At 42.8% G+C, this 135,184-nt stretch overlaps 4 protein-coding genes and 2 long non-coding RNA genes across 7 annotated transcripts in view; 2 read left to right on the top strand and 4 right to left on the bottom strand.

Moving 5' to 3' along the window:
• The first annotated feature begins 17,633 nt into the window (after window positions 1–17,633).
• On the top strand, window positions 17,634–22,004 carry LOC122541586 (uncharacterized). The gene has a single exon (XM_043678433.2). The coding sequence runs from the start codon at window positions 18,156–18,158 to the stop codon at window positions 19,671–19,673; it is 1,518 nt and encodes a 505-aa protein (XP_043534368.2). The 5' UTR covers window positions 17,634–18,155; the 3' UTR covers window positions 19,674–22,004.
• Window positions 22,005–44,106: 22,102 nt separating this feature from the next.
• Window positions 44,107–50,425, bottom strand: LOC148140969 (uncharacterized). The gene is made up of 3 exons (XR_015752936.1): window positions 49,993–50,425; window positions 47,416–47,569; window positions 44,107–46,218 (listed from the first exon to the last, which is right to left on the bottom strand). It is a non-coding gene; the product is annotated as an uncharacterized LOC148140969 (long non-coding RNA).
• Window positions 50,426–58,644: 8,219 nt separating this feature from the next.
• LOC122541598 (uncharacterized) lies at window positions 58,645–65,022 on the bottom strand. The gene has a single exon (XM_043678460.2). The coding sequence runs from the start codon at window positions 64,018–64,020 to the stop codon at window positions 62,797–62,799; it is 1,224 nt and encodes a 407-aa protein (XP_043534395.2). The 5' UTR covers window positions 64,021–65,022; the 3' UTR covers window positions 58,645–62,796.
• Window positions 65,023–72,286: 7,264 nt separating this feature from the next.
• Window positions 72,287–105,983, bottom strand: LOC122541623 (uncharacterized). The gene is made up of 2 exons (XM_087978800.1): window positions 104,576–105,983; window positions 72,287–76,969 (listed from the first exon to the last, which is right to left on the bottom strand). Exons 1-2 carry the CDS (start codon window positions 105,519–105,521, stop codon window positions 76,098–76,100), a joined length of 1,818 nt encoding a protein of 605 aa, XP_087834926.1. The 5' UTR covers window positions 105,522–105,983; the 3' UTR covers window positions 72,287–76,097.
• A 3,512-nt stretch (window positions 105,984–109,495) lies between these two features.
• LOC148140968 (uncharacterized) lies at window positions 109,496–117,979 on the bottom strand. The gene is made up of 3 exons (XR_015752937.1): window positions 117,639–117,979; window positions 114,685–114,954; window positions 109,496–110,483 (listed from the first exon to the last, which is right to left on the bottom strand). It is a non-coding gene; the product is annotated as an uncharacterized LOC148140968 (long non-coding RNA).
• A 12,668-nt stretch (window positions 117,980–130,647) lies between these two features.
• LOC122541625 (uncharacterized) overlaps window positions 130,648–135,184 on the top strand; it is a 12,695-nt gene continuing 8,158 nt past the window's right edge. Inside the window, exons 1-2 of one of the 2 annotated variants that reach the window (XR_006309629.2) lie at window positions 130,648–130,839; window positions 132,641–134,680. Coding sequence is in view for 1 of the 2 variants with exons in the window: in XM_087978771.1 (XP_087834897.1) it covers window positions 133,154–134,005 (852 nt within the window). In the remaining variant the exon portion in view is untranslated. Of the gene's footprint in view, window positions 130,840–132,640 lie in introns of both variants that reach the window. The other variant, XM_087978771.1, reaches the window with a different exon arrangement.

Here is a 135,184-nt window from a genome sequence, read left to right as displayed (position 1 = left end):
CCTGCCAAATATTCTATTGTGACTTTGGAGAAACAAACTGTTAGTGAAAGATAACATTTCCCTATCTTCTCTTTTGCGGAGTTACCAATTTGGATGGGGGCAAAGCTTACCAGGGTCATCCATAGCACAACTGAAATCAAACTGGCACACAACACCTTTACAGGGTAAAGACCATTTAGACTTGTTCTATAATTGAACTGTTCAATCTTTTTGATGCAGTTGACCACTACAACAGTCATTCTTGATAACGTTCAATTTCTCAGCAGGCAAGGATTTTTTTTCGGCGTGGTTGGTACACAGTCTCTGGCTGCTCAGGATCGCACAGGTAAACTGTCCCTCCTTTTGCACCAATGCTGATAATGGCAAGTCCACACAGCAGGGCAAGTTCGATCTTCATCATCTCCCCCCTTGCAAGGGGCTCATCTGATGAGCCTGCAATGATGAAGGTGAACCCAGGCGGAACGCTTGGTGATCTTAGCAGCAGTAGAGGTGGTGGGGAGAACCTGGAAGGGTCCTTCCCAACAAGATTGGAGATCGCGGAGTGTCCATTGTAATAAAGTATAAACCATTTCCTCCCTGCCCAAGTGTATACAAAATACACATAATCAATTAAAATAGGCAGCAGCAAAGAAGGAGCACAAACTTGTCCAGTAGGGGTCGCCCACATTTTGATTTGAGTGTCAAGGGAGTACCCTATTTGAGGCCATAGCTTGTGCTCTTCAGCAGGGGCTTCCCCTGTGAATTCTGTACCTTACCCAGGTCTGGCATACCCATCCTTATACTGTGTCTAACCGGGTTTTGCCGGGGATCCAATAGGACCAGAGGTTTAGGGTGTAAGGCTGCCTGCTTGGCAGCTGCATCTACCTCCCCACTACTTTGGAAACAGTATCAGTTTCCTCAGCATGAGCCGAACATCTTGATAATTGCCAGATTGATTGGACAAAACAGCATTACTATAACGCTGCCCCTTGGGGGTTAAGAATCTTCAATGTTCCCACAAGACTCCAAAATCATGCACCATACTAAAAGCACAATCAAGAGTCTGTGTATATTAGTAGATTTTCCTTTTGCTAGGACAAAAGCATGTTGATTCCCCACATCAGTTCCAAGATAACATTAAAGACACATCACTCCCCAGTGGCCACATTTCAAAAGTTAAAGCAAGGGTCAGCTATTTGTCTCTGGGGGATTTTGCTGTTTTGTTCCCAGTCTCAAAGGTCTGCCTGTCCCCATTTTCAGGATCCCCTCGGGAAAAGGTTGCTCAGCAGTGGTCGTCAGGTGGGCACCTGAGGTAGGTTCCACCCCCAGTGGGTATCCTGGTTCCAATCAACCCTATCAGGGCTGAAGTATGGTATTTGGGGTCACGAAGGTGCTGGATATAATCAGTTTTACCTATAACTTGCATCATGGTTCAGTCTGGTTCTGGCCATCCCAATAGAAAAACAGTGCTTACCTCTTTTGCGACTGGAAATTCCTGGATTGGTTTGTATTGTTGGTCTGGATGAAGTCAGTGACTCCAGGCAGTAAATATTGCAGAAGTATAGGGTTAAACAAAGGTAATTGAGCTTCATTAATTATTGTTCAATTGTATATAACTTCCGTCAGACAGATAGCCACATCTTTCAGTATTTTAACACAAGCCGTTCGTATTCAGGCTACTCCCAGAATTTCACTGCATTTTACATTTGTATCATCCTTGGACATATTGAGCAAATTGGGCCAGTTTGGGCTTGCGGTCAGGGGTATGCTTCATTAACATTACTCCAATTTCCAGGATGGGACACGATTTAGGATGGCACAGGCCATTCATCCCCATGATATTGGCTATAAAGGCTAGATGCTTCATTTTCAAAAGAAGGAAAGGTTTGTAATAAATGGGTGGCATGCTGGGGACAATCAGGAGATGTTAGGGACTCAGCAGGTATTCAGGAACAAAATCCTCATCCTCAAAAAAAGGGTCAGTATGCCAGATATAGGCTCGGGATTCTGAATAGAATCTAAGTTCTTTATTTTACAGCATTGTTGCTTTAATCCTGTTTCTATATTCCTCAAACTTAGTGGCCTTTCACTGTTTCTCATGTCCCTTTTATTATTTTTTTATCTCATGTCCCTTTTATTTTTCATATACCCATTCACAGTCATCTCCCATCTTTTGGGAGTTCCATCTACAATAGCTACCTCTATCCCCATTAACATGCAGAATTCCTTCTACTGGCCAATAAGGTATCTTCTCATTCCCATAACGAATTAATTCGCCATGCTTCAAATTAACCATGAGGCAATGAGACAGGTCACCGACAATGTGTAAAGGAATAAAACCAAACAATTCTGCCAATTAATTTTGATTTTATGATTCGGGCTAATACAGTTGATTATTAAAAATAATAAATAAAATAATCATTATCTGTAATTCAGAGGTGGAAACTGAACAAGTGACTAAAAATTTTAAAAGTCATCAATATAAATTGGAAATTCATTTATTCAGTATTCAATATTTAAAATGTATACAGTTTCCAACTTTGAAATCCACAATAATTACCTGGTTCTAGTTCCTTAATGTAAATCCCAGATTAGGTTCTTTAAGTGGTCCTGACCAGTCATTGCTCATTTACAATGCTATAGGCCGTGAAATGACTGTAGCTGCCCTAAAAGATCTTGTCTACTCAGATGATAACAAAAAAAGTCTAATGCACGAATAATGGCCGAATCCAAATACACATGTATTAATAATAGGATGTTAGTTTTGTGACATGATTTCTCACAACATAATGTTGAACTGAAACTTCAATTGTCATTGAGGGAGGGGAATTGATATAAAATAAAGCTACAACTGGCACATCATAATTACCAGTGAAACACAGCAGCCTCAAAATTATGTGGAAACAAACGAGGCTGAAACAAAAAATAATTTAGAATATTGTCTTCCTCCGTATTAACCTGATTTGAAATCGAATAATGTTGGCTTTTATGTAAGGATAAAACAGATTAGTTAGAAACTGACAGTAGGGTAGTTATGTGTTACTGGAAAAGCGCAGCAGGTCAGGCAGCATCCAAGGAGCAGGAGAATCGACGTTTCGGGCTCAGGCCCGACAGACAGGAGGGTTCCTCCCAGTTGGGGAACACTTCAGTAGTCCAGGACATTCAGCCTCGGACCTTCGGATGACCATCCTCCAAGGTGGACTTTCGGGACAAGCAGCAGAGGAAAGTGGCTGAGCAGAGGCTGATAGCTAAGTTCGGCACCCATAGGGAGGGCCTCAACCGGGACTTTGGGTTCATGTCACATTCCAGGTGATCACCATTGCACTACACACACACACACACAGATATTCCTACACACACACTCTCTCACATATACACGGACACAGGTACACACAGACGTGCACACAGACACCCACACACACCCTTATAGACACACACATTCCCACACATGCACCCCCTCACAGACTTAAGACACTCTGCACTCACTACACACACACACTTTCTCACACTCACAACCCCCACCCCAGACAACACACACACAGACAGACAAAGACCCACATGCACACATATATTTTGTGTGGTGAATTTTTTGTACTTGCAGAGTTACATTGCACTTTGCTCAAAAACTGCATACATTCATGTAGAACTCTGAGCTCAAAAACTGCATGAATTTATGTAAAACTCTGTTATCTCACTTTTTAGATTGGAATCAATCTAAACATCAGGTCATAGACAGAGAACACAGGGGGCTAACACCTTCAACATATTGTCTAGCTATCATCATTGTTAACAGCTAACCCGAGAATGCAACTTTAAAAAAAGGTTTTGTGATTTACACATGAAAGAAGTGAAACTATCACTGTATTCTAACAGATGAAAGGCTTAACAGACAATCAATTCTTCAGTGTATAATTTCAGTTACATCACACTGTAAATTTTTGCTATAAATTCTGTGTTACGATCGAGCCCTCCACAATCACCCGATGAAGGAGTGTCGCTCCGAAAGCTAGTGCTTCCAATTAAACCTGTTGGACTATAACCTGGTGTTGTGTGATTTTCAATTTGGTCCAGTATCCTGCTGTCAGATTTCTCCGGAAATTTCTCACACATATAGTATTACCCATCTTAGACAACCTTCCTTTTATAGTAGCGACTCAAAACCTTTACTATTTAACAGCCCGTCAACACACACTGCCGACTTCCACAGACCCTTCTCAACTTTCTTATCCTCAATAATCTTGTTATAATGTATCGCGATACCTCCTTATCTCACAGGGCAATTTAAGTACCAATTTAAACAATGCTAATTCGACCAAATCTTATTGCTCTCTTTTCTCTTATAGGATCCCACCCAATCCTATATATCTTTTTCTCATAGGACCCCGGCAGATCCTGCTTATCTCTTTTTCTTATAGATCCCAGCCAGATCCTAACTATCCCTGTATCTCGGCTTCTCTTAACTTACCGAGACCGATCCTTTAGGGTCTGGACTGAGATGATAGACAGCGAGGGGTCAGGTCAACCACTACTTGAATGAGACGAAAATCAGACGGATATGAAAAACTCACGTCTGGGTGGCAGATTCCTCAACACTCAATATTAGAGGACTCAAGGCTCTTACACCGCTGTCCACAATCTGTCCGCACCGTATCCGAGTCAAGGCACCATATGAAGAGTTGGACCCCAGCAGGGGCCTCTCAATTTTGCGATTGGTCAAATAAGCATTAGCAGCTCGGTCTGGTTCAGCAAGGTTTCACAATTTATTACGATGCCGGGCATCGGTTATCCAGGAATACAGAGGTTAAGCACCTCTGTGAATTCTGGAAAAGCTGCTGCGCTTTAGCTTACACAGACAACTTTTATAGGTCTCTTAACAAATAGTACAGTCTTAATTGCAAAATTAATCCAATAAACTGTAATAAAATGACAAATAGACATAAAATTAAGCCAATGATATTTCCCGTGAACTGACTTGTTTTGCGCGTCTTGAAAGAGTCATAGAGATGTACAGCACGGAAACAGACCCTTTGGTCCAACTCATCCATGCTGACCAGATATTCCAACCCAAACTAGTCCCACCTGCCAGCACCTGGCCCATATTCCTCCAAATTTCTCCTATTCATATACCCATCCAGATGCCTTTTAAATGTTGCAATTGGCAACTCATTCCATAGACATACCACCCTCTGTATGAAAAAGTTGCCCCTTAGGTCTCTTACATATCTTTCCCTTCTCACCCTAAACCTATGCCCTCTAGTTCTGGATTTCCTGACCCCAGGGAAAAGACTTTGTCTATTTATCCTATCCATGCCCCTCATAATTTTGTTAATCTCTATAAAGTCACCTCTCAGCCTCCAATGCTCCAGGGAAAACAGCCCCAGCCTATTCGGCCTCTCCCTATAGCTCAAATCCTCCAACCCTGGCAACATCCTTGTAAATCTTTTCTGAACCCTTTCAAGTTTCACAACATCTTTCCGTTCGGAAGGAGACCAGAACTGTATGCAATGTTCCAACAGTGGCCTAACCAATGACCTGTACGGCCGTATCCTGTACTCAATACTCTGACCAACAAAGGAAACCATACCAAATGCCTTCTTCACTACCCTGCGACTCCACTTTCAAGGAGCTATGAACCTGCACACCAAGGTCTCTTTGTTCAGCAACACTCCATTACAACACTCCTTACCATTAAGTGTATAAGTCCTGCTCAGATTTGCTTTCCCAAAATGCAGCACCTCTCATTTATCTGAATTAAACTCTATCTGCCACTTCTCAGCCCGTTGACCCACCTGATCACGATCCTGTTGTAATCTGAGGTAACCTTCTTTGCTGTCCACCACACTTCCAATTTTGCTGTCATCTGCAAACTTACTAACCATACCTCTTATGCTCGCATCCAAATCATTTATGTAAATGACAAAAAGTAGAGGATCCAGCACCGATCCTTGTGGCACTCCACTGGTCACAGGCCTCCAGTCTGAAAAACAACCCTCCACCACCACCCTCTGTCTTCTACCTGAGCCAGTTCTGTATCCAAATGGCTAGCTCTCCCTGTATTCCGTGAGATCTAACCTTGCTAAGCAGTCTCTCATGGGGAACCTTGTCGAACGCCTTACTGAAGTCCATATAGATCACATCTACCGCTCTGCCCTCATCAATCCTCTTTGTTACTTAGAGTCATAGAGATGTACAGCATGGAAACAGACCCTTCAGTCCAACCCGTCCATGCCGACCAGATATTCCAACCCAATCTAGTACCACCTGCCAGCACCCGGCCCGTTTCCCTCCAAACCCTTCCTATTCATATACCCATCCAAATGCCTCTCAAATGTTGCAATTGTACCAGCCTCCACCACATCATCTGGCAGCTACTTCCATACATGTACCACCCTCTGCGTGAAAATGTTGCCCCTTAAGTCTCTTTTATATCTTTCCTCTCTCACCCTAAACCTATGCCCTCTGTTCTGGACTCACTGACCCCAGGGAAAAGACTTTGTCTATTTATCCTATCCATGCCCCCCATAATTTTGTAAACCTCTGTAAGGTCACCCCTCAGCCTCCAACGTTCCAGGGAAAACAGTCCCAGCCTGTTCAGCCTCTCCCTGTAGCTCAAATCCTCCAACCCTGGCAACATCCTTGTAAATCTTTTCTGAACCCTTTCAAGTTTCACATCTTTCCAATAGGAAGGATACCAGAATTGCACTCAATGTTCCAACAGTGGCCTAACCAATGACCTATACAGCCGCAACACGACCTCCCAACTCCTGTACTCAATACTCTGACCAATAAAGGAAACATACCAAATTCCTTCTTCACTATCCTATCTACCTGCGACTCCACTTTCAAGGCGCTATGAACCTGCACACCAAGGTCTCTTTGTTCAGCAACACTCCCTAGGACCTTACCATTAAGTGTATAATTCCTGCTAAGATTTGCTTTCCCAAAATGCAGCACCTCGCATTTATCTGAATTAAACTCCATCTGCCACTTCTCAGCCCATTGGTCCATCTGGTCCAGATCCTGTTGTAATCTGAGATAACCCTTTTCGTTGTCCACTACACCTCCAATTTTGATGTCATCTGCAAACTTACTAACTGTACCTCTTATGCTCGCATCCAAATCATTTATGTAAATGACAAAAATTAGAGGGCCCAGCACCGATCCTTGTGGCACTCCACTGGTCACAGGCCTCCAGTCTGAAAAACAACCCTCCACCACCACTCTCTGTCTTTTACCTTTGAGCCAGTTCTGTATCCAAATGACTAGTTCTCCCTGTATTCCATGAGATCTAACCTTGCTAATCAGTCTCCCATGGGGAATCTTGTCGAGCGCCTTACTGAAGTCCATATAGATCACATCTACTGCTCTGCCCTCATCAATCTTCTTTGCTACTTCTTCAAAAAACTCAATCAAGTTTCTGAGACATGTTTTCACATGCACAAAGCCATGTTGACTATCCCAAATCAGTCCTTGCCTTTCCAAATACATGTATATCCTGTCCCTCAGGATTCCCTCCAACAACTTGCCCACCACCGAGGTCAGGCTCACTGGTCTATAGTTCTCTGGCTTGTCTTTACCGCCCTCCTTAAACTATGGCACCACGTTTGCCAACCTCCAGTCTTCTGGCACCTCACCTGTGACTATCGATGATACAAATATCTCAGCAAGAGGCCCAGCAATCACTTCTCTAGCTTCCCACAGAGTACTCGGGTACACCTGATCAGGTCCTGGGGATTTATCCACCTTTACCCGTTTCAAGACATCCAGCACTTCCTCCTGTGTAATCTGGACATTTTGCAAGATGTCACCATCTATTTCCCTACAGTCTATATCTTCCATATCCTTTTCCACAGTAAATACTGATGCAAAATATTCATTTAGTATCTCCCCCATTTTCTGTGGCTCCACACAAAGGCCGCCTATTCTCTCCCTAGTTACCCTTTTGTCCTTAATGTATTTGTAAAAACCCTTTAGATTCTCCTTAATTCTATTTGCCAAAGCTATCTCATGTCCCCATTTTGCCCTCCTGATTTTCCTCCTAAGTATACTCCTACTTTCTTTATACTCTTCTAAGGATTCACTCGATCTATCCGTCTATACCTGACATATGCTTCCTTCTTTTTCTTAACCAAACCCTCATTCTTCAAAAAACTCAATCAAGTTTGTGAGACATGATTTCCCACGCACAAAGCCATGTTGACTATCCCTAATCAGTCCTTGCCTTTCCAAATACATATACATCTTGTCCCTCAGGATTCCCTCCAACAACTTGCCCACCACTGACGTCAGGCTCACTGGTCTATAGTTCCCTGGCTTGTCCTTACCACCCTTCTTAAACAGTGTCACCATGTTTGCCAATCTCCAGTCTTCCGGCACCTCACCTGTGTCTATCTCAGTAAGAGGCCCAGCAATCACTTCCCTAGCTTCCCACAGCTTTTAGGGTACACCTGATCAGGTCCTGGGGATTTATCCACTTTTATGTGTTTTTCATTTTTCAAGATGTCACCATCTATTCCCCTACATTCTATATCTTCCATGTCCTTTTCCACAGTGAATACTGATGCAAAATACTCATTTAGTATCTCCCTGTGAGAAACAAAAGCTCACTCACTTCAATAATTTCAGTCCGAGACCAAAAATGTGAAACAGTGTCGTTTATTTGTACACTTGCAAGTGGGTGTGATGTCACAAGGCAGGGACAAAACACACACCGAATTCGACAAATGCTCGAAATTTATATAATTTGGCTTCTTTTGTTTTACATTGCTCTTCCCCTATCTACATCCTCCAGTTCCCTAAGACTGGCCCCATTATTCCTGTTTATCCGGTCTTGTCTGTGACAAAATGCTTACTCTGACCTCACAAGGCCGTTTGACCTCATCCCATCCTTTGCTTACCATTATCTACTCCCTCCATCTGCGCTGCCCCTCACAGCATCTTATCACTAAGCCCTTTTAATTGGGGTTTGTTGCTGTGTCTCTGTACAAGTGGGAAACAGATGTTTATAAAGGCCTCTTTTCACAGCATTTTATCTAGTGCCTGTATTTCTACCATTGTTTTGCAATCACGTCTCATGCTGACATATCATTTTTAACGGATTATATATTTCCTCCACATAGTTTCCATTCTTGTTGACTCAGCTCTTAGCTGAAACAATTACACACTGATGTGAGTTCATTTACTCTGTATCAAAACTTATAATTGCAGAAATAACATTAATTTATCTATATCCCACAATTTCCCCTTTTTCTTTTTAATTACCATTTGTTATCTTCTGCATTTTTGTTTACATCGTTCCCGAAATTCGCAAGCATCATTCCAGAGATTTCATCCATCTTGGTTACACTCATCTCCTCATTATTTAGTCGATAAAGTTCCCCTGTGTGATTCCCTTTTAGGGGCATCTGTTTCGTCAAGGCTGTTTCAATCAGTTTTTGGGTGAGCCCTCGTATACAGGCTATGATACAACAGCCAAAGGCCACCAATACCCTGACTACTACTATCAGGGAAGTAAGGATGGAAAGCACCACCCCCTTCCATTTTCCAAACCAGGATTCAAGCCATCCCGTGAGAGATGTGTCTACTCCTGAATTCTCAGCCAGTTCCTCTGCTAAAGTAGTCAATCCCCGTAAGGCCCGAGTAATTGAACCATCAGGCGCAGTATTATTACGAATAAAGGTACAACAGCTTCCTGCTAACATCACACACACACACCCTTTTCTGCTAAAATCATGTCAAGGGCTATTCTATTCTCCCATGCCATCCTACTTGTCACATCAAGCTGTTCTGATATTCCTTTAACCGCATTTCTTGTATAATTGATAAATCACTGTTGATTATAGAAAATGTAATTTATCCAATCTACATTTTTATTAATTGTTACTCACCAAAAGAGAGCTGACTCAAAGCCTGCTGCAATCTGGTTACGAGCCTTGAATTCATCAGGTACTCCCCTAGGGACTCCTACCGAGTCGAGATAAATCCTGTCATCAAAGGAAGTATCTAACAGTAATCTCTTACCCCTTCCCTTTTTCCCTATGATCTTTTCCTTCTCAAATGCCAAGGTAAATGGAATTGCCAATTGTACAATTGCGCATATCCCTCTCCAATCCGGAGGTAGGGTGGGTCTCAATATTTTGCCTCCACAGTATCACCACGGGTCCGCTCGGGGAACCTTTCGTGCTGAGTAGTTCCCTCCCTTCTCCGTTTCGGTAACATTCTTAATCTCTGTACATAATTCCAGCTCCCCCAAATCTCTCGATCGACTCGTACCTCGCCTGCGCACACACGACGTGTGATTTCCAACTGCTGCGGAAAATGTGGGGGGAACTTTTGCATCTTTCTCCTCCAAGGGAGGGAACATTAGAGATAGGGAGGTACAATTCCTATCATTCCATGCAGTCTCATCCTGGTACAGGGCTATCATACATTTTATGCCCTTCCTGTCTCGCTTCCACCCGAGCGGAAAGGGAACCACCTGGGCCACTGGCCTACCGGAGGCACATGCATAGCAATTGCTTTAGTTCAGACTTTTTACAGTATACTTTACCCATTCAACCCAGGCATTTGCATCCCCGTACCCAGTTTCTATTTCGATGGTCTGTTTCAAATCCTTTACCTCTATAATTTTTACTACTTTAGGATCATCGGGAGGGGTGAAGGGTTGTATCTTATTACCCAGTAATTCTATCCGTTTTCCCTGTCCTATGCTAATTCGAAAACAACAGCCCACGAACTCCTTCCCATTTGTTTTCATTTCAATCCCAAATGTTTCATTTAATTGTATCTCATAAGTGCCCCCCCCCCAGAATTGCTTCGTGCCATGTGGTTTTCCTTATCGTTAAGTATATTGGGTTACACTTCTTATCGAGACAATCGTGAGCTGGTCGGAAGGGGGCCCGGTGTACTGTGACGAGACCATTATACCAAGTACCATCCCTGAGGCCATCCCCATAGGACTTAAGATGTATCTCTGAGCTGCGGTATTGTCTCTGATTAGCTACATTCCCACAATTTACTAAGCTACATACATCAGTGTCTATTATCAGACTCAGGAACCATTAATAATACATATGAAAATGATATTTGACAAAATCCCAATACCAAGAGGGCTAGCATCATAACTCTAAGCATTCCCAGTATTCTAATCATCATGCTGAAGCACAAAATGACTTAATATACAATCTTACAGAAATAATCCCGCGCTCGCGCCGCCACTGTATAGTCAGTTACTCAAAGTCTCTTTAGTCTGAGTTTTAGCGGGTCTTGCGTTGATTCGGCTGCCCAGACTTCTTCCTCAACTGGAGGGTCCACAAGCCCTTTGATCCGAGTGTAATGAGTCCAGCCTTTTTCCGCCGTCCTTATTGCCGTTTCGGTAGTCAAAAAAGCCTGGTACGGCCCTTCCCAGTCCGGCTGCAATTTAGTCTCTGTCCATGATTTTTCTAAGACCCAATCTCCTGGCCAGATGGGGTGAACAGCGAATTCAAGGGGCGGAGTCTGTGCCAATAGACCCTGTTTTCTGAGGAAAGATAAAGAGGAGGACAAGCCCAGTATATACTTCTTTAAAAACAAATCTTTAGTTTCGGGAATTGGCAATTCTCCATTCGTTCCCAGATAAGGTAATCCAAATAAGATTTCATAGGGGGATAGTCCCAAATCTTTCCTCCGCCAAGGGACAAGCCCAAAAGGCATCCTTTAAATCTATCACACTAAACCATCTGTAATCATGAGGGATCTTACTTGACAACATATAGGGGTTTGGTACCACTGGATGCCTGATCTGTACTATTCGATTTAATGTTCTCAAATCCTGCACCAATCGATAAGTTCCATCAGATTTCCGCACTGGTAGAATTGGGGTATGATAAGGAGACATACATGACTCCAACAGTCCATCTCTAATCAGTCCCTCAATTACTGGCTGCAGTCCTCGTTTACCTTCTATGGAAATAGGGTATTGTCATTCACAGACAATGTCCCCTTTCAGTTTTAAATTTATTAAAAGGGCAGGGATCTGTAGTTTTCCACGATTCCCTTCTCTAGCCCATACAATAGGATCTATCTCTCTCTCTCCACCTCCTCTGTCAACATTGCCAGTTGTACAACTAATTCTTTTTCCTGAATTCAAATCTCCAGTCCTAAGAGGATAATTAAGTCTCTCCCCAGTAAGTTACTTCCTATATCAGGGATATACAGCAGTTCCCCTGTGACCCTATCCTTAGGACCTTCTATCATCATAGGTTCAAATACTGGAACAGTAAATCCTTCCCCTTTTACCCACGAAACAGTAATTAACCGTGTCGACATTTCTACCTTCTTTGTTTTAAAATTCAGCGATGACCGTGCTGCCCCCGTATCTACTAGGAAGACCTCTTCCCTATAGGGTCCCACCTTCAAGTTTATCAAGGGTTCCTGGTGGGCCCCCGAGGGCAGGAACCCCTGACACCCCTATTCTTCATCAAAATTCATAAGCGGAATTGCCCTTTCTTCCCTTTGTAGATCAGGACACTCCCACTTAAAATGCCCTATCTTTCCACAATAATAGCATCCTGCCTTGGAGACTTCCATCTCTGCCCCTGTCGCTCAAACCCTCTATCAAATGCTCCCCCTTGTCCTCTCCCTCTCTGCCCTACATGCTACCACCCGCTGCTCTGGTTGCTCACTATCAGTTCCATTCTCCCCTTAATTACCTCATCAACCGTAGCTACCATCAATTTCGCCTTCTGTTTTTGTCTCTCATCCTCCCTCTTTACAAACACTTTCTGTGCCTCTCTCAACAATTCATCTAATGGTTTTTCACTCCACCCTTCTATCTTCTGTATCTTTCTCTGTATGTCTGGCCATGCTTTTGTCACAAAATGTACTTTCAACAGACCCTGTGCCACTGGGTCCTCAGGGTTCATTCCAGAATATTTCCGCACTGAGTCCCTTAATCTTTGCAAGCAAGCTGAGGGAGTCTCATCTTTCTCCTGTCTAACTTCAAAGGCTTTAGTCAAATTCTGTGACTTCAGAACTGCCTCTCTTATTCCTTTTAGAATCAGGTCTTTCAATTCCCTCATTTCTTCTCTATGCTCCGGGTTTTGGTTTTCCCACTGGGGGTCTTTGAGGGGAAACTTCACCTCTCCCTGTCCAGCATCCCCATCTCCAATCGGGTGTTCCCTGTCCCATATTTTAATGGCTGCTCCTCGTATAAGTCCCCTTTTTTTCCCCTGTAAATAGTATATTCAAAATAGACATTAACTCAGCCCAGGTATACAGACTGGGCCCCAGAAATTGATCAATTTGTTCAGACAACCCCACCGGATCCTCAACCAGGACCTTCATTTCCCTTTTAAATGTTATGACCTCCCCACTGGTGAAGAGGGGACACTCACAAACCCAATCTCTTTGTCCGCTATGGGTACCTCCCGAAGGGGATAAGTCGTTACGTTCTTCCCCTTTTTCTTTTTTTAAAGAAATATTGCAATATTTCTAGCTCCCCATAAGTTCAAACACCAATTCATCAATTCATGCTTGACTAACTTTAAAGCCTGTTCCTAACTTGTAAATATATTTATATATTTACGTTCATTTCTTCAGTATTTAATATTTAAAATGTAAAATGCATACAGTTCCCAATTTTGAAATTCACTGTAATTACCCAGTTTTAGTCCTTTAATTTAAATCCAAAATTAGTTTTCTTAAGTAGTCCTGACCAATCATTCATCAAATACAATACTATAGATCATGAAATAATCTGAGCTGCCTTAAAAGAATTAGTCTATTCAAGTTTTTTTTTTAAAAAAACTTCTAATGCATGAACAATGGCCGAATCCAAGATCACAGATTTTAACCATAGAATTTTGTTTTTACTACAATCTAATGTTGAACTGAAACTTCAACTGTCCTCCATAAATCGCTTTTATGTAAAGATAAAAGAGATTAGTTAGAAACTGATAGTAAGGCAGTCATGACCTGTAAAAAGAACAGGAGTTATCATTCTTTTTTTCTTCATAATCTCGATAGAATCCCTAACCTTAAAAGAAATCATGTTAAGTTTCCATAATAAAAATCAGATTCAAAACAGTCCTGGAACTCAAGCTCCAGGGAATAAAACACAAACATTCAATCACCAACAAACAAATGTTCACTCAAACCAAATCACAAAGGGTTAAACTTTCTACCAGCTGTACAGCTCTTTTCATTCTCTCTCCCTCACACATTGACATATAAATTCAGATATTTACAAACCCAGTCTTCGTCCGTCCTGTACTTTGGCCAGAAGACACCGGGACGAAGAATGGATTCCTTAGTCCATACAAAGCAACAATATTTAATCATCTTTCTCCCTTGTACAAGTATTATTTCTCTGATTCCACAACATCCTGCCCAAAGGACTTTCTGGAGGAATGTTGTAAGGGACCCCGCCTCCATTTCCAATGCCTTTTCCTTACTTTGTTTTCCCGGAGGCTTTTTCCTCACCCACAGCACAATCCATATTGAGTTCCTTCGTTAGTCCCTTATTAACTACTAAAACTCAATCCCGGCCACCTAGGCAATACTTAAAAATCAATTTTCTTACCCTGGTCTGTGCACAGAGTTGCCTGGCTCCTTTTTTCCGTTTTGTCTATCAACCTCCTATCACTGTCTGATTCAGATGTCTCTCGTGTAGGATTCACACCAGTCACCCAAGGGAGCAGACCAAACCGGGACACGAGACCGTTCCTCAATGGGGAACGGGACGCGTCTTCCCAGTGTCCAAGGCCAGCCACTCCCCCCTGCGATGGAAGAAAATCCCGGACGAGCCCCCAATTGTGAGAAACAAAAGCTCACTCACTTCAATAATTTCAGTCCGCAACCAAAAATCTGAAATAGTGTCATTTATTTGTACACTTGCAAGTGGGTGTGATGTCACAAGGCAGGGACAAAACACACACCGAATTCGACAAACGCTCGATATTTATATAATTTGGCTTCTTTTGTTTTATATTGCTCTTCCCCTATCTACATCCTCCAGTTCCCTAAGACTGGCCCCATTATTCCTGTTTATCCGGTCTTGTCTGTGACAAAATGCTTACTCTGACCTCACAAGGCTGTTTGACCTCATCCCATCCTTTGCTTACCATTATCTACTCCCTCCATCTGCGCTGCCCCTCACAGCATCTTATCACTAAGCCCTTTTAATTGGGGTTTGTTCCTGTGTCTCTGTACAAGTGGGAAACAGATGTTTATAAAGGCCTCTTTTCACAGCATTTTATCTAGTGCCTGTATTTCTACCATTGTTTTGCAATCACGTCTCATGCTGACATATCATTTTTAACGGATTATATATTTCCTCCACATAGTTTTCATTCTTGTTGACTCACCTCTTAGCTGAAACAATTACACACTGATGTGAGTTCATTTACTCTGTATCAAAACTTATAATTGCAGAAATAACATTAATTTATCTATATCCCACATCCCTCATTTTCTGCGACTCCACAAAACGGCCACCTATAGGGATAGGATTGGAGAATTAGACTAGCTTGTTAGCTCTTTCAGGAGCCAGTACAAATATGGTGGGTCAAATGGACACCTTCTGTACTTTAAAATTCTATGAAACAAACAATAGAAATATACTAGGATTCTAAATATCATTTACTATTGGAACTGAGACAGCAGCTGCAATGAGTAAGGTTTTATTCAGATGGAAGTCGAAGAGTGTGGTGTTGGAAAAGCACAGTCGGTCAGGCAGCATCCGAGGAGTAGGGGAGTCGACTATTCGGGCACGAGCCCTTCATCCTGACTTTCCTGCTCCTCGAATGCTGCCTGACCGACTGTGCTTTTCCACACTCTCGACTGTGATCTCCAGCAACTAGAATCTTCACTTTCTCCTCCTTTATTCAGATGGGACAATGACAAGTTTAAATCCCCACCTGATCTGCTCCTCAGAGTCACCTCCATTTCCCCGGTCAGTTTCCCAAGTTTCTGGAAACTCATGTTGCTCCAGAAATATTTGGATTGACTGTGAGAAACGTCAATCAGAGAGCCCACCCACTCTGCCCATTGTCTCCTCTTCCTCTTCCAGAGCTGGTTCACTTCCTATAGGGACTGAAAACCAAGTGAGGAGATGGTGAGTGAAGGAGTAGCTTTTATACAAATTGTATCCCATAATATCCACACCAATCTTCAGGCAGTCTGACTATCCTGTGGGCAGTCAGGGGTGGAAATGTCCCTTATGCTGTGTGAGAAGATCCAGCTGAGAGAGCTGTTAACTCGGTGCTTTGTGCTGAACTGTGTGACTGGAGCTGTGTGTTGGATATTGAGTGTGTTTATTGGACGCATTTCCCTCTGATTTCCAAGCTGAGTTTTGTTGATGGTTCATTCCTGAATTAGGTAAGGTGTAATTATCTGGGAGGTGCAGAGTGTCTGAGGATTCTTACTGATTTTCTGTCGTTGAGTTTTGTCTGTGTGTGTGTGTTGGGACCTGGTTCTTATGCTGTGAACTAATTTTTTTTCAATTTCTCTGATCTGTCTCATTGACTCTGTGTGGTGGGAGATGGTGTGGTGGAAAGGAGTAGTAATGTGGAATAGAAATTGGCAGTTTAGTGCCTTAAGTGGATTCCAACATAGAGTGAGATTATGATGCATCTGTGATCGAACTCCCATGTTCCTCCCCTTTTTTCATATCTGTCGAAACATTTCAGTAAAAACCTAACAATCTCAAATTTAACATTTACACAGTTTCAAATAATTTATTGTTTGTCAAAGCAAGGCACATTTATTGAAATGTCTTTTAATGCCTTCTTTAAAGATTTTACCTGAAGACTTCAGCCTTTCTCAAAAGCTTGAGCATGGATTTTATCGCTTTGTCCAGTGCTGCAGCCGATAGGTGAATTGAGAATGTGCAGTGAATATAATTATTGAACCATACAGTACAGAAGAGGCCCTTTGGCCCATCAAGTCAAAAATATATGACTACCTTTACTGGTCCCACTTTTCTGCACTAGTCTCATAGTATTGAATGTTGTGACAGTTCAAGTGTTCATCCAAGTACCTCAACTATCCTTCCAGGTTGTGCATTCCAGATCCCCACTAATGTTTACTGAAAGAAGTTTTTCCTAAAATTGTCTCAAACCTCCTGCCTTTAACTTTAAAATTATACCCCTTGTTCTGTGTGTGTTGAGAGCTGGCTGTTTTCCTGTGGACAGTAACTTTCACCCTTCGATTAATGGGATCAGCTGCTTTCTATTCACCCTGTCCATGCCCTTCATAATCTTATACAGTATATCTCTATCAGGTCCCCTTCAAATTCTCTACTCTGAAGAAAGCAACCCAAGCTTAACCAGCCTCTTTTTGTAGTTGAAATGTACCATCCAAGAGCACATCCTGGTGAATCAAAAACTGAAATTGTTGGATAAACTCAACAAGCCTGGCACCATATCTGGAGAGAAAGCAGAGTTAACATTTTGGTCAAGTGACTCTTCTTCAGAACTGATCATAGCTCAGATAAGGTGGTATTTATGCTGATGTCGATGGATAGATGAATTGTGTGGATAGGTGGAGTCAGAGATCAGACAGCGAGAAAGACAGGCAAATGAGGAAAAAGAAAGGACTTTCAACTGATGACCCAACACAGAGGAATAACAAACTGGCAGTCATTGTCGAACAATCTCTGAGGAGTCAGCCCCTTCAGCAAATCAGGTGAGTGAGTTGGAAGAAATCATGTTTCTTCTTCCTGTTTTGCAGAAGGATTGCACCATACTACACCAGAGAATACGCAGGAGATAGACACCACAGATATATCCTGACCATCACCCAAGGAACAACTGCAAACTGTGAGAACATATCCAGTCCCTTCACAGCATTGCTCAACCCAGAGAAGGTTGGGCAGTGAAACCATCCGGATATGGGGTCGGGTCAAGAGAGCTTTGACAAACCATCAGATCTGAAACTGGTCAGTGGAATGGAGCCTTTGATCAGAACCAACCTTTCTGAAGTTTGGCTGTGGGCGATCAGTCAGAGTGAAGCTGGAAAGAAGTGTGAGTGGCTCTAAGTGTGGTGAGAACTTCAATCATTCATTGAGCCTCATGAACCACTAACTCATTCCTACAAGGGACAGGAGACTCAAGTGTGAGGAGGGTTCCACAGGCTCAACAGATTCTCTGAAACACTAAGTTCCTCTGTTGTAACTCCTGTAACTCTGAGGTGGTGTCATGGAAGATGCACCCTTCAAATGTGAAATATGTGACCTAGCCTTTACACAGTCATCAGTACTCATGCAACACAATTGCATTCACACAGGAGAGAAGTCATTCACATGCAAGGTGTGTGAGAAATCATTCTCAAAATTAACGTATCTCCGCATACACCAACGCATTCACACAGGGGAGAAGCCATTTACTTGTGAGGTGTGTGACAAATCATTCTCATACTCATCAAACCTCAGTGAACACAAACGCATTCACACAGGGAAGAAGCCATTCATCTGCAAAGTGTGCAACAAATCATTCTGTAAGTTAACAAGCCTCCATGTACATCAACGTGTTCACACAGGGGAGAAACCATTCACTTGCAAGGTATGTGACAAATCATTCTCCTACTCATCAACCCTCAGTGCACACCAACGCATTCACACAGGGGAGAAGCTGTACACCTGTGAGGTCTGTGACAAAGCCTTCACACAGTTATCTAGCCTCCTGGTCCATCAAAGAATCCACTTAGGGGAGAAACCCTTCAAATGTGAGGTTTGTGGTAAAGCTTTCACAACATCTACAAAGCTTCTGACACACCAAAGCGTTCACACAGGAGAGAAACCTTTCAGTTGTGAGGTCTGTAAGAAAGCTTTCACCCAATCCTGCGATCTCCTGACACACCAGAGGATTCACACAGGGGAGAAGCCATTTATATGCAACGTGTGCAACAAATCATTCTCGCGATCATCCAACCTCAGCGCACATCAAAGGATTCACACAGGGGCAAAACCATTCACGTGCAATTTGTGCGACAAATCATTCTCACAGTTAACAAACCTCCGTGTACACCAACGCATTCACACAGGGGAGAAACCATTTAAATGCGAGGTGTGTGATAAGTCATTCTCCTACATAACAATCTTCCGTGCACACCAACGCATTCACACAGGGGAGAAGCTATACATGTGTGAGGTGTGTGACAAAGCCTTCACACAGTTATCGAGCCTCCTTGTCCATCAGACAATCCACACAGGTGAAAAACCCTTCAAATGTGAGATGTGTGATAAAGCTTTTCCAACATCTACGAAGTTCCTGAGACACCAGAGTGTTCACACTGGGGAGAAACCTTTTAGGTGTGATGTATGTGAGGCAGCTTTCAGCCACTCCTGTGATCTTGTCATGCACCAAAGGATTCACACAGGTGAGAAACCCTTCAAATGTGAGGTGTGTGACAGAGCCTTCACACAGTCATCAGCTCTTATGCAGCATCAACGTATTCACACTGGGGAAAAGCCATTCAAGTGTAAAGTATGCAACAAATCATTCTCACGATCGTCAACTCTCCGTGTGCACCAACGCACTCACACAGGGGAGAAACCATATGTGTGTGATGTATGTGACCAATCATTCTCGCAGTCATCAAACCTTCGGGTACACCAACGCATTCACACAGGGGAGAGACTGTTCAATTGTGTGTTGTGTAAGAAATCATTTTCACGGTCATCGACCCTCCGTGAACACCAGCGTGTTCACAGATGATACCTGTGACAAAGCCTACAGGCACTTGTTTGACGCTGCTGGTCCATCAAAGGATCCATACTGAGGAGAAACCATTCACCTGTGGGAGGAGTTTAGTATAGTTATTGGGCTTGTTATATCATTGCCGTATTCACACAGGAGAGGAGCCATTCAAACATGAGTGAGCCTTCACACAGTCAGCAATGCTGATGAAACAGTGATGCATCCAAACTGAGGAGAATCTGTTTAAGTCATAGGCTCTGACAAATATTTCACAAGCTCAACATGTGTTTTAATACATAAGATGATTCAGACAAGGGTGTAAGTGTTCAAATGTGAAGTATGTGACTGAGACTTTCGACTCTGAGTGAACATGTTCATACATGTAAACCAGACACATCCATGTTTAGGAAAAAGTATTTTCAGTGTGAGACATGTAATAAGGGTTTTTCACAATCATCGTGCTGGTGAAACCACTGTACTTTCATATAGGTGAGAAACCATTCAGGTGTGAGGTTTATGACAAGATTTTCAGCGAGTCTCCAACTCCATCAGAGCACTTTCAAATGGAAACTCCTATCTGTGTGAGTTTTGTAATAAAGCATTCGCTCAGTTGTCAGACCTCCTGGAACATCAGGGAATCAACAGAGAGCAAATTCTTTCTTTCTGGCACGTGCCAAGGTTGTTTCACCTCTGCCTCCCCTTAACATTTAAAGCTGGGTCATCTGTTTCTGTTGCACTGAGTGTTGTCTGTGTCATTTACCCTCCAGTGGTCACACAGGTAACCCGTCTGTCTCAGCAGGGTCTGTATCAAACCTCTCCCACTATCAGGCCAATCATTTCAAGAAGGTCAATTTAACCTTTGATTACCAAACATTCTTAAAAGAAGACATAAATATGTATAGAAGCTCCTGTATAAACTGTGCATCCTTTCAGTGTCACATCAGGTGCAAGTTACTCCTTACAAATGTCCAAAATATAATAAATCTGGAAATAACTACCATGGCCCCAAGTGTAAATCCCTCACCTCTCTTTCAGTAAAATAATCTGAATCTTCTTCTGATCTTTAATGATGAAATTATCAAACTTATTGTCAGCCAGACTCCAGCTCAGTCACATGACCCTTCATTTATCTCAATTTACAGATATTGTTCCAAAGTATAACTCCTATAAACCAAAAGATTTAATCATTCTTAAAACTTCATAAATTTCACACCATAAAAATATTGAATTATGGTGTTTTGATAGGAAAAGCCTGGGAGGTTATTCAGCACTTTCTGGTGGAATTTTCTGGGAAAAAAATTACCTATGATTGATGGTAAAGGTCAATGATGTTTAATCAGGATTTTGAAAACCCAGCAGAGATCTCATTAATGGAGGAATTTTGGAATATTATTTGTTTCGGAATCAAGTTCCCTATGGGGTACTATAAAGTTTCTAAAATAGAGAAAGCAGCTGTTTTAGCTGATAGTTACAACTTAACCCACAAAACCCCTTGGTTAATAGATAAAAAAAATCACACATGACTTTGATGACCAGTTGTGTGTACACTTCTGGATATAAAAAGAAAAGAAAAAAAAATCCATAAGCCTCTCAATGTCAGTAAAAGTTTGAACTCACCATGGGAGCTGGATAAAGACATGATAATAAACAAAACGCTAATACAATGCAGGGAGATAAGAGTGATTCAAAGATACCATATGCTCTTATTGTCATACAGCAGAACACTAGAAATTAAAATCAAATTTGAAATTGTTGGTGAAATTTTCTGTTGTTTTCAAGAAAATGCTGTGTCAGTAGGAGGAGCTGATGACCTATAAAATGTCAATCAATTTCAGTGGGTATAAATCAAAGCTTAAAATACTCTGAAGGTTTCATATTTTAGGGTGAAGGAACTCTAGTTTTGTCTGATAGATGACCCAAAAGTTTGATATTAGCAAAGGCTGTGAATCTTCCTCCAAAAAATTCACTTAACGAATACAGTATGGGTACCGGGCATTGATGGAAACTGTTTACCTGTTTTATTGTATCGAGTGAATTTAAGTGGTGCTTTACTCAGTAGGTCTGTTATTATTGGAGTAGTCTCCGCATTTCTTTAATCATGATGTCAATTTTATTGTCGTAAATGATCTTGTGAGGAATAAAGTATTGTCATCTCCTGAGAAGGGAGACAACTTATTTGAAATTGCCAATGTACTCAAAGAATCTGGGACTAATTGTAATTCTGCTGTGGAAAGAACTGCTCCTGCTAAAGATATGTCCAAAGAGGTATATTGGAAACAAAAAGACTTGTTTGTGGTGAATACTGTTATTTTGAAACAACAATGGCACATTAAAGTTCAGAAAAGCAAACTGAGACTTTAGAAGGAGAATCATTAAATCCCGTGTTTTAGCATAAATGTTTGTTTTCTAAAACTGTCTTCTGTGATCTGAACCTTAAATATTCTACAGCCTGAAAGAAACGTCTCAGTGTTATATTTTCTGAGCAAGCTATGTCCGCCAAAATTTAACAGACAAATGCACAATTAGTGACCTGTCAGTGAGTTTCACAGCTGGATTGCAGATGGTGTGAACATTCCACACCTGGTCTTTTTCCTCTTCAAGAATTAAAATCCAGAGGCCACAATATTTTTATACAGAAAATAAATTTCTACAGATAAGCTTGTTTTATCTTTTACCTGGTATATAAGCATCTATATTTCCGAGCTGTTTAGAGGGATAAACATTTATACTTCCATTTTTATGACTATGGTAACTAGTTTTGCATCCTCATTGAATACTTTTTTTATAATAAACTATTAATTTTGTATTTATTAAAGAAACATGAGGCTCAATTTGTTTTCAGAGTGCCTCAATGAGGGGCTTCTGGGTGAGTTCAAGGGAGGATCAGGGTTTTGGTTCATCCTAAATTTCCACCGGATTGGCCTGACATTTTCTGGGAATAGAGAATTGGCGATGGGAAGGGAGGAAGGAGACCTGCATTTTTCAGCACCATGGATGAGTTGACCCAAAAAGCCTGTTTTCGTGCTGCATGTCTCGCTATATATTTAATTGATCAATTCAGTAACGCAGAATGTCTTTTTCATGCTATGACCTGTGGAGGTGTGGCATGAGAGCAAAGGTGCACTCCTTCCACTTGTGTTGTCACAGGAGAAAAGTAAGGAAATTATGGTCCATTTGCATAAAACAAAATGGTTTGGCCTCACCTGGAATATTGCTTCCATTTCTGGACACCATACTCTAGGGAGGATGTGGAGGCATATGAGATGGTGCAGAAAAAAAATCACAAGGAAGCTTCCAGGGATGAGAAATCCCAGTTGCAGAGATAGATTTGAGAAGTTGGGACAGTAAAAGTTGTGGGGCGATTTGATAGAGGTGTTTAAAATTGTGAGGACCTTGGACAGAGTAGAAGGGAGAAACTGTTATCTTGTGTCACCATTCCTTCTTTGTCAATTACCTTAAAAGTCTATCCTGTGCTTGTCAATCCACTCCTTGAAAGTGATCAGGACAACCAGATTTTTTTAATCTTGGAAATTATGTCGGAAGAATTGTACCACATTGCTGAATTTGATATCCAGATTAAGATGTATTATAATCGCTTGTGATGTTTTTTGAAAGTTTTCCTCTTACACTATTTATAATCCAATGTTCCATCTGTTAAAAAAGATTTTTCATTGTCCTTTACAGGTGAATTTTTAAGCTCAGTCTTTAAAATAATCTATATTCATTTCAGTTTTCCATGCTTATTGGCCTCCATGTCTATAGTTTTTTTTCATTTCTAAACTCTACAAAATATGTCTCTGTTAAATCCAGAGATAAACTGTCTTCTTCTTTATCTGTTGCTACATCCTCATTTCTAAATTCAATGTCCAAACTCAAACTCTTAAATTCTGTTTGAGACAATAAACTTCGACCTCAAAATATTAACTCTGTTTCACTCTCCACAAATGTGAGACCTTGAGTTTCACTATCTGTTTCCATTTAAATTAAATATGGCTTCCTTTCATGCCAACAAACTATTCCTTCTCAAATCAAGATTTGGAGATGCCGGTGTTGGACTGGGGTGGACAAAGTTCAAAATCACACAACAGCAGGTTCTAGTCCAATGGTTTATTTGGAAGCACTAGCTTTCGGAGCACTGCTCCAACCACCTAGTGCTTCCAAATAAATATGTTGGACGCTAACCTGGTGTTGTGTGATTTTTAACTTCCTAAAATCAAAATCCTTTTCAGCTGTTCGAAGAGTATCATTTACATTTTTCTTTGGTCTGATGAAGTAAGTGAGCTTTACAGTTCTTTACGGTTTATTGAGTATTTTAAAAACTAACTTTGCTGTAACTTCCAAAACAAAACATATCTCTTTACTTCATTACTGCAAGGAATGCAGTTACCACATCTCTGCTATCCAGCTAAGAATGTCAACCTATTATTTTAAAGCTCTTGTAGTCAGATGGTTATTATACATATCACGGGCGCACAACAGCTCTGTGATTAGCACTGCTGCCTCACAGAGCCAGGGACCTGGGTTTGATTCCAGCCTCGAGCAACTGTCTGTGTGGAGTTTGCACATTCTTCCTGTGCCTGTGTGGGTTTTCTCCAAGTGCTTCGGTTTCCTCCCACAATCCAAAAGATGTGCAGATTAGGTGAATTGGCCATGCTAAATTGCTCATAGTGTTCAGGGATGTGTGAGTTAGGTGCATTAGTCAGGGGTAAATTTAAATAATAGGTTAGGGGGATGGGTCTGGGTGGGTTAATCTTCGGACGGTTGGTGTGGACTTGTTGGGCCTGATGGCCTGTTTCCACACTGTAGGGATTATATGATTCTCTCTGTCTCTATATATATATAAACATTTAACTAGCAAGATTAGGCCACAATGCCTCTCAAGCCCTCCACCATTCAACAAGGTCATGACTGATTTGATTCCGGTTTCACGTCCACCTTCCTGCCTCACATTTGTCTCCCTTTTCATTAAGAATCTATCTGCCTCTGTCTAAAAACATATTTACTGACCATGCCTCCACTGTTCTCTGGGGAGGAATTCCACAGATTCATAACCTTCTGAGAGAACAAATTTCTCCTGATCTGAATCTTAAATGGGAGACTACTTGTTTTTAAGCTGTGTTCCCTCATTCTAGTCTTCCCTCAAGGGAAGGCATCCTTTCAGCATCTATCTTGTCAATTCCCCTTAGGATCTTATTAATTTCAGTACAATCATCTCATTTTTATTAACTCTAGTAAATACTGTAACCCAATCTATCCAATCTTTGCTCACTTGATAACCCACTATCCAAAGAATCAGTGCAGTGAACCTTGTCTGAACTGCTTATAATGCATTTTTTCCTTTCTTAATTAAGGCAATCAAAATTGCATACACTATTTGAGATGTGGTCTCACCAGTGCTGTACGCCTTGCAATAATATTCTGAATCTATTAAAGGTTATACTCATTTAATTGAATATTATTTCATGAAGTATATGAGCTGTGAACGTATTCATAACAGCAACAAAACACCCACATACAAAATCCACAAGTCACCTTCAGCTTTTATCGCAAAATCGATACAAGAATAAAAATAAAACTGAAGAATCAGTGAGGGTTTCACACTGGGGAGAAATAATTCATATGCACAGTGTACATGAAATCATTCTTGTGATCATCAACCTCTACGCACACCAATGGGGAGATGCTTTTCATGTGTGAGGTGAGAGGTAAAGACTTTGCAGAATCATCCATTCTGCTTAAACATAGGCATATTCACGCAGACAAGAAGCCATCCTTGTGTGCAGTGTGTAGCAAAACATTCCCATTATTATCATACCTCTGCATACGCAAATAAATTTGCAAAGATAAAAAGCTATTCACGTACAAAGTGTGGGACAAATAATTCAAAAAGTTTGGACTTTTTGAAACAGCTTGTGGTAAAAGGAAATGGACAGACTAAACTTGTTTGTGAGGCCAGGCCTAGAGATTAATTACAGGCTTAGTCCTGATGAAAAGGGTTCCTGCAGACATAGCACCCTGAGAAGAGCATTATGTTTACACAAATTGCAGAAGTTGGCTATTAATGAGGTGAGTACCTGACAATTGGTTATAGCAAGTATGGAAGAGACCTAATGTTCAGATGTTGAATGGTAATTGTGACCTTGGGAAAGTCTCAGGGTGAAAAACAGGGTTGGGGTATATTTGAACTGTGTTTTCTGGAGGAAATGAGCTTGGTTGCTGACAACACTGCATGAAGATTTCAAATATTACTCATATTTGTGAGAATCAGGAGGGTCAAAGATGAAACAAAAGATTTATTGCAAGCTTCATATTGGATGTGCTTCTCCCCTGGGTCATCTGATGTGGTAGGAGACTCTATAATTGTATGAAAACTTTGTTGCACACCTCAAATTAGACTGCTTCCTCCCCTATGTGACTGTGCTTGTGTGCACAGAGTTTTATTAACTATGAGATTTTTAATTGCACATTCCACACGTGACTGGTTTGTTTTCAGTGTCAACATGTGTTTAAGGATGGTCTGAATGATTTCTCTCACATACCAAGCATGACTGGTTTCTTCCCTGTGGAAATGTAGTCATGGTTGCAGTTGGTCAATGGCTGTGGGAATTTTGTACAAGTCACAATTAGCTGTTTATTTCCCTGTGTGAATGTGCTGATGAACACAGAGAGTCCATGGCTGCAAGAATATAGCATACAGTGCATATGAATAGACTCACATCTTTGTGAATGCATTTTTGTACACAAAAGTTCAATGACTATGAGAACTGAGTTGTCACAGACCTCACACTTAAGTAATTTCACGGCACATGTAGCTGCCCTTGAACAGAAGCTGCATGTAAGAAATTTAATAAACCTGTGGAGCCTTCCTCATACAACTCACTCTTGATCAGCCTCTCACGTTTAGGAATAAATCAGTTTCCACTTCTCTACTCCCATCCTCTCCTCCTCCACACCCACCCTACTACCATCCTAAACATTACTGTGGATATTTTGGAATACATTCTGAAGAAACTCTGCTCCACCACTCATTGGATATTCACTGGACAGTCTGCCCACAAACCACTTTAAGGTAGACAAGCAGGAGGCGGGAAGAACATTCCTGAAGGGCCTATGCCCGAAACATCGACTCTCCTGCTCCTCGAATGCTGCCTGACCTGTGCTTTTTGACTCTGACCTCCAGCATCTGCAGTCCTCACTTTCTCCTGGAAGAACACAGCAAACCAGGCTTTCGGGTGTTGACTTCTCCACCTCCTGATGCTGCCTGGCTTGCTGTATTCTTCCAGCATACTGCTTATCTACCTTGGATTCCAGCATCTGCAGTCTTTTTGCCTCTAACACAAGCCCCTTTAAAGCATCTTGTTCAAAACATTTCCATCTGCTCCTTATATAGGATGTTACTTTGCAAGTGACTGTACTAAATCACAGATTGAGAGTGGAAATGCTCCAAATAATATTAATTCAGACAACAGAGTGTGGAGAGACTCCACACCTACAGTGCAGAAAGAAGCCATTCAGCTCATTGAATCTGGACAGACCTTCCAAACTTTTGTAACCCTCCATTTTCCATGACCAATTTACCAAACCTGCACATCTTTGCCCCATCAGAAGAAACCAGAGTACTTAGAGGAAACAAGGTAACACAAATGTGAGGAGAATGTGCGCATTCCACACTGACATTCACTCAAGGCTGGAATCAAACCCAGGACCCTGGCACTGTGAGGCACCAATGCTAACCGCTGCATCACCCATACTGGAGAACAGACAGAGATAGAGTCCATGCTATATTAAACCAGAGGACAAAAGTTGATTATCTCCAAACTGCACCAAACCAAAGAAGAGAGAGTAGAGAGTCTCCACACTACTACAGCTGAGAACAGATGGGTTGCATACTGTTTTAAAACACAGTAAAGAAAATTAATAGTCCACAGAATTAAGAGTCACAGTCTCCACTCTATTTTAAATAAGAGAGTCTGCACCTTGCCTTAAATCAGAGAATAATGAGTTGACAGTAGTTTAGTAATAAAAAAAAATCTGGAATTAAGAATCTCCTGATAACCATGATATCACAATTGAATTTTAAAAAAGTGTGGGTGGCACAGTGGTTAGCACTGCTGCCTCACAGCGCCAGAAGACCTGGGTTCAATTCCCGCCTCAGGCGACTGACTGTGTGGAGTTTGCACGTTCTCCCCGTGTCTGCGTGGGCTTACTCCGGGTGCTCCGGTTTCCTCCCACAGTCCAAAGATGTGCAGGTCAGGTGAATTGGCCATGCTAAATTACCCGTAGAGTTAGGTAAGGGGTAAATGTAGGGGTATGGGGGTTGCGCTTCGGCGGGGTGGTGTGGACTTGTTGGGCCGAAGGGCCTGTTTCCACACTGTAAGTAATCTAATCTAACCCATCTGGTTCACCAATGTCCTTTAAGAATAGAATAAAGTAGAGAATGGAGATTCTTAATACTTAAAACAGAGACGAGAGCTTGGATAGATTCCACACTTTATTAAACCACGGAATAACAAGTGAAGAGTCTCCATTCTGTGTTAAACCAGAAAATAAAGAGTTGATAGGGACTCAATTAAAAACAAAAGCACCTGGAAGTAAGAGACTCACAATGACCCTGGAATCACTATCGAATGTTGAAAGTCGAAAAAAATCCATCTGGTTCACCAATGTCATTTAGCGAAGGAGAGCTGACTTTCATAGCAGTCTTGCCTACTTGTGAATCCAGACTATAGCGATACGGTTGACTGTAAGCTGCCCTCTGACATGGCTGAGAAAGCCGCTTAGTTGAAACAATCACCCTGAAGTCTCACAAGAAATGAAACCAGGTGAACCACCTGACATCAACGTGTGAACCCATTACGACAACAGCAACAGCAGTCCTGTCAATCTTGCAAAGTTCCTCCTTATTAACATCTGTGGTCTAGTACCAAAGAGGGGAGAGCTGTTCCATGGTGTTAAGGGATATGGGCCAAAGCAAATATGAGGAATTGAGTGCCTAATTCTATTCCTGTATTATCATTAAAACCAGAGGATCAAGCCTAGTTTAATGAAGGGTGCTGGAGGACACCAGGAGCAGCACCAGCCATGCCTATAAATAAGGTGTCAATCCGGTGAAACTACAGAACAGGATGACTTGTGTGCCAAACAGGATAAACAGCAAGTAATAGAGCTAAGCAATCCCACAGCCAACGATCATATCTAAGCCCCGCAGTCCTGCCACATTGTGTCATGAATAATGATGAACAATTAAATAACTCACTGGAGGAGGACACTCCACAAATTCCAACAACCTCAATGATGAGACAGTGTAGCAGATCAGTGGAGAAGCCATGGGTGAAGCATTTGCAACTATCTTAAGCCAGAAGTGCTGAATAGAAGATCCATCTTGGCTTCTTCCAGAGGTTCAGCCAACTCAATTCATTCTACTTCATATCAAGAAACAGTTGGATGCACCGGATACTGCAAAGGCTATGGGTACAGTCAATATTCTAGCAATTGTACCTAAGAGACTCTATGACTGTGCTTTAGAACTTTCCACGCCCCTTGCCAAGCTGTTCCAGTACAGCTATAATACTGGCATATATCTGACAATGTGGAAAATTGCCCAGATATGACCTGTACACAAAAAGCAGGACAAATTCAACCCAGCTAATTAACGCCCATCACTTAAGTCTCAATCATCAGTAAAGCGATGGAAGGGTGTCATGAACAGTACCATCAGGCAGCACATACTCAGCAATAACCTGCTCAGTACGCCAGTTTGGATTCTACCAGGACCACTCGACTCCTGATCTCATTACAGCCTCGGTTCAAACATGGAGAAAAGAGCTGAATTCCAGGGGTGAGAGTGACAGCCCTTGACATCAAAGCCACATTTGACCCAGTGCGGCATCAGTGAGTCCTAGCAAAACTGGAATCGGGGGAAACCTCTCCACTGGTTGCAGTCATACTGGTACATAGGAAAATGGTTATGGTTGTTGAAGGTCAGTTATCTCAACACCAGGACATCTCTACAGGGGTTCCTCAGGGCAGTGTCGTAGGCCCAACTATCTTCAGCTGCTTCATCAATGATCTTCGCACTATCATAAGGTCAGAAGTAGGATGTTCGCCAATGATTACGCAAGAGTATAACAGCAAGGAGGTGATGTTGAACTTGTACAAAAAAAAAACTGTGGGGCTACATTATAGGAAAGATGCAAATTCATTGGAGATACTGCAGAAGCAATTTACAAGAATGATTAGATATGAGAAATTTCAGCTGTGAGGTTAAATTGAAGAAGTTCCTCTAGAGAGAACTAAGAAGAGCTGGGAGGGAACATGAGAAGTCCTTGGCAGATAGGATCAAGGAAAACCCTAAAGCTTTCTATAGGTATATCAGGAATAAAAGAATGATGAGAGAAAGATTAGGGCCAATCAAGGATAGTAGTGGGTAGTTGTACGTGGAGTCTGAGGAGATGGAAAGCGCTAAATGAACATTTTTCCTCAGTATTCACACTGGAAAAAGACAATGTTGTCAAGGAGAATACTGAGATACAGGCTACTGGACTAGACGGGATTGAGGTTCACAAGGAGGAGGTGTTAGCAATTCTGGAGAGTGTGAAAATAGATAAGTCCCCTGGGCCGGATGGGATTTATCCTAGGGTTCTCTGGGAAGCCAGGGTGGAGATTGCAGAGTCTTTGGCTTTGATCTTTATGTTGTCATTGTTTATAGGAATAGTGCCAGAAGACTGGAGGATAGCAAATGTTGCCCCCTTGTTCAAGAAGGGGAGTAGAGTCAACCCTGGTAATTATAGACCATTGAGCCTCACATTGGTTGTGGGTAAAGTGTTGAGAAAGGTGACAAGAGATAGGATTTATAATCATCTAGAGAGGAATAAGTTGATTAGGGATAGTCAACAGTTTTGTGAATGGTAGGTCGTGCCTCACAAACCTTATTGAATTCTTTGCGATGGTGACTAAACAAGTGGATGAGGGTAAAGCAGTTGATGTGGTCTGTATGGATTTCAGTAAGGCGTTTGATAAGGTCCCCCATGGTAGGCTATTGCATAATACGGAGGCATGCGATTGACGGTGATTTAGCGGTTTGGCTAGCTGAAAGAAGACAGAGGGTGGTGGTTGATGGGAAATGTTCATCCTGGAGTTCAGTTACTAGTGGTGTACCTCAAGGATCTGTTTTGGGGCCACTGCTGTTTGTCATTTTATAAATGAACTCGGTGAGGGCATAGAAGAATGGGTTCGTACATTTGCGGATGACACTAGGGTCAGTGGAGTTGTGGATAGTGTTGAAGGATGTTGCATGTTACAGAGGGTCATAGATAAGCTGCGACGTGGCAAATGGAGTTTACTGTGGAAAAGTGTGAAGTAATTCACTTGGAAGGAGCAAGAAGAAAAGAGAGTACTGGGCTAATGGTAGGATTCATGGTAGTGTAGAAGAGCAGAGAGATCTTGGTGTCCATGTACATAGATCACTAAAAGTTGTCACCCAGGTTGATAGGGTTGTTAAGAAGGCATACGATGTGTTAGCTTTTATTGGTAGAGGGATTGAGTTTCAGAGTCACGAAGTCATATTGCAGCTGTACAAAACTCTGGTGTGATCGCACTTGGAGTATTGTGTACAGTTCTGGTCACTGCATCATAGGAAGGATGTGGAAGGTTTGGAAAAGGTTCAGAGGAGATTTACTAGGATGTTGCATGGTATGGAGGGAAGGCTTATGAGAAAAGGCTGAGGGACTTGAGGCTGTTTTCATTAGAGAGAAGATGGTTGAGAGGTGACTTAGAGTCATAGAGATGTACAGCATGGAAACAGACCCTTCGGTCCACCCCGTCCATGCCAACCAGATATCCCAACCCAATCTAGTCCCACCTGCCAGCACCTGGCCCATATCCTCCAAACTCTTCCTATTCATATACCCATCCAAATGCCTCTTAAATGTTGCAATTGTACCAGCCTCCACCACATCCTCTGGCAGCTCATTCCATACATGTACCACCCTCTGCGTGAAAAAGTTGCCCCTTAGGTCTCTTTATATAAGATAATCAGAATGTTAGATTGGGTGGACAATGAGAGCCCTTTTCCACGGATGGTGATGGATAGCATGAGGGACATAAACATAAATTGAGGGGTGATAGATATAGGACAGATGTCAGAGATAGTTTCTTTACTCAGAGAGTAGTAGGGGCGTGGAACGCACTGCCTGCAGAAGATTCACCAAGGGTGAGGGCATTTAAATGGTCATTGGATAAACATATGGATGAGAATGGAATAGTGTAGGATAGATAGGCTTCAGATTTGTTCCACAGGTTGGCGCAACATCGAGGACTGAAGGGCCTGTACTGCACTGTAATGTTCTTTGTTCTAAGTTGAGTCCCTCTAGAAAGAAGAAGGCTGAAAGGAGATCTGATTGAGGTTTACAAAATCGTGAGCAGCTGGACAGAGTAGAGAGAGAGGTGTTTCTGCTTCTAAAATGAACAAGAATGAGAGGGCATAGATGTAAAGTGGTGTGCAAACAAAGCACTGAATGTGTGACGAAAAACTTGTTAGATAATGAAATGTACTGCCTGGAAATGTGATGGAGGCAGGTTCAGATGAGGCATTCAAGACATCATTGGATTTTTTTGGATCGTAATGGTGTGTAGAGAGCTGGAGCAGGTAGGATTAGCCGAATAGTCTCTTTCTGCTCCACAATAATTCTGTGATTCTGTGAAGCAAGTACAGAAATAAGCAGATCAGGGAGATGAATACATGGCTGAAAAGATAGTGCAGATGGAGGTGGAACACTGGGACTGGCTCTGGAGAAAATAGCATCGGTACTAGCCGGATAAGTTACATCTGAACAGAGCTGGAGCTGGGATCCTTGTGGGACGATTTGCTCATGCTTTTGGGGAGGCTTTAAGTTAACTCAGCAGGAGTATAGGATCCAGGGGAGAGAATAATTCCAGGGTTCAACTGGCACTAGCAGAGAGAATAGCAAGTTAATAGGTGACATCAGAGTAAGGAATGAAGAAATTGAATCTAAATAAGGTTACTGTGCATGCATAGTGTCGGGCCTTTCCAATGACATGCAATCACGCAAACTGATACAAGACAAAGTTGTTGTTTATTTAAGCAAATGGATACTACAAGCACTTACAACTGGTACGGAATACTACTCATTAAGACATAAGGTAATCAATCTCAGTTTCAGAGTCCTTGTTCTATCGCTGGATTCCTGACCCAGAACTCCTTCCATGAGTGTTGGTCCTAGTTCTCACTATCAAGTGACTTTTTGGCTGCCGAGTTAAATTTTATTTCCAAGATCTACTCTCAATATTCACTCATCTTCAATGGACATGTTCCTACTCGCTTTTGTTGCCATCACTCCCAAATGTTTCCAAGACCAGTTCCTGCGTTCATCATTCTGCAGTTTCCTTACGCTGTAGGTTCAATACATTCCATTCTTAAAGCTCAGTTCCTGCTTCTTACAGACTCAGCACAGTTTGACCATTTTACCCAGGGTTCTTACATTTGGTTGAATTATTGAAGTCAATGAATCTACAGATTGTAGTAAGAAAGATCAGGGAGCTATATGCACTGATTGCTATGTGTAAATATGACCTGGCTCAAACAAGAACAAGTCTGGATGCTAAATATTTTTGAGTACATGATACAAAGATAGAAAAGGATGGAAAGGAGGAGGGGTGACTGTATTGGTTAGGAATACATTGCAGTGTTGGAGAAAGACGATGTTTCAGACAATTCAAGGACAGAATAGATTTAATGAGAGCTAAGGAACAACATGGATGTAATTGCATTGCTAGGTACAGCCTACACACCACCAAATTAGTGGCAACAATCCAAAGATGTGCAGATTAGGTGAATTGGCCATGCTAAGTTGCCCATAGTGTTCAGGGATGTGTAGGTTAGATACATTAGTCAGGGGAAATGTAGAGTCATAGGGTCTGGATGGGTTACTCTTCGGAGGGTCAATGTGGACTTGTTGGGCCAAATAGCCTGTTTCCACACGAGTGATTCTATGATTCCATAATTCTATAATATAAAGGAACAAATCTGCAGGCAAATTACAAGGAGATATTAAATTATGGAGTAATTACCTAAATAATAGACTGGTTTACTTGTAGTGTAGAGAACAGCGAGGCAAGTGTTTCTAGATTATGTTCAAGAGAGCTTCCTCCAGCAGTATGTATGAACAACAAGAAATGATGCATTATTGGACCTGGTCCTGAGAAATAAGGTGGGCCAAGTGGATCAAGTATCAGCAGGGTAACATCTAGGAAAAAGTGATCATTGTATCATGACACATAAAAGACAACTACATAAAATTAAAGTGCAAGGGATTGGGATAATGTATTGGGATGGATGGAAAATTGGTTAACAGACGTGAAACAAAGAGTAGGAATAAATGGATGTTTCTCTGACTGGCAGTGACTGGTGAGGTACCAGAAAGATATGCATGAGGGCCCCAGCTTCACAATATATGTTAACGATTTAGATGAGGGAACTAATTGTAATATCTCAAAATTTGCAAATGACACAGCTGGGTGGAAGGGTGAGATGTGGAGAGGATGCAGAGATGTTGCAGTGTGCTTTGGATAGGCTGAGTGAGTGGTAAAATGCACGGCAGATGCAGTATAATTTAGATAAATGTGAGGTTATCTACATTGGTAGCAAAGACAGGAAAGCAGATTATTACTTGAATGACTGTAAATTGAGAGAAGGTAATGGTCAATGAGACCTGGGTGACCAGTTGCTGAAAGTAAGCATGCAAGTGCAGTAGACAGTAAAGAAGGCATACTAGATCTTGGCCATCACAGCAAGAAGCTTTGAGTATAGGAATGAGGATGCTACACTGCACTTAAATAGGACATTTAGAGGCTAAAGCTGGAATTGTTTGTGCAGCTTTGATCTCCTTACCTGAGGAAGGATGATCTTGCAATAGCAGGAGTTCAGCAAAGCTTTATCAAATTGATTCTTGAGATGGCAGGATGTATGTAGAAATATTGAGTCAGTTAGGATTGTATTCACTCGAGTTTAGAAGAATGAGAGATGATCACATAGAAACCTATAAAATTCTAACAGGATTAGACAGGTTAGATGCAGGAAGGATGTTCCTGATTGTAAGGGAGCCCAGAACCAGGGGTCATAGTTTAAGAATAAGGGGTTTATCTTTTAGGACACCAGAGGGTGGTGAATCTTTGGAATTTGCTGCATAGTAGGTGGTTGAGACCAAAGCATTATATGATTTTTAAGACGGAGGTAGACCTAACTCTTGTGGCTAAAGGGATACAGGATGGGGTCGGGGGTGGACTTAGGGTATTGAGCTGGATGATCAGCCATGGTAATATTAAATGACACAGCAGGCTTGAGGGATCGAATGGCTTCCTCCTGCTCCAATCTTCGATTTTTCTATGTTTAAGGTTCAGGATGATGGTGGAGAATGACATACAACAAACCAGAGTGAGATAAAAAGCCAATAGGCAGAGAGCTGACTTCAATGAGGCAAGAGTAGAGCTTTTCAGGATACACTGAAATGAGAGATTGCTGGAAAAAAACAGAGCTGAGCAATGGGCTACACGCGCAAAAAAAGATGATTTGGGACCAGTCAAGGGAAAAGATGGACAAACAAATCCAGAGTTTTGGACAATGAAGGAGATAGAAATAAGATAAAGAAGAAAATGTTTATTTATAACAGGTGTCAGATAGAAAATACATAAAATATAATAAAGTTAAAGATTTTAAAAGTATACCAAGTTTCCCAACTTACTTGACTATAAGACCTGATTGATAGAATGTATGCACACGTTTCTGTACTGATCAAGAATTACTACTGATTACAAGTATCTTGACTCAAGCTAAAGATAACAGTTATAAACCGTCAGCATATAAGACTATGAATTGAAAACCTAATTCCTTTATAAATTCACTCTTACACAGACCCAGACAGGGTAAAATAGGATATGGACAGAGGGGGAAAACTAGAAGGATATTTCAGTAGTTTTTGTTTCCCGATTCTGGTGTTAAGATAATCATCTGCTGGCCAGCCCAATTCTTCATTCAACTTTCTCTGGTTTCTTCCACTAGTTGATAAGAAACACAATGTGGCTGTTTACTTTTGTCTGTGATTTATCAGTTCAAAGTCACAGCTTGCAGGGAAGATAAACTGATTTTCTTCAGGTTTATAGAATGTTTTTACTGCAGAAAACAGAGGGAGACTGCTGGAGAAAGTGAGGTCTGCAGATGCTGGAGATCCGAGCTGGAAATGTGTTGCTGGAAAAGCGCAGTAGGTCAGGCAGCATCTAGGGAACAGGAGAATCGACGTTTCGGGCATTAGCTTTTAGGACACCAGAGGGTGGTGAATCCTGAAGAAGGGCTAATGCCCGAAACGTCGATTCTCCTGTTCCCTAGATGCTGCCTGACCTGCTGCGCTTTTCCAGCAACACATTTCCAGAGAGGGAGACTGCTCCCAAGCTGGCAAGAACTGAACACTTTTTTTTTCCTTTCTCTGTTTATAACCTGTTCCCAACTTCAAGATGCAGTTACCTGAGGAGCAATCATTGTTGTTTTGCAGGCAAAAAGAGCTCTTATTTATAATTAATCACAAGTCCACAAACCAATATCTTGTCAGCAGAAGCTGCATCTATATACCTGCCTTGGCATGAAATCATCTGCAATTCAAACTGTAATTAGTACTTGTTTACACAATGGGTGTCAGGGTATTGATTTTTCAAGACTGCAGCCACTCTTTCAAACACTGGTTTTCAAACAGCCTTTTCTCAGTTCAGTCCAGAATTTAAAAAAAACACTTAATGTAAAGATGCATTCCTTACAAATGCACTGTCTGGAAATGTGGTGGAGACAGATTCAATTGAAGCATTTAATAGGAACATATGAGCAGGAGAAGGCTGCTCTGCCAGTCAATAAGATCACGGCTGATCTGTGGCCTAACTCCATCTGCCTACTTTGGGCCTATATCCTTTGTTAACCTTGCTTAATAAAAATTTGTCTCTCAGATTTAAAGTTGACAATTAAATTAGCATTGATTACCATTAAGGAGGAGAGCTCCAGACCTCCACTGCTCTTTGCATGTAGAAGTGTTTTCTAACATATCCCCTGAATGGCATGGCCCTAATTCTTAGAATATACCGCCTAGTTCTGGAATCCCCAACCAGTGGATATTATTTATCGACCCTGTCTTTCCCCATTAATATCCTGAAGACTTCCCGAACAATTACATGGAAGTCACTTCCATGGGAGTTTATCAAAAACTTCTGGAAGTCCATGTAAACAACATCCATCAGCTTACTCTGTCCACACCTTTATCACCTCTTCAAAAAACTATGAGATTTGTCAGGTATGATCTACTCTTCATGAATCCATGTTGACTCTTCCTGATTCACTGAAAAGTTTTGAGGTGATCTTGAGTATAAATTCTGATAATTTTCCCACCACAGATGTCAGGCTAATTGGTAGAAGTGTTTTCTAACATATCCCCTGAATGGCATGGCCCTAATTCTTAGAATATGCTGCCTAGTTCTAGAATCCCCAACCCTGTCTTTCCCCATTAATATCCTGACGACTTCCTGAAGACACCTCTCAACCTTCTAAATCTACAGAATAATTTGCGTAATCTTTCCTCATAACTTAAACCCTGAAATCCAAGTATCATTCTTGTACACCAGCATTGAACTCCGTCCAGAGCCAAAATATCCTTTTAAAGGTGTGGTGTCCAGATCTGCTTGGAGTACTCTAAGAGGGGTCAAACTGGGGTTTTGTATAACTGCAGCATAATGTCTGTATCCCTGCCTGTTTTAGATACAAAGGCCAGCAGTCCATTAATCTTGATTATTTTCTGTACCTGGTCATTTTAAAGAGCTATGCACCCGAATCCCCAAATCTCGTTGGACTTCTACTTTTAACTTTTGAATTTAACTTTGCGCCTTCTACAAATACTCTGATTTACCCTTTGTCAGTCCAAAATGAATAACCTCACACTAGCAAACATTAAAATCCATCTGCCAGAGCTTTGCCCATTCACTTAATCTATCAATATCTTGTTACAATTTTATGCTGTCGTCTACACTGTTTACAATGCTGCCCAATTTTGTGTCTTCAGCAAATCTTTTATATTAGTCTTTTTATGCTATTATCCAAATCATTAGTAAATATTATGATTAATTGAGGTGAACACAGGTCCCTGCAGGACACCACTAGTCGTGTCCTGCCAATCTGAGTACTTACCTATTATTCCAACTGTTTCCTGCCCATCAACCAATTTCCTATCCACATCAGTAATTTGCCCTCAATTCCATCAGCTTCCACCTTAACTAAAAGTTACTTACATGGGAGTTTATTAAAAGCCTCTGGAGGTCCATGTAAACAACATCCATCAACCTACTCTGTCCACCACTTTTATTAACTCTTCAAAAAAACTATGAGATTTGTCAGGCATGATCTATTCTTCATGAATCCATATTGACTCTCCCTGATTAACTCAAATTTTTTGATGTGATCTTGAGTATAAAATCTATTAATTTTCTCACCACAGATGTCAGGCTAATTGGTCTGTAATTCCCTCAAAGAGCATTGCGACATGAGAAAATTTCAAATCCAGAGGTACCACTCCTGAATCCAGGGAACTCTGAAAGATTATGGTTAGAGCATTGGCAATGTGCTCTTCTACCTCATTTAATGCCTGTGGATGGAAACATCAGGTCCTGGGGACCGTTTAGAAGATGCAGTGCAGAAAGGCATTGGATGATTATTCAGATAAAAATAATGTGCAAGGGTATAAGAAAAAAATCAGGAGATTAGCATGAGATAATGATGCTCATTTGATGAGCCAATGCAGGCACATGGACTGAATGGTTGTAACATAAGTGTGATTCTGTGATTTGATGCAGTTAAGACCCACAATGCTGTTAGAGAGGGAGTTCCAAGGTTTTGAATCAGCAATACTTGAGGAACAATTGATATATTTCCAAGTCAGGATGGTGAGTGGATTGAGTTTGGGGAACTTGGAGGTGGAGGTGCTCCCAATTATCTGCAGCACTTGCCCTTCTAGATGGTTGTAGCCGTTTGTTTGGAAGGTGCTACCTACGGAGACTTAGTGAATTTCTGTAGTAAACAGTACTTATATTGCTTACACTACTACTGAGTATTGATGATGAAGGGAATTAATGTTTGTTGATATGGTGCCATTCAAGTGACCTGCTTTAGGGTGATTAGTGTCAAGCTTCTTGAGTGTTGTTGGAGGTGCGCTCATCCAGGCAAGTGGGGCATGTTTCATTATGCTCCTGAATTGTGCCTTGCAGATGGTGGACAGGCTTAGGGGAGTCATTTGCTGTATGATTCTTAGTTTCTGACCTGCTTTTGTAGCCACAGTACTGATAGTGAATCCAGTTCAGTTTCTGGTCAATGTAACCACTAGAATGTTGATAATGGGGAATTCAGTGATTGTAATGTCATTGAATGTCAAGGGGTGCTACTTCGATTGTTTCTTGTTGAAGATGGACATTGTCTAGAGCCTGAGTGGCATGAATGTTATGTGCCACTTGTCACTGTTTCACCAGGCTTGATCACTGTGTAAAGCCCCTGTTACACACCTCACATACATTAAGTTTCTTCACAGTATGAATATGCGGGTGGCTCACGAGTGTCAATTATTTTTGCAAAACCTCCCTTGCAAAGTCACACTTGAAATATTTCACTTGCATGGAAATGCCTTTACTATAAGAGTTATACAACTATTTCACTGTGTATGGAAGGAGATTTTTGAAGCCTGAGGAGCCCTCCTCAGACTTGAACAGCCTCTCCCCTGTAGGTGTGACTTCAGTGGTTCATGAGGCTTGATGAATGAATGAAGCTCTCACCACATTTGCAGCCACTCACACTTCTTCCCAGCCTCACCCTGACTGATCAGCCACAGCCGAACCTTCAGAAAGGTTGGCTCTGATAGAAGGCTCCACACCACTGATGGCTTATCACCATTCATGGCTGATAAGTTTTTTCAACCCTATTGGGTGGCACGGTAGCTCAGTGATTAGCACTGCCGCCTCACAGCGTCAGGGACCCAGGTTCGATTCCAGCCTCGGGTGACTGTGTGGAGTTTGCACGTTCTCCCTGGATGTCCTCCCACAATCCAAAGATGTGCAGGTCAGGTGGATTGGCCATGCTAAATTGCCTGTAGTGCTAGGTGCATTAGTCAGAGGGAAATGGGTCTGGGTCGATTATCCTTCGGAGGGTTGGTGCGGACTTGTTGGGTCGAAGGGCCTGTCTCCACACTGTAGGGAATCTAATCTCTCGCTTTCTCCCTATAATCTTTGATCCCTTTGACAGCCAAGAACCTATCTATCTCTGTTTTAAATATACTCAATGACCTGGCCTCTATAGCCTTCTGTGGCAATGAGTTCCACAGATTCACTACTCTCTGGCTGAAGAGTTTCTCCTCATCTCCGTTCTAAAGGGTCTTCCTTTTACTCTATGCCCTTTGATCCGAAACCCTCCTGCCAATGGAAATATCTTCCCAATGTCCATTCTGTCCAGGCTGTTCAGTATTCTGTAGGTTTCAATCAGATCCTCCCCATATCCTTCTAAACTCCAATGCGTATAGACGCAGAGTCGTCAAACATTCCTCACATGTTAAGCCTTTCACTCCTGGGATCACTCTCGTGAACCTCCTCTGATCCCACTGCAGGTCAGTACATCCTTCCTGAGGTATGGGGCCCAAAATTGCTCACAATTCTCTAAATGTGGAGTGACCAGACCTTTATAAAGCCTCAGAAGTACATTCCTGCTTTTATATTCTAGCACTCTCGAGATGAATTATAACATTCTATTTGCCTTCCTTACTACCAACTCAACGCGCAAGTTTACCTTAAGAGAAACCTGGACTAGGACTTCCAATTCCCTTTGCACTCAGATTTCTGAACTTTCTCCCCATTTAGAAAATAGTCTATGCCTCCATTCTTCCTACCAAAGTGTTTGACATCCCCTTTATTGGGAGTTACGAATCTATATCGAAGATTGCCAACAGACAAACAACACAATACTCAGCTTATACCAGACTTTGAACCAATCAAAATGACATATCACATCATTATTAAAGCAAGGTATCAGGGGCTGAGGAAACTTAAGTTTCCCCAACAAATAACCTGATCTCAGTGTGCCCTACAGGAATACGATGGGAGTTGCTTCACAGTGGTCCTGAATCTGATTTCAAACAATTCTGTATTCATTCAGCCAGACTCAATAAGGGCTTGAAATGCTGTCCAACAGAAATTATCAGGATTTCAATACAATCCCATCCAACAGCAGATTCTTACATAGACATAAAGAACAATATAGCACAAGAATAGGCCCTTCGGCCCTCCAATCTTCCACCGACACATTTTGCCCTTTCCTACTAAAACTGTCTTCTCTTACAGGATCCATATTCCTGCATTCCCTTCCTATTCATGTATTCATCCAGGCATTTTTTGAATGCTAATGCTAATGTGTCTCCTTCCACCACCTCCTCCTGCAGCACCTTCCAGGCACTCGCCACCCTTTGTGTGAAAAACCTGCTTCGTTCATCTCTTAAACTCACCACCTCCACCCCCCAACCTGAACCTGTGTCCCCAATAATTGACCCTTCCACCCTGGGAAAAAGACTCATACTCACAATCTTATAAACTTCTATCAGGTTGTCCCTCAACCCCTTGCATTCCAGTGAAAACAAACCCAGTCTATCCAACCTATCTTCATAGCTAAGAACCTCCATACCCCAGGCAACTTCCTGGTAAACATATATCAACACTGAAATGAAAACGCAGTCTTTCTCATGCAATTTTTGATCACAGCAATTGTTAATCATAATTCAGTCAAGGTTCATTCATTACATTTACAGACATCTGTGTTATTGATGTTAAAATGGCTTTCTTGAGGTAATTAGTAAATGAGATGACTACAGGATGGTACTGGTTGTTGTATTAAAATTAATACTTCCAGGCGTACAGGTCACACTGGAAAGGTTTGTCTCCCATGTTGATTCGCTGGTGTTCCAGGAGGTATGACAACTGTGTGAAAGCTTTTCTCCTGAATTTAAACTGATATGGTTACTCCCTGTGTGAGTGTGTTGATGGACCAGGAGATATACAGTGACTGTGTGAAAGCCTTGTCACACACCCCACATCTGAATGGTTTCTTATTGTGGATGCACTGGTATTTCAGGGGATCAGGAGAGTGGGTGAAAGTCTTGCCATACTATCGAATTCTGTTGTGTGGATTCTCTTGTGTCGCAGGAGGCCTGATGATGTCACACACCTCACACTGGAATAGTTTCTCCCTTGTGTGAACACGTTCATGTTGGTGGAGATTTGATGAATGTGAGAATGATTTCCCATATTCCTCGCACGTAAATGGTCTCTCCCCCATGTGAATCCTCTGATGGACCGATAGCTGTGTTTACTGTGTAAATGATTTGTTGCATATCTTACACGTGAATGGTTTCTCCTCTGTGTGAATGCATTGGTGTACATGGAGATTTGACAATATTGAGAATGAATTCTTACACGTCAAGCACCTGAATGGTTTCTCCGCTGTGTGAATTTGTTCATGTCTGCGGAGGTCAGACACTGAAGAGACTGACTTTTCACATGCCTCACATGTGAATGGTTTCTCCCCAGTGTGAATACATTAGTGCTTACGGAGATCTGATGGTCATAAGAACGATTTGTTGCACTGCTGACACCTGAATGCGTTGGTGTTTGCGAAGATCTGAAGACGCTGAGAATGATTTGTTGCACACTTTGCAAGTGAATGGTTTTTCCCCTGTGTGAACATGTTGGTGTGCGCGGAGGTGTGATAATGTATAGAATGATTTGTCACATCCATCACATGTGAATTGTTTCTCTGCTGTATGAATGCATTGGTGTGCACGGAGGTATGGTAATGTGAAGAATGATTTGTCACACAACCCACATGTAAATGGTTTATCTCCTACATGAACACATTGGTGCATATGAAGAGTGATTTGTTGCACACCTCACGTAAATGGTTTCTTTACTATGTGAATAGACCTGTGTTTTACAAGGCCTGATAACTGTGCAAAGACCTTTTTGCACAACTCACACTCAAATGGCCTCTCTCCTGTGTGGACACGTTGGTGAGTTTCAAATTTGGATGGATGTGTGAAGGCTTGGTCACACACCTCACACTTAATTGGCTTATCTCCCATATAGCTGCCCTTGTGTTAACAGATGCATCTTAAGAGAGGGGATATCTTAAAAAGCTCTGCTCACATGCTTCACATGCCTCACACTTGAACGGTCTCTTTTCTGTAGGGATGAGTCAGTGATTCATGACGCTCAATAAATGATTGAAGCTCTCACCACACTTGGAGCCACTCACCCTGACCGATCACCCACAGCCAACTCTTCAGAAAAGTTGGTTCTGATGGAACACTCCACACCACTGACCAGTTTCAGATCTGACGATATGTCAAAATTCCCTTTACACAATCAATTTCCAGAGGATGGTTTCACTGCCTCACCTTCTCTGTGTTGAGCAATGCTGTGAAGAGACTGGGTGTCTTCCTATAGCTGTGCAGTTATTCCTTTGGTGATAGTCAGAATCTTTCTGTGGTGGCTATCCTCTCTGTATTCTCTAGTGTTGTAAGGTTCAATCCTTCTGTAAAACAGGGAAAGGAAACTTTGCTGCTTGTAATTCTTATTTTCTCAATTGGTTATGTGAACTCTTCAATTTGTTTTCTTTTGTTTATAAGTGCACAGCATCGAGGCTTCACTGACGAGGTCAACCTTTACTGCTCATTTCTAAATGCACTGAGCAGGTTGTGCCTTCTTGAAGTGCTGAAGTCAAATGTGGATTATGTCCACTTATAGTACTGTGGAGGAGTTGGGGTAGAAAGTGGATTAGGGCTGTTCAAGGATATTGACCCAGTGACAGTGAACCAAAGTTGATATAGTCCCAAGTCAACATGGCGAATGGGTTAAGGGGAACCTCCAGGTGGTAGTCTCCCATATATCTGCTGCCCTTGACCTTCTAGGATTGGAGGCTGTGGATTTATAAGTTGCTTTTTCAAAGCAGTCATGGTGGTGGATGGATCACATTGCCACGTTTGATGTTGAGGTCGGAGAAAGTTGATGTTCAAGGTTTTGGGAAGGGGTGTCAAACGTTTTCTTCAGTTAAAGACTGTTCCATAATCTGGTATTCTCCTGTCTGGGTGTATCAGATGCAATTTCTTTATTTTTCCTCATTTGACTGTCCCTATTTTCCACAGGGATGCTGGATAGTGACCAAGAGCAGACAATATGGGAACTTTCTTGCCTCCACTGAGACCCCCATCTTCCCAGGCATCTTGAGGACAATGGAAAAGACAGTTGGGTGGAGCTTAAATCAGGCAGTCAAATCACTATGAGATCGTGGCAAGTTGATGAAAAACCAGTTTTATCCTTAGAGTATGGGTTCAACATTTGAAAAAAATCAAGAGAAATGTTTATTCAATGAAGACTTTTAAAATTTCTCTACTTCTTTTCCAAAGTTATTTGAAGAAAGCATACTGATTAAAAGGAAGTCCTAGAAGCTGAGGAAAATACTGCTTTTGTGTAGCTGTTTAAGGGTTCTGCTTTATCCTGGGAAATTAGATACAGTGCACTCATGCAGACTGCATATCCAAAATTCAGCTATCAGCCACAGTGACTAGGCAAAACTATCAAAAACCGTTTGGAAAGGCTGAGGCTTTCAGGTAAAATCTTTTAAACAGGCATGTGGCATACTGTGCTATTTAGAGAGAATTGTTCTGCGCTGCTTCTCTTGCAGAGGGAATTACCACAGTGGTACCAAAATGTCTTCTTTACACAGGCAGTTGGTAAACAGCTTTTGTGTACTCCCTGAGTGTTTTTTTGTAAAAATGAGACAAAAAAATCATGAATGATTTGGATCAGGATTAATGTCGACCCAGGAAGACTTTTAGTTTTGTCTATGATTGAAAATTTTCTAATGACAGCTGAACTAAAAGCTTGAGTTCTCTGCTTCTAGAGTCTTGGACAGTGAGGCTTCCTCTTAAAAATGAAAAGGGGCAGATTGTATATGATATGAGTTATATCTATAGAATTACAGTGAGAAACAGGCCATTTGATCCAATTGATCCATTTGGTGTTTATGCTTCATATGAGTCTCCTCTTACCTCATTTCCTCTCATTCTATCAGCATATCCTTCTGTTTCTTTCTCACTCATCTGTTTCTTTAATTTTCCCTTCAAGACATCTCTGCTCTCCACCTCAACCACTCTACGTTGTGAAGGTGAAATTAATTAATTTTGTGAATTTGTGAAATAGAATCAAAATAAAAATACGAATTCCTTCAGCTTGTCATAAAAATCTGAGTATTATCCTTCAGGGAAGAGAACCTGTTACAAATGTCTGGTCTGTTTTATATGTGACTCCAGTCTCACACAACATCATTGACACCAAACTGCCATCTGAAGTGGCAAACAAATAATAGTAAACAATCACATCAAAGTCCATTAATAAGAGAAATTTTGGAGAGATCTGGACAATCCTGACTTTGTAAGATGAAGGTAATCTTAGGTCAGTGAAATCTGTAAAGTCTTGTCTTACCAAGGTTTGAGGACAAGTCCCCAAGTGAGGAGAACTGCCCCACAGATTGCTCAACTAGCAATGAAACTCACTGAATTATATAAACCTGGGAACATCCCAAACTCCTCCATCACCAACCCTGGTAATGTCCCATCCCACTGGCAGGTGGGGATGTCCTCAATATTGACTCCATGGAGTCTCACAGTTTCAGGTCAAACATGTTCAAGGAAAACTACCACTCCCTTCTCAACTGATCAGTGAGTAATTTACCATGTTCATTATCACGAGGAAACAGACATCAAGGGAATGGGAAGGTCAGATCCCAAAAATGGGTGCCCATGAGGTGCAATGTGCCATCAGCAGCAGCAGAATTGTATTCCACAATCTCACAGCCCTCATTCTTTGATCATCATCAAACCAATGGATCAACATGTCTGGAGCAACACATGTCTGGGATTCTTAAGATTGCAGGTTTAAATCTAATGAATGTACTATAGAAGAATACACGCAAGCTAAACGCCAAGAGTAGCAGGTAATAAACAGAGCAAAACAACCTGACAGGAACAGAACTGAGCAAATTCCATGAGCAATTCCAGTCACATCCATGTTGGAGCTCAACAAATGAAAGGAGACACAATACTAAAGTCTCTTCCAGTAAAATATCAAATGAACAATCAAACTCCAGTCTCCTCGTGAGATACTAGGAGAACCTCCCACTCAGTGCACACCAATTTCTTCCCAATTCTTGGGCAGAACCATGTCAGAAATGTCCAGTAAAAGTGAAGTTAGCAAAATTGTTTTAAACCATCTTTCTGACTGAACAGCAACCAGAATATCCTTGTACTAAGAGATGTTGGAGGGTTATAGAAATCTGCTTGCCATCAGGTCAGGTGGCTTGGTTATCATGGGATCACCTGGGACTTGCTGAGCAAGATGAAAAGCTGTCATAAAACAAAGAGTTGTGGATGCTGGAGATCTGAAATAAACAAAAACAGAAATCACTGAAGAAACTCAGAGGAATGGCAGTATCTGTGAAGGGAAACAGTTTTAACATTTTGCGTTCAGAGACCCTTCTATAATTTCAGGGTTACATTGTACTTTGTTCAAAAACTGCATGAATTCATGTAGAACTCTGAGCTCAAAAACTGCATAAATTTATGTAAAACTCCGTTATCTCACTTTTTAGATTAGAGTCACTCTAAACATCATGGCATAGACAGAGAACACAGGGGGCTAACACCTTCAACATATTGTCTAGCTATCACCATTGTTAACAGCTAACCCGAGAATGCAACTTTTTAAAAAAACGTTTTGTGATTTACACATGAAAGAAGTATTCTAACAGATGAAAGGCTTAACAGACAATCAATTTTTCAATGTATAATTTCAGCTACATCACACTGTAAATTTTTGCTATAAATTCTCTGTGTTAGGATTGGCGGAAATGACGGCGGATGATGCCACCTCCAAACGGACCCCACCCACCAAGGATATATTCCCCTATCAGCATTCCGTAAAGACCACTCCCTCCGTGACTCCTTCGTCAGATCCACACCCCCCACCAACCCAACCTCCACTCCCGGCACCTTCCCCTGCAACCGCAGGAGGTGCAAGACTTGCGCCCACACCTCCCCCCTCACCTCCCTCCAAGGCCCCAAAGGAAACTTCCATATCCGCCACAGATTCACCTGCACCTCCACACACATCATCTATTGCATCCTCTGCACCCGATGTGGCCTCCTCTATATTGGGGAGACAGGCCGGCTACTTGCGGAGCGTTTCAGAGAACACCTCTGGGACACCCGGACCAACCAACCCAACCACCCTGTGGCTCAACACTTCAACTCCCCCTCCCACTCCACCAAGGATATGCAGGTCTTTGGACTCCTCCATCGCCAGACCACAACTACACGACGGTTGGAGGAAGAGCGCCTCATCTTCCGCCTATGAACCCTCCAACCACAAGGGATGAACTCGGATTTCACCAGTTTCCTCATTTCCCCTCCCCCCACCTTGTCTCAGTCAAATCCATCGAATTCAGCACCGCCTTCCTAACCTGCAATCTTCTTCCTGACCTCTCCGCCCCCACCCCAGTCTGACCTATCACCCTCACCTTGACCTCTTTCCACCTATCATATTTCCGACGCCCCTCCCCCAAGTCCCTCCTCCCTACCTTTTATCTTAGCCTGCTGGATACACTTTCCTCATTCCTGAAGAAGGGCTTATGCCCGAAACGTCGATTCTCCTGTTCCTTGGATGCTGCCTGACCTGCTGCGCTGTTCCATCAACACATTTTCAGCTCTGATCTCCAGCATCCGCAGTCCTCACTTTCTCCACAAGAGGGGGAAGAACAAACATAAAAATAGTTAGAAAGACAGGTTGCGATAGAATTACATTTTATAGAGAGTTAAAAATCGCACAACGCTCCTTCATTAGGTGATTGTGGAGGGCTCGATCGTAACACACGCTCGATCGAGCCCTCCACAATCACGTGATGAAGGAGCGTCGCTCCAAAAGCTAGTGCTTCCAGTTAAACCTGTTGGACTATAACCTGGTGTTGTGTGATTTTTAACTTTGTACACCCCAGTCCAACACCGGCATCTCCGAATCATTCTATAGAGAGATTTCGATAGGTTCAGTAAGTGGGCAAAGGCTGGTAATTGAAACATACTGTGAGAAAATGTGATGTTCATTTTGGAAGGGAGAATAAAAGAATAGAATATTATTTAAATAGCGGGAAACTGCAACACAAAAAGAGCTGGTGTACTTGAATATTGAACACAGAGAGCTAGAAAAGCAGGTAATCAGGAAGGCTAATGGAATGTTAGTCCTTATTCCAAGAGAGTTAGAGTATAAGGATTAGAAAATCTTCCTGCAACTATATAAGGCACTGGTGAGACCACAGCTGGAGTACTGTGAGCAGTTTGGAGTCAGAGAGTCATAGAGATGTACAGTACGGAAACAGACCGTTCGGTCCAACTCGTCCATGCCGACCAGATATCCCTTGTTCCCCTTAAGAAAATTTATCTCAGTGTCGGCAGTTCAGAGAAGATTCACCACGATGATCCGTGGTATGGAGGGATTATTTTATGGAAAAAATTGAACAGGTTGAAACTTATTGTAATTTGGAAGAATGAGAGGTATTGAAACATATAGGAATCTTAAAGGGCTTGACAAGGTAAATACATGTTTCCCCTTATGGAAGAGTCTAGGATCAGAGTGCACCATCTTACAATAGAGACATCAATTTAAGATTGAGACGGGGGAGGATTTCTTCTCTAAGTGGGTTATAAAACTCCTTGCTATAGAGAGCTGTGGAGGCAGAGTCCTTGTGTATATTTAAGGCAGCGATAGATTCTTGATCAGTTGGGGAATCAAGGGTTACAGTGAGGTCAGCCACCATCCTATTGAATGGTGGAGCAGGCTCAAGGGGCCAAGTGGCCTACTCCTGTTCTGATTTCTTATGGTTTTATAGAAGCGTCTGAGGCAGGCTATAGACCTAATACTCAGGAGAGCTTTCCTGTCAATTCTAATGGGGTGTTTCCAGTCAAAGGTGCCTTCATGGTGTAATAATGATGTTGGAGATCCAAAGTTGTTGATGTTAAATAAAATGCGATATAGATAGTGGAGGGACAGTAACACAACTCCGGTTAGATGTGCCGGTCAAAACACCATTCATGATATCCAGTATATCTGCAATGCAACAGCTTCTTCCACTGGGGCTAGAAGGTGCCTCCTCCACACCAAGTTCCCATTCAGTTCATGTCCATAGTCTTTGTTGCAGTGCAGTACAGAGAGAGATTGCATTGCTTTGGATAGTGAGAGGACACAATAAGGCTATGTGATAGACAATGACGGCCGTAACATTTTATCGAGTAGTAAGCTGAGGATGTTCTTTCGCGCTTTTCAGCAGCCGACAAGGCATCAGTGTCAGTGATACAAAGCAGTGCTGGCGGAACCTCTCCGTCAACCTTGTTCAACAGAACTGAGTTGTGTGAAGTCACTTTTCTGTAAATCTTCGGATGGTGCAGAGGACAGTATCCCCCGAGTAATCTGTATGTCGTAACCCGAAATTTGCTGTGTCTGCTAAAATAAGAAAAAAAAATCTGAACATGCCCTTATGAGAGGTCAATCTGTCGGAAGGGCACATAATCATTAGAAAGTCACTGGACTGTCGACCTAGTGTTTTCTAAAGGGATTAAGCATTGCAAGTGAGCAGGTGGTGAACCCAACTAGTAACCCAGTATGTCTGGGACCAGTCCTGTTAAAATCAAACACAGTGCAGTAGATGTGTGTTGACTATTTCTCAGAAGAACAAAGTTAACGGAAATATGAGTTAGAAAGGGAGAAATGGTGTAGCGGCCTGGTTGACAGTGTTGTCAATTACCAGTGGCAGTGACATTCTTAGAGGAATGGGATGTACACAGCACTGCAGAGCTGAGGTAGCACAAAAACTCCTGAAAATAGCTAATCGATGACTTTGTAATTTTATTTCCGCTGCGCAGGCCTCCGCAGCCCGTGTGTGGCAGTGACTTCTGGAAGTGGGTGTCAGTGCGGCGGCTGACGTGCTGACACCTCACCACAGCTTGGAGAGAACCGCGGAGGACAAGCTGCAGGAGGCTCCGGGATAAACAAGAGGGACAGTGTATGTAATGGGAGGACAAGACCGACGTTGGTGCAGAGCCCTATGATACAGAGCCGAATAAATCGGCTGCGAATGGTCAGAAATAGAACATGAATACCGTGATACCTGATCAATTCCGGAGACTGGCTGAAAATCTTCTAAATTACTCATTGGAAAGGACACGCCTGGGCATTTCCCGGAGTTGGCTGTCATCCATAAATTTGCATGGTTTGAGGGGTGGATTGGAAACCGGCAAATGCTGTTCTTTACCATATCTACAGCAGCCTGTTTACTGGCCTCCCCCATTGCTTCCGAATAGGGAACAGCAGGATATGCCGCACTCCAAAATGATATGCTAGTTGATATGGGTAGCACTTAAGGGAATACCGACCAAGCTCTGAGGTAATCTCCAACAATGGCCTAATGAGTCCAATCCCTCTGCTCTAATCCCAACCTCACCGTTAAACCAGCGGATAAAGGGGGCGCAGTGGTAGTCTGGCGCACTGACCTCTACACCGCTGAAGCCAAACGCCAACTCGAGGACAACTCTTCCTACTGACCCCTCGACCATGACCCCACCCCCCCCCCATCACCAAACCATCATCTCCCAGACCATACAGAACCTCATCACCTCAGGAGATCTCCCACCCACAGCTTCCAACCTCATAGTCTGGGAACCCCGCACTGCCCAGTTCTACCTCCTTCCCAAGATCCACAAGCCTGACCACCCTGGCCGGCCCATTATCTCAGCATGCTCCTGCCTCACTGAACTCATCTCTACCTACCTTGACACTGTTCTATCCTCCCTAGTCCAGGAACTCCCCACATACGTTCGAGACACCACCCACGCCCTCCACCTCCTCCAAGACTTCCATTTCCCCGGCCACCAACGCCTCATCTTCACCATGGATATCCAATCCCTCTACACCTCCATCCGCCATGACCAGGGCCTCCAAGCCCTCGTTTTTCCCTCTCCGGACGTCCCCAATAGTACCCTTCCACCGACACTCTCATTCGTTTGGCCGAACTGGTCCTCACCCTTAACAAGTTCTCCTTTGAATCCTCCCACTTCCTCCAGACCAAAGGGGTAGCCATGGGCACACGTATGGGCCCCAGCTATGCCTGTCTCTTTGTTGGCTACGTAGAACAGTTGATCTTCCGTAATTACACCGGCACCACTCCCCACCTCTTCCTCCGCTACATTGATGACTGCATTGGCGCCACCTCGTGCTCCCGCGAGGAGGTTGAGCAATTCATCAACTTCACCAACACATTCCACCCTGACCTTAAATTTACCTGGACCATCTCTGACACCTCCCTCCCCTTCCTGGACCTCTCCATCTCCATTAGTGACGACCGACTTGACACTGACATTTTTTACAAACCCACCGACTCCCACAGCTACCTGGATTACACCTCTTCCCACCCTATCTCTTGCAAAAATGCCATCCCGTATTCCCAATTCCTCCGCCTCCGCCGTATCTGCTCCCAGGAGGACCAGTTCCACCATAGAACACACCAGATGGCCTCCTTCTTTAGAGATCGCAATTTCCCTTCCCACTTGGTTAAAGATGCCCTCTAACGCATCTCGTCCACATCCCGCACCTCCGTCCTCAGACCTCACTCCTCCAACCGTAACAAGGACAGAACGTCCCTGGTGCGCACCTTCCACCCTACAAACCTCCGCATAAACCAAATCATTCGCCGACATTTCCGCCACCTCCAAAAAGACCCCACCACCAGGGATATATTTCCCTCCCCACCCCTTTCCGCCTTCCGCAAAGACCATTCCCTCCGTGACTACCTGGTCAGGTCCACGCCCCCCTACGACCCACCCTCCCATCCTGGCACTTTCCCCTGCCACCGCAGGAACTGTAAAACCTGTGCCCACACCTCCTCCCTCACCTCCATCCAAGGCCCTAAAGGAGCCTTCCACATCCATCAAAGTTTTACCTGCACATCCACTAATATCATTTATTGTATCCGTTGCTCCCGATGCGGTCTCCTCTACATTGGGGAGACTGGGCGCCTCCTAGCAGAGCGCTTTAGGGAACATCTCCGAGACACCCGCACCAATCAACCACACCACCCCGTGGCCCAACATTTCAACTCCCCCTCCCACTCTGCTGAGGAAATGGAGGTGCTGGGCCTCCTTCACCACTGCTCCCTCACCGCCAGACGCCTGGAGGAAGAACGCCTCATCTTTCGCCTCGGAACACTTCAACCCCAGGGCATCAATGTGGACTTCAACAGCTTCCTCATTTCCCCTTCCCCCACCTCATCCTCGTTTCTAACCTCCAGCAACACTGTCCCCTTGACTTGTCCGGACTTGTCTGACCTGCCCAGCTCCTTTTCCACCTATCCACTCCACCCTCTCCTCCCTGACCTATCACCTTCATCTCCTCCCCCACTCACCCATTGTACTCTATGCTACTCTCTCCCCACCTCCACCCTCCTCTAGCTTATCTCTCCACGCTTCAGGCTCTCTGCCTTTATTCCTGATGAAGGGCTTTTGCCCGAAACGTCGATTTCGAAGCTCCTCGGATGCTGTCTGAATTGCTGTGCTCTTCCAGCACCACTGATCCAGAACCTAATGAGTCCCCTGCCGATTGTGGGCAGTTTGTAAGACGGTGACTCATAGTGTTCCTGAATAGAAAAAAAAGCCTTATCTCACTGGTTGAGGACTCTGATAGACCAATCCCTCCCATGTGCACAGGCAACGTTTGAAGAATTTAACCCAATGGCCACTAGTAATACAGAAGCTTCAGTGTTGAGGAAAATGACTTTTTGTTTCGAAAAGTAGGAGAAGAAATAGAGGCCAAAATAGAAGTCGAAAGGGAAAATGTGTGAAGTGAAAAGCTCTATCCTCAAGGTATTGAAGTAAGAAGGGAAAGAATAGAGAGCCAATGGGGTCGCCAATGCAAGAGTTGACAACAAGGTTCTGGTAGGAAGGGCACTTTAATCAGGAATGCTGGGCCCTAAATAAATCTTCCTTCATAAATGGAGAAAATAAGGCACATCTGATTCCCAAAAGAAAGAGGAACGATGCCGAGAGGCAGCTGAAATCAGAACTCAAATGAGAAAGGTCCTTACCCAGAGTGGGGAGGGAACCTGGCCCTCCACTCTTCCCCACCCCACCACAGGGGGAGAGATGGATTGTGAAGCGGCAAAAAAGTCACATGATTTACAGGGACTTCTTAGGAAAGATATCAGTGCGGTACCAGGCATAATCCTGGGAAAAGGGGATTTTGCGAAGTATAAACATGACTCGGAAAATGCGGGAAAGGGAGATGCAGATGGGAGGAAATCCTATATCGCGACCCCAGAAACGGTATTCCTTCCCAAGGGAAGTGGAGTGGGATCTGGAGATGACAGGTTCGTCACTGATGGAGCAGGGAGTACTGTCTCCTGCGGTCACTAATATGAATTCCCCAATTGGCCATTATGGAAGCCCAATGGATCCTGACGTAAGAGGTTGGATTCCCGCGTCTCGAATAAGAATATCGCTGCCTGCGCACCCACAATAGCTGTGCTGCTGGGGTCGACAGTCACTATTCTGTGAGGTTGAAGATTGACAGTTCATCCCAGTGAGGGCCGAGGGCCAGGACATGTTCATGTTCACATCTAAATTGTTAAAGCCAACAACAGACAAATGCACCTGTCTGCCCCAAGGTTTCATAATCGCCCCTCCGTTTTCCACCAGAGTATGGCACAGAGTATGGAGTAGAAGAGTTCAGTATCCCCAGAAGGGTTTGGAGGGATATGGGCCGGGTGCTGGCAGGTGGGACTAGATTGGGTTGGGATATCTGGTCGGCATCTCTATAATAAGCAGTTACTGCAGTATGTGGACGGCTTACCGCAGGTCTCAAAAACTGAAGGGCAGCCCTTGACTCTTCTGGAGAAGATGTTGCCAGAAGGTGGGGCTCAAGATCAACCCCAGAAAGGCTCTTATTGGGCAGAGTAATAGAGATGTACAGCATGGGAACAGACCCTTCGGTCCAACCCATCCATGCCGACCAGATATCCCAATCCAATCTAGTCCCACCTACCAGCACCCGGCCCATATCCCTCCAAACCCTTCCTATTCATATACCCATCCAGATGCCTTTTAAATGTTGCAATTGTACCAGCCTCCACCACATCCTCTGGCAGCTCCTTTCATACATGTACCACCTTCTGTGTGAAAAAGTTGCCCCTTAGGTCCCTTTTATATCTTTCCCCTCTCACCCTTCAGCTTTTTGGGTTGGCCCTTAAACTAGGAGAGATAGCAACAAAGGAAGGGAAATGGCAGGTATTACAGGAAGTAAAGCGACCCAGCAGTGTTCCTTGGGTCCAGTCCTCCTTGACGGGTTACTGCAGGGAGTTTATCGAGGATTATGCAGCCATTTCAGTCCCCTTACTCCAGTTGCTCCAGAAGGGGTGGACTGGCAGTAGACCGCTGGCTGGCAAAGACGTCTTCGTCTGAGTCAAATCTGATTTTTAGACAGCACCACCCAATGGGCCGTAGATCCCAATGAGATTTTACCTAGAAATCGAGGCAATGGATTCGGACATTTTTAAAAAATAAATTCATTCATGGAATATGGGTGTCACTAGTTAGGCCAGCATTCATTGTCCATCCGTAATTGCCCAGAAGGCAGTTAAGAGTCAACCACATTTGCTGTGGGTCTGGAGTCCCATGTAGGTCACACCGGGTAGTTTCCTTCCCTAAAGGACATGAATGAACCACATGGGGGTTTCCTTTTTTTTAATGCTGAATTCAAGTTCCATCAGCCAGGGTAGGATTCAAACCCAGGACCCAAGCACAGTCTCTGGGACTCTGGATTAATAATCTAACGCTAATAGCACCATACCATTGCCCCCTAGTGCATTCCTAATGCAGAAGGTACAAGGCAGGTCCTGTCAGTAGCATATGTCTCTGGCATCACGTTGGATGATAAGGAAGTACATTCTATCTGTGAAAGACACCTCGTGGCCACTTTCTGGGTTGGGAAACATTTTGCAGTGGATACCAGCACACCCAATGTAATCCTGATCACCCACAACACACCAACAAGGCTTTTGGGGAAGTGGTGAGGATTAAGGGTGTCAGTGTGAGCAGTGCAGTCCAGTGGACCTTGCCCTGAATGGCATGGAGGCTAAGGTCAAACCATTCAATGAACCGATGCTGACTGGAAATGTGGTATCTGAGGATGAGACTCATCTCTGCACTGTAGAAAGGGTATGGGGCAATTAGGGTGGTAAATGTGTAGGCATGCACCCAGAGGGACATATTTGTGGATGGCTCAAGCTTGGTAGTAAATGGGGAGACAAGAATCGAGTATGGTAGTTATGAGCTGGACAGAGAAGCAGAGTTGGCCCTGAGGCTGCCCTCAATTCTGAGTGCCCAGAAGGCTGATCTGATAGCAATAGCCCATGTGGTCATTCCACTCGCAGGAATTCTCCATAGCCAGTTCTATCTGTTCTGACTCTAAGTTCACGTGTAACTCCTGTACCTAGTATCTGACTATATGGGCCCTGAGAGGGTTCACCTCAGCTGAGGAGAAAGCCCTCAAGAACCCAGAACATCCATAGATAAAAGCCCTAAAAATTTGAAAGCTGAAGTCTGGCGGGAGGGCAATAAAAGAGCTGACGAATTGCCCAGAGAGTGGCTGACAAAGATAATCTATGGGATCCCTATGATTCAGGGATAGTGGCAACGATAACGAGTGAGGAAGGAGCTGTGTGCAGGGAGAAAAATGAGTTGAAAAGACCCTGGCAGGCTCGTGAAAGAGTAGTGTAGAAAAGTGTGTTATTTAAGGGGAACAAGAGGCTGGTGCCTCAGGGTTACCAACTGGAGTTCATGCAGTCAGCCCATGGAGGCCCCGATGCAGGATGTCTGGGAAGTGAGGGAACCTGGGAATATATGAGAGAGGTGGGATGGTAGTTGTAGATGTGGAGGCCCATATGAAAGGATCTTTGGACTGCTTCCAAATTATCATAGAGTCCTCAGAACAGGAAAGCCATATTGGGAGTTACCAAACAGGTGGATGGGCAGTGGTGGTCCATACAAATCGATTTTATTGGTCCTCTGCCCGTGACTAAAAGATGGAATACCTACCTGCTTCTGGGAGACAATTTTACAAAGTGGCTGAAGGGTTTCTCTGGTAGGTTGGATCCTGGTGAAGGAAATGCTTTTGAGGTGAGGTTTGCCGGATATAGTGGAATGGGATTAGGGAAGTTATTTCACGGGACAAGTGATGCAAACTACCTTAAGATTGTTGGAGACAGAGGGTAAATAGCGTGTATCCCACACTGCTAAATTTTCAGGAATAGTGGAGTGCATGAACAAGGACCATTAAAATGATCCTGCAGAACAAAACTCATTGGTCAACCTCAGAGATAGGATGAGGTGTTTCACTTGGCCCTCATGAATATATGGAGACAGATATTGAAGTGGATGGATTACTCGCTGACGAGTCAGTTACAGGCTGCTGCAGAATCTCTCATGCCTTGTAATACTGACATTTACACTAACACCAGCAGATAAAAAGGTGAACTACATCAATTCACTCATGATCTATGGATATGGTTGCAGCAATTGTACAGACAAGCAGCCACTGGGAACAGACACTAGTCAAATAAAGTGTTGCTGATGCCAAATGAAACACAGGAGTGTGATGTTGGAAACCAGTCGATGGTACAGAACGATGCAAAGGGTAGGAAGTTTCGAGACCTGAACAGTATTGTGGACTAGGACAGTCCCATGGTCAATGCTGTTCAACTGTCCAAGTACGTGAGTTGGTTCCACGTTAACCAGATGAAGAGGGTCCTCGTGCCGAATTTAACCACAGGGTGGAGGGTTGCACTGGCTTCACGCTCTATACGCAAACTCACTCCCCGATGAGCTCAATGATGTGGGATGAGGTTCATGCTCTCCCACAAGGCGGGTGAGGGGTTGGAAATCCCCGGTTACATTTCCATCCAAAGGACTGTCCAGAAACGGAGACTGCCTCCTCTGGTCCTGTCAACCTGTAAGTCTGAACTTGCCTTGTTAACCAGTGGGCAACCCATCAGTCGCTGAAGCCTGGGCAGTGAGGTCAACCTATCAAAGACTGATGACGCAAGCTGCTTACATGGATGTGGTATAAGAGATCATGCCTCAGGGCAGTAGCTAGCTAGCTCAAGAACAGAAGTTATCTGATCAGTTGGATGGAGCAGGCTGATCATCTGTTTCGGTCTGATCCTTGCACAAGTCCATGTAAACCGGGTCACTTGTGATTGTCAGCATCCTTCGGGTAAACTTGCGATGTATTACTATTACTGTGTTGCAGTCACCTTTAATGAATATGACTGTCCACCTGGGAAATTCACGACCATGTCACTGTGGGTCTTTGTGTGGCTGATAAGCCTGACCTAAAAGCTGCATCTCCAACTAAACATAATTGTAGTATACCTTGCTTTGCATAGAACATAGAACAATACAGCGCAGAACAGGCCCTTCAGCCCTCAATGTTGCACTGACCTGTGAACTAATCTAAGCCCATCACCCTACACTATCCCATCTTCATCCATATGCTTATCCAAGGACTGTTTAAATGCCCCTAATGTGGCTGAGTTAACTACACTGGCACGCAGGGCATTCCACGCCCTTACCACTCTCTGAGTGAAGAACCTGCCTCTAACATCTGTCTTAAATCTATCACCCTTTAATTTGCAGCCAAGCCCCCTAGTACAAGCAGACATCATCATCAGAAGAAAAAGAACTCTCACTGTCCACCATATCTAATCCTCTGGTCATCTTGTATGTCTCTATTAAATTGCCTCTTAGCCTTCTTCTCGCCAATGAGAACAGACCCAAGTCCCTCAGCCTTTCCTCATAAGACTTTTACTTCAGATCAGGCAACATCTGGTAAATCTCCTCTGCATCTTTTCCAATGCTTCCACATCATTCTGGTAACGGGGTGACCAGAACTGCACACAATACTCTATGTGAGGCCGCACTAGCGTTTTGTACAGTTGCAGCATGACATCACAGCTCTGGGACTCAATCCCTCTCCCAATAAAACCTAACACACTGCCTTCTTAACAGCACTGTCAACCTAGGTGACAACTTTCAGGGATCTATGTACATGGACACCAAGATCCCTCTGTACATCAACACTACCAAGTATCTTACCATTGATCCAGTATTCTGCCTTCCTGTTATTCTTCCCAAAGTGAATCACCTCACATTTATCTGCATTGAACTCCATTTGCCACCTTTCAGCCCAATTCTGCAGTTAATTGTTAACATCTAGTCTCATTCATGCTACCTATGTGCCCTCTGACTATTTGCTTTCTCCTTTCCCTTCCACTACATCGAGGTGCAGTCCCAAGGTAGGTAGATGGGGTGGAGGGTACAGCCTTATAGTGAAACCTTCTGGCTTCAGACTTTTGGGTGGGCAACCTTTGGGGCATTTGAGGCCCTAGGGGCCCAGACTCCTGAAAGTTTCATAGTCAGAAGCAGATTTACCTGCTCAGCTGGAACTCTCAGCCTTGAGATTGCAGGGAGGGTGGACAGATTGAACACCTATAGGAGAACCTGAATGTAGTTGCTGTCCAGCTGGGTGTTGGCTGGGATAATCCTGTCGCCGTGTGTACAGTTCTGTACAATTAGAACATAACTTAGACAAGGACACGGCTGCTTTCAGGGAGGAGATTGTAGGTTAGCTTTTCTCTTCAGGATGGTCCTGGAGTAATGAATAGTTTTGACAGAGGAAAGCAGGACCAGTCATGTTGATATGGTGCAGTCAGATCAAGTGTTGGATGGTTACGCCAGTTGCGAACCAGATACACTCAAATCTTCGTCAATGTACACGATAAGCAGAAAAAGCAACCAGGAAGGAAAAGTGTGTAATGCCAGAGGGCAGGAAGAAAGAACTTACCTTGTTTTGCTTTATTATATTTTCTTGTTTTATTTTTCTTTTAAAAATATTTTTGCTGGACTGACAATGTAGCAATCACTGACCACATGTCAGTTGACCCCAATTTCAGGAAAGTTCACATCAGTAATAACCAGGCGACAAAATCATACATCATATCTCTGGAATGTCCAACTTCATCTGCCATAAAGACAAGTCAAATCAACATAAAGCAACCATAGACAAGATGTCTAAGTCAGACTTAGAACAAAGGAAACCATTAAAACTCAAATTTCCTGTTCCTAGAATCCTTTGGAAAATGTCCTTAAAGACTTTGGAGATTTCTGACTTATGTAAACTTAATAGTCACCCAGGAAACATTACTGGATTAAAAATCCATTCTAACTCCTGGATACCTTAAATATTGCTGCTGTGTTGAATACTGCTGAAACAATTTTTTCAAAGCATTTCATCTTACACACATCAGGACAATTCTCAAGAAATATCAGTCAAGAAAACAATATATTTTCTACATGAGAGGAGCATGCTGATTAGTTGACCACTGGACTCTGATTGGTAGAAAGCACCGTGAATGATGACTAACAGATAATTGCCAAGCTTTGTTTAAATGTTAAACCAGTCAGATTGACTCTAATTGATCAAGGAATTGTTCTAAGAAACGAACCAGTGAAAGACTGTCACCTATGTTGTTGCATTGAAACAGGCACAATGTGTGTATATGTTCTATCTGGAAGGATCAGGCTGTTGTGTATTAAAATAGATTCCAGTATGCCATACAATTGTACCACACTGCTCACCTGAATGATAATCCTGAATTGGTTGCTAGCATAATTCTTTGCACACTTGGAATTACATAGCAAATATGAGAAACATCAAAAATGGGAGCAGGAGTGGGCCATTTAGCTCTTCAGGCCTTCTCTGACATCCAGTACAATCATGGCTGATCATCCAACTCAGTCCCCTGTTCCTGCATACCCTTAGTCCCATTAGCCCTAAGAACTATATCAAATTCCTTCTTGAACACCTTGTTTTGCATTCAAGCACTTTCTGTGGCAGAGAACTTCAACAACCTCTGGGTGAAGAATCATGTCCTCATCTCAGTCTTAAATGGTTTATCCCATATCATTAGAATGTGACCCTTGGTTCTGTAATCCCAAGACATTGGGAACATCGTTCCTCTGTTTACCCAGGAGACAAGTGAATGGATTGGGCCATCCCAGCCAGAGGTCTCTCAACCTTGAGACAATCTTGATGTTCACTTTGGATAGCAAAAGAGCCACTGGCTCTGAGATCAAGTAAGACAGCAAAAGTTGTGCAGAATTCCATGAAGCTGCCCAAAGGTTTCAAACAGAATTTCCTCATCTGTCAGCTTGTGCTAGCTGCTGAGAGTGGCAAGTGGTTGCAGAATTGTAATTGGAGGAGTTGGTGTTAATTGACTGGACGAGGAAGAGCGACTTTCTGGAAAAGTTTGACTTTGTGTGGATTAACTTTACTGAGACTGCTGGAGGGATCAAAGGCAGCTTGATGCCCAGAGTCAGTACCTTGCTTTTTACCAGCTTGATAACCAAGATTGTGCTTGCCCATGTCACCTAGACTAGGATCTTAGAGGTCTTGTTGGTTAGAAATGATGACCCTTCTCAGGTCTGCCTGGCAATACCTGCAAAGTTAGGAGAAGACGCTGGGGAACTCTAGCACTTCTTATTTGACGCAGCCATGGGGCAGAATCAGTTCATATACAAAAAATGGGAGGTTTCATCTGGACATTATCAATTCTGCAGTCACTTCATTTTGCTTCAGAGAACATTAGCAATTAAACGCTGATGGTATGATGTCCATGTTCAGTCTTGAGATCTGCTGAAAATGACCCAACAATTTACTTCAATTTCTTGGAATTCCATTTTACAAACTATGAAGTTTCTGAGATGTCCAGGAAGTTCCCCATTTCGTTATTTCTTGCAGTGTTGTCTAATTCTAGGCGACAAACTGTGATACTGAAAACACAACAGTCTTTTCCATTTATCAACCTCAAATATTAAACATAACCCTTTTGAAATAGTAGGTTTATTACAGGTTTATATCCACAAAGGAAGTAAATATTGTTCACAATAGTATTTATGGAATAATTGCATATATTATTATATTAGGGGGATGGTTGAAATATCTTTCATTACTGTGGGAAAGATCTTGAGAATAAATTAGTGTGCCATCCTTAAGGGAAATCATCATTTGCAGTCCGAAAGCTTCTTAAGGAGGAGGTAATTATTATTTCTCACGTTAAATGGTGTTGAATATATATATTCATAGAACAACAACAGAAGCATCACAATAAGAATACAAAAACATCAATACAGATTTTTTTAAAAGGCCATGACACTTGTATAAAGAGCCATTAGTCTTAAAAATGGCCATTACAGTCTAATAGAGGGCCAATACAGTCTATTAAAGGGCAAGTGTGGTCTCGTAATGGGCTATTACTGTACATCCTAATAAGTTGCAATTACAGTCTAATAGAGGGCCATTGCAGTCTAATAAATTGTCCTTACAGTCTAATAAAGGTCCATTACAGTCTAATAAATTGACATTTCAGTCTATTATAGGGCCATTAAAGTTTAATAAATCACCACTGCAGTCTAATAAATGACCAGTGTAATCTAATATACTCCCACCAGAGTCTAACAAAGGGTTGTTGCAGTCTAACAAAAGACCAAACTAGCTTATGAAGGGCCATTTACAGCATGTCTGCATTACATAATCAAGGAAACACCTGATTGCAATCCATTGAAACAATACAAATGAAATCGGCATATATATTTACATATATTTACAAATAAAGCATTCTGAAATGGAAGTACAAGGTTCCAGATACCATGCAGGATTTGTCAGTACACTGTATGTAGGTAACGAGGTTGGTGGGGTGATTGGTGCTGTCACCCAAGACTGAGACCTCCCTCAAGGGAGAAGTATTGTTAACTTTGAAAATGATTTCTCACACACCTCACATGTGAATGGTCTCTCCCTTGTGTGAATGCGTCGGTGAATCACCAGGGCCGAAGGTTGTGCAAAGCCCCTGTTACATATCTCACACATGAAGGGTTTCTCCCCTGTATGAACTCTATGATGTATCAAGAGGCTTTTGGAACATGGTCAGTCAGACAGAGAACAATTGATGGGACTCAAAAAGTATGCACAATGTCCAGGACACAGAAACTGTCCTCAGATTCGCTCTGGATTGATTCATCGTAGACTATTAAAAATCTCGTTGATTTTTTAAAAAATTAATTCATGGAGTGTGGGGATTGCTGGCTGGGCTGGCATTTATTGTTGATCCCTAATTGTCCCATGATCCAAGTGGCTTGCTAGGGATATTTTAAAGGGGAGTTAAGAATCAAGCACATTGCTGTGGGTCTGGAGTCACACTTAGGCCAGACCAGGCAAGCACAGTATATTTCCTTCCCGACAGGGCAATAGTAAACCAGATGGGTTTTAATGACAATTGACAATATTTATATGATCACTATTAGGTGAGTTATTAATTCCAGATTTTTCAAAATAGAATTCAAGTTTCACCATCTGCCATGGTGGGATTCAAACTCATGCCCTGAGAACATTAAGCCTTGGGTTCTGGATTACTGGCAAAGTATCACTGGGCTATCACCTCTCCAGAGGAAGAATGGAGTCTGAAGATTTAAAGGTGCAGAATCAGATGACAGGATTGTAGTGAGCATCTTCACGAGAACATGGTGAGGCAGAGTGGTGAGCCAGGATAACACCTAACCATGAACTATTTATTACTGAAAGACTGCGAGAAGGACTTATCACAAACCTTTCACAGGAATGGTTTCTCCTGTGTAAATGTGTTGATTTGACTGGCGGATTTCTAACCATCATAACAATTGTGTTGTGGGAGGTTGGAGAGAATAGATCTTGCATGAGAACAGTTCCTTCTGTGTGAATCTGTTCGTGTACAGAAAGCCTTGGTGACTCTGGGAATGTCACGTATCTTGAATTGAATGGTTCCTCTGTACGTTCAATGATCATCCAAACTCTCCATTACACACCCCACACTTGACGCTTTCCTCCATGTGTGGATTTGTTTGTGTCGGCGGAGGTTTGTTAACTTTGAAAATGATTTCTCACACACCTCACATGTGAATGGACTCTCCCTTGTGTGAATGCGTCGGTGAATCACCAGGGCCGAAGATTGTGCAAAGTCCCTGTTACATATCTCACATATGAAGGGTTTCTCCCCTGTATGAACTCTATGATGTATCAAGAGGCTTTTAGATGTCGCAAACGTTTGGTCACAAACTTCACACTTGAAGAGTTTCTGCCCTGCATGGATTGTCTGATGAACCAGGAGGTTTGATAACCGTGTAAAAGCTCTGTGACACATCTTGCATATGAACAGTTTCACCCCCATGTGGTGTACATGGAGATTTGATGACCGCAAGCAAGATTTCTCACATACCTCACAAGTGAATGGTTTCTCCCCTGTGTGAATGCATTGGTGTCCGTGGAGATTCCATGACTCTGAAAATGAAGTGCCACAAACATCATGCATGAATGGTTTCTCATCAGTGTGAATGTGTTGGTGTTTTACTCGGTCTAATAATTGTCCAAATCCCTCCTTACGCACTTCGCACTTGGGGAAATTCTCTCTGGTGTGGAGTTTATGATGTCGAAGGAGGTGAGATGATTGTCCAAAGGCTCGGTCGCACACCTCACATTTGAAAGGTTTCTCCCCTGTGTGAATCCTTTGATGCATCAGGAGATGGGAGGATTGGATGAAAGCCTTCTCACAAACCTCACATTTGAAAGGTTTCTCCCCTGTGTGAATCTTCTGGTGTCTTAGCAGCCTTGTAGATGTCACAAAAGCTTTATCACAAACCTCACATTTGAAGGGTTTCTCCCCTGTGTGGATTGTCTGATGGACCATGAGGTTTGATGATAGTGTGAATGATTTGTTGCATACCTCGCAGGTAAATGGTTTCTCCCCTGTATGGATGCGTTGGTGCACACGGAGGTTCGATGACTGCGAAAATGATTTGTCACACACCTCGCATGTGAACGGTTTCTCCCCGGTGTGAATACGCCGGTGAACAAGGAGGGCCGATGACTTTGAGAAGGACTTATTACACACCTCACACCTGATGGGCTCTTTCCCAGTGTGCATGTGTTTGTTTCTCACAATTATTGATGACTGTATAAAATCCTGATCCTGCACCTCACTCTTAAATGGTTTTACTTCCATGTGGCCGATCAAGGATGTACCTTGTGTATTATAGGTTCTTATAATCCTGTGCAGCTCTCCTCACACTCGAACAGCTTCTCTTCAGGAATGAGTCCGTAGTTCATGAGGCTCGATAAATGACTGAAGCTCTCACCACACTGCAGTTCACTCACACTTCTTCCCAGCCTCACCGTGACCAATCACCCACAGCCAAACCTTCAGAAAGGTTGGTTCTGACAGAAGGCTCCACGCCACTGACCAGTTTCACATCAGATGGTATGTCAAAGCTCCCCTAACCTGACCAATTTTCAGATGATGGTTTCACTGCCCAACTTTACTGTGTTAAGCAATGCTGTGAAGGGACTGGAAATCTTCCCAAGGTTGTGCAGTTGTTTCTTGGATGATAGTCAGGAAATAGCTGCAGGTCTATCCTCTCTGTATTCTCTGATGTAGTACAGTACAATCCTTCTGTAAAACAGGAAAAGGAAACATGATTTCCTCCAACTCCCTCTCCTCTTTTGTGTGTGTATGTGTGGGGTGGGCGAGTGGGGTCAGATACAAGCCTTTTCATTTTCCTTACTTGGCTGTTACACACCCTGCATTTCCAGCAGGGACAATGTTTGCTCTTGGTTCCTATCCAAAGTGGCTACTTTCTTTTCTTGTGCTCAGCCCCTATATGAGGGCAATAGACTAAACAACTGGATGGAGTGTAAAGCAGGCTATTGTTTCACTATGAGCTTGTATCATGTTGGTAAAGTCCAGTATCATCCTTAAGTATGAGTATAATACAGAAATCACTCAGGCTAAATGTGAATTCCAGCATGTTTACCAAAATGACTTGAAGAAAACCCACAAAGAAAGGGCAGGAAACACAAGAACCTATAAAAATATTGCTTCAGTATAGTTGATTGAAGGGTTTAGGTTTATCCTGGGAAATTAGTTACACTGTGCAAAGACAGGATTAAACTTAAAGAAGAAGCATATAATTGCACAAAGATTGTGCAGGTCAGAAGATTGGTCAGAATGTAAAACCCAGCAGAGAATAACCAGAAATTTAATAAGGAGGGGATAAATAAGATTTTGAGTGAAAGCTAGCTAAGAAAACATGAAACAGATAGTAAGGTTAGGTAATGATATTTCAAAAGTGAGCATTGGTCCTGTAGAAAGTGAGTCTCGGAAATTATGCAAAATCAAGAGACAGCAAATCAGTTTAACTAACGCTGTGGAGGACATAAATAACAACCCAGAATTGCTGAAAATCAGGAAATGAAAAGAATCAAGGAACTCAAAAAAACAATCACCAGGGAAATGGTACTGAGCACCTTGCTGAAGTGGCAGATGCAACTACAGTTACAACATTTAAAAGATATTTGACAGAAAGTGAAGACTGCAGATGCTGGACATCAGATCAGAGGAGATGGATTGAAATAGTAAGCTCAGAGGTGGAGGCGGAGGCAGCGGCAGAAGTGTTCGACGTCACAAGGCGTATTGAATTCGTTGATGCCTGGACGGAGGGGGTGAAGGTAAGGCCTTTGCTGAGGACTGATCGGTTGACCTCAGTGAGGGGTGGTCTGGGAGGGATGGTGAAAACTTGGCAGGGCTGGGAGCTAGGATGTAGTATAGGTGATTGAAAAAGTAAGCTCGGAGACGGCGGCGGCGTAAGAAGTGTTCGACGTCACAGCTCAGCACCAATCTTCCTTTCCAACAATCTGCTCCACCCTCCTCTCCAACCTATCACCTTCAGCTCCACCTCCATCCACCTATTGCGCTCTTAGCTACCTTCTCCCCAGCCCCAGCCCCACCCCCCCTCCCAATTATATCTCCGCCCCAGAGGCTCTCAGCATCATTCCTGATGAAGGGCTTTTGCCCAAAACATCGATTTTCCTGCTCCTCGGATGCTGCCTGACTTGCTGTGCTTTTCCAGCACGACTCCAAATTTGGTATGCTAGACATCAGAGTTAAGAGTGTGGTTCTGGAAAAGCATAGCAGGTCAGGCAGCATCTGAGGAGCAGAAGAATCGACATTCCGGGCAATGCCATTCCTCAGAAATGCATTTAAAAGACAGAAACAGGAAAGGTTTAGAACTATATGGACCAAACACAGGGAAGTGGGATTAGTTTAGTTTGGGAAACTTGGTTGGCATGGATGAGTCAGACCTAAGGGTCTGTTTCTGTGCTGTATGATTCTATGTAAGATGACAAATCCTGAAGCACTTCAAGAGACTTTTAAAAATGTGGCTGGTGAGATTCTTAATATGTTGGTTTTAATTTTTCAAAATTCTCTTGATTCAAGAATAGTTCTGTTACATTGGAAGATAGCAATTATCTTTTATTCAAACAGTGAGGGAGACAGAAAACAGAAAATTACAGGCCAATTAGATCAATATTTGTCACTGGGAATATGTTATAAACTATTATTGAATATGTTAAAGAAAGGCACTCAGTGAGGTAATCAGGCAGAATCAGCACAGTTTTTGTAGTGATTGGAACATTATCAGCCAGATGGACCTCAGAGTTGAGGAAGTAGGTTTCAAGGTGGCTCCATGGTTAGCATTGCTGCCTCACAGCACCAGGGGCTTGGGTTCAATTCCAGCCTTGAGGTGACTGTCTAAGTGGAGTTTGCACGCTCTCCCAGTGTCTATGTGAGTTTCCTCTGGGTGCTGCGGTTTTCTCCCACAGTCCAAAGATGTGCAGATTGGTCGTGCTAAATTGCCCATAATGTTCAGGGATGTGTAGGTTAAATGCATTAGTCTTGGGGGTTACAGGGATAGGAAAGCGGGTTGGGTCTGGGACGGATGCTCTTCGGAGTGTAGGTGTGGACTTGTTGGGCCAAATGGCCTGTTTCCATACTGTAGGTATTCTATGGTAACTGTTCTGGAGTTATTAATAAAGGTCATTGAACCTGAAACATTAAACTCTGCTTTCTCTCTGCAGATGCTGCCAGATCTGGAGTTTCTCTATTTCTGCAATTTCTATTTTTCATTTCATTGCTGTGTATTAGTTTTGGAGATCTGGACGTAGTGAAAGACTTAAACTCAGTTTTTGTTTTAAACTTGGAGCAGAATACACAGAGTATTGGGAGATCTCAGCAAGATTTGAAAAGACAGGAATCACTCAGATCCCAACACAAAGGGAATTGACTATTTCACAATTCAGGATAACCACCAGTTCCCAACACATATACAGAAGTCAACAATAGGAAATCAGTAAGAGTCTTCAGATACTCTGCACCTCCCAGATAATTACACCACACGGTCTCATATTCAGGAATGAGCCATCAACAAATCTCAGCCTGGAAATCAGAGGGAAATGCTTCCAATAAACACACTCAATATCCAACACACAGCTCCAGTCACACAGTTCAGCACAAAGCACCGAGTAAACAGCTCTCTCAGCTGGATCTTCTCACACAGCATAAGGGACATTTCCACCCCTGACTGCCCACAGGATAGTCAGACTGCCTGAAGATTGGTGTGGATATTATGGGATACAATTTGTATAAAAGCTGCTCCTTCACTCACCATCTCCTCACTTGGTTTTCAGTCCCTATAGGAAGTGAACCAGCTCTGGAAGAGGAAGAGGAGACAATGTGCAGAGTGGGTGGGCTCTCTGATTGACGTCTCTCACAGTCAATCCAAATATTTCTGGAGCAACATGAGTTTCCCGAAACTTGGGAAACTGACCGGGGAAATGGAGGTGACTTTGAGCAGCAGATCAGGTGGGGATTTAAACTTGTCAATGTCCCATCTGAATAAAACCTCACATTGCAGCTGCTGTCTCAGTTCCCCTGGTAAATGTTTGACAGAGATTTCTAGTGTGGGAATAGCGTTCTTCATCCTCAAAGAATTTCAAACTGCCAACATATATTGTGTTTAGTTCTGGTCACCTCATTATAGGAAGGATGTGGAAGCTTTAGAGAAGATTTACCAGGATGCTGCCTGGACTGGAGGGCATGTCTTAAGAAGAAAGGTTGAGGGAGCTTGGGCTTTTCTCATTGGAATGAAGGAGGATGAGAGGTCAATTGACAAAGGTGTACAAGATGAAGAGAGGCATAGACAGAATGAATAATCAGAGACGTTTTCCCCTGGGTAGAAATAGCTATCACAAGCGGGCATAATTTTAAGGTGACTGGAGGAAGATTTAAGGGACATTGTCAAGGGTCGGTTCTTTACGCAGAGAGTGGTGGGTGCATGGAATGCATTGTGAGTAGTGGTAGTAGACTTATTTTAGGGACATTTAAGCGATCCTTGGATAAGCACATGGATGATAGTAAAATGAAAGGTATGTAGCTTAGTTTGATCTTAGAATAGGATAAAATGTCAGCACAATATCAGGGGCCGAAGAACCTGTACTGTTCTATGTTCTATCAGTGTGGGATGTGTATCCTCAGATTTGCTTGACAGAAGATCAGAAGAGGAAGACCCACAGCATCCAAGACAGTGACAATGTGCAGAGGTGATATCAGCAATTACACATGACAGGCACAGAGAAGGGGATAGGTTTTAGAATGACCTGGTGTTAGGAAGGACCCTTTGTCTCAGGGAATGAAGTGGTGTATGTTTTGTATTCTGACTGCCCTGTCTTGATCAAATGTTGCTTCTGTTTATGTTCAACTTCCCTCAGCTCCAGTTTATACAGATCAACATTCACCTCCTCTCGATAGTCTTCCTGGGCTGTTCTAGTCTATTCACTCCTCCTGATTCACCTCCTGGGTCATCCCAGTCCATATCTTGCTTCAGAGTCATGTTGTTCAGTATGCAGTACTCTAGCATGATTGTGATCATTCTCTCTCTCTAGTGAACATGTTACCTCCCCAAAGTTTGGGAGAAGATTTGTATCTCGGGTGCTCGTTTGTTGTGGTTCTGTTCGCCGAGCTGGAAATTTGTGTTGCAGACATTTCGTCCCCTGTCTAGGTGACATCCTCAGTGCTTGGGAGCCTCCTGTGAAATGCTTCTGTGATGTTTCCTCCGGCATTTATAGTGATTTGTATCTGCCGCTTCCGGTTGTCAGTTCCAGCTGTCCGCTGTAGTGGCCGGTATATTGGGTCCAGGCCGATGTGTTTGTTGATTGAATCAGTGGATGAGTGCCATGCCTCTAGGAATTCCCTGGCTGTTCTCTGTTTGGCTTGTCCGATAATAGTAGTGTTGTCCCAGTCGAACCCGCCCCGGTCCCTGAAATATTTCTTCAACATCCCACTCGCCTCTCACTGTGAACTGCCTCAGAGAGACATAGCATGAATTAACAACACCTCCTCCTCAATGTGATCCGTGATCTTGTGACTTCAGGCACAGAAGGACAGGGTGGACCTTTTCCCCAATCAGCTGACCATCAGTTCCATCGCCTCCTCTGAATATGGGAAGGATGCCTGAATTCCTGACTATGAAAGCATTATGGGATGATCCAGTGTGAATGGATTCACATGGAGTATTCTCAGATGGCTATTACACGTGACTTGATTGAAGGGAATTGCTTTCTGTTCAGGGAGCTCTGTGACTCTCCTCAGGTAACCTTCAATACCATATGAGAACAATCAATCACTTCCTTGCGAAAGCAGCATGTAAACTGGAATCATCAATATGGATCACAGTAGCAGAGTGGCTCAGTGGCTAGCACTGCTGTCTCAGAGCATCAGGGACCCGTGTTTGATCTCAGTATTGGGTGACTATTTTGAATTTGCTCTTCAGAGGGTCGGTGCAGACTCTATGGGCCAAATGGCTTCTTTCTACACTGTAGGGATTTTATAAGTGTAATATGACTGACTGTTGATATTCAACCATCCAAAAACCTGAGTGTAATTTGAAGATCAGATAACATCAGAGGAACTCGCCATTCCTGTTATTCCTGTCTGGAGAAGTAGTCATTCCTGTGGTTAGCAGAGTCATACAACACGCAAACAAACCCTTTAGTCCAACTAGTCAAGTTGACCATATTCCCAAACTAAACTAGTTCCATCTGCCTGCATTTAGCCCATATCCCTCAATACCTTTTCTATTCATGTACTTATCCAAATGTCTTTTTAATTTTGTACCTGCATCCACCACTTCCTGTTAAAGATCACAAACGTTCAATTTTCATGCAGCAGAACTTAAATATAAAGTTCTCAACGTGGTTTTAGTCAGTTAATGCTGATTAAACCAATGTAAACTCTCAGTCACAATCTATGGTCTTTGTTGCCTATTTGTCAAGGGGTTTTACAAAAGCCAATTTTTAAAAAAATCGAATTGACCAATTACAGCAGTTTTATTTAAAGGTTAAAACATAATGTCTTCACTCATTTCACGACATATTTGTGTTCAAACAAATTGTAGATGATTTTTGTACAGGGAGCTTCGAGCCAAAGAAAACTTTTGTGCAGACCCAACAAGAACTTTAATGCATTGTCATGAAATAATCCATCTGGAGTAGGTCTCGAACCTTCAAACTTATTCTCTGAGTCAGAAGAGTCCCGCTCCAGGAGTTGAGCACAAAACTTCTTGTCTGGGATTAAGGGGTGGAAGAGATTACAGGAATAGGGAGAAGTATGACTGGAGGGATTTGAAAACAAATTCAAAATCTTCACTGGAGCCAACCTGGGACAATGGGTTATTCCTTGAGTTTTAATCATGACAGTGTTCAACTTTGCTGAGTGAATGAAAGCAGAATGGTTCATCAGCAGTGCTGACTGAAGACAATCCCTTAAAATGTCCATTCCAGCTGACAGCAGAGATTACACCACCTTTCACAGCTCAGGAACACACAAAGACAACATTGACACCTGCAGCTCTAACTAGTTATCACTTTAATCAAATCAAATCTTTAGGCTGACATTTTACAGAGGGAAAAGGATTCTATATACAGCCTTGGGAGTTAATCCCTTAGATACTGAATCAAATATAACAGTAATACACTGTGGTTAATTTAGCAATCTTATCTCTTGAGTCAGAAGATTGTCGGTTCAAGTCTCACCCCAGAGAATTGAACACTGAGTCTGATGTTCCAGTGTAGTACTGAGGGAATGCTGCATTGTCAGAGATCTTTCAGATGAGTTGTATCAAAACTCTGTGCTCAAGTGGACACTATATTGCAGAAGGGCAGGGGAGCTGTCACCAATGCCCTAGACAAGATGTGTTCTACAATCAATGTCACAAAAACGGATTGTCTGATCATTGTCACATTGCTGCTTTTGGGAGCTTAAATTGTCTGCCATGTTCCAACATAAAAAGTGACTGCATTTTAAATAAGTACTCAATTGTCACTGTCAGTGAAGTGGTTTTTGAATGCATTGAATATATAAATGCAAGTCCTCCTTTCTGAGGAAAATATTATACTTTGTGTAAACTGGAAAGTGTAAATCCTTCTGTGGAGAATATATATCAGCCCACGGTGACATTGCCCAATTATGCAGAGGACTCCTACTGCAGGTTGGGAGAGGATTGAAAGTGTTAAAATTGTGATAGATAGAACCTTTGCTTGACAATAAACCCAAGGGTTATAGAATCAAGACAATAGATAGAGTTAAGTCACAGATTTGACATAATCTAACTGTATGGTGTAATAGATTCAAGAAATTACTCAGTTCCTACATTCCTTAACTTCTTCTTGATTGCTCTCTCCATTCTCATCTCCAAGACCAATTGGTGTCATCCTCTTCAACCTCAGCTGAGCTTCTGACTCCATACCATCTCCATCACAAAAATTCTTTCCCCTTCGTAACATCACCCATTTCCAACAACCCCACTCCCAGATTAGTCCATCTGCTGTTGAAAACCTCATCCACGCAGTTGTTGTTTTGAGACTAGACGAGACCATTCCAAAGCTCTCCTGTCCAGCTTTCTATTTTCCACCGTGCATAAACTTCAGCTCAGCTAAAACTCTGAACTCCCTATCCTAATTTACTCACCTATCACCCCTGGGCTCGCTGACCTATACTCGTTCCCAGTCCCCCAGTGTCTCCAATTTAAAATTCTCATGTTCCAGTACAAATTTCCACATGACCTCGCTCCCTCGTTATCTCTTGTCACCTCTAGACCCTTTTACCTTAGAATTTTCCATAGAAGCATTGCTTATGGAAGTTCTCTCGGCCTCGTGTCCTGCTGATGCACACTACAGATCTCACTGCATTACAGCAATGTAGTGACAGGAACTGCTTTATGGTCTACAAATTTTAATTGAAAATATGTTGTTGGAAAAGCGCAGTAGGTCAGGCAGCATCCAAGGAACAGGAGAATCGACGTTTCAGGCATGAGCCCTTCTTCATTCCTGAAGAAGGGCTCATGCCCGAAACGTCGATTCTCCTGCTCCTTGGATGCTGCCTGACCTGCTGAGCTTTTCCAGCAACACATTTTCAGCTCTGATCTCCAGCATCTGCAGTCCTCACTTTCTCCTACAATTTTTAATTGACTTGCAAAGATCTTTGAATTTTAATTCTTTTTAATGGGGTGTGTGGTCATCCCTCATTGCCCTTGTGAAGATGGTGACTCCTCTCTTGACCCTCTGAAGTCCAAAGTGCTGCAGTCAAACCTTGGTCCTGTCATTTGTAGGAGAATATTACTTGCCACTTGTCAGCTGAAGCCTGAATATTGTCCAGATCTTGCTGCAATTGAATGTGGACTGCTTCAGAATTTAAGGAGTCACTAATAGTGCTGTACATTGTGCAATCATCGGCAAACATCCCCACAATTGACCTTATGATGGCGGGAAGGTTATTGATGAAGCAGCAGAAGATAGTTGGGCCTAGATCACTACTCTGAGGAACTCCTGAAGAGATATCATGGAGCTGAGATGACTGACCTTCAACAACCACGACTAGCTTTCTATGTATCAGGTATGGCTCTAACCACTGGAGAGTTTGGTCCTGGATTCCCATTGATTGCAGTTTTGCTAGGACTCCTTAATGCCACACATGGTCAAATGCAGCCTTGATGTGAAGGGCTGCCACTCTCACCTCACCTCTGGAATTCAGCTCTTTTGTCCATGTTTGAACTAAGGCTGTGATGAGGTCAGGAGCTGAGTGGCCCTGGTGGTACCCAAACTGGGCATCACTGAGCAGGTTATTGCTGAGCAGGTGCTGCCTGATAGCACGGTTGATGACACCTTCCATCACTTTACTGATGATCGAGAGGAGACCGTTGGGGCGGTAACTGGGCGGGTTGGATTTGTGCTGCTTTTATCTTTAGAACGTACTTGAGCAATTTTCCACTTGTCGGATAGATGCCAATGTTCTAACTGTATTGGAACAGCTTGGCTAGAGGAACGGCAAGTTCTGGAGTACAAGTCTTCATACTATTGCTGGAATATTATCAGGCCCTGTAGTTTTTGCAGTATTCATTGTCTCTAGCCATTTCTTGATATCATGTGCTGTGAATTGAATTGGCATGAAAATTGGCATCTGTAATGCTGGGGAGCCACTGGAGGATGCTGAGATGGATCATCCACTCAGCACTTCTGGATGAAGATTGCTGCGAAAGCTTCAGCCTTATCTTTTGCACTGATGTACTGGGCTCTTCCATCATTGAGGATGGAGATATTTGTGGAGCCTCCTCTTCCAATGAGATGTTTAATCACCCACCACTATTCATGACTGAATGTGGCAGGACTGCAGAGCTTAGATCTGAACCATTGATTGTGGGATTGCTTAGCTCTGTCTATCACTTGCTTCTCATGCTACTTAACATGCAAGCAGACTTGTTTGGTGACGTCACCAGGTTGAAACATCATTTTCACGTATGCCTGGTGTTGCTCCTGACACGTCCTCCTACACTCTTCATTGAACCAGGGTTAATTCCCTGGCTTGATGGTAATGGTTGAGTTGAGGATATGCCGGTGTAAGGCTACAGATTATGCTGGAAGACAGAACATAGGACAATACAGCGCAGTACAGACCCTTTGGCCCTTGATGTTGCACTGACCTGTGAAACCGATCTGAAGCCCATCTAACCTACACTATTCCATTATCTTCCATACATTTATCCAATGACCATTTAAATGGCCTTAAAGTTGGCAAGTCTACTACCATTGCAGGCAGGGCATTTCACGCTCCTACTACTGCCTGAGTAAAGAACCTACTTCTGACATCTGTCCTATATCTATCACCCTGTTAGTTTAAAGCTACGTCCCCTCATGCTAGCCATCACCATCTGAGGAAAAAGGCTCTCACTGTCCACCATATCTAATCCTCTGGAATACAACTCTGCTGCAGTTGATGGCCCACAGCACCTCATGGATGCCCAGTCTTGAGATGGCAACATTGCAGGACGGGCCGAGATCGATATATGAAGAAATGAAAACCATAGAATCATAGAATTCCTACAGTGTGGAAACAGGCCATTCGGCCCAACATGTCCACACTGACCTTCTCAATACTGTCCCACCCAGACCCATTTCACTACCCTATTACTCTACATTTTCCCATGACTAATGCACCTAACCTACACACCCCTGAATAATTTGGGCAATTTAGCATGGCCAGTTCTCATTACCTGCACATTTTTGGATTGTGGGAGGAAACCGGAGGACCAAGCAGAATCCCACGCAGACACAGGGAGAATGTGCAAACTCCACACAGACAATCGCCCGAGGTTGGAATAAAACCCATGTCCTGGCACTGTGAGGCAGCGGTGCCAATCACTGAGCCACCGTTTCTCGCCTGGTGAAAAGATCAAGAGTGGTTTGAAAATCTGTTGCAGAGTGGACAATGACATTGCAGCCATCTGTAAACTGTAGAATAGTTACGGTGGTCAGTTTAATTTTGACAGAGGGGGCTGAGGTAATTAGGTTTCCCATTGATACCGTGTTTAATACTAATGGCAACTAATCTTTGATGAGGTGAATACCTACTGTCAGGTAGGTTGTAAATAAAATGGGGACTATCACACATCAAACTAGATTTTGAAGACTTCTGTTTCAGACCTCTCACTCAAGGAAGTTACAGTCATATCCTCATGAAGGACTTGCAGGATTGGGATGTAGTTTCTCTGATATCAAGTCATCATATCACAATCTACAGAGCCCCATGATTTCCTAATTAAATACGCTGGTCACATCGATGAAAATAATAAAGCATTCCTGGTGCCAATCTCATTATTTTTCTTGAATTTGCCTGGCAAAAAAAGACCAAGTCGGAGGTGCCTTAAAAGATCTAAACCCAAGTCAAAGTTCGAAGTGATGTCTGAATCATTCGATCCATTTGGATGCTTGACGTTGCTGGACAGATCGTTGATTTGTTCCATCAGTGATGAGCATCCACCTGGCACCAAGACAAGACAAGGCCCATAGTCCAAGAGGAAGAAGATCAATGGCTGACCCTGAAAACAGCTGACTGAAGAGAGGAATTCAAGGAACAGCTCAAATATGTGACCACGTGGAACAAAGACGATCAGCCTTCATTGCTGGGTAGAACCACCCAAAGTCGCAACTAAAGGAAGTAACATTTCAACAAGATTTTTGGAGACTTCAGGATCATCTACAAACTGAGGTCAAATGGACAAGATTCCCTTCATTCACAAGACAATGTTTCACTTCTTTAGGGTGACAATTCTGACAGTTAATACGAGAAAAATTCAACCATGAATCCACAGGGTCAGCTTTTACCCTCCAGTCTATCCCCAGTGTACTGTGGTATAACGTATCACTGGGTCACACTTGAAGAGAGAGCTGCAATCAAACAACAAAGCCTGCAGTCCATGAGATATTCAAACCGAGGGTTACAAAGGGATTGCTTGAATATATCTTATGATTTGGCAGGAAAATGAATCCTACCCCAGACTTCAGGAATTCAACAAATTATAATAGTACTCAATGGAGAGAGATACCTTGATAGTTTTTGCAGCGTGATGTATTTCTCTCCTCTATAGTGTGTGGTGAATCCTAACACAGATATGTCTGAATCACCTACTTCCTGTGGGTGAGGAAATCCTTCCAGAGACAGAATAACATTTGTGCATGAGCAGGACCTTCTATACTTATTGAAATATTTTCTTTTTGATATTTGGAGAGACGCTGACAGGTTAAGTTGTCTTTTTTGAAACAATGGACTGATGGTGAGAGAGGTTTGAGACAGACAGTGCTTTGGAATGGCAGCTCCCCATATGTGAGCATTGGAGGGTAAACAACAGACAGCTCTCAGTGTGATGGAAGCAGGTAATCTGGCATCAAGTCTGTGTGCAGCCGTCGGTGTATGGTGAGAGAGGAGGAGTAGGTGAAACAATCCTGACACACATCACACTGGAACGGTTTGTCTCCTGTATGTGTTCGCTGATGTTCCAAGAGTTCCAACAACTGTGTGAAAGCTTTATTACAGAACTCACATCGATAGGGTTTCTTTGCTGTAGGAGTGCATTTGTGTTTGCGGAGTATTGATAATCGTGAAAACGATTTGTCACACAACTCACATGTGAATGGTTTTTCCCCTGTGTGAATGCGTTGGTGTGTGTGGAGGTGTGATGACTGTGAGAATGATTCTTTGCATACCTCGCATGTGAATGGTTTCTCCCCTGTGTGAATGCGTTGGTGTCTGCGGAGGGTCGATAAGTTTAAAAACGCTTTATCGCAAACTTCACATCTAAATGGTTTCTCCCCTGTATGAATGCGCTGGTGTTCTCTAAGGTTTGATGGTGTTGAGAATGATTTGTTGCACACATTGCACATATACATTTCTTCTCTGGTGTGGACATGTTGGTGCATGAGGTATTGCGATGAATTTGAGAATGATTTATTGCATAACCGGCATGGGAATGGCTTCTCCCCAGTGTGAATGTGTAGGTGCACGCTAAGGTTTGATAACCGTGAGAATGATTTCTTGCACGCCTGACATGTGAATGGCTTCTCCCCTGTGTGAATGTGTTGGTGTCTGCGAAGGTTTGATGGTCGTGAGAATGATTTGTCACACACCTCACATGTGAACGGCTTCTCCCCTGTGTGAATGAGTTGGTGTCGAAGGAAGTCAGATGAGCACAAGAATGGCTTGTCACACACCTCACAAGTAAATGGTTTATCTTCCATGAGAATTGCATCAATAAATTCATCTTGTGCATTAAGGGATCTTATGAACAGGGGAATCCATGAAGTCCTCCTTACACACCTCACACTTGAGCAGCCGTCACTTGTAACAATGAGTTAGTGGTTCATGAGGCTTGACGAAGGATTGAAGCTCTCACCAACACTTGGAGCCACTCACACTTCTTCTCAGCCTCACCCTGACCAATCACCTACAGCCGAACCTTTAGAAAGGTTGGTTCCGATGGAAGGCTCTATACAACTGACTAGTTTCAGATCTGACAATATGTCAAAGTTCCCCTAACCCAACTGATTTCCAGATGATGGTTTCACTACCCAACCTTCTCCGTGTTGAGCAATGCTGCGAAGGGACTGGATGTCTGCCCACAGTTGTGTAGTTGTTCACTGGGTGATGGTCAGGGTCAATCTGCAGTGTCTATCCTCTCTGTATTCTCTGGTGTCGTACAGTGCAATCCTTCTGTAAAACAGGAAAAGGAAACATAATTTCCTCCAACTCCCTCTCCTCCTTCGCTGAAGGGGCTGTTCACATTACATATTAATGATCTGGATGAAGGGACTGGGGGCATTCTAGCGAAGTTTGCCGATGATACGAAGTTAGGTGGTCAGGCAGGTAGTACTGAGGAAGTGGGGAGGCTGCGGAAGGATCTAGACAGTTTGGGAGAGTGGTCCAGGAAAAGGCTGATGGAATTCAATGTGAGCAAATGCGAGGTCTTGCACTTTGGATAAAAGAATACAAGCATGGACTACTTTCTAAACGGTGAGAAAATTCGTAAAGCCAAAGTACAGAGGGATCTGGGAGTGCTAGTCGAGGATTCTCTAAAGGTAAACATGCAGATTGAGTCCGAGATTAAGAAAGCAAATGCAATGTTGTCAATTATCTCAAGAGGGTTGGAACATAAAAGCACTGTTGTGCGACTGAGACTTTATAAAGCTCTGGTTAGGCCCCGTTTGGAGTACTGTGTCCAGTTTTGGTCCCCTCATCTCAGGAAGGACATACTGGCACTGGAGCGTGTCTAGTGGAGATTCACACGGATGATCCCTGGAATGGTAGGTCTAACATATGAGGAACAGCTGAGGATCCTGGGATTGTATTCATTGGAGTTTAGAAGATTAAGGGGAGATCTAATAGAAACTTACAAAATAATACATGGCTTGGAGAGGGTGGACGCTAGGAAATTGTTTCCGTTAGGCGAGGAGACTTGGACCCGTGGACACAGCCTTAGAATTAGAGGGGGTAAATTCAGAACAGAAATGCGGATACATTTCTTCAACCAGAGAGTGGTGGGCCTGTTGAATTCTGCCACAGAGTGCAGTGGAGGCTGGGACGCTAAATGTCTTCAAGGCAGAAATTGATAAATTCTTGATGTCACAATGAATTAAGGGCTACGGGGAGAATGCGGGTAAGTGGAGTTGAAATGCCCATCAGCCATGATTGAATGGCGGAGTGAACTCGATGGGCCGAATCACCTTACTTCCGCTCCTATGTCTTATGGTCTTATGGACTCCTCAATTAGAGACAGTTCCATACTGAGTGACAAACTCATTTGTTATACACCCTCTGTTTCCAGCAGAGTCACTGGACTGTTTCCAGGAGAGACAACGTGGCTACTTTGTTCCATCTGCCCACAACAATGTTTATCCGGGCAACATTAGGGCACCTATCGGATGGAATATAAAACAGGTTATTAACAGGATACAGAACTTGCTCAAAGGTAGAAGACAGAGGGTGGTGGTGGAAGGTTGTTTTTCAGACTGGAGGCCTGTGACCAGTGGAGTGCCACAAGGATTGGTGCTGGGTCTTCTACCTTTTGTCATTTACATAATTGATTTGGATGTGGGCATAAGAGGTACAGTTAGTAAGTTTGCAGATGACACCAAAATTGGAGGTGTAGTGGACAGCGAAGAGGGTTACGTCAGATTACAACAGGATCTTGACCAGATGGGCCAATGGGCTGAGAAGTGGCAGATGGAGTTTAATTCAGATAAATGAGAGGTGCTGCATTTTGTGAAAGCAAATCTTAGCAGGACGTATACATTTAATGGTAAGGTCTTAGGGAGTGTTGCTGAACAGACCTTGGAGTGCAGATTCATAGCTCCTTGAAAGTGGAGTCGCACGTAGATAGGATAGTGAAGGTGTTTGGTATGCTTTCTTTTATTGGTCAGAGTATTGAGTACAGGGGTTGGGAGGTCATGTTGTGACTGTACAGGACATTGGTTAGGCCACAATTGGAATATTGCATGCAATTCTGGTCTCCTTCCTATCGGAAAGATGTTGTGAAACCTGAAAGGGTTCAGAAAAGATTTACAAGGATGTTGCCAGGGTTGGAGGATTTGAACTATAGGGAGAGGCTGAACAGGCTAGGGCTGTTTTCCCTGGAGCGTCGGAGGCTGAGGGGTTATAGAGGTTTACAAAATTATGAGGGGCATAGATTGGGTAAATAGGCAAAGTCTTTTCTAACCTCAGTGGTGGGAAAGATGCAGGACTCTATTATAAAGGATGAAGTTATGACACATCTGGATAGTAGTAAACAGGATAGGTCAGAGTCAGCATGGATTTATGATGGGGAAATCATGCTTGATCAATCTTCTGGAATTTTTTGAGCATGTAACTCTGAAGATGGACGAGGGAGATCCAGTAGATGTAGTGTACCTGGACTTTCAGAAAGCTTTTGATAAAGTCCCACATTGGAGGTTAGTGAGCAAAATTAGGGTGCATGGTATTGGGGGCAAAGTACTAACTTGGATTGAAAAATGGTTGGCTGACAGGAAACAAAGAGTAGTGATAAACGGCTCCATTTCAGAATGGCAGGCAGTGACCAGTGGGGTACCGCAGGGATCAGTGCTGGGACCGCAGCTTTTTACAATACATGTTAATGATATAGAAGATGGTATTAGTAATAACATTAGCAAATTTGCTGATGATACTAAGCTGGGTGGCAGGGTGAAATGTGATGAGGATGTTAGGAGATTACAGGATGTCCTGGACAGGTTAGGTGAGTGGGCAGATGCATGGCAGATGCAGTTCAATGTGGATAAATGTATGGTTATCCACTTTGGTGGCAAGAACAGGAAGGCAGATTACTACCTAAATGGAACCAATTTAGGTAAAGGGGCAGTACAGAGAGATCTGGGTGTTCTTGTACACCAGTCAATGAGGGTAAGCATGCAGATACAGCAGGTAGTGAAGAAGGCTAATAGCATGCTGGCCTTCATAACAAGAGGGATTGAGTATAGAAGCAAAGAGATTCTTCTGCAGCTGTACAGGGCCCTGGTGAGACCATACCTGGAGTACTGTGTGCAGTTCTGGTCTCCAAATTTGAGAAAAGACATTCTGTCTATTGAGGGAGTGCAGCGTAGCTTCACGAGGTCAATTCCTGGAATGGCGGGATTACCTTACACTGAAAGACTGGAGCGACTGGGCTTGTATACCCTTGAGTTTAGAAGACTGAGAGGGGATCTGATTGAGACATATAAGATTATTAAAGGATTGGACACTCTGGAGGCAGGAAACACGTTTCCGCTGATGGGTGAATGCCGAACCAAAGGACACAGCTTAAAAATACGGGGTAGACCATTTAGGACAGAGATGAGGAGAAATTTCTTCACCCAGAGAGTGGTGGCTGTGTGGAATGCTCTGCCCCAGAGGGCAGTGGAGGCCCAGTCTCTGGATTCATTTAAGAAAGAGTTGGATAGAGCTCTCAAAGGTAGTGGAATCAAGGGTTATGGAGATAAGACAGGAACAGGATACTGATTAAGGATGATCAGCCATGATCATATTGAATGGTGGTGCAGGCTCGAATGGCCTACTCCTGCACCTCTTGTCTATTGTTTCCCTGAGGTTGGGGAGTCCAGAACTAGAGGGCATAGGTTTAGGGTGAGAGCGGAAAGATATAAAAGAGACCTATGGGGCAACGTTTTCACACAGAGGGTGGTACATGTATGGAATGAGCTGCCAGAGGAAGTGGTGGAGGCTGGTACAATTGCAACATTTAAGAGGCATTTGGATGGGTAAATGAAAAGGAAGGCTTTGGAGGGACATGGGCCGGGTGCTGGCAAGTGGGACTAGATTGGGTTGGGATATCTGGTCGGCATAGACGAGTTGGACCGAAGGGTCTGTTTCCATGCTGTACATTTCTATGACGCTATGACTATATGAACTCACTGAGTTCAGTTGTAAGACCATAAGACATAGGAGTGGAAGTAAGACCACTTGGCCCATCGAGTCCACTTTGCCATTCAATCATGGCTGATGGGCATTTCAACACCACTTACCTGCACACTCCCCATATCCCTTAATTCCTTGCGAGATTAAGAATTTATCAATCTTTGCCTTGAAGACATTTAACGTCCTGGCCTCCACTGTGCTCTGTGGCAATGAATTCCACAGGCCCACCATTCTCTGGCTGAAGAAATGTCTCCTCATTTCTCTTTTAAATTGATCCCCTCTAATTCTAAGGCTGTGCCCACGGGTCCCAGTATCCCCACCTGACGGAAACAATTTCCCAATGTCTACCGTTTCTAAGCCATACATTATCTTGTAAGTTTCTTTCAGAACTCCCCTCAACCTTCTAAACTCTAATGAGTACAATCCCAAGATCCTCAGCCATTCATTGTATGTTAGGCCTACCATTCCAGGGATCATCCGTGTGAATCTCCACTGAACACGCTCCAGTATGTCCTTCCTGAGGTGTGGGGCCCAAAACTGAACACTGTATTCCAAATGGGGCCTAACTAGAGCTTTATAAAGTCTCAGTAGCACATCGCTGCTTTTACATTCCAACCCTCTGGAGATAAATGACAACATTACATTTGCTTTCTTAACCACGGACTCAACCTTTAGAGAATCCTGGACTAGCGCTCCCAGATCCCTTTGTACTTTAGCTTTTGAATTTTCTCACCGTTTAGAAAATAGTCCATGCCTGCATTTTTTTTCCCCCAAAGTGCAAGACCTCGCATTTGTTCGTGTTGAATTTCATCAGCCATTTCTTGGACCACTCTCCTAAACTGTCTAAATCTTTCTGCAACCTCCCACCTCCTCAGAATTACCTGCCTGTCCACCTAACTTCATGTCATCGGTAAACTTCGCCAGAATGCCCCAGTTTCTTCATCCAGATCATTAATATATAAAGTGAACAGCTGTGGCCCCAATACTGAACCCTGAGGGACACCACTTGTCACAAGCTCCCATTCCGAAAAAGAACCTTTTATCCCAACTCTCTGCCTTCTGTCAGACAGCCAATCCTCAATCCATGCCAGTAGCTCACCTCGAACACCATGGACCCTCAACCTACTCAGTAGCCTCCCATGAGACACCTTATCAAAAGGCCTTTTCTAATCTAGATAGCTACCATCCACTGGGTTTCCCTGGTCTAAACCTACTCATTACCTTTTCAAAGAATTCTAACAGGATTGTCAGGCACAACCTCCCCTTACTAAATCCATGCTGACTTGTTCTAATCCAGCCCATGCACTTCCAAGAATTTAGAAATCTCATCCTTAACGATGGATTCTAGAATTTTACCTACAACCGAGGTTAGGCTAATCGGCCTATAATTTTCCATCTTTTGTCTTGATCCTTTCTTGAACAAGGAGGTTACAACAGCAATTTTCCAAACATCTAGGACTTTCCCTGACTCCAGTGATTTTTGAAAGATCACCACCAACGCCTCCGCTATTTCCTCAGCCACCTCCCTCAGAACTCTAGGATGTAGCCCATCGGGGCCAGGAAATTTATCAATATTTAGATCTTTTAGCTTTTCTAGACTTTCTCTTTTGTAATAGGTACCATACTCGACTCTGCCCTTTGATTCTCCTTAATTGTTGGGATTTTACTCATGTTTTCCACAGTGAAGACTGACACAAAGTTCTTCAGCTATTTCCTTATCTCCCATCACTAGCCTTCCAGCATCAATTTGGAACAGCTCAATTTCTACTTTTGCCTCTCGTTTGTTTCTTATGTATTGAAAGAAACTTTTACTATCCTTTCTAATATCACAGGCTAGCCTACCTTCATATTTGATCCTTTCCTTCCTCATTTCTCTCTTTGTTATCCTGTTTGTTTTTGTAGTCTTCCCAATCTTCTGATTTCCCAGTGCTCTTGGACACTTTATAGGCTCTCTCTTTTCTGTGATACATTTCCTGGCTTCTTCTGTCAGCCATGGCTGTCTAATTCCCCACCCCTCGGATAACCTTTCTTTTCTTTTGGATGAACCTCTGTACTGTATCCTCGATTACACCCAGAAACTCCTGCCATTGCTGCTCTACTGTCTTCCCCACTAGGCTCTGCTTCCAGTCGATTTTCATCAGTTCCTCTCTCATGCCCTTGTAATTACCTTTATTTAAGTGAAACACCATTACATCTGATTTTGCTTTCTCTCTTTCAAACTGCAGACTGAACTCTACCATAATATGATTGCTGCCTCCCAAATGTTCCCTTACTTTAAGTTCTTTTATAAAGTCTGGCTCATTACATAGCACTCAGTCCAGAATAGTCTGCTTCTTTGTGGGCTCCATCACAATCTGTTCCAAAAAGTCATCCTGCAAGTATTCCTTGAATTCTCTTTCTTTGGATCCACTGGCAACATTATTCATTCAGTTCATTTGCATATTGAAGTCCCCCATGATCACTGTGACCTTGCCTTTCTGACATGCCCTATTTCCTGGTACATCTTGCGCCCCAGTCCTGGCTACCGCTGGGAGGTCTGTACATAGCTCCCATTATGTTTTTTATGCTTTTGTGGTTCCTCAACTCCGCCCACACAGACTCCACATCATCTGACCCTATGTTATTCAGTGCTATCGATTTAATTTCATTCTTAACTAACAAGGCCATCCCATCCCCTCCGCCCACTTCCCTGTGCAAGTTGTAGAAGTGAAAAGCAGTTTTAGTCTTGAATGTGCTCAATGTAAAAACACTCAGGAGAAATGTGAAAAATTTTAAAATCGACATTTTGAAATAGTTCCTGTTTTCCAAAATTATTTGAAGAAAACGGCATGATGACTTAGTGGTTAGCACTGACAGTGCCAGGGACCCGGGTTCGATTCCAGCCTCAGGCTGTGTGGAGTTTGCACATTCTCCCCATGTCTGCATGGGTTTCCTTCGGGTGTTCCAGTTTCCTTCCACAGTCCAAAGATGTGCAGGCTAAGTGAATTGGCCAAGCTAAAAATTGCCCATAGTGCTCAGGGATATATAGGTTAGGTGCATGAGTCAGGAGTAAATGTAGGGGAATGGGGTCTGGCTGGGATACTCTTTGGAGGGTCAGTGTGGGTTTATTGAGCAAAATGGCTGTAGAGATTCTATGAAAACATACTAAGCTTGAAGTTTAGGAAAATATTATTTTCAAGTTGAGGATTCTGAATGACCAAAGAAATTGTTTTAACGTTGATCTAAAAATTCAGTGAGGGATTCCAGGGTTCAGGGCCAAGCAGCCGAAGGCATGACCATCAATAGCGGAAGATAAAAACTGCAGATGCTGCAGAGACTAAAATTTGAGGAGTGAAGAGATGTTCGAAGTTGTCGGATTGAGATTATTGTAAACCTTGTTTCAGGAGTTATCACTTTCACCTAATTCAAAAGGTGTGGGTTTAAGTCCCCCACCAGGATTTTTACACAGAGGCTGATACTCCAGGGCAGTAACGAAGGAGTGCTCTGTCAGAGATGCCATCCTTCAAATGGGATGTTACAGTAGACACTTTCTGCTCTCTCTCGAGGATAGGTACAAAAGATGCCATGGCAATATTCCGAAGAAGAGCAAGGAATTGGAAAAAAAAATTGCATCTTAGAGTCACATTGTGTCAAAGCTTTTTGTCTTGCCCTCATTAGAACATTTTGCAAATAAAAATGTAAAGAGAAAACAACTTGTATTCTGAGATAAGTGTGCTGATTAGTTGACAAGGGACTCTCATTGGTAGAGCAGTTGCTCTAGAAAATGTACCCTACCCAGCAACGTACACTCCCCAGCTGGTACCATGCCCTCAGCCCAGTTAACTGCAAACTTTTGTTTTAAGTTATCAACTAGATCAGTCAAGGCATTGCCCTGAAAAATGAAACAGCAGAGTATGGCTCTACAGTGATGGAGATTCTGCAGGGTCCCCTTGCACAACTCCCAGCTTCACTGGAACAACAACTGTCTGGCAGGCGGAAATTGTGTCTCAAAAGTCTTTGTCAATTGATGGCAATATCCTATTAGTGATGATACAACTCATCTTGCTACTGCATAGTAGCAGCATGGAACAGCTAGCTTCACTTTTTGCTCACACCTTTGATACACCTTACCCTAAAGACCAAATGAGAATATGTATATCTGAGACAGAGGTACAACTAAAACCAATCTCAGGGTATCAAAATAAAGTTCAATGTACAGTTAAGTTAAGAACAGTCAAAGTATATAACAAATATCTCCAAGAACGTCTTAAATCCAAGATTTTCAGTTCTTATTTCCAAACCTTTCGATGATTCTAAAATGAAACACAATCCCATGATTGGTCATGCAAGATGAGATTGAACAGATTAGTAATAGGGTTACTCATTTATTTTGTGCCTCACTAGAGTTTGAAAGTTGCAAATTTCCTCCATTTATCAAAAATGATCCCCTTACACCAGTGCATTGCTTTAATAGATGTCTGCAACATAAAAGGTACCAGTTTGAAACATATCTATACATGGATTCATTTAAGTGGAAGTGGTTTGGCAACGTAACTAATGACACCACCAAACATTTAATACATCTCTCTGACCTTGTACTGTCAGAAAACCAAATGTTTGTCCTTATTTATGGTTTCAAATTCAACGGCTCTTCGTTCTATATCAAATGGAAACAGCTTTTTGTTGTATTTGAACTTGTTCTTTGCTGCCAGCTATCTCTCACAATGAGCATCCACTGAAGATAGTGAATTCTTGAAAGTATGCTTCACTGATCGAGTGCTCATGTTTTGAGAATCTGAATGACTTGCTACATTTTTGCGTTCAATCTGAATGTCTGTCAGAGGTGCAATGCCTCAAGGCCAGCCTGGATATGCAAATCAGTAACACAACGAAGGGTCAGGAATAGTTATCCTTAACAAGGGTGTCATCATTAACAAAATGTATCCCATTTGTAATGACAGGTCCAAATTTGTTTGCATTTGACCTGCTGCTTAGCACGACTGGACAGCCTTACTCGAACACCACAAATGGACATGGTTAGGTTAGGTGAATGGGCCAAAATTTGGCAAATTATGTTTATGTGGATAAATGTGAGATTTTCCAATTTGATCACAGGAATACAAAGGCAACTTATTATCTAAGTAGAGAGAAACTTTAGCGAGCTTTAGTATAGTGGGATCTGGGCGTCCTTGTATATGAATCGCAGAAATCTAGTATGCAGGTACAAGAACAGGGGGCCCATGCAGTCATTTGGGCTCTGCTGACGCCTCAGCTAATTATATGGGCATATGATTGAAAAATGTACAGACCTGTATAAAAATGATAAATTCTGATCTCTGTATGTAAATGTTTACATATGTATGGCATGACCAACTGTACAGACCAAATTATTTTATGAATAAAGTATATTTTTGAAATAAAAAAATCTAGTATGCAGGTACAGCAGGTAATAAGAAAGGCAAATACAATTTTGGTATTTATTGCTCAAGGGACAGAGTATAAAAATAGGCAAGTGTTTTGCAACTGTACAATGCATTGGTGAGATCTCATCTTCAGTCCTGGGTACAGTTTTGGTCCCCCAACGTGGATATAATTGCATTGGGGGAAATTCAGAGAAGGTTCACTCAATTAATTCCAGAGATGAAAGGCTTTTTTTTAATGAGTAGAAATTGAGCGGTTTAGGCTTATACTTACCAGAGTTCAGAGGAATAAGACGGGATTTAATGGAGGTATAAAAGATGTTAAAGTGGGTTGAGAAAGTTTTGTGGGACAATATAGAACAAGAGGTCATAGTTTTAGGATAAGGATGGAAGATTTAGAACAGAGATTAAAGAGGTATTACTTTCCTCAAAGGTTTGTGAATCTCTGGAAATTGCTAACCCACAGTACTATGGGCACTGGGACATTGAGTAAATTTAAGGAGGAGATCAACAGGATTTTAATTAGTAACAGATTGAAGGGGTATGGCAAGCAGTCAGCGAAGTGGACTGAAGCTGAGATGAGGTTAGCCGTGATCATATTAAATAGTGGAGCAGGTTTGAGGGACTGAATTGCCTTCTCCTCCTCCTAGTTCTCATGTACAAGATTTCAGAAGCTGAAGTTGTTTTGAATATCATTTACTTTTAAAATTTACTTGAGTCAACTCTTGGATGAATTGTTCAAAGTTAAACCAGCTTGTTATGACAGGACAACTTATAGGGATCCAAATCCCTCCCAGAGGTGGCTCCTTTCCTGGGATGCTGTTATAATAATTATGCCCTTACATCTCTTTCTCTTCCTCACACCAAGCAGATTCCTCACTGCCATTCATTATACAGCCATCCCAGGAGAAATATGTATTACAATCAAAGCAACCAATATTCAGTCATATCTGATAATCATGTGCAAAGGTTTAAGGTAAGAGGGAAAAGATTTAATAAGGACACAAGGGGTAACTTCTTCATGCAGAGGGTGGTGCGAGGATGGAACAAGCTGGCAGATGAAGTAGAGGAGGCTGATACAATAACAACATTTAAAAGACATCTGGATCGTTATATAAATAGGAAGGGTTTAAGAGTGATATGGGCAAAAGCTGGCAAATGGGACTAGATCAGAATAGGATGTCTGGTCAGCACAGACAAGTTAGACCGAAGGATCTGTTTCTATGCTGGAAGACTGTATCACTAGCTAAAAACATTTTTCAGTCTTAAGTAAAAGCAATGAGCTATCAGGTGATGTGTATGATAGGATTCATCCTTACTGCATTGGTATATGTATGGACAGCCCAAGTCACATTATAGAGACATCCTTTTATGCCTTATCGTACTCACATATGGTTCTGCACAATATTATCTGGTCAAATGGTTAGGTGAGTTGCTAAACCTTTGAGCAAGTTTTCACATAACACAGCAAATGTTTTATTCAGTTTTGGGAAGCTAATACAAGACTAGTACATTGATAGCAATGCAGTGTCCATGTGCTCATTTGAGATTGTTAACCTGTTCACCAATGTACCACTCAAGGAAGGCATCAACATCTGCCCAGCATCACTGCGCAGGTGACACAAAGATATTTAAGAAAGTGTGTTGTGAATAGGAAATAACAAGGTTGCAGACAGATACAGATAGGTTGAGTGAGTGGGCAAAAAATCTAATTGATGGAGTATAATGTGGGAAAATAATACTGTCAGGCAGAATAAAAAAGCAGAATATTACTTAAATGGAGAATTCTGAGGTGCAGAAAGACTTAGTTTTATTCCAGTGCATGAGTCACAAAACATTGATAAGCAAGAATGGCATTTAATTGAGAGGGTTGATGGAATTCTATCTTTTATGACAAGAAGAATTTAACCAGAAAATAAAGATGATATGATTCAGTTATACAGGGGATTGAGGAGACTATATCTGAAATATTGTGTGCAGTTTGGTGTATTTATTAAAGGAGGGATGTAATGCATTGGAGGCAGTTCAGAAATTCATTTACAAGATTGATACATGGAATGGGTGAATTCATAGAATCACACAGTAAAGAATAGGACTTCTGGCCCTTTGAAAATGTACAGACAAAAATATACTAATCTCATTCGTCTTTAGGACTGTTTAGATTTCAGCAAAGGAGAACAAAGGGATTGAGAAAGAGGGGGAGAATAGATTATCAGAGTAAGCTTGCAGAGAGCGTACAAACTGATTGCAAAAGTTTCTGTAGATGTAAATTAGTGAAGACAAATGTAAGTTCCTTACAGTCAGAAATGGGGAAAGTTTTAATGAGGAACAAAGAGTTGGCAGTATGGTTATGTCATCACCAAGGAGAACACAAATAATGTCCCCAAAATGTTGGAGAACACAGTGGCTCATGAGATGGAAGAACTGAAGGAAGTCAGTACTGCTAGGGAAATGGTGTTGCTGAAATTGATGAGAATGAATGCTATAAATTCCCAGGGACCTGAGAAGCGACATCCTAGAAGTGGCCCGAGAAATAGTAGATGCATTGCTGGTCATCTTTCAAGGTTGCATAGACTCTGGAACAGTTCCTTTGGATTGGGGGGTAACTAACATAATCCACTACTTAAAAAAAAGAGTTGGAGAGAAAGCAGGGAATTATAGACCACTTAGTCTGACATTGCTAGTGGGGAAAATGCTCGAGTCCTTTATAAAAGATTTACGAACAGAGCACTTGGAAAACAGTGTCAGAATAACAGAGTCAGCATGGTCTTATGAAAAAGAAATTGTTTGACAGATCTACTGGAATTTTGTGACAATATAGTTAGTAGAGTTTAGAAAGAGAGCAGGTAGATATTTACTACTTGGACTTTCAGGATGGTTTTGTTAAGTCCCACAAAAAGATTGGCTTGTAAAACTAAACCTGTAAAGCTGTTAAAGTTGTCTTTCATATCTATTTTCACTTGGGAGGAGGAGGATATAGGGACAGAATTTGGAAAGGTGGACTGTGTGATTCTGTAGCAGATTGATATAACAAGTGAGGAGGTATTTTTGCAGATTGTTATGGACCAGCCCAAACCCCCTCAAAATATATCAAAGGAGATAGGCTAGAGCCTAATGTTTTATTTTATTTAAAGGCAAGTGTAAGGCACTTTGTTCTAGATGTGATTCCAAGTAACAGGCACTGCGGCCCTTCAAGTCTCCACCTACACGTTTTGCCCTTCCATACTAAAACTGTCTTCACATGCAGGATCCATATCCCTCTATTCCCTTCCTATTCATGTATTCGTCCAGGTGCTTCTTGTCTGATGCTATGGTGTTGCAGCTACAACCTCCTCTGGCAGTGCATTCCCCCCCTCACCTTGAACCTGTGTCCCCTATTAATTGACTGCTCCATTCTGGGAAAAGCCTCTACTTTCCGCTCTATCCGTACTATTCACAATCTTATAAACTTCGATAAGATTGCCCCTCAACCTCCTGTGTTCCAGTGAAAACAAAGCCAGTCAATCCAACCTTTCTTCATAGCTAAAATCCCCTGGGCAACATCCTGGTAACCCTTTTCTGTATCCTGTCCAAAGCATTCACATCCTTTTGGTAGTGTGGTGACCAAAACTGTACATAAAGTCCACATATGGCCTAACTAAATTTCTATAAAGCCGCAACATAACTTGCCTTATACTCAATGCCTCTTCTGATGAAGGCAAACATGCCGTAGGCCTTTTTTACTATCTTATCTACCTGTGCTGCCACCTTCAGTGGTCTGTGGACCTGCACACCCAGATCCCTCTGCATATCAATACTCCTAAGGGTTCTGCCATTCACTGAATAATTTCCACTTGTACGTGGCCTTCCAATGCATCACCTCACAGATTTGATTGGTCCACCACTGGATCTTAAGCAAAAACACATTTTATTCTTACAACATAATTAAGAGAGAAACAAAAGAAGAATTGGCATAACTTTAACTCTATTGAACTACTTAAAATAATATTTAACTATTAATCATCAAATGTTACAATATAGCAGCATCCCATAAACGCACCCACAGCAAAGGCAAATTCAGCAAAACAGATTTTCCTCATGTGCTATCTCCTCCAGTCCAGAGAAAAGGAACACTGGAAGAAACAATCTAGCAGCAGAGACAGAACTCAAGTTATTTGTTGCAGAGAGAGAGCGAGCTATAATTATTAGCTTCAAGCATCAACTCCAAAGCCCAACTGAAACCCTGGGTCTGTGAAAGCCTTACTCCATCCACTCGTGCTTCTTTTAAAAAAGAAATTAGGGAGCCCAAAGCTGTTTACCCACTCTCTCTGAGCAGGCATTTTGTAACCACTGTGGCAACACTTCTCAGCAAGAGAAACAGCACAGAACAAATCTTTCTTAAAGGCCCAGTACCATCACGGGATTTAACAGTGGACACTTCCTGGTTTGGATGATATGCATCCTAGGTTTCTGTGGCGGGGACAAGGAAGGAAATTTCAGCAGCATTGACCCAAAATTTTAAGTCCTCTCCAGCCACAGGGGAGGTGCCAGCGGACTGCAAGACAGCTAATGTAGCTCCACTTTTCAAGATAAACCAGGGATTTATAAACCAGGGAGTCTCACATTAGTGTTAGGGAAATAATTGGGAAGATTCTGAAAGTCAGAATTTGTCTTCACTTGGACAGGCAAGGTTTGATCAGGATAGCCAGAGGGAGGTCATGCCAAACAAATTCAGTTGAATTTTTCAAAGTGGTGACCAAGTGTGGAGATGAGGGTAGTGCAGTTGATGTAACTTATATGGATTTCATCAAAGCCTCTGACAAGGTCTCACATGGGAGACTGATAAAAAGGGTAAAAGCACATGGGGTCCAGGGTTACTTGGCAAAATAGATCCAAAATCAGTAGCAGAAGACAGAGCGTGGTGGCAGAAGGTCGTGGTATGATTGGAGTCTGGTGTACAGTAAAATACCGCAGCGATCAGTGCTGGGCACCTCATTGTTTATATATCTCAGAAACAATGTAGCTGAGAATGAGGGAGGTTTAAGTTTGCAGAGAATTCAAATATTGGCTGGTGGTTGACAGTGAAGAGGAAAGTGTTAGCTCATGGGAGCATGTAAAAGGATTGGTCAAATGGGCAGATCAGTGGCAGATGGAACATAATCCTGACAAGTGTGAGGTGATACATTGTGTGTGTACTCAATAAGTGGCAAGACATTAAGAAGAGGGATCCTGGGACGCTTATCCATAGATCCCTGAAGGTGACAGGAGAGATTAACAGTTAAGAAGGCATATTGGACAATTGCCAAAATCAGTACCAGGAGATTCATGTTTAGGTCCCACCTGCTCAGAGATGTATAATACTATCGCAACAGGCTGGTTTCAAGATATCTATCAGTTCAAGCAGAGATTATAAGAGCAGGGAGGCTTTATTGGAGCTGTACAGGACTTGGTTTGACCTCAGCTGAAGTACTATGTGCACTATAAGAAATATGATTTCACTGGAGGGGCTGCAGAGGAAATTCACCAAGCTGTTGCCTGTAATGGAAAGTTTTAGCTATGAAAAGAGGCTGCATAGGTTTGAGTTATTTTCTTTGGAGCAAAGAAGATCGAGGGGAACCTGATGAGTTGTATAAGATTATGAGGGACATGGACAGGTGAATAGAAAACAACTGTTGCCCTGAGTCAAAGGGTTAACAAGGGAGCATTATTTTAAGTGAATAGCAAAAGGTTTAGAGGTTTTTTGATAAAAATGTTTTTCATCCAGAGGATGCACTGTCTGGGACGGTAGTTGAGGTAGGTAACTTCACAACCTTTAAGCTGACTTGAAATGTCATAACATTCAGAACTATGTGTCTAGTGCTAAAATGTAGGATTACTGTCGATTTAGTATAGTTTGAGTTTTGCTGGTACAGGTTTGATTGGCCAAAGGGTCTCTTCTGCATTCTATGATTCTATAAACCTCATGGCATTTGGAGTAGTGTACTAACAAGGATAGAGAAACATTTGGCAGCCAGAAAACGGAGAAAAAGACTGGAGAACCCAGCACCCATTAGGAGGGTGAGCATCCAGAGGGTGGTAGTGTGAAACAATTGAAGATTCTGGGAGAAGTCGGCTCACTCTCCACAAATGAGAAAGGAAATGCGAAGATCCCAGGGTTAAATAACGGTGAAACCACAAACATTACTTTGCTTCCCTATCTTCCTCCTCCTTGAACAACAAAAAAAAAAGTCTGTTAAAAAATGCATTTGTGGCTAAGAAACAGCAATTCCTCATAACCCAGACTAATAAAGATGGCAGGGACTCTGGGAAAGCTTGTAAAGTATGGGGCATGTAAACTGTGGGAGGTTTTGGATCCACAAGCCATCCAGGACAGCCATATCTGTATGAAGTGCCAGACGTTAGCAGTCCTTGAATGACATGTGGCTGATTTGGAGCAGCAACTCTCCACACAAAGCACCATACAAGAAGGAGAGAGATTTCTGGAACAGTTGTGTCAGAGGATGGTCATTCCACAATGTGACAAGCAGGCAAAAAGGACTATAGAACATTCAACTACAGGCACAGGGGTCTCCTGCTGAAATTGAACAGACCCTTGGCAGGAGAGTGGGTGACCATTCACCAAAAAAAGAGATAGCAGGTCCAGCTAACCCCTTGGAGCTGTCCAACATGTAGGAAATTTTAAATGCTTATTTAGTGAGCAATATGACTAAGTCAGGAGTGGATGACTTGAGGAAAAAACACATGGCAATATTGCCCAAGGCCACTCTGTAAAAAAAGAGAGAGAGGTTGCTAGGCAAATTAAAAAGGTAGCAGTAGTGGGTGACTTCATAGTTTGAGAAACACTGTTTAGCTTGCAGCTGAGATTCTGAGTCTAGTATGGTATTTTGCTTCCTGGGTGCATGGGTTCGAGACATAACAAATGGCTGGATAAATTTTGGGAAGTGGTTGTGGTTCATGTAGAAACCAATGACATAGGAAGGAATAGCTTGGAGGTCTTGCAGGATCAGTTTTAGGAGTTAAGGAATTGGCTGGATCACATGACTGAAAGGGCAGTAACTTTTTTTATTCGTTCATGGGATGAGGATTTCACTGGTTAGGCCAGTATTTATTGCCCCTCCCTAATTACACCAAGGACAATTAAGAGTCAACCACATTGGCTGTGGGTCTGGAGTCACATGTACGCCAGATTAGTCAAGGACAGCAGGTTTCCTTCCCTAAAGGACAGAAATATTATCTGTACTATGAGCTTCACCATTTAGGCAAAGACAGATGAGAGAAGTAAATGTGTCACTTGAGAGACGGTGTAAATGGGAGATTTTAGATTTTTGGACATTGGGATCAGTTTTGGAAATGGGGAAAGCTCTTTACAAAAGATAGGATTCACCTAAGCAGAAATGGAACGGATCACCTGGCTGAGAGAGTAAATATTGTACTGGGGGTAGATTTAAACTTGCAAGGCAGAAGGGTGGATTGACAAATGGGCCTAGTTTGGAAGTACCAGAGATGCCAAAAGAGAAAAAATGGTGAATGCTGAAAAGGGAGTGAGAGAAGCCTTCAGTTTTGACAGTGAACAAAGAAATGGTTGGCTTCTGATAGGAAAGGAAGAGATAAGAGCAGGATAAAATTGTATGTTTGTGAATACAGGGTGTATATTAAATAGAATTAGGGAACTGGAAGCAGAAATTGTTCCAGGGGAATATGACATAGTGGCTGTGACAAAAATTTGGCTCAAGGCAAAATAGGACTGAATACTTAACATTTGGAAAAACTAATGAGGGATAGTCAGCATGGTTTTGTGCAGGGCAGGTCATGTCATACTAAACTGATTGAATTTTTTGAGGAGGTGACAAAGGTGATCAATGAGAGTAGAGCAGTGGATGTTGTCTACATGGATTTTAGCTCATCCAGAAGATTAAGATGCATTGGATCCATGGTGACTTGGCCTCGTGGATTCAGAAGCTTGTCCATAGAAGGTAGAAGATATGTTTTTCTGACTGGAGGTCGGTGAACAGTAGTGTTCCACATGGATCCATACTGGGATCCCTGCTGTAAATATGTATGATTTGGATGAAAATATAGATGGGACAATAAAACAATCGATGGAGTTTGGATAGTGTAGAAGGTTGTCGAAGGATATAGATCAGCTGCAGTATGGATGGAGAAATGGCAGATAGAGTTTAATCTGGTTAAGTGTGAGATGCTGCACTTTGGGAGATCAAATATTAAGGAAAAGTACACAGTTAATGGCAGGGCCCTGAACAGCATTAATGTACAGAGGGTTCAAGTCCATAGCTCCCTGAAAGTGGCCACACAAGTAGATAGGGTAGTAAAGAAGGCGAATGGCATGCTTACCTTTATTATCTGGGAAATGAATACAAGAGTCAGGATGTTATGTTGCAGCTTTAAGACTTTGGTTAGACCACACTTAAGAGTACTGTGTTCAATTCTAGTTGCCACATTACATATTAAAGGATGTGGTAGCTTTAGAGAGGGTGCAGAAGAGATTTACCAAGATGCTGCCTGGATTACAGGATATGAGCTGTAAGGAAAGTGAGAAATTCAGGTTGTTTTCTCTGGACTGGCAAAGGCTGCAGGGAGACTTGATAGAAGTGTATAAAATTATGAGTTGCATAGATAGAGTTGATGGTCAGAATCTTTTTCCCCCAGAGTTGAAATGTCTAATACTAGGGGGCAGTTTAAGGTGACAAGGGACAGTTCAAAGAAGATGTGAGGGGCAAGTGGTGAAAGGCAAGTGCCCCTCGGGAACGTGCTGCTCGGGGTAATGGAGGAGGCAAATATAATAGGGGTGGTTAAGAGACTTTTAGATGAGCACATGAATATGCAAGGAATGGAGGGATATGGACCAAGCCAAGGTAGAAGGCATTAGTTTAATTTGGCGTCATTTTCAGCACATCATCATAGGTCAAAGGGCTCATCCCTGTGCTGTACAGTTCGATATTCTATCCTGGTCTCTAGTATTTTTAGCAGAAACAGAGGGAGTAAAAAGGGAAGAGGTGTAGCAGTCTTGGTCAAAGATAGTTTCATAGCCCTTGACCAAGATGCAGTTCTTGAATTAGAATCTGTCTGGTTGGAGCTGAGAAACAGAAAGGGAGCGATGACATTGTTGAGTATTTATTATAGACCTCCAAATAGTGGGGAGAAGCTAGAAGACAGCATTTGTCAGCAGGTTATGGAAACCTGCAGGTCAAGTAGGCGATAGTTGGCAATTTCAATTTCCTGGGGATAGACTAGGGAAAAAAAGGTAGAATATGGGGCACAGAAGGGAGAAATTCCGACAGGAGAAGTTTCTGGAACAGTACACTTCCAGTCCTGCCAGAGGAGATTTTGCTGGATCTCGTCCTAGGAAATGAGGCAGGCTGAGTGGGGAACCTGAGAATGGCACAGCATTTGGAAAACAGTGACCACAATATAATAAGGTTCACTATTAATTTGAGGAGAAAGTGAGGTCTGCAGATGCTGGAGATCAAAGTTGAAACTTTATTGCTGGAACAGCACAGCAGGTCAGGCAGCATCCAGGGAACAGGAGATTCGACGTTTCGGGCACAGGCCCTTCTTCAGGAATGAGCAGAGAGTGTCATCGCTCCCTTTCTGTTTCTCAGCTCCAACCAGACAGATTCTAATTCAAGAACTGCATCTTGGTCAAGGGCTATGAAACTATCTTTGACCAAACACTCTCTGCTCATTCCTGAAGAAGGGCCTGTGCCCGAAACGTCGAATCTCCTGTTCCCTGGATGCTGCCTGACCTGCTGTGCTGTTCCAGCAATAAAGTTTCAACTCACTATTAATTTGGAAAAGGATAGAAGTTAGACTGGAGAAGGGCAGATTTTGGGTTTTTTTTCTATAGATTAGATTCCCTACAGTGCTGAAACAGGCCCTTTGGCCCAACCAGTCCACACCGACCTTCTGAAGAGCAACCCACCCTGACCCATTTCCCTCTGACTAATGCACCTAGCACGCTGGGCAATTTAGCATGGCCAATTCATGCACATCTTTGGACTGTGGGAGAAAACCGGAGCACCTGGAGGAAACCCACACAGACACGGGGAGAATGTGCAAACTCCACACAGTCACCCGAGGCTGGAATTGAACCTGGGATCCTGGTGCTGTGAGGTAGCAGTGCTAACCACTGAGCCACCGTGCTGCCCCTAAAGTTAAACTGGAGAAGGTTGAGTGGAACAGCATTTTGGTGGATAAAATAGTAGCTGAAAAATGAGAGACTGTCAAAAGAGAGAGTACTAGTGCAAGCTAGTACGTACTCATGGAGAAATAAATACAGGGTATCCAAAGCTTAGATGACTAAGGATACTGATGAGAAAATAGGATGAAAAGGAGGCATATGATGCATTCAAAAACAAATGTTTGGTTCTAGATTAGATTACCTACAGTGTGGAAACAGGCCATTTGGCCCATCAAGTCCACACCGAACTTCCAAAGAGTAACCTAACCAGACTTATTCCCCTACACATTTACCTCTGACTAATGCACCCAAGACTATGGGCAATTTAGCATAGCCAATTCACCTAACCTGCACATCTTTGGACTGTGGGAGGAAACTAGATCATTGGAGGAAACCCATGCAGACACAGGGAGAATGTGCAAACTCCACACAGACAGTGGCCCAAGGCTGGAATCAAACCCAGATCCCTGGTGCTGTGAGGCAGCAGTGCTAACCACTGAGCCACCATGCTGTTCTTCAAACATATCAATAGTAAAAAATTGGCGAAGGATTGGGAGACTACAACAAACAAGCAGGGTAAACTGCCCATTGAAGCAAAGAATATTGCAGAGATACTAAATGCTTCCACTTTATTAAATTCGAAAATGGCGACAATGGCCCATTTGAAAGTGAAGGTGTTCAGCAATTAAGCTGTAAAGTGATAGATAAAGAAAAGATGCTAAAAAGACTGGCAGCATTCCAGGTAAAGGCGGCCCAAATGGGGTGTATCCTAGATTGCTGAGAGAGGTAAGGGCCAAATTGTGAAGCTATTGATAGAAATTTTCTAGATCTCTCTGAACACAGGATCAGTACCCAAGGATTGTGAATGTGATGATGTTGTTTAAGGAAGTGGCAAGGGAGATGATGAGGCTATCCATTTTGGTTGCAAAAAAAAAAAAAGGTAGATTATTATCCAAATGGTGATAAATTGAGAAAGGGGGAGGTACAGCAACTGGGTGTCCTTGTATATAAATTGCTTAAAGTGAGCAGGCAGAAGGTAAATGCTATGTTGGACTTAATAATGAGAACACTCAAGTGCACGAACTGAGATGTCTTGCCACAACTGAACAGGGCCAGGGTGAGACCATGCCTGGAATACTGTTGCCAGTTTGGGTCTCCTTACTTGAAGAAGTAGGTTCTGGCTATGGAAGAAATGCGACAAAGGTTTACCAGCCTGATTTCTCAGAAAGCAAAACTGATATAGGAAGAGAGAGAGTGGATTGCTTAGAACTATACTCACTGGAGTTTAGAAGGATGAGGGAAAATCTACTAAAAATCTATATAGTGCTAACAGGAGTAGACAGGGTAAATGCAGGAAGTCCGTTCCCGATGTCCATGGCGTAGCCAGAATCGGGGTCACTCTCTAAGGATTCTGGGATGCCATTTAGGACTGAGGTGAGGAGCAATTTCTTCACCTAGAGACTGGTGAGCCTCTAGAATTATCTGCCACAGAAGGGCACTGAGGCAAAAACGCAATATTTTCAGGAAGGAGGTAAATGCAGTACTCAGGGCTAAAAGGACCAAAGGTCTGGGAGAAAGCATGAACAGGGCTCAGAGATAGATGATCAACCATGATCATATTGAATGGTCAAGCAGCTCAAAGGATCGAATGACCTTCAGCTCCTCCATTATGTCTGCCTTCAGCAATACTCAAATTTTGTATTGCAAAACTATGAAGAAAAGTTAACACTGGGGCTAATTAACACGATGAAAGACAGATAGTTACCCAGTCATTATCACATTAGATTAGATTACTTACAGTGTGGAAACAGGCCCTTCGGCCCAACAAGTCCACACCGCCCCACCGAAGCGCAACCCACCCATTGTTGTACACGTATTTACTGTCGGCATTAAATAATGATCACACTTGACAATGCTTCACTGGACATTACGTGCTTTGACCATGAAAAGACTCCTCATATAAAAAAATTGTTTCCTTTTCTGAGCAGGTTATAGCGAAATTTCAGTTGGATGTCTTGGAGCAATTTGAAAAGACAAGAAACATTTAGATCCCAATAATCACAATGAACTGACCATTTACAATGCACAGAATAATAACCAGCTTCCAACACAGAGAACTCAAAAACAGGAAATCAATAAGAATGCTCAGACCCTCTGCATCTCCCAGATAATTAAACCTCACCCTCCCATATTCAGGAATGAGCCATCAACAAAACACAAATCAGAGGGAAATGCTTCCAATAAACACACTCAATATCCAACACACAGCTCCAGTCACACAGTTCAGCACAAAGCACCGAGTAAACAGCTCTCTCAGCTGGATCTTCTCACACAGCATAAGGGACATTTCCACCCCTGACTGCCCACAGGATAGTCAGACTGCCTGAAGACTGGTGTGGATATTATGGGATACAATTTGTATAAAAGCTGCTCCTTCACTCACCATCTCCTCACTTGGTTTTCAGTCCCTATAGGAAGTGAACCAGCTCTGGAAGAGAAAGAGGAGACAATGGGCAGAGTGGGTGGGCTCTCTGATTGACGTCTCTCACAGTCAATCCAAATATTTCTGGAGCAACATGAGTTTCCAGAAACTTGGGAAACTGACCGGGGAAATGGAGGTGACTTTGAGCAGCAGATCAGGTGGGGATTTAAACTTGTTATTGTCCCATCTGAATAAAACCTCACTTATTGCAGCTGCTGTCTCAGTTCCCTCTCTAACAGCACTGTGGATTTACCTAATTAAATCACAGAAGTAATACAATGTATAGGGAGCTTGTTCGACCTGTTGTGCGCACAGAGGCCTGTCAAATAAGTGTGATTTCCTCGATTTAGAAAAGGGGAATCATGCTTGATAGAAGTACTGTGATCATTTGAGGATGTAACTAGTAGAGTTGATCAGAAGGAACCAGTGCATGTGGTTTATTTGGACTTTCAGAACGTTTTTAATTAAGTCTCCCCTAAGAGAGTAATGAGTTAAATTAAAGCTCATAGGATTAGATGTTCTGTCCTGACATTGATAGAAAATTGGCTGCCAGAGAGGAAATAAAGAGTACAAATAAATAGATCCTTTACTGAATAGCAAGGATCTGAACTCGAACCCCAGCTATCTGTTAATTATTTTGATGAGGAAACTAAATATAGCTAAACTTGCAGATGGCACAAAGCTGAATAGAAGGCTGAGCTTTCAGGAGGATATAGAGATGCTGCATTCTGATTTGGACAGGCTGAGTGAATGGGCAAATGCATGGCAGATGCAGTATAATATTGGTAAATGTGAGCAAATGGTAGCAAAAAGATGTTATTTGGATGCCTGGAAATTGAGAGAGTAGAATGTTCAATACCTGGTGTTTGACAGAGGTCAAGGGTGACCTTACAGAGATTTATAAAATCATGAGAGGTACAGATAATATAAATGGTAGTTTCCTTAAGATGAGAGGAGAAGATTTAAAAAAGACATGACAGGTAATTGTTTTTACACAGACTGTGTAGAATGATCTTCCAGAGGGTGGATGCAGGTACTCGTTAAGAACATGAATAGGAAATGTTTGGAGGGATATGGGTCAAGTGCAGACAATTATGTCTCGGTTACTTTAGGATTATGGTCAGCATGGACTGGTTGGCCGAAATGGTCTGTTTCTATGCTGTATTGTGTCCTTTTGTACCAGTCAATGAAAGTAAGCAGTAAGTGCTGCAGTTCGTAAAGAAGGCAAACTGTATGTTGATGTTCATAGTGAAATGATTCAAAGGCAGGAACAAACATGTCTTGCTGCAATTGTACACATCATTGGTGAGGCCACACCTGGAATATTGTGTGTAGTTTTGGTCTCCTTATCTGAGGAAGGATATTTTTGCCAAAGAGGTCATGCAACAAAAATTTACTGAATTGATTCCTGAGCTGCAGGACTAACATATGAGGACTGACTGAGTCAGTGAGGATTCTATTCACTGGAGTTTAGAAGAATGAGGGAGGAGGCCTCTCCACAACAACATCCTCGAAATCTGTACTCTTTTGACTCAAGACTGATCTGAAGATCATTCTTCCAGCCAAACAGTATCAGTCATGGCTTTTATTTTATGCTAAGTGCTCAACACACAATACAGTAAAGCTGCAATGTGAGTCCAACCTGTAAACCTTGATACACACCTGCATTTATTTCTTAAATTTATATCATAGTATTCACACTGAATGAAATACCAACTTGAAGACTTGATCAATTACACCCTATTTCACATGCAAATTAAGACTTTACACCAATAAACTTTAAACAGTACAATTTAATAAGTTAAGTCTTGTTCATTACACCATAATTTAGAAAAGTTCACTTCAAAAAACAAAATATTACACAACCGTACCACTGTCCATTTAACAAGAAACTTGAAAAACAGAATAGTTCTGTTGAAATTGCCTAGATCCTTGCGCACAGTTCTGATCTTCATATTGACAAAGGATATCAATCAAGTGGATGTGAAAACATGTGAAAACCATTGATTTGGATGAGAATGAAGAGATTCTAACTCCAAGAAAAGACAGATCAAGCCAGCACCTTCACCTCAGTAATGAGAGGCTGAAGAATGACTAATTAAATAATGAATTATAAAATTAAGAATGTTGGGGGATAAATGGAAGAAGATGTTTCTACTTACGTGCAGGAGTTCAAAAGCAGAATCCATCAATATAAGATGGTGAATACAAATTCCAAGAAAAAAAAACTCAGGACAAACTTCATCACCAAGAGAATGATGGGAATGTCGAACTTCCTGCCACAGGGAATGGTTGAGGAAATAGCTTGGATGTATTTGATAGGAAGGTAAGTCCATGAGGGAGAAAGGAATAAAAGGATTTGCTGAGAAGATGAAATAAAGTAGGGAGGGGGAAAGCAATTGGGCTGAATGGTCTGTTTCTGTGCTTTAAAAAGTAACATACAAACAAATCAGTGATAGAACTTCTCATGAGGTTAGGTTGTACCTATAAGAAATGGGAAGTGTGTTTTTGCAGAAATAGAAAAGCAAGAGGGTGTATGTGAAGAAAAAGGGTACAAGAAAAATATCAGTTAAGCAAGCATTGGGAAAGTGTGTCTTTATCTTGAATGAATAATTGTGGATAATTAAATACTAACTTTAGTGCAGAATTATTAAAGCAATTAATTATTTCATCATAATGTTTTAAATAATAGTCTCAGCAAAATAGCTGAGACATCTGAAACGCATAAACCAGGCATGAAAAGATACATTGTTAAAATGTATGTTCAAGAATGGTATGTTCCTATGAACAATGGAAGATGTTACAAGTAAAACGGATAAAGTGAAAGGAACATCAAGATCCAAGTTTAGCAGAATCTTCCTTATGTCAGCACTTACAGAGGGAAGGGTCGCCAACTTGGGGAAGTGGGGGGAAATAATAAGACCAGATCACAAGTTAGTCAGAGAATAAAGTTGATTGGGTAATGTAGGAATCAGAAGAGGTGACTTCACGCAGCTCAAAAGTATAACTGTGTACTAGTTTGAATATTCATTGCTCATTTGCTTCTGCATTTGATGCCCTTTCTTGCAAGATCGTAGAATAAATTGTCTTGTTTCCAGTTTTGGTGGTCTCGTCTAAATTTTATTGATTTTGTTTCTAACACACCTAAGTTGAGAAACAGTTCACATTTCAGCTCAAGATGGCTCTTTTTCAGAAACGAGGCTGGATGCTGGCTGGCTTTTCCTTTTGTCATAGAACACTTCTCATCACCACCAGCACTCCCCCTACTCCTATTCCCACTAATAGCCACTTCTCAATTTTCCATATGGTGTTTAAGCTTGGATCACTCTCAAACCTTTACTTGCAATGACATCAAGGTCACATGAACATGACAAGCTAAGTATAAAAAGTATTGATCCAAACATTCCCCATTTCATAAATCTATTGTTAACAATTTGCATGGACAATTGGTTGCAAGTTACTGCACATATATAGTCAAGAAAGAAAATTATCACATATGAAGAAAAGATTGTTTGTTCTTTCTAGTCTGTTCTGATTTTTGTCTATCCAAACCATGCACTGCATTCAATCTTTAAAGTATTATGGTCTTCTTGTTGTACTCATGTTTGTTGTTATTCGCTGTTCATTCAGTATCGACTGCTTCCTGAGGTGACATTAACTCTGTAGGATATTATTGCCATTGCAAGTGTTGTTGTGATAATTATCACTGCTGATTTTTATGTTTTTTTTTGGGGGAATGGTTGTCTTCCAGGACAGAAAGTCATTCAGTTCTTTGCTTCATTGGTGAAATTAGCTCTGCCTCATCAGTTGTCTCCTGTAGAGGAGCTGACTTTCTGCTTGCATGTAGATGTGTATATTTGTGGTGACAGATCTGGCTGTCACTTTCCCCATGTATGATCAAGCTGACAATTTCTCTCTGCAGCTTTCAAGTTGCCAAAGGATCTGATATTTATCGAGTGCAATGAATGTTTGCACTCTGACATACTTTCCCACAGTCAGCTCTGACAATGATTTGGTATCTTTATCAAAGTGACATTCGCTTATGTTTCACTTAATGGTGTCACTTACTCCTGTTACTCCTTCCAGTCTTGCTGATATTTTAATTATTGGAAGAGTTCCTGAGTGAGGTGTGACATTAATCGTTGGACCAGATAACTGTCCATGCCTTCAGGTGATCTGTTTCTTCTCTCTAAGATTGCCTTGTACACATCTCAACTGGATGAAGTAAATTTTTTGATAATTCTTTTGGTAATTTCTACCACTGTGTTAGCCTATTTGAATGGAGATCATGTAAAGGTGAGTTTCCCAATCATTCAGGAAGTGTCTGAATTCTTCACTCGTGAATTGAGGTAATTCTCACTGATCAGGAATGTCATGATGACTGAAGTGTGCCTTCAGATATTCAACAATGAATTGGTGAGTTGATGATTTCCAGAGCATGTCATGCTGCTGCTGCCTGTTGAATTTGGAATACTGGTATTTCACACTGGTATTAACTTCCTTCAGAGAGAGTGCAGCTCCAGACAGCACATCAGTGATGTACATCTGCTTCCCTAGCTTGTCCTTCACTTCCCAGCGATATCTCTATACATGAAGAAATATCCTTTGCAGATGCTTTGGAGGGGATCAAAGTGATTTGAAAAAGATACTCGAATTGACTTTTGGTCAGATGCTACCTTCTCTTTTCCTCTCTCCCAAAATTCACAAGGAAAAACAGTATCCAGACTCTGTTTCTCAGTCTGTTTAGTGTTGTTCAGTTTGTGTAAATCCTCTGGATACAAACACAACGGGTTATCCTCACTGCCTGGGGGTTACTCCAAGTCCTGTTTCACTGACATCACACTGCAGGGTCACTCCATTGTTGACATCATAATCCCTCAGCACTGGTGATTTATTCACATGAGGTGTGTGATAAATTGTTATTTGATGGGAGTGAAAGCTGCTTTTAATTCTGTGTCTCCGTCCCACTGAACATCCTGCACAGTGAGACTGAGACTTCACACTCAGATTACAGAATGGTAAGAATTTCGATGGTACCTTGTGGGTCCTCCACTTGCATTGCTGTTTCCTTCCCACCCTTTGAGTGCACTAATGTGCAAGCATACACATTGATTGTGTGCAAGCCATGTCAAAACATCATAAGTAGAAAATGTCTCCCCAAGAACAGCCTGTGGTGAAACGGAGGATTAGAATCATAACAAAAGGTTTATCACAATCCTCACAAAGTTCAAGAGTTACTCCCTTGACAATGGAGCATTAAGTTCCATGACTTTGAGGACAATTTGTTGGACAAGGGAATGGTGTTTCCTCCAAGCAGATGTATTTTTACTAACATTGAGAGTGATTTGTTACACGTCTAACACCTGAATAGTTTCTCCCTTGTGTGAACACGTTTGTGCTTGCGGAGGGTCGATGACTGTGAGAAGGATTTATCACACACCTCACATGTGAAGGGCTTCTCCCCTGTGTGAACCCTCCGATGGAGTAGTAGGTACGATGACCTTGAGAATGTTTTCTCACACACCTCACACTTGAACGGTTTCTCCCCAGTGTGAATGCGTTGGTGCACGAGGAGGGTTGATGATTGCGGGAATGACTTAGCGCATACCTCGCATGTGAAGGGCTTCTCCCCTGTGTGAACAGGCCGATGATTCACGAGGCCTGACAATTGTGCAAAATCCTGGTGACATACATCACACCTGAACGGTTTCTCTCCTGTGTGAATACGTCGGTGTGCACGGAGATTTTGTGACCGTGAGAACGATTTGTTACACACCTCACACCTAAACGGTCTCTCCCCCGTGTGAATGCGTTGGTGTTTATGGAGCGTAGATGACTGTGTGAAAGATTTATCACACACATCACATACAAATGGTTTCTCCCCTGTGTGAATCCTGTGATGAAGCAGGAGTCTTGATGAGTCTGAGAATGATTTTTCACACACCTGACACTTGAAGAGTTTCTCTCCCGTGTGGATGCGTTGGTGTGTGCGGAGGATCCCTGATTGGGAGAATGATTTCTCACACACCTCACACATAAAAGGTTTCTCTCCAGTGTGACTACGTTGGTGTCGGCGGAGGGTTGATGACTGTAAGAATGATTTGTCACATACCTTGCAGATGAAGGGTTTCTGACCCGTGTGGATTGCCCGGTGATTCACGAGGCCTGATAATTGTGCAAAGCCTTTGTTACACACTTCACACTTGAAAGGTTTCTCTCCAGTGTGAATACGGTGGTGATTTCTGAGTGTTGCTGATCGTGCAAAACCTTGGTGACATACTTCACACTTGAAGGGTTTCTCTTCCATGTAGCTTCCCTTCTGCTAACAGATTGTACAATAGATACACCTGGTTCTGGGAGAATGTTCGGAGCCTGTACAGCTCTCCTCACACACCTCACTGTCGAACAATCTCTCACATGTTGGGATGAGTCAGTGGTTCATGAGGCTCCATGAATGATTGAAGCTCTCACCACACTTGGAGCCACTCACATTTCTTCCCAGCCTCACCCTGACCGATCACCCACAGCCGAACCTTCAGAAACGTTGGTTCTGATGGAAGGCTGCACACCACTGACCAGTTATAGATCTGATAATGTGTCAAAGCTCCCCTGACCCAACCGGTTTCCAGATGATGGTTTCACTGCCTAATCTTCTCTGTGTTGAACAATGCTCTGAAAGGACTGGATGTCTTCCCACAGTTGTGCAGTTGTTCCTTTGGTGATGTTCAGGATCTACCCTCTCTGTGTTATCTGCTGTAGTACAGTGCAGTCCTTCTGTAAAACAGGAAAATGAAACATGATTTCCCCGAACTCCCTCTCCTCCTTTGCTGAAGCAGCTGACTCCTCAGCTAGAGACTGTTCCACGTCACCTAGGTAGGAAGGGGATGTGGGTTTCCGATCAAAATTTAGGGAACTAGGAAAATGTTAGTCAGAAGGACCACAAATGTAATCTCCAGATTACTCCCAATGCTATGTCCAAGTGCGAATGTGGCAGAAAGAAAGTGCAGAAGGGACGTATTTGATTTCTGGGACTGGATAGAACATAGAACAATACAGCGCAGAGCAGGCCCTTCAGCTCTCGATGTTGCGCCGACCTGTGAACTATTCTCAGCTCGTCCCCCTACACTATCCCATCATCATCCATGTGCTTATCTAAGGATTGTTTAAATCTCCCTAACATGGCTGAGTTGACTACATTAGCAGGTAGTGCATTCCACACCCTTACCACTCTCTGCGTAATGAACCTGACTCTGACATCTATCTTAAATCTATCACCCCTCAATTTGTAGTTATGCACCCTTATACACACTGACGTCATCATCCTAGGAAAAAGACTTTCACTGTCTACCCGATCTAATCCTCAGATCTGGGAAAAATGGTATCTATACAAGTGAGACAGATTACACCTGAACACAGCTGAGTTTCTTGTTCTGTATTTTGTTTGTGCTAGTGGGAAGGCTTGAAACTAACTCCACAAGTGCATGGAAACCAGGAGAGAGTATTAAGAAGTAAAACCTGGATTCGCAAAATACTGAGAGAGGCAGTGAAATAGAGAGTCGAAGGTTCATGGTGGGGGTTGGAAGTAATGAAGGGTGAAAGTAATGAAGTCTAAGTCAAATATAGCTAGCTACTTTATTCAGTATGATCATGACTGATCAACAAACTCAGTACTCTGTTCCCACTTTCCCCTCCATATTTTTTGATGCCTTTAGTCCAAAGAACTGCCTAATTCCTTCTTGAAAATATTCTATTTTTTGGCTTCAGCTGCTTTCTGTGGCAGAGAATTCCACAGGTTCACTGCTCTCTGGGTGAAGAAATTTCTCCTTATCTCAGTCCTAATTGGAATATTCTGTGCAATTCTGGTCTCCTTCCAATCGGAAAGATGTTGTGAAACTTGAAAGAGGTCAGAAAAGATTTAAAAGGATGTTGCCAGGGTTGGAGGATTTGAGCTATAGGGAGAGGTTGAATAGGCTGGGGCTGTTTTCACTGGTGCGTTGGAGGCTCAGGGGTGACCTTACAGAGGTTTGTAAAATCATGAGGGGCATGGATAGGATAAATAGACAAAGTCTTTTCCCTGGGGTGGGGGAGTCCAGAACTAGAGGACATAGGTTTAGGGTGAGAGGGGAAAGATATAAAAGAGACCTAAGGGGCAACTTTTTCATGCAGAGGGTGGTACGTGTATGGAATGAGCTGCCAGAAGAAGTGGTGGAGGCTGGTACAATTGCAACATTTAAAAGGGATCTGGATGGGTATACGAATAGGAAGGGTTTGGAGGGATATGGGTCGGGTGATGACAAGTGAAACTAGATTAGGTTGGGATATCTGGTTGGCATGGACGGGTTGGACCGAAGGATCTGTTTCCATGCTGTACATCTCTATGACTCTATAAATGGCTGACACCATATCCTAAGATTGTGCTCCCTGATCATTGGGAGCATCCTTCCTACATTTATCCTGTCTAGAAATGTGACAATTTTATAGGTTTCAATGAAATCCCCCTCATTCTTGTGTATCCTTCATGAATATAGCCCTAACCAACCCAATCTCTCTTCATACATCAGTCCTGCCCTCCCAGGAATCAGTCTGGTAAACCTTTGTTTACTACTCTTTCCATAATCAGAACATCCTTCTTCAAATAAGGAGAGCAAAACTGCAAATAATATTCCAGGCATGGTCTCAGCAAGGCCCTGTACAATTGCAATAAGTCACCCCTGCTCCTGCACTCAAATTCTCTCACTTTCAACACATCTTTTGCCTTCTTCACCAGCTGCAGTACCCCCAAGGATTACATTCAGTGACTGATATATAAGGACATGCAGGTCTCATTGCAACCTCCCCTTTCCCAATCTGTTGCTATTCAGATAACAATCTGTCTTTCCATTTTTGTTTCTAAAGTGGACAACCTCCCATTTATCCCCACAATACACTTCATCTGCTATGCGTTGCCCACTCACTCATCTTGTCTACATCACACTGAAGCATTTCAGCATACTCCTCACAGATCATGTGCAAATCTGGATGTACAGTATTTCATTTACTTTACTCATAAAAGTCATTAATGTATACTGTCCAAACACTGATCTGTACCCCACAAGTCACTGCTGCCACTCAGAAAAAGACGAGTTTACTCGAATGGTCTCAGGACTGCTTACATTACAAGGAGGGATTAAACAACTAGCATTATATTTCATTGCATTTAAAGTTTAGGGATAATCAGGTCAAAGATTTTGAAATATTATGAGGTAGAGATCAGTTGAATGAAGGGCAAGTATTTTCACTGTGGAATCTTGGACCAGTAGCACTGTCTAAAAATTAGAGGCACTCATTTCAGGAGTGAAATGGGGAAACACAAAGAGAGAAGATTGGAACTCACTTTCACAAACCCCAACTGACACTAAGTTAAATGCTGACATTCAATCTGGGATTAAATAGGGATGTAGTGGCATGTGGGAAGTGTCCCTACCACAAAGCCAGAAGATCCAGATTAATATTCCACCTATCCTGGAGGGGAGTCATGTTGTGACAATGAAGGTGATTAATAATGCTTTTTAAATGTGAGATTGATTTTTTTTTGTTCATTGAAGGTTTGAAGGGATATAGCAAAAGTGCAGGAATAAGGAGTTTGATGACAGATGCACCATGATCTCACTGAATGGTGGGACATGCTTGAGACATTAAGTGTCACAGCCTGAGTCCAATGTACTGTTCCTGAAGAGGCAGCTGTCGTCAGTTTTCTAATAGGGCAATTTTCGATTAGAGAAATTGAATAAATTACAGTTCACAGGATAAGAACCTGTTCCCAACAAACACACAGAACTCAACATTTGGAAATCAGTAAGAAGCTTCAGACACACTACATCTCCCAGACAATGACATTTCACTTTCTCATATTCAGGAATGAGCCATCAATAAAACGTAGCCTGGAAATCAGAGGGAAATGCTTCCAATAAACACACTCAATATCCAACACACAGCTCCAGTCACACAGTTCAGCACAAAGCACCGAGTAAACAGCTCTCTCAGCTGGACCTTCTCACACAGCATAAGGGACATTTCCACCCCTGACTGCCCACAGGATAGTCAGACTGCCTGAAGATTGGTGTGGATATTATGGGATACAATTTGTATAAAAGCTGCTCCTTCACTCACCATCTCCTCACTTGGTTTTCAGTCCCTATAGGAAGTGAACCAGCTCTGGAAGAGGAAGAGGAGACAATGGGCAGAGTGGCTGGGCTCTCTGATTGACGTCTCTCACAGTTAATCCACATATTTAGAATAGAGTAGAATATATAATATCCTTTTATTGTCACGTGTACTCAAGTACAAGAGTACAGTGAAAAGTTTTACAATGGCTGCTCTTATGTCCCCATCTTCGGTACAAGTACTTAGATCCATATCTTAGATACAAAAGTGGAATAAAAACAAGCTGCATTACTTCACATTATTTAAAGAATAAGTTAAAAATAAGACATAGTCAAAGGACTGACATTACATTCAGATAAAAACATTTCCAATAAACATTATATTGCAGCAGCGCAGGGGTGTGCAGACATGGTCTGACCGCCCGCATCAGATCCCAGTCCAACAACTGTCCCAGCTCCGCTCCAAGCCTCCAGTCCATTCAGTACCGGCTCTCAGCTGCTTCAAGGTCAATTCCAGGACTGCCGCCACACAATGGCTGGTGCTCTGGGACAGTTTCCCCACATGCCGTCCTCTGGTCCAGTCTGCTGGATGCTGCTCTAGGATTCGCCAACGGGACTCGCCTGCTCCTCCATTCCCCAAATGCAGAAGCGGGAGAGAAAAGAAGAGAGAAATAAAAGAGAACAAGGAAGAGAACAGACAGAGCAGAGGGGATCTGGCTGGAGCTTCTTACTCTGCTACCATCTTGCTGCTGAAATATTTCTGGAGCAACATGAGCTTCCTGAAGCTTGGGAAACTGACCGGGGAAATGGAGGAGAATTTGACTTCATCCTGATCTTCTCCCTCAATGTCCACTGTCATAAACAAGAGGGAGCAATGAATTGAATTTCCTTACAGTTGTTTGTCCATAATGGATGTGGATTCTAATTTTTTTGCTTTATTCCCTTTTCCGTGTTTAAAATTGAGATTATGGTTTTCCCAAATTCCTGTTTGTGAAGTCCAATTTAAAAACAACCAACAGTAAATTATTTAGAGTTAAAACAACGTAGAATTTATTACTGTGTTCAAAATGCCATTATGGGTGAGGCTGTATGGATCACATCACAAATTCACTGGCACACACACTTGTCTAGGGAAAGAAACAGAAAGCAGATAGTCACAAAATATTTAAAATAACATGTCTCAGAATTGTTTTACATGAATTACAGAGTATGATACATTAATGTGGATTTTTAAAAATTGGCTGTACAAAGAATTCCCTTCCTTAAGGAGCTCTGTTACAGTTAAATTGTATCTGAAAGTGCACTCCATTTTGAGGAAAGGCTGGATAGGAGGCACATCCTCTTTCCTTAGCACCAGCCGTGGAGACCACAACAATAAACCATGCCAGCCTGATCCAAGGATGTCACCCAATTCAGTGCAATCTTAGTTTTCTGTAGAAATGCCCAACACCGCAGGAAAAAAGTTAATATCCTTCTCCATTCTGCCAGGAGAACTGCCACCATCTTCTTTCCGATACCTCACACTTACACTCTCTCTGCTGAGTGTGCAGTTTTGTCATCTAGTCTTAATGATTATAGAACAGAGAACATAAAAGCAGTACAGGCCCTTCAGCCATCGATGTTGCACCAATCTATAGAATCAATCTGAAGCCCATCTAACCAACACTATTTCATTCTCGTCCATATGCCTATCCAATGACCATTTAAATGCCCTTAAAGTTAGCAAGTCTACTACTGTTGCAGGCAGTGCGCTTCATGCCCCACCACTCTCTGAGTAAAGAAACTACCTCTGACATTTATCCTATATCTATCAACTCTCAATTTATAGCTATGTGCCCTCATGTTAGCCATCACCGTCCAAGGAAGAAGGCTCTTGCTGACCAACCTATCTAACTCTCTGATTATCTTATATAACTCAACTAAGTCACCCATCACCTTCTTCTCTCTAGTGAAAACAGCCTTAAGTCTCTACGCCTTTCCTTGTAAGACCTTCCCTCCAAACCAGGCAACTTCCTAGTAAATCTCCTCTGAACCCTTTCCAAAGCTTCCACATCCTTCCAATAGTGCAGTGGCTAGAACTGTACACAATACTTCAAATGTAGCTGCACCAGAGTTTTGTGCAGCTGCAGCCTGACCGCATGATTCCGAAACTCAATCCCTCTCCCAATAAAAGCTAACACACTATATGCCTTCTTAACAACCCTATTAACCTGGTGGCAACTTTCATGGATCTATGTACCTAGACACCGAGATCTTTCTGCTCATCTACACGACCAAGAATCTTAACATTAGCCCAGTACTCTGCATTCCTGTTACTCCTTCTAAAGTGATCACCTCACACTTTTCTGCATTAAACTCCATTTGTCACCTCTCAGCCCAGCTCTGTAGCTTATCTATGTCTCTCTGTAACCTACAACATCCTTCGTCACTATCCACAACTCTACTGACCTTAGTGTTGTGAGAAACGAAAAAGCTCACTCACTTCAATAATTTCAGTCCGAGACAAAATCTGAATCAGTAGTGTCATTTATTTCGCTCTTGCAAGAGGGGTGTGGTGTCTACTGTGTACAAAGGCAGTCACACACACACACACTGAATTCAACTAGTACACAATATTTATGTAATTCGTTCTATTCTCTCCTCCCATTGCTCCTCCCCTCTTTGCATCTCCCACTTTTCTAAGACCGGCACCCATTACTCTTGTTTATCTCTTGCCTTATCCAGCCTTGTCTGTGACAAAATGCTTATTTCTGGCCTCACAAGGCTGTTTGACCACATCCTGCTGTGGGCCATTGTTCGGTATATCCTCCTTCACTACCATCTGTTTCCCTTCCTTGTTATGACCTTATGACCTCATGACTTCTTGATTGTGGTTTGTTCTTGTTTTTGCAGAAGCGGGAAATAGATGCTTATAACTACTGTTTGTACAGGCGTATCGAGCTTAACCCCCTCCCCTCACAGCACCTTATCTATTTGTCTGTAACATCTACCATTGTTTGCAGGCACATTTCATTCTTGCATGCACATTTTAGCTAATACAAAAACAATTATGTATTTCCTTTACATAGTTTTCATTCTTGTTGACTCAGCTCTTGGCTGAAACAGTTATACACTGGTGTGAGTTCATTTACCTTGCATTCTGTAATTATGATTACAGAAGTAACATTACTTTACCTATATCCACAATTTTCCCCTTTTTCTTTAATTACCATTTCTTACATTCTGCATTTTTCTTATATGTCACTTCCAAATTGACGAGCATCCTACCCAAAATTTCATTTATTTTGGAAATCTCCCCGTGGTCACTTATTCCTTCATTGTTCACCAGGTAAGCCCTTCTCTCCAATTGCTCTTTAGGGGCATCTGTTTCATTAAGGCCGTCTCAATCAGTCTTTGGGTGAGTCATCGTATACAGGGTATGATGCACCAGCCAATGGCTACCAATAGCCAGGCTACTACTATCAGGGAAGTAAGGATGGAGATCATCACCCCCTTCCATTTTCCAAACCATGATTCAAGCCATCCCATGAGAAATGCATCTAGTCCTGAATTCTCAGCCAGTTCCTCTGCTAAGGTAGTCAATCCCCTTAAGGCCCGAGTAATTGAACCATCAGGCGCAGTGTTATGAGGAATAAAGGTACAACAGTTTCTTCCTAACATCACACACACACACCCTTTTTCCGCTAGAATCATATCAAGGGCCATTCTGTTTTCGCATGCTATCCTACTTGTCGCATCAAGCTGTTCTGATATTCCTTTAACCGCATCTCTTGTATAACTTATAAATCACTGTTGATTATAGGAAATGTAATTTATCCAATCTACATTTTAATCAATTATTACCCACTAGAAGAGAGCTGACTCAAAGCCTGCTGCAATCTGGTTGCAAGCCTTGAACTCATCAGGTACCCCCCTAGGGACTCCTACCGAGTCGAGATAAATCCTGTCATCAAAAGAAGTTGCTGTGGTTCTGTTCGCCAAGCTGGAACTTCCAGCTCGGCGAACAGAACCACAGCAACGAGCACCCGAGCTACAAATCTTCTCACAAACTTTGATCAAAAGAAGTGTCTAACAGTGATCTCTTACTCCTTCCCTTTTTCTCTACTATCTTTTCCTTCTCAAATGCCATGGTAAATGGAATTGCCAATTGTACAATTGCACATATCCCTCTCCAATCCGGAGGTAGGGTGGGTCTCAATATATTTCCTCCACAGTATCACCACAGATCCACTCGGGGAACCTTTAGTGCTGAGTAGTTCCCTCCCTTGTCCATTTCGGTGACATTCTTAATCTTTGTACATAATTTCAGCTCCCCCAAGTCTCTGGACCGATTTGTACCTCGTCTACACACACATGACGTGTGATTTCCAACTGCGGCTGAAAACGTAGGGGGGTACTTTTAAGTCTTTCTTCTCCAAGGGAGGGAACATCAGAGATAGGGAGGTAAAGTTGCTATCATTCTCTGCAGTCTTATCCTGATACAGGGCTATCATACATTTCATGCCCTTCTTGTCTCGCTTCCACCCGAGCGGAAAGGGAACCATCTGGGCCACTGGCCTATCGGAGGCACATGCATAGCAATTGCTCTTGTTCAGACCTTTTTACAGTATACTTTACCCATTCAACCCAGGCATTTGCATCCCCATATCCAGTTTCTATTTCGATGGTCTGTTTCAAGTCCTTCACCTCTATAATTTGTACTACTTTAAGGTCATCGGGAAGGGTGAAAGGTTGTACCTTATTATCCAGTAGTTCTGCCCATTTTCCCTGTCCTACGCTAATTTGAAAACAACAGTCCTAGAAACCCTTCCCGTTTGTTTTCATTTCTATCCCAAATGTTTCATTTAATTGTACCTTTCAGATGCCCACCCCCCCCCATCGCTTATTCCCATGTGGTTTTCTTTATCGTTAGGTATATTGGGTTACACTCTTTATCCGGACAATCGAGAACTGGTCGGAAGGGGGCCCGGTGTACTGTGACAAGACCATTATACCAAGTACCATCCCCGAGGCCACCCCCATAGGACTTAAGATGTATCTCTGAGCTGCTGTACTGTCTCTGATTATCTACACCCCCCCAAAATTTACTAAGCTACATGCATCAGGTCTATTACTTGCGGATTATCAGACTCAGGAACCGTTAATACCACATATGGAAATAATGTTTGACAAAATCCCAACATTAAAAGAGCTTGTATCATAACCCTAAGCATCCCCAGCATTCTAAAAATTGTGTTGAAGCGCCAAAAGACTTAATATACAATCCCATAGAAATAATCCTGCACTCGCGTCGCCACCGTATAATCAGTTACTCAAAGTTTCTTTAACCTGAGTTTCAGTGGTTCTTGCGTTGATTCAGCTGTCTAGACTTCTTCCTCAACTGAAGATTCCACTGGCCCTTTGATCAGAGTGTAGTGAGTCCAGCCTTTCCCCGCCGTTTTTATCGCTGTTTCAGGAGTCAAAAGAGCCTGGTACGGCCCTTCCCAGTCCGGTTGTAATTTAGTCTCTGTCCATGATTTTACTAAGACCCAATCTCCCGGTCGAATTGGATGAACAGCAAATTCAAGGGGTGGAGTCTGTGCCAATCAACCCTGTTTCCTGAAGAAAGACAAAGAGGAGGACAAGCCCAGTATATACTTCTTTAACAACAAATCTTTAATTTCTGGCGTTGGCAGTGGCCAGAGATAGGAGCTTCCCAAGGACCTGGAACAGTAGTTATTAAGGAATAAACCACCACTTCCTGTGGATTCAGGGCCGCTTCTTTAGTTACCTCATCGGCCAGTAATGTAGCTTTCCATTCTTTAATTAACAATGAATTAATGTAGTCATGTTTTAAATTAACCATGAATCAATATGTGTTGCTGGAAAAGCGCAGCAGGTCAGGCAGCATCCAAGGAACAGGAGAATCGACGTTTCGGGCATAAGCCCTTCTTCAGGAACATCGATTCTCCTGTTCCTTGGATGCTGCCTGACCTGCTGCGCTTTTCCAGCAACACATTTTCAGCTCTGATCTCCAGCATCTGCAGCCCTCACTTTCTCCATGAATCAATATGACAGGTCACTGAGAATGTGTGAAGGGATCCTGCTAATTAATATTGATTCAGGCTAGCACAATCGATTTATTATAAATATTAATTATAAATTCTATATTATGTTTGTACAAAAATCATTACCAGTAATTCAGAGTGGAAATGCAACAAATGGCCAAAACATTTTAAAAACTGTAACTGTGCAGTTCTGTTTGTTTCCCAGTCACTTGTACCTTCTTATTCTGTTTCTGGAATTGTTTTGCTCGAGCACATTCAATTTTAAGAACCTCAACAGATTTCACAGCACCATTTGCAGTTAATTCAATCCCCAATTTGGTGACAGTATCTTGTCATGAGTGCAAAACTGATTCTTCGTGCCTCTCACAAAACTATCGCCATTATCCAATTAACTCTTTCATTCCCGCTGCCTTGGGCTTAAATTTCAAGGATGATCTTGCTGCCACCCGTATCAACTAGGAAAAGTGCGTGCTCTTTATAAAGTCCCATCTTTAAATTTATTAAGGGTTCCTGGTGAGTCCCCGGAGGCAGGATCCCCTATTTTTCATCAAGGTTCATAAACGGTACTGCCTTTACTTCCTTTTTCAGATCTGGACACTCTCTTTTAAAGTGACCCGTCCTTCCACAGTAATTACATCCCACCTGTGGGGATTTCCACTTCGATCCTTGTTCCTGTCCACCAGACCCCTTCACATCTCCTCCCCTACCATTCCAGTTTCTTTCTCCTTTTAGTTTTGTCCCTTTTCTTTATTACCTCATTAACCATAGCTATCATTATTTTTGCCTTTTGTTTCTACTTCTCATGTTACGTTGCCAGATCAATTGCTGACCCGATTTAACCAATTGAACAGCTTTAGGGCCACCTCATGGATGTTCTTCATCACCCAATGTTTTGTTTAGACCTTGAATTTTTTTAAGAAATATTGCAATATTTCTTGCTCCCTATAACTTCAAATATCAATATTAATTTATGCTTGTCTAACTTTAAATCCTGTTCCTAACTTGTAAATATATATTTATACATTATAAATTCATTTATTCAGTATTCAATATTTAAAATGTAAAATGCATACAGTTCCCAACTTTGAAATCCACTATAATTACCCAGTTTTAGTCCCTTAATTTAAATCCAAAATTATGTTTCTTAAGTAGTCCTGATAAGTCATTGCTCAATTACAATGTTATTGGTTGTGAAATAATCGGAGCTGCCTTAAAAGGATTTGTCTATTCAAGTTAGAAAAAAAACCTTCTAACGCATGAATAATGGCCGAATCCAAGGTCACAGATATTAACCATAGGATCATTTTTTTTATATTACAATCTAATGTTGAACTGCAACTTCAACTGTCCTCTGTAAATCACTTTTATCTAAGGATAAAAGAGATTAGTTAAAAACTGATAGTAAGGCAGTCATGACCTATAAAAAGAACTGGAGTTATCATTTTATTTCATAATCAATATAGAATCCTTAACCTTAAAAGAAATCATGTTAAATTTCCATAATAAAAATCAGATTCAAAACAGTCCTGGATCTCAAGCTCCAGGGAACAAAGCATAAACATTCAATCACCAACAAACAAATGTACATTCAAACCGAATCACAAAGGGTTAAACTTTCTACCAGCTGTACGGCTCGTTTCTTTCTCTCTCTCTCTCTCACACACACACCGTATCTCACAGACACTTTCTGAACTTCCTGTAACAACACCTCTAGGTGTTTCTCGCTTCACCCCTCTATCTTTTGAATATTTTTCTGGATGTCTGGCCATGATTTAGTTACAAGGTGTACCCTCAGTAGCCCTTCAGCTACTAGCCCTTCCGACTTGAAGCATAATCTGATTCCTCCTGACTGTAAGGCTGTTTTCCATTGACATATAAATTCAAATATTGACAAACCCAGTCTTTGTCCGTCCCGTACTTTGGTCAGAAGACGGCAGGACAAAGAATGGATTCCTTAGTCCATACAAAGCAACAATATTTAATCATCTTTTTCCTATCTTTTTCCCTTGTACAAGTATTATTTTTACAATTCCACAACATCCTGCCCAACAGACTTTCTGGAGGTATGTTGTCAGGGACCCCGCCTCCATTTCCATTGCCTTTTGCTTTTGTTTTCCCAGAGGCTTTTTCCTTACCCTCAGCACTGCCCATATTGAGTTCCTTCGTTAGTCCCTTATTAACTACTAAAACTCAATCCCAGCCACCAAGGCAGTACTTAAAAGTCAATTTTCTTACCTTGGTCTGTGTAAAGAGTTGCCTGGCCGCTTTTCGCCGTATTTTCTATCGACCTCCTTTCACTGTCTGATTCAGGTGTCTCTCTTGTGGGATTCGTACCAGTCGCCCAAGGGATCGGACGAAACCGGGATACGAGACTGCTCCTCAATCGGGAACGGGACGCGTCTTCCCAGTGTCCAGGGCCAGCCACTCCCCCCAGCAATGGAAGAATATCCTGGACGAGCCCCCCAATTGTGAGAAACGAAGCTCACTCACTTCAATAATTTCAGTCCGAGACAAGATCTGAATCAGTAGTGTCATTTATTTCGCTCTTGCAAGAGGGGTGTGGTGTATACTGTCTACACATTGAATTAAACTACTACACAATATTAATGTAATTCGTTCCTATTCTCTCCTCCCATTGCTCCTCCCTTGTTTACATCTCCCACTTCTCTAAGACCGGCACCCATTACTCTTGTTTATCTCTTGCCTTATACAGCCTTGTCTGTGACAAAATGCTTACTTCTGGCCTCACAAGGCCATATGACCACATCCTGCTGTGGTCCATTGTTAGGTATATCCTCCTTCACTACCATCTGTTTCCCTTCCTTGTTATGACTTTATGACCTCATGACTTCTTGATTGTGGTTTGTTCTTGTTTTTGCAGAAGCGGGAAATAGATGCTTACAACTACTGTTTGTACAGGCATATCTAGCTTAACCCCTCCCCTCACAGCACCTTATCTATTTGTCTGTAACATCTACCATTGTTTGCAGGCACATTTCATTCTTGCATGCACAATTTAGCTAATACAAAAACAAGTATATATTTCCTTCACACAGTTTTCATTCTTGTTGACTCAGCTCTTGGCTGAAACAATTATACACTGGTGTGAGTTCATTTACCTTGCATAAGTAATTATGATTACAGAAGTAACACTACTTTACCTATATCCCACAGTGTCATCCGCAAATTGACTAATCCATCCTTCTATGGCCTTATCCAGGTCATTTATGTTAATGACAAACAGCAGTGACCCCAAAACAGATCCTTGCGGTACCCTACTAGTAACTGGACTCCAGGATGAATATTTCCCATCTACAACCACCCTTTGTCTTCTTTCAGCTCGCTAATTTCAGATCCAACAATCTGATTGTAGTCTATGGGTCAGGAAGTCGAGGATCCAGTTACAGAGGGGGAAACGAGATCAGGTCTTGGAGTTTAAAGATGAATTTGTTTGAAATTATGGTATTGAAACTGGAACAATAGACAATAAGTAGGAGCCTGACTTAGGTATCCTTGCTATCCAGATTTTCAAGATATGAGTGTAGGGCCACAGAGATGGCACCTCCCATAGACCTGTTGTGCCAATAGACGAATTGCAGAAGATCAAGGCAATATGGTAGGTTGGAGTTGAAGAGAGCCATGACTAACCTCTGGGTAATCCAAGATGGAGGATGGGAAAAATTGTGGCTGTAAGAGCTGCTCCCTTTTTGAGGTGGTTTCCTTGAATTCCAGGAGCAGCAATTACTGTTTTATATGCTATTGCATTGTTTTGGAACTTTGGGGGAAAAAACTCAAAACAACAGCACTTTTAAAAGGGAGAAAGACAGACAAAAGGCAGCGAGCACATGGAGAGAGAGAAAGAAATCTACAGTGCTAACTGACACAGCAGTGAGTCTGCATCGTTACTGCCTTTACCCCATGTATCTCTGCACATCGGAGTGTATCTATGCAAAAATTAACAACAGCAAAATTCATAGCTGACCTTGGAGGAACTTTTGTGGGACAGCTCACAGCATAGGAACAGATAAGTGCATAGTTTTTAATGTGTAACCTTGTTGTAAGTCTACAATAATGAGTAGAGTGGGTTCTTTCTTGATTATATGTTTTATTGACATATGTCTCTTGATTAATTTTTTAAAATATAAACCATAAGTACTAAGTTATTCTGGGGCACTGTTTTTAAAACAAAAAGATGGTGCTATTTTCTGGGTCTGTAGATTATGAAGGAACAAAAATGGCCTTTAGTAGAGTGATGTGCTCTTCCTGTCAAATGTAGGAGTTGAGGGAGCGTTTCCATGTTACTGATGATTATGTCTGTAGGAAGTATCTTTGGTTGCAAATCCTATTGTATTGCATGGACTGGTTGGAGCAACAGATAGAGGTAATGAGGAATTTACAAGAGCTAGGGGGTATGATGGATGGTAGTTATAGGAAGGTAGAAAAGCCGCAGATACAGTCAGGTAGATGGGTTAACTCCGGGCAAAGTAGAAGGGGTAGGCAGGTAATGCAGGAGTCTTCTGTGGCTATCCCATTTCAAACAAGTATGCTACTTTGGAAAATATAGGGGGTGATGGACTCTCAGGGGAATTTAGCATGAACAGCCAAGTTTTTGATATTGAGACATGCTCGAATGTAATGAAGGGTACATCAGATTCCAAGCAATCGATTGTGTTAGGGGACTCTCTAGTCAGAGGCACAGACAGAAGTTTTTGTGGACAGCAGTGAAAATCAGGATGGTGTGTTGCCTCCCTAGTGCCAGAATCAAGGATATCTCAGAGAGGGTGCAGAATGTTCTCAAAGGGGAGGGGGAACCATCAGGAGGTCATTGTACACATTGGTAGTAAGGACATAGGAAGGGAAAAGGATGAGACTCCGAAGGGACAATATAGAAAGTTAGGCAGGAATTTAAAAAGGAGGTCCTCGGGAGTAGAAATAATTGGATTACTCACGGTACTATGAGGTAGTGAGGGTAGAAGTAGGAGGACAGAGCTGGTGGCTGGAGGAATGTGTGGCTGAGGAGTTGGTGCAGAGGAGAAGGGTTCACATTTTTTGGATCATTGCAACCGCTTCTGGAATAGAAGTGATCTGTACAAGAAGGAAGGTTTGCACCTGAATTGGCGGGGGACTAATATACTGGCAGGGAGATTTGCTAGAGCTGCTCGGGAGGATTTAAATTAGTAAGGTGTGAGCATGGGACCCAGGGAAATAGTGATAAAAGAGATCAATAAGAGACTGGTACAGTTGGGAAAATGAGCGAGTCAAACAGTCAGGGCAGGCAGGAACAAAGCAGAGAACAAGGTAGCACTGATAAATTAAACTGCGTTTACTACAATGCAAGAGACCTAAAAGGGAAGGCAGATGAACTCAGGACATGGTTAGGAACATGGAACTGGGATATCATAGCAATTACATAAACATGGCTCAGGGATGGGCAGGACTGGCAGCTTAATGTTCCAGGATACAAATGCTATAGGGAGGATAGAAAGGGGGCAAGAGAAGAGGGGGAGTGGCGTTTTTGATAAGGGATAGCATTATTGCTGTACTTAGGAAGGATATTCCTAGGAATACATTCAAGGAAGTTATTTGGGTGGAACTGAGAATTAAGAAAGGGATGATCACCTTATTAGGATTGTACTATAGACCCCCAAATAGTCAGCAGGAAATTGAGAAACAAATTTGTAAGGAGCTTTCAGTTATCTGTAAGTATAATAGGGCGGTTGTGGTAGGGGATCTTAACTTTCCAAACATAGACTGGGAATGCCATAGTGTTAAGGGTTAGAGAAGAATTTGTTAAGTGTGTACAAGGCAATTTTCTGATTCAGTATGTGGATGTACCTACAAGAGAAGGTGCAAAACCTGATCTACCCTTGGAAAATAAGGCAGAGCAAGTCACTGAGCTGTCAGTGGGGGAGCACTTTAGGGCCTGTGACCATACTTATGTTAGTTTTAAAACAGTGATGGAAAAGGATAGACCGGATCTAAAAGTTGAAATTCTAAATTGGAGGAAGGCTAATTTTGATGGTATTAGGCAAGAACTTTCAAAAACTGACTGGGGGCAGACATTCGCAGGTAAAGGGACAGTTGGAAAATGGGAAGCCTTCAAAATGAAATAATGAGAGTCTAGAGCAGTATATTCCTGTTAGGGTGAAAGGAAAAGCTGGTAGGTGTAGGGAATGCTGGATGACTGGAGAAATTGAGGTTCTGGTTAAGAAAAAGATGGAAGAATATGTCAGGTATAGACAGGAGAGATCGAGTGAATCCTGAGGAGAGTATGATGGCAGTAGGAGTACACTTAAGAGGGAAATCAGGAGGGCAAGAAGGGGACATGAGATAGCTTTGGCAATAGGGTTAAGGAGAATCCAAAGGCGCTTTATAAATACATTAAGGACAAAGGGGTAACTAGGGAGAGAAAAGGGCCCCTCAAAGATTAGCAAGGCAGCCTATGTGTGGAGCTGCAGGAGATGGGAAAAATACTAAAAAAGTATTTTGCATCAGTGTTTACTGTGGGGAAGGACATGGAAGATATAGAATATGAGGAAATAGATGGTGACAGCTTGAAAATTGTCTATATTACAGATGAGGAGGTGCTAGATGTTTTGATGGGGGGTTGATTTTCAGACTGGATGCCTGTGACCAGTGGTGTGCCACAAGGATCGGTGATGGGTTCACTACTTTTCGTGATTTATAGAAATGATTTGGATATAACCATAGGAGGGACAGCAAAGAAGGTTAACTCAGATTACAATGGGATCTTGATCAGATGGGCCAATGGACTGAGGAGTAGCCGGTTAAGTTTAATTTAGATAAATGTGAGGTGATGCATTTTGGGAAAGCAAATCAGAGCAGGACTTACACACTTAATGGTAAGGTCCTAGGGATTGTTGCTGAACAAAGAGACCTTGGAGTGCAGGTTCATAGCTCCTTGAAAGTGGAATCGCAGATAGATAGGATAGTGAAGAAGGTGTTGGTATTCTTTCCTTTATTGGTCAGAGTATTGAGTACAGGAGTTGGGAGGTCATGTTGTGGCTGTACACGACATTGGTTAGGCGACTTTTGGAATGTTGCATGCAATTCTGGTCTCCCTGCTGTAGGAAGGATGTTGTGAAACTTGAAAGATTTCAGAAAAGATTTCCAAGGATGTTGCCAGGGTTGGAGAATTTGAGCTATACAGAGAGGCTGAATAGGCTGGGGTTGTTTTCCCTGGAGTGTCAGAGACTGAGGGGTGACCTTATAGACGTCTATAAAATCATGAGGGGCACTGACAGGATAATAGACAAGGTCTTTTCCCTGGGGTGGGGTCTCCAGAACTAGAGGGCATAAGTTTAGGGTGAGAAGGGAAAGATATAAAAGGGACTTAAGGAGCAACCTTTTTCATGCAGAGAGTGGTGCGTGTATCGAATGAGCTGCCAGAGGAAGTGGTGGAGGCTGGTACAATTACAGCATGTATAAGGCATCTGAATGGGTATGTGAATAGGAGGGGATTAGAGGGATATGGGCCAGGTCCTGCCAAATGGGACTAGATTGGATTAGGTTATCTGGTGGGTATGGTCAAGTTGGACCGAAGGGTCTGTTTCCATGCTGTACATCTCTATGATTGTATAAGTATGGAGGTCAGAGACACCAGATGGTCATTAATGAGTAAGCAGCATGATTCTAATTTGGCACCACGATGATGATGGTCTTCTTAAAGCAGGTGAGGACTTTAGATTGAAATAAAGAGAGGTTAAAGATGTCAGTGAATACTCCTGCCAGCTAGGCTGCATAGGATCAAAGTATATGGCTGGGGACACCATCCAGGCCAATCACTTTCTGTGGCTTCTTCGTTTTAACCAAAGAAAAAGATCTTTCTGTTGCTGCCCCCTGGCTATTACAATACAAAACTCAGAACCCTACAGTGAGTTTCTGTGCAAAATATATTGGTCAATGTCAGTGTCAATGTTAGGTTTACAATTTCCAGTTCAAAAGAAGCAGAAGATTTCTCAAAGAAAGACATTTACATCCAAATTTTCACAAAAGTGCTTTACAACTAATGAAATGCAGTCATTTTTTATGTGCAGAAGGTTTTCATTAATTGCAGTGTGATAATAACTAGATGATGTATTTTTGTGCCATTGATTGTGAGGTCTATATTGGCTTGCTATTGTCTTTGTTCTGGCATCGTGTAACGCCCTCGGTGTCAAGGAGAACAGTGGGTCCAATGTTCCTGCAGTGTGGAACAACCGACGCTCTCGGGTTTTGACAGAGGAACCCAATATCAAGCAAAAACCAAAATGTTCTAAATGCTACTGGCTCAAGTACAGCCACACTTCAGAGCAAAGATCCACCCTCAGAAAATTTCTGGCATTCCCCAAGCAGACAGAGGTGCAATGCATCCTCCCATCAGTAGATGTGCTGCGGATGGAGGGCTCCCAAGTTACTCAGTCCTGCTGCCAAACCACTATCCAATTACAGCTGAAAATGTGTTGCTGGAACAGCCGAGCAGGTCAGACAGCATCCAGGGAACAGGAGAATCGATGTTTCGGGCATAAGCCCTTCTTCAGGAATGAGGAAAGTGTGTCCAGCAGGCTAAGATAAAAGGTAGGGAGGAGGGACTTGGGGGAGGGGCGTTGGAAATGCGATAGGTGGAAAGAGGTCAAGGTGAGGGTGTTAGGTCAGAGTGGGGAGAGGGCAGAGAGGTCAGGAAGAAGATTGCAGCTTAGGAAGGCGGTGCTGAGTTTGAGGGATTTGACTGAGACAAGGTGGGGTAGGGGAGGATAATGAGGAAACTGGTGAAATCCGAGTTCATCCCTTGTGGTTGGAGGGTTCCTAGGCGGAAGATGAGGCGCTCTTCCTCCAACCGTCGTGTTGTTGTGGTCTGGCGATGGAGGAGTCCAAAGACCTGCATATCCTTGGTGGAGTGGGAGCGGGAAGTTCTTCCACTTCCCGCTCCTCCGCCCTTGAGCCCTGCCCCCCCAACCGCCACCAGGACAGAACCCCACTGGTTCTCACCTACCACCCCACCAACCTCCATGTACAGCGTATCATCCGCCGTCATTTCCGCCACCTCCAAACGGACCCCACCACCAAGGATATATTTCCCTCCCCTCCCCTATCAGCGTTCCGTAAAGACCACTCCCTCCGTGACTCCCTCGTCAGATCCACACCCCCCACCAACCCAACCTCCACTCCCGGCACCTTCCCCTGCAACTGCAGGAGGTGCAAGACTTGTGCCCACACCCCCCTCCTCACTTCCCTCCAAGGCCCCAAAGGAAACTTCCATATCCACCACAAATTCACCTGCACCTCCACACACATCATCTATTGCATCCGCTGCACCCGATGTGGCCTCCTCTATATTGGGGAGACAGGCCGCCTACTTGTGGAGCATTTCAGAGAACACCTCTGGGACACCCGGACCAACCAACCCAACCACCCTGTGGCTCAACACTTCAACTCCCCCTCCCACTGTTGTGGTCTTTGGACTCCTCCATCGCCAGACCACAACAACATGACGGTTGGAGGAAGAGCGCCTCATCTTCCGCCTAGGATCCCTCCAACCATAAGGGATGAACTTAGATTTCACCAGTTTCCTCATTACCCCTCCCCCCACCTTGTCTCAGTCAAATCCCTCAGACTCAGCACCGCCTTCCTACCCTGCAATCTTCTTCCTGACCTCTCCGTCCCCACCCCACTCTGACCTATCACCCTCACCTTGACCTCTTTCCACCTATCGCATTTCCAACGCCCCTCCCCCAAGTCCCTCCTCCCTACCTTTTATCTTAGCCTGCTGGACACACTTTCCTCATTCCTGAAGAAGGGCTTATGCCCGAAACGTCGATTCTCCTGTTCCCTGGATGCTGCCTGACCTGCTGCGCTGTTCCAGCAACTCATTTTCAGCTCTGATCTCCAGCATCTGCAGACCTCACTTTCTCCACTATCCAATTACATTAAAGTCAGTGATACAGGACAGTCTTCATCCTGATCCACATATGAGTGACCTGGGTTAACCCAACACCCAAGAACAGTTGAGATGAAACTTGTCTATGTGTCTAATCTGTGTTCTCCCTTTTCTGTGAATGCTTGATGGGACAGTGTCAATGTGGAGAAGTTATTTCATCCCCATTATAATTGTGGAACTGTTATTCCTTCAAATTCATATCAGTATTTAAAAAAAAAATGTTGACAGGTTTTGCCTTAATCACCCTTTCAGACTTCCAGATCCTCACCATCCTCTGGGTGAAAGAATTACTCCTCGACTACTCTGCCTTCCTTCTATCGTTTACTTTAAACCTCGTCTGCCTGGTTGTTGAGCTCTTTGCTCAGGGAAATAAGATTGAAACAATCCACTTCGTTGCCTCTGCCTCTTCCTCCTTCCACTAATCCCTCTAGACAAACATCCATTAATGCTTCCCCCAGCCCAAGCCCTGAACTCATATCATTCTCTACACATTTCCCATACGCTCTCTCTGCGCTATTCTTATCCAAGAAACATGTCTTGCCTGTGTCCCGCCTTGCTGTACATACACTGATCCCACCACTGCACGCCATCGGTGCCTTGCATATTGTGGCGTCTTCCTCTTCTGATCTTGTTAAACACATCCGAGGATACACATCCCACACTGATGATGTCACTTTGAAAGTTCGTGAGGATGAAGAATGCTATTCCCACACTAGAAATCTCTGTCAAACATTTACCAGGGGAACTGAGACAGCAGCTGCAATAAGTGAGGTTTTATTCAGATGGGACAATGACAAGTTTAAATCCCCACCTGATCTGCTGTTCAAAGTCACCTCCATTTCCCCGGTCAGTTTCCCAAGTTTCGGGAAACTCATGTTGCTCCAGAAATATTTGGATTGACTGTGAGAGACGTCAATCAGAGAGCCCACCCACTCTGCACATTGTCTCCTCTTCCTCTTCCAGAGCTGGTTCACTTCCTATAGGGACTGAAAACCAAGTGAGGAGATGGTGAGTGAAGGAGCAGCTTTTATACAAATTGTATCCCATAATATCCACACCAATCTTCAGGCAGTCTGACTATCCTGTGGGCAGTCAGGGGTGGAAATGTCCCTTATGCTGTGTGAGAAGATCCAGCTGAGAGAGCTGTTTACTCGGTGCTTTGTGCTGAACTGTGTGACTGGAGCTGTGTGTTGGATACTGAGTGTGTTTATTGGAAGCAGTTCCCTCTTGAGTTCCAGGCTGAGTTTTGTTGATGGCTCATTCTTGAAAATGAATGAGGAGGTGAGATGTAATTATCTGGGAGGTGTAGAATATCTGAGGATTCTTATTGATTTCCCTTTGTTGAGTTGTGTGTGTGTGTTGGGAGCTGGTTATTATGCTGTGGTCTATGAATGGTCAGCTCTTTCTGTATGTTTGGATCTGGATGTTGCCTGTCCTTGGACAACCCTGTCTCTGTAACTGCCTCAGAAAAGAAAAAAAGACTATTTGATTTCCAAAGTCAACAGCCAGTGGAGTACGTTAGAAGTGGTCACTGTTGTAATGTCAGAAACCTGGCAGCTGAGGTGTGCACAACAATCTCCCACAAACAACCAGGTGATAGAGGGATTGTAAAATGTTTATAGAGAGTGAAAACCTTTGAAAGAGATTTGAATCCCTTGTTGCCAATTTTAAAAATTGCAGGATATGATTTCATATTTTAAGACTTTTACTCTGTCAATCCAACAAATTTTGCAGAAACAAACTGAGTAATACTAGTAGGCAACTAATACACTAAACTACAGAATAAATCTTGCTGCTTTAACACAATTGGACACTTCATTGCCACAGTTACACTTCACATCCTGCTCTCTGTAAAAGTAACGTGGTAGCAAGGTAATGTCATCTTTATCTTCCAACAGGTTCATTTCTCTTCATATCCTTTTCTTTATTCTTTTCATTCCTGGGATGTGGGAATTACTGGCTAGGCCAGACTTAACTGCCTTGAACTGAGCCAGGAGGTCATTTCAGAGTGTAGTAGTATTCAACCATGCCACTGTCAGTCTGGAGTCGATGCAGGACAGACTTCCTTCTGTAAAGGACATTACTCAGCTAGATAGGTTGCTACAATCAATACATAGCCATCATTAGACCAGCTTTTGAATTCCAGATTTTTAACTGAATTCACATTTCACCATCTGAAATGAGCTCACATCCCTGGGGCATTAGTTTAGGTCGTGGATTATTAGTCCAGTGACATTGCTACTGTGCTGTTACCTTCCTAGACTGGTTTCACTGAATCATCACTTTGAATCACTTTTAGTTTTCAGAGGCTGGTACAATTTCAACATTTAAGAGGCATTTGGATGGGTATATGAATAGGAAGGGTTTGGAGGGATATGGGCCGGGTGCTGGCAGGTAGGACTAGATTGGGTTGGGATATCTGGTCGGCATGGACGGGTTGGACTGAAAGGTCTGTTTCCATGCTGTACATCTCTATGATTCTATGATTGCCAAAACTGAGATCTCATCCAGTGAATCCTTCTTAGCCTCAACAGGAAGAATCTTCTAGAGTCTTTAGATTATTGCAGGGTGTGCCTCTTTCTTTTACATTCACTAGGGGGATGTGGGCATTGCTGGCTGGCAAGCATTTATTGCCTTCTCTAGTAAAAATGATTAAATTGGATTCCCTAAAGTATGGAAACAGGCCATTTGGCCCAACAAGTCCATACCAACCCTCCGAAGAATAACCCACCCAGACCCATTCCCCTACCTTATATTTACCCCTGACTAATGCACCTAACACTATGGGCAATTTAACATGACCAATTCAGCTGACCTGCACATCTTTGGATTGTGGGAGTAAACTAGAGCACCCAGAGGAAACCCACACAGACATAGGGAGAATGTGCAAACTCCACACAGGCAGTCACCCGAGGCTGGAATCGAACCCAGGTCCCTGGCGTTGTGAGCCATTGTGCCACCCATTATGTTGAGTTGCCTTATTGAACTTTTTTTTATTCATTTGTGGGACTTGGGTGTCGCTGGCTGGCCAGAATTGATAGTTCATCCCCATTTGCCCTTGAGAAGGTGGTGGTGAGCTGTTTTTTTGAATCGCTGCAGTCCACTTGCTGTGGGTTGTCCCACAATGCCAGTAAGGAGGGAATTCCAGGATTTTGACCCAATGACTGTGAAGGAACAGCAGTATATTTTCAAATCAAACTGCTGCAGCCCATGTGCAATAGGTTGACTCACAATAGCATTAGGGAGGGAATTCTAGTATCTTGACCCAGTCACAGTGAAGGAAAGGTGGTATATTTCCATGTCAGGATGGTGAGTGACTTGGACAGGAACTTGCAGGTAGTGGTGTTCCAATGCTTCGGCTGCCCTTGATCTTCTATAGGTCTTTGTGAATTTCTGCAGTGCATCTTATAAATAGGACACACTGCTGTTACTAAGCATTGGTTGTGAAGGGGGTGGATGCTTGTGGATGCAGTGCCAGTTAAGGTTCTTGAGTGTTGCTGGAGCTGCACCCATTCAGGCAACTGGGGAGTATTCCATCACTCTCCTGACTTGTGCTTTGTAGATGGTGGACAGACTTTGGGGAGTCAAGAGGTGAGTTACTCACCATAGTATTCCTAGCTTCTGACCTGCTCTTGTAGCCACTGTGATTATGTGGTGATTAAGAGGAGACCACATTGGGTGCAACAGAGGACATTTGTGGAGGTAGGTACAGTTAAGTGTGGTCTGCTCTGCCTCGGGGAGACAGGACACTAAGTTGCGGATCATTTCAGAGGACATCTCTGGGACACCCACACCAACCAACCCCACCGCCCTGTGGCCAAACATTTCAACTCCCCCCTCCCACTTCACCAAGGATATGCAGGTCGTGGGCCTCCTCCATTGCCAAACCCTAACCACCCACTGCCTGGAGGAAAAACGCCTTGTCTTCCGCCTTGGGACTCTGCAACCACACGGGATTAATGTTATTTCACCAGTTTCCCCATTTCCCCTACCCCCCACCTTATCCCAGTCCCAAGCCTCCAACTTGGTACCGCCCTCTTGACCTGTCCATCGTCTTTCCCATCTCTCCCCTCAACCCTCCTCTCCAACCTATCACCTTCTCTGCCACCTTCATCTATCTATTGCATTCGCAGCTATCTTCCCCCCAGCCCACTACCCCCTCCCATTTATCTCTCAGTCCCGAGGCCCACAAGCCTCATTCCTGATGAAGGGCTTTTGCCCGAAACATCGATTCTCCTGCTCTTCAGATGCTACCTGTCCTGCTTTTCCAGCACCACACTCTCGACTCTAATCACTAACATCTGCAGTCCTCACTTTCTCCTCGCCTTATCTTTTGCTCTGATATGTTGAGCTGTTCCATCATTGAGGACAGTAATATTTGTGGAGCCCCTTCGTCCAGTTTAAATGTCAACCATCAGTCACAACTGATGTCGCAGAATTGCAGAGCTTAGATGTGATCCATTGGTTGTGGGATTGCTTAGCTCTGTCTAACACTTGATGCATATGCTGTTTGACATGCAATGATCCTATTTGGTAACTTCAATCAGAGACACTCCCACATTCTACCTGGCAGTCCTCAGGAAGATCACAGTCTCCCCTCTGTTCACCATACTGGCTGTTGTCCTTGGTTTTTCTCTCTCAGACCTCTCTCTCTCTCTCTCTCCCCCTCTCCGTCTGTCTGTAATTTCGAAGACAAAAAATCTATCCCATTGGCACTAATTGCTCTTGCCCTCGTTTTTGGAGTGTGATCATTTTGCATCTTATTCAGCAATTTCAATTCTGTCCCCACAGTAACCAGGCCACCTGGCCTGTTGCTGGGCAGAGTTTTATAACTTCCATACAAGTTGCTCTTTTGAGGGTATTTTATAGGATCCCCACAGTACATAAACTGGCCAATCAGCCCAACAAGTCCACACCAACCTCCAAAGAGCATCCCACTCAGACCCCTCCTCTACTTCATCCCTGCGACCCTGCATTTCCCAGGGCTAATGCACCTAACCAACACATCCCTGAACACTATGGGTAATTTAGCATGGGCAATCCACCTAACCTGCGCTTCTTTGGACTGTGGGAGAAAACCAGGCAGAAATCCACGCAGACACAGAAAGAATATGCAAACTCCACACAGATAGTCGCCCGAGGCTGGAATCGAAACTGGGTCCCTGGCGCTGTGAGGCAGCAGTGTGAACCACTAAGCCATCATGCCTCCTTTATTTGGAAAGAAATTTTAATGCAGAGTGATCTTACGAAATTTACGTTCACAACAGACTCCTAACTTACATCTTCTCAACTGTAGGAGGAGCGGATTGGAGTGGTCTGGAGGGAAGTTCTCCCAGCTGCTCAGGAGAGGGCAGGTTTGATCATCCTTTCCACATTTTTGCCTGAAGACCCTTTACAATTATGTCTCACTCTCATGTGCTGGGCTCCATGCTCGTGAATGGAGGTGTGCTCATGGAGCTGCCTTCTCCTGTGGTTATCCACAATTCTCAATGAAATGTGGTAGGATGTCAGAGCTTTGTTCTGATCTGTTGGTTGTGGAGCTGTTTAGTTTTGTTTATTACCTGTTACTTTTGGTGTTTAGTCTGCATGTAGCCTTTTGCAGTGCATGTGCTAAGTTCAAACCTTGACTCTGAAGTAACCCCAGTGTTCCTCCTGACCTATCTGTCTACTGGTAATTGTAATCCTGGAATGAGGGCTGTGCTGGGCTGTGAGATTGTGGTGGAATACATTCCTGCTGCTGCTGATGGCTCACTGCACCTCATGGACACCAGTTTAGGAATCTGTCCTTCGCCTACATCTCTTGTAATGAAGAACATAGTGAAGTACTCATTTATTAGTTGAGAGGGGGAATGCTAGTTTTCCATGGAGTCTATATTGAGGTTTTCCCCACCTGCCAATTGGATGGGACATTCCCAGGAATGGTGATGGAGGAAAATGAGAGTTTCCAGATTGATACGATTCAGTGAGTATCACTGCTACTTGACCTGTAGTGTAGCTGTCCTCAGACCTTGGTAAGAGAGACTTTACAGATTACACTGGCCTCAGATCACCTTCATCTTACAATGTCAGGATTCTCCAGGACTCTCTGATTTTCCTCTTATTATGGGATTTTGAAGTGATTGTTCATTATTGTTACTTTTATTTTGATAAATTCCAAAATTAATTAAAATCCCCTTCATAACGTGCAGTAGTTGAGGTGAAGAGCAGAGATGCCTTTAAGGGGAAAGTAGAAAAGCACGTGAGGGAGAAAGGAACAGAAGGATTTGCTGACAGGGGTGAGAGGAAGAGGGTGAGAGGAAGCTTATGTAATATACACACACATACACATGTATGCACACACATACATACTCGTATATAAACTCAAGCATAAACATCAGCGTGGACCAGTTGGGCAAATCACCCATTTCTCACTGTGTTTGTAACTTTCCGTGGGTGGATTTGAACTCTCGATTTCTGTATTGTTAATCCAGCACCATAGTAATTCAGCCTCCATACCTGGTAATATATTCATTGAATTATATTTTAATTCTTTAAAAATTTTACCTGAAGGCTTCAGCCTTTTCCAGAAGCCTGGGGTTAGATTTGATAGTGTTGTCCAGTTGCTATGGCTGATAGCTGTATTTAGGACGTTCAGTATGAGTGAGTGCTTTGTAACTAATATCCCAGGATAGACCAGAACCCTTCAGTCAGCTACAGTGGAGCTTCTGGTGTGGGACTAGCCAAACAAGGTCAAAATCACAGTGAGGTCACCAGACAACCCTTTGGCATCACAGACGCTAACCAACTACCACAGGCCCCCTCAGTTTATAACTGCCTGACCTTGTAGTCCTGAATCCTGCCCTAATAAACCTAAAAAGAATGTGAGAGTTTGCTATAAATAAAAAGCTTAAAACCTGTGAATTAAACAGCATCACCAACCCCTCCTGCCCTGCAGGGAAATCTGGAAAACAAGGGAGAAATTTCAAAATCTCAGTTGAATTAACTGGTCCTAACCAACTTGATTCAAGCTACTCATAAATTTATGGCCCGTTTTACACTCAGCCCAATGGTCTTTTCCAATGCTTTTGTTGTAGCTGGGGTTCTGGTGGAGGAAAGAAAGGAGCCACATTGTCTGCTCTTGGTCACTATCCAGTGTCCCTGCTGGAAACAGAGGGTGTGTGACAATCAAGTGAGGGGAAAGAAGGGATTTGGATTTGATCCCCTCCCATACAGGCAGACTGGCACTTACTGTGGAACACCCCCTTCAGCAAAAGAGGAGAGGGAGTTGGAGGACTTCATGTTTCCTTTTCCTGTTTTACAGAAGGGTTGCACTGTACTACACCAGAGAATACCGAGAAGATAGACACTGCGGATAGATCCTGACCATCACCCAAGGAGCAACTGCACAACTGTGGGAAGACATCCAGTCTCTTAGCAGCGTTGCTCAACACAGAGAAGATTGGGCAGTGAGACTATCATTTGGAAACCGGTCGGGTCAGAGCAGCTTTCTAATCTTGACTCTAATCTCCAGCATCTGCAGTACCCACTTTCGCCAGCTTTGACATATCGTCGGATCTGAACCTGGTCGGTGGTGTGGAGCCTTCCATCAGAACGAAACTTTAAGCAGGTTTGGCTGTGAGTGATCGGTCAGGGTGAGGCTAGGAAGAAGTGTTAGTGGCTCCAAGTGTGGTGAGAGCTTCAATCACTCATCAAGCCTCATGAACAAGTGATTCAGTCCTATAGATGAAAGACTATTCAAGTGTGAGGTGTATGAGGAGGACTCCACAGGCTCATGTAATCCTCTAACACACAAGATTATGTGTAGTACAGCAACATGGAAGAAAAACCATTTAAGTGTGAGGTGTGTGCCAAAGCCTTTGCACAATCATCAACCCTTCTGATGCATCACCGCATTCACACAGGGGAGAAACCATTCCTTTGCGAAGTGTGCAACAAATCATTCGCACAGTCTTCACATCTCCGCTCACACCAACGCATCCATACAGGGGAGAAACCGTACAATTGTGAGATATGCAACAAGTATTTCTCACAGTCATCCCATCTTCGCTCACACCAACGCATTCACACTGGAGAGAAGCCATTCACATGCGAGGTGTGCAATAAATCATTCTCGTTGTCATGGGCTCTCCTTGAACACCAACCTATTCACACAGGGGAGAAACCCTTCACATGTGAGGTGTGTGAGAAATCATTCTCACAGTCCTCTGGCCTTCGTGCACATCAGCGCATCCACACTGGGCTGAAGCCATTTACATGTGAAGTATGTGACAAATCATTCACACGATTCTCGTACCTCCGTGTACACCAACGTATGCACACAGGGCAGAAACTTTTCAAATGCGAGGTATGTGACAAAGCTTTCACACGGTCATCAGGCTTAATGGCCCACCAGAGGCTCCACACAGGTGAGAAACCCTTTAAGTGTGAGGTGTGTGATGAAGCTTTTCCAATATCAGCAAGGCTGCTGAGACACCAGAGGATTCATACAGGGGAGAAACCTTTCAGATGTGAGGTGTGCGGGGCTGCATTCTACCGATCCTCTAATCTCCTCACACATCAGAAAATTCACACGGGGGAGAAACCATTCACGTGCGAGGTGTGTGGCAAATCATTCTCCAGGTCATCTTACCTTCTGGTCCATCAGAGGATCCACACAGGAAAGTAACCCTGTCAATGTGAAGTCTCCACTGAAGCTTCCGTGGCATCATTGAGGATTGACATGAGTGCAATGTTTGTGGACTCATGGTTGGGTCTTGTGATTTCATGGTGCTAGCTGTGTTTTCATCACTGATTGAACAAGTCGATGATCAGTATATCATCAACAGCCCCCATCATGGATCAAGTGATACAGACAGCCCTTAGAACTTTGACTTGAGTTTCAAGCTGCCAAAGGAACCTCTGGCATGGTCTTTGTACTGGGGAAAGGCAAGGAAAATGTTGAGAGCAAGACCAGGAATTGTTCATTATGTTCCTCAATGTGACCAAAGTATTTGAGTCAGTAAATCACAAGGTTGTGTAGACTGTGCTCCGATGATTTGGATGTCAAAGAAAGTTCGGTCCAATCCTGCAAGAACTTCATGATGAAGTGATGTGACTGTAACTGTAATAAGTGTGAGATCTGAAAACAAACATTCAAAATCCACTAGTGTCAAACAAGGCAGTGTGATAGTGCCCATTCTATTTACAGTCTACCTGACAGTGACTATTCACCTCATCAAAGACCCCCTGCCCTGTGCTGTCAGTGTTAAATGTCATTTTGGTGTGAAACTAATTTATCTCAATCCTTTCTGTGCCAAACTGAAACTGAACACCATAGATAAACGTGATCACCAGTTTGCAGGTAATTACAGTGTTGTTATTGACACTGTAACAGATTTGTGATCGCTTAAATTCTTGCAATTTGTATAACTTGTACAACTAAGGTTCGGTGTCATTTCTGACCATCGGAGTTGGGAGCCAGACTAAAGATTTTAAAGAAATTATTTTCCATAAGACCATAAGACATAGGAGTGGAAGTAAGGCCATTCAGCCCATCGAGTCCACTCCGCCATTTAATCATGGCCGATGGGCATTTCAACTCCACTTACCTGCATTCTCCCCGTAGCCCTTAATTCCTTGTGACATCAAGAATTTATCAATTTCTGCCTTGAAGACATTTGGCGTCCCGGCCTCCACTGCACTCCGCGGCAATGAATTCCACAGGCCCACCACTCTCTGGCTGAAGAAATGTCTCCGCATTTCTGTTCTGAATTGACCCCCTCTAATTCTATGGCTGTGCCCACAGGTCCTAGTCTCCTCGCCTAACGGAAACAATTTCTTAGTGTACACCCTTTCCAAGCCATGT

This window comes from Chiloscyllium plagiosum, unplaced genomic scaffold (genome assembly GCF_037043375.1).
Source record: "Chiloscyllium plagiosum isolate Xiang-an unplaced genomic scaffold, Cpla_swu_hap1 HiC_scaffold_35, whole genome shotgun sequence".
NCBI lineage: Eukaryota > Metazoa > Chordata > Chondrichthyes > Orectolobiformes > Hemiscylliidae > Chiloscyllium > Chiloscyllium plagiosum.
This window is presented reverse-complemented; position numbering and strand designations above follow the sequence as displayed.

Excerpts from the sequence above, each read along its gene's own strand:
- LOC122541586 (XM_043678433.2), top strand. The coding sequence starts at position 18,156 with ATGGAAGATGCACCCTTCAAATGTGAAATATGTGACCTAGCCTTTACA.
- LOC122541598 (XM_043678460.2), bottom strand. The coding sequence starts at position 64,020 with ATGGAAGTAAAACCATTTAAGAGTGAGGTGCAGGATCAGGATTTTATA.
- LOC122541623 (XM_087978800.1), bottom strand. The coding sequence starts at position 105,521 with ATGGAAGAGAAACCCTTCAAGTGTGAAGTATGTCACCAAGGTTTTGCA. Across the intron at positions 76,970-104,575 it reads AAGGGAGAAACTATTCAGGT|ATAAACCATTTACTTGTGAG; the intron begins GTTAGACGTGTA and ends TTCTCATGGAAG.